General features: G+C 34.4%; 1 protein-coding gene across 1 annotated transcript; it reads left to right on the top strand.

The window, feature by feature from the left end:
- The first annotated feature begins 9,304 nt into the window (after window positions 1-9,304).
- Window positions 9,305-120,640, top strand: tup (LIM1_Isl and LIM2_Isl domain-containing protein tup). The gene is made up of 7 exons (XM_074142855.1): window positions 9,305-9,745; window positions 82,844-83,033; window positions 90,580-90,857; window positions 105,806-106,095; window positions 115,080-115,286; window positions 118,413-118,570; window positions 118,673-120,640. Exons 1-6 carry the CDS (start codon window positions 9,646-9,648, stop codon window positions 118,566-118,568), a joined length of 1,221 nt encoding a protein of 406 aa, XP_073998956.1. The 5' UTR covers window positions 9,305-9,645; the 3' UTR covers window positions 118,569-118,570; window positions 118,673-120,640.
- The last annotated feature ends 2,775 nt before the right edge of the window (window positions 120,641-123,415 follow it).

Genomic DNA, 123,415 nt, shown 5'->3' on the forward strand with positions numbered 1-123,415 from the left:
CCTTGAGGTGATTTTTCAGCCCCCAGTTGCTGGTGACGAGTCTTGGGTGTTTGAGTACGACCCAGAAACCAAGCGCCAGAGCATGGAGTGGCCATACTTCAACCTCTCCAAGGCCCAAAAAAGCAAGGATGGCGAAGTCGAAGATCAATTGCTTGCTGATTTGTTTTTTTAGATATCCACGGAATCGTCTACAAAGAGTGATTGACCTCAAGGTCAAACGGTCAATCAACACTTTTACCGAGTGGTTCTTGAAAAAACTACGAAAAAGGGTCATTCGTGTGAGACCAAATATCAAGAGCAAGTGGGTGTTGCATCACGATAATGCTCCTTGTCACACCTATTTTCTAAGAAATTCAATTATTTTATGAGTTTGCATAATTTCTAACAAAAAGGTTAATTATGTACAATTAGGTTTGGAGTTGGAAAAATGCAGATTAAGCCAATATTTTGAAGGACCGAGATGGAATTCTACGCGTTGAAAAAACAAAACGGCTTGCAAATGTTGAGAAGTGATACAGTAAAAGTGCGTCTGTCCATTGAGTTTAGCAAAAATTTACCGTCCATAAAGTAATGAAAAAAGTTAAATGTGGATAAAAAATGCAATGTAAATTTATATTGCTATTTGTATTTATGATTTTTTGATGATAATTTTCAGAGAAATGTTTTAAATAAAATATTATTTTTTAGTATGATGATAATTTTACCATAAATTATTATTGTTATAAATAAATGTGATGATTATTATAAAAATTATTAATTAAGTCAATAATATGTAGTTTTTTGATAAATTTTTTGGATAATTAAGAAAAACTTGATGCATATCATATAGCTAAATAATTATGCAATTATGTACGTTTTTAAATCTATTAATAATAAACAATTTTTAAATAGAGGTTTGGAAAAAAAAACCCATATTTTTATCATCATGAAACTTGCCTACCTCCTTCTAACGACCACCTCCAAACAGCGGCCACTTTGCTTTCCCTCGCCAGTGTCCGTTAATAAGAAGTTCGACTGTAATTTGATAAAATTACTTTTCTTTGCACATTTTTTTATTTTTGGAGGTGGCTCAGAGGGTTCCATACCGCAACCTCATGCATGACCATGCATGAATATTACTGTAGTTGACCACGATGACGACCAACTTGTTTCTAGCAACCGTCCAGTTCTGAGAAAGAAATGCAGTTAAGTAGAGAATATAGAACTAAGTGTTATGGGAGTGGCAATTGGGGCGTAGAAACGTTCTAATGTCCAAGATGCTCGAGTGTGATAAAATGAGGTAACTTCTATCCTCAAGTGAGAGTTTTGTATCGTCGATCCTAATGACCATAAGTTGATGAAGCACAATCAGTAGTGCTAAAACTATCAAAGAAGGGAAGTTTAGAAGAATACGGTGACTCCTTAGATGGGGTTCAGCTGGTTTTTACATTTTTTCATAATTTCTATGTACTGGTTCTCCAAATTTCAAACCAAACGGTTGGTTCAGAAAATGCAATCCTATCTAATTCAACAACATCTCAAAATTTAAATTTTTTTCTGGCAAATAGCAGTTTGATGAATTCAATATTAATTATCTAAAATTCTGTTCAAAATTACCTAGATTTCAGAAAATATTTTGAACCTAAATACTAGAAAACCGACGGTATTTTTAAAAACACTTGACAATCACTTGATCGGCCCTGACTGCTTGCCTTTATTAAACTTTAAATTCAAGGCAGTAATATGATTCTCTAAAAAATTGGACAAAATTTCAAATCTTTTATGAGCTATTTAAGATCACAATAACACAATTAAGGTGAATCATTTGAATAAATAAGATCGCCGTTAGATGTAATATTTTAAAAGAAACTTGTTATACATCAATTGCGAGAAAAGTTAGATATCCTATGATAGGAATTATGTTTAGCATTATTTATAATATTACTAGAAAAGAATGAAATCGCCATTTTATCCAATACCTAATTACATTATGGTAAAATGTAACCTCGCCACGGTAGCCGAGCGGTTAGAGGCGAGACCTGCGAAGCTAATATGTATTGTGGTACTGGGTTCGATTCCCCGGTCTTTAGGCCAAGGATTTTATTTAATGGTTAATATAAGAAATTTACAGTAAAGTATAGTTTGCTAGTCGCCTCCGTCCACGACACCTAATTTGGTAGTTGGACGTTAAGCCCCCGTCTGAAAAAATAAGCGATTACTTACTTATGGTAAAATGCTAGTAACACTATCTGTTTTTCGTTTAAAATCAAAGATTAAATTTGAAATTTCGGTCTCAGAAATGTTATGTAAAGAGTTCATTTTTGTCTAGAACAAATAAATAGGTGAAAATAATGTTATTTTGATTGTTTTATATGTTATTTATAGTTAGTTGTTTGTACTTCTGAATATTAGTTATTTGATAGGTGTTACATGAATTAAAATAATAAACATTAAGTTATTTAAAGTGTTTAATTTGTTATTTACAAGTTAGTTAGTTGTTTGTACTTGTAAATACTATTTACTTGTTATTTGTTATGCGTATTAACTACTCACATTAAGGTTGTTTAATTTACATTTATTTGTAATGCGATTTACATTTAAAATGTCTTTAATTTTCCTTTTCACTTTTATAGTGGTTCATCTCATTTATTCCCGTTCACCTTACTATAAAACTTAAAAATTATTTTATTATTTTATAAATTTTTTTTTATAGCATTAGCATTTTATAAAAGTTTAGAATTATGCGTAATTGAGTAAGAAATTTTATATAGTAACTACACCTCAAATAAAATCCTTCTGGTCTTGGCCGGCCTCACTTTGTGACGTCATAAAAGCTATGTACAGTTCAATAAGGTTAAGGTGGTCTTAGTCCATTCCTATCCATCTAATTAGTCCATCCCAGGGTTTGAGTTCAGGAAATCTTGTTACTTTATTAACTAGTAGAGATTGGAGAATCTAGAAATGAGAGAACTCAGAATATGAACATAACCAAATCTGTTATACCGGAAATCGCAAATTTTCGTTTTTCTTTTTACAAAAAAAATTGAGCCTGGTTTTTTTTTTGGGGGGGGGGGGGTCGATATGTTACAACGGCCTGTGGGTTTACATTTTGTTGTTTCGTCCTCTAAACCCATTCAACTCACACTAATACAACAGAGCACAGAGCTATATGGTGTTGATTAGATAGCTTTACACATACATATATATATATATATATATATATATGTGTGTGTATACACACACACACACACGCGCGCGCGCGCGCGCGAACACCAATTTACACAGACTAGCTAAGTATGAGGGAGTTTTAGACTGGATCTGTATTGGTAGGGATTGGTCCAGCCAATAGCAACTGTACAAGTAGGCGTGGCCAACATCTCCCACTACAATTTTTTTTTTTTTTGCGTCCAGCCACGCCCCTTACTAACCACATCTCCCTCACTAAAGTACAGAGGACACGCGAGCACACAAAGCAAAAACACATACATACACACTTAGAGACATACAAATTGAAGAACCTCAGAAATGTACCATATCCAAAACAACTACCAGGCGAAAAAAAAAAATTGCATGACTGCTTTTGCATTCAACTTTTTTTTTGTTTAAATAGTTGAAGTTATTTTTTTTTTGAGGGAAAAAAACAGAAAATCCTAAATTGTGGGCAACCGTTTTTTTTTTTAAAACTTCTGGAATTTCGGTTATAGATTTTATTCCTATTTATAATTTACATTACATTAAACTAAAAGCACATTTTAGCTAAATTTAGCTAAAATTGGATCAGATGGAGAGCATCCTAAACTAACCATAAAATTTACATTTTCAGCGGTTTTATTTTTGGCCTGTTTTTTCAAGTTATGCTAACAGATACGACAGACTTTCTTAATACAAACAATCTCACAAACTAATTTGGAAATAAAACACTTTTTCACACACCAGACAAGCCGAAGGCAAGAGATTTCCTATGCAATACGAGGGTCGTTTGAAAAGTCCGTGCAAAAATAAAAACTACTTAATTTTTTGGGGTAAACCTTTTTTATTTTTCAACATAGTCTCCTTTTAGGCTTATACACTTCGTCCAACGCTGCTCTAGTTTGTTGATCCCTTCTGAATAATAGGATTTGTCCAAGTCTGAAAAATAGCCATTCGTTTCTGCAATCACCTCCTCGTTTGAATAAAATCTTTTTCCCGCCAGCCATTTCTTCATATTGGGGAAGAAATAGTAGTCCGAGGGAGCCAAGTCTGAAGAATAGGGGGGATGTGAAACGAGTTGGAACCCTATTTCCATTAATTTTGCGACCACAACTGCTGAGGTGCGTTGTCGTGATGGAAAAGGACTTTTTTGTGGGCCAATCGTGGGCGTTTTTCTTGCAGCTCGGTTTTCAAACGGTCCAATAACGATGAATAATATGCACCTGTAATAGTTTTACCCTTTTCCAGATAGTCGATCAGGATTATTCCTTGCGAATCCCAAAAGACAGTCGCCATAATCTTTCCGGCCGAAGGAACGGTCTTCGCCTTTTTTGGCGCAGATTCCCCCTTGGTAACCCATTGTTTAGATTGTTCTTTGGTCTCAGGAGTGTAGTGATGTATCCATGTTTCATCCACAGTGACGAAACGACGCTTAAAGTCCTGCGGATTCTTCTGGAACAGCTGCAAACCGTCCTTGCAACACTTCACACGATTTCGTTTTTGGTCAAGCGTGAGCAATCGCGGCACCCATCTTGCGGATAGCTTTGTCATGTCCAAATCTTTATGCAAAATATTATGTACCCGTTCATTCGAGATGCCTACAGCACTAGCAATCTCACGCACCTTCACTCTTCTGTCATCCATCACCATATCATGGATTTTATCAATGATTTCGGAGTAGTAACCTCAACAGGGCGTCCAGAACGTTCAGCGTCACTTGTGCCCTTATGGCCACTCCGAAAATTTTGAAACCACTTATAAACTGTTCTAATCGAAGGTGCAGAGTCACCATAATGTTTATCAAGCTTCTCTTTAGTCTCCTGAGGCGTTTTGCCTTTCATAAAGTAGTGTTTAATCAACACACGAAATTCTTTTTCGTCCATTTTTTGAAAATCACTCGACTTCCTCGATTCAAACGAATGCCAAACACAAAGAAATAGACCGATCTGGCTGAAACTTGGTGTGTGTTCTTCCAAGAGATGCTACTAACTAAACATAACCTCGATACGCGCCAGTGGTGCTATCTCTCTGACTTTGCACGGACTTTTCAAACGACCCTCGTAGTTAGTATCGAACAGATACAGATGCATTATATCACTTGAAAATATTCGCAACAACGAAACTTATGAGGTTTTTGTCCTGTACTTTAGAAGCTGTTATGGTTTCATTAGTTCTTATAGATGAAAGAACCTTAAAAAGACATGTACAGTAAATTAAACATTATTTAAGCAACACAAATGTTATACTATTATAGGTCACATTGAAAGCATGCTTGTAGCTTTCTGTTTTATATGATAATTTGGTAAATCTTTATATAGTAAGCAGTGGCTTTTTCAATCCAGCTTCAGAGATTTATTTTTTAATATTACTTTAATATGGTAGATCCTGTTACTGAAGTTATTCTATAGAGGTTAAAAGTTACCTACTTAATATTGTCTAGATTGCCATTGTACTCAAATAACACTACAAGAATTTTTGTACTTTTGTTAGATCCGTACTTTATACTAACTTGGAGAGGTTAAATCCAACAATAAATTCATTAACGATCTTACATCCACATAAATTATATAAATAGCTTTTATAATTAATGGTTTTAGGTGAAAAAGACTATTTAGAAATATAAAAACCTATTTTTATAAATTGAGCTAATAATGGTTGAATGAGTTTTAAAATTTTATAGAAATCAGAAAAATGTTTTTTATTAAACATTTTACAGACAAATTAAAATTGCAAATTTATAACAAAAATTATAAATTTAATGGAAAAATTATTTTTTTTTTTAATTTGCGCATCCAATAATATTATGTAAGCCACCCCCTTTTTTGCTTAATTACACTTTTTAAACGTTTAGACATTGAATACATTAAATTTTTACTAAACAAAAATAATGCTTATTTAGTTTTATTCTTCGTTGAAACACAAGCTGTATTCTTTTCTACAACTGAAATTTTAATTGTTGCGAAATGTTTTCAACTTAATTAAAATCCTATCTCTGAACTCGTATTTGAAATACTTATGTGTGATTTAGGATAGCAGTCAATCCTAGAGTAGTCAATAGTAACGCTGTCCTGATAAGATTTAAATATTTCCCAAATTTTTGACATTGATTTTACAAAGACCGAATTTGATTGCTTTTCACATTGATTATATTGTATTTTAAAATATACTAGCTGTACCCGTTCACACGTTGCTGTGTTTGAACAAAAAGGCAGTTTTGATACCTCAAACATAATTTATTAATGACCAAAATGTATACAATACATCGAAATGAAAATTAACAATAAAATTACCCCTACTTCAGAGTACAGTAGTGTCCTTGCAAAGGTATCATTTCTACATAATGTGAAAAATTCAGTTAATGTTGTTGGCGGTGGTGACATTGCTCTTGCACGTACATTTTCTGATGTAAAATACACACGCTGTCCATTTTCAAGATGTACTGCTAAATGAACAACCGTTGAATATCGTTCATGAATGGAAAATGATATACAGGTAATACGCCATACAGCCTCATTGCTACTTATGAAGCGTCCCAGTTGATATTGGGTGACTACATCGTTAGATGCAGTTGTATTTTCCACCCCAAACAATGCCATATCGCTTACTTTGTTCACATATTTGCAAATATATTTTCTAGCTTTCACTGAATTGCAGTACTCAGCATGATACGTTTTTAGTAGTAATGGAGAATATGGTACTACCCAACGATTATCAACGTCAATAGTATTGTTGAGTTCTTTTAGTTTAATGGATTTTCCACCATCCTCGGTATAATTTATTCTCGTATTAATAATTGCAAAAAAACTGTTTTTCATGGTTTTCATGGTTACACTTTCAACAAATATTACTAATTAAATGTTATTTTGATATTTTTGGGATATTTATTCGGGTGCACCTAGAACCCCAACTCTGATTTTAAAAAAAAAATTGCAAAAACCTTCCCGGGGATATACCTAATAATTTCCCAAATTTTCACGGCGATTGGATGTATGGTTTTTGAATCTATCGAGTACAAACAAACAAACAGACACACATTCATTTTTATATATATAGATTTTAGTGACTGTAAACTATTAATATTTTAAAACTAGCGATAAATTGTATAGTTTTGTCTGTAACTCAACCAACTTACACAACAATGCCCTGGAGGAAGGCTATAAATTTTGTGGAAACTTTGGCGTAAAGATGGAGTTGCTGTTTTTATTTAATTTTGACAAATATCCCTGTAGTAATCAAAAAGATAAGAAACCAAATTGGCTTCATCTATTTTACTTTAAATGCATTACAAACATTACATTTTATTCTGTTTTACAAAGAATAAAAGACTTAATTATTAGAATTTGCTTAAAACAAATTTACTAACAATATGAAGTACTGTCTGTTTTCTAGCTTTTGGTATTTAAGAAGGCATGATCGATCAAAGAGTCCCAGCAAGTATTAAATATTAAATAAATAAATGGTTACAATTTAATTTACTGACTAAACATAATTCGTTTGAATTAATGACCGAATTTGAAACTATTTGAACACATTTGGCTACATTCAAATGCTCAACTGTTCAAAAAAACGAAAAATTATAAATTGTGTACTGGATTCCCACGCAGAGATCCCGGGTTCGAATCCAGCTGCTGGCCCTTAGATTTTCTCTTCATTGGAGCTTCTTACAGCTCACTGTATGGTAATGATGGACAGTGTTGTCTGTAACGTGAGAACACTGTCCGGAGGCCGGCAGTGCACTGAAAAAAAAGTTTCGGGAGCCGATGACCTTAGTTGTTGACGCGTCTTGAATCATTAAAAAAAAAAGAAAAAAATTCGTAAAATGCGAGGTCTGTAAATTAAGTAATGAGACTAGTTTTTAAAAATTTTTTATTCAAAAAGAATTACAATTCTATATTGTCACTTTCAAAATAACTTCCTTCTGAAGCCAAACAGCGCTGGAGACGTTTCTTCCACTCCTCATAGCAGTGCTCGAACTCCCGATACTGGAATAGCCGTTTGAATGTTTTCGACTGTCCCAAAATGAGTTGGGCTTCAGACTTAGGCACAGTGCAACGGAAACTCTTTTGCTAAACTTCAGCAGTCCTACGGTTTTTGGTCAAGAGCCCAGGTTTTTTCGGTGGTTTAGGGCATTTTCAGAAAGAAAGAGGAGTCGATTGAAGATGAACCACAAAGCGGAAGGCCCTTCATCTTCAAGGAACCGATGAAAATGTCAACAGAATCCGGGATCATGTGCGTTCAGATCGCCGGTTGATAGTCAGAATGATCGGAGAAGAGTTAAATTTGACTCACACCACCGTTTATCAAAATTTTTGACCCCATGAGCAAAACTCTGCGCAAAAATGGTTCCCAAAAAAACATTCCTGTGGCTCCTCCAGCTTCCTTATTCGCCTGACTTGAGGCCTTGTGACTTTTTATTCTCTTCCCGAAGTTGAAAAAATCACCTCAAGGGTACTCATTTTGGGGACAGTCGAAAACATTCAACCAACGAGCTGAAGGCTATTCCAGTATCGGGAGTTCGAACACTGCTATGAGGAGTAGGAAGAAACGTCTCCAGCGCTGTGTGGCTTCAGAAGGAAGTTATTTTGAAAGGTGACAATATAGAATTGTAATTCTTTTTGAATAAAAAAATCAGTCTCATTACTTAATTTACAGACCTCGTATATAGATTAGCTTAATTTGTAAATAAATGTTAATTTTGTAAAGTATGATTAGTATTATTTTGTTTTATTACTGCAAAATCACGATTTTGTGGGAATATTACAGTTACTGACTCTACCGTACATTGCACTGACTTTGTATCTCAGATTACAGGCAATGAATTGCAATTCCAATTAATATTAATACAGGTGGGAGATATAGTACATTGCACTGACTAGAATAACACTTTAGAAGCATGTCAGTCCAGGGTTTGTAAGAATAAGTAAAAAAAAAAAATAATCAATGATAGGCCTACATGTAGTTTATATATTGCTAAATATATACTTTTTTTTTTTAAGATCTCTCCCCACCTCACCTGCCCCTCCGAAGGGGGAGATACAGTCAGTGTTGGAGTGTAAAATCCCCACTTTACCGCCCCTCAAAATAGGTTTCCCCCACCACTAGCGTTGTGTCTGGTTTTCAAGACTGCCTTCAGTAAGCCGGTGAATTTCGATCGGTGTGTGTAAATATATAAATTAATGTATATAAATAAATGTTTTTTTAAAGATAGTTCTATTTTTTCTTTTTTTTATTTTATTTTAAAGTAATAATTGTTTAGTGTTTTTCCCTCCAAAAAAAAAAAAAATTAGTGATTTTCCCCGTCAAAAAAACTGCAAAAAAGGCTGTATTTTTTTTTTTTTTTTTTTTAATTGGAGGTGGGGGTTTGTTATAGAAGAGACTTTTTGGGTGGGTAAATATTGCCCGCCAAAAAAAATCAAGCACACCGGCTGAAAAAAGAAGAAAAGGAAAAAAAAAACCAAAAAAATCAAGAAGAGGAGAATGCATCATCGTATCGTGCCATCCTTGGTTGTCAACCACCGAGCTTTGACTATTTCGCCAGTAAAAAGAGAATTACATGAAATGTCTGATGCTATTCATAGTAAGTACAAAAAAGAAAATTTTTTCTAATCAGTTTTCCATTTTTTTAGCTCATTAAACCAAACCTCAAAAGATAATTTTGAGTTTTTTCCAATGTTATAAGTTAAACTGAATTTAGGAGCTATCATGGGTAAAATTTATTAAATAATAAAACTTGCAATAGAAACTATATTTTGAGCTCTCTCTCTCTCCCTCTCTATAAAAAAATAACTAAATTTTAAGTTTTTTTAAAATATTTAACTTTATTGGGCACCCAAAAAGAAGTTAGGGCGTATCACTCTCAGATAATTTGGATTAGAAGCTGTATTTTGTAATTCTTAAAACAATTCTGGCCTAACTGAAATTTTTGGCATTTTACTATTATATGGAATCTAAATTCTTGTAGGTGTCAAAAAGAAAAATGAATCTTCCGATTCAGTAAATTCTTCTTTTCAAGCAAATTTGTCGATTGCTAAAATTCTTGTAGCTTTTCAAAGTATGGTTTAGATTACTGGTGAAAAATTGTGGTCTAGTCAAAATAAATGGAATACTTATTTTCTAGTTTTGAGTTTTTGAGTTTTGAGCTCTTAAACAAAAAAATTAAGGTCAGCTTAGGGTATGCAAGGTAAAGGTTCTATAACAGTTCTATCCTAATTTTTTCATTGTCAAATTCCAAAAATTTATAGAAACTGTTCAAACGGTTGGTAATCACCTTGTTTTTAGCTTACTACAAAAAAATTTAGGAAGCTTATAAAGTTCAGTTAATTTAGGTAGCTCTCAGGGGGGGGGGAAAGTTAAGCTCTAATTAAAATTGTTATGTCTTCAATAGTTACTTTATAGTTTACATAGTACCTCCCAGAAATAGTTTCAAGAGATCTTTAAGACTGAATTTAAACTTGGTTTTAAAGCTCTACTACCATAATTTTATAGTTTAGCTTGATTATTTAAAGCTTTTTATTTACGCGTTTTAAAATTTTGAATTTCACTAAGAAAAGGAGCTTTCAAAGTCGTTGGGGTAGCTCATTCTGGTGTTCAAATTTTATTCAGTCAATGTAGCAGGTAGATCTGAACATTTCTTTTCTTTTTTTTTTGAGCTTTATACATTTCGAAATTATGTAGCTTTCAAAAATCAAAGGCCCCAGCTTTGTTGCGAGATAAATTCACTTAGAAACCGCACTAAAGCTATTTTAACTAAAAATCTTTCTTTTTCTTTCTTTTTAGATTTCTTTTAAAGCTTTTGTTGAACTTAGTTCAATGAAAGCTGTGATTAAATTTTTAATGACAAGTTTTTGAACAAGTATATTGATAGTTGGGAGCTTTTAAAGTTTATTAACTGTAGGTAGAGCTTTAGAACCTCTGCTCTAAGGTTATCAAATTTTGTTTAATTAAAAGTAGTTGTTGTTACTTAAGGAAATTTGCTCTTTAATGGAGTTTTTATATAATAACCAGCTGCATTTTGGTAGCTCTCAGTAAAAAATTAAGGCTATCTTTGTTGAGTTGTAATTTTTTTTTTTTTTGTTTTTTAAACCACATTAAGCTTATAAGCTAGATTTTGGGTTATCAAATTTGGCCGAGTCAAAAAACTTAGGTTTTATGTTTGGAAAGCCTTATTTCGTAGAAATAATTTAAAAATAAGGCGTCCGCTAGGTTGAAGTTTCTGGTAGTAACTCAAAAATCTTCTGAGGGATTCCATTCGTAACTGAATTCTTAAAAAAACTTAGTATCTTATAAGCGCACATGTCTTTATGAATGATCTAAATTAAAGATTCAAATACTGTCTTTTTTAAGTAATCTAGACCAACCAATTCTTCAGCAGAAGTATAAATTGCTTCAAGTTGGAAGCTTTTAAAAGCGGTAAAAAAGACTTGGGGGAGATCTCTAGAATTTGACGAAGACATTGAGGGATATAGCTTTTTAGGAGCTACATGCTTACTCGTACGTTTTGCTTTCACAAAAAGCAAAGCTCCGCTGTGCTGTTTTATCTACTTGATTATTTAAAAGTTTGTCTACACTTTAAGATATTTTAGCTAGCTAGAAAAAAAATTTGCATGATCCTTAAAAGATTATTAAAATGGATAGCTCCTTGATTGTTTATACAAAAATATGCGCAACTCTTACATTAAACATCAACTTTTGTTAATAGCTTTTTGTATTTTAAGCATTATTTTATAGTACAGCTCACAATGTAAAATTATTATTAAAAACCGCTTAGTTGCTCAAAAACTTTGCTTTTTAAGTTCAGTTGAATTTCTTTTTTTACTTTGCCGCTGCTGAATTCTTTGTATACAACTTGATTTTAGCCTTGTTCCTGCTTCAGCATCATTTCCTATAAGCATTTTTTTCAAAATATCTTCAATAATTTTGTAGCCTTTACAGTTTAGAAATAATTCAAGCTAGTTTTTGCTGGCTTAAGAAGTCAGCGTTCGTTTTATTATCTAGATTTTATTTTTGTAGAAAGCTTTGTTCGCGCAGAAGTAGTTTCATCCTACAATTATTAGATCTCCATGACTGATTCTTTTTTTTAGAAGCTTAAATTTAAATTATATTATTTAAATAATGTCTTTCTACTTATCGAATCAATAAATATTTTTAACAATTTAATCTCCAATTTAGCAAATCACAGAAGATAGAGTTCTTACTTTAAATAAACACTGTTTTGTTGTATTTTTGTTCCCAAACTATGGGCACTTAATTATTAATTATTTTGATATACACTTTATATGCAGCTCAATAGACTTGTGACACATTTAAAGCTGTATTCCTAAAATTGGTTAGTCTCTAACGACTAGCGATAATAATTTTTGACACATTTCAAAAATGAAAATAAAAGAAGCTTGGATCTCGGTTAATTACAAAATCTTTGAATTATTTTCTTCAAACTTAGATTTTTGAAATTTCTACTAATGCTATTTATTATTTAAAGCTTCGATGACTCGTTTTTATCCTTTAGTAGCTTTAAGAAGTTTATCCGTGTAACTCTATTGCAGATTAGATTCTTTTCTTAACCCGTATTGAGTTTTATTAGCACTAAATTTAAATATATTTTAACATTTAACATTACTTTGTTAGTAGTGATTTAATAAAATACTCGTATTTTGAAAGAATCAACTCTACAATCGCTTTATATAACTATTTTCAACTATTAGTTTGATTTTTGAGCTTTGAATGGCTCAAAATATTTAACCTATTTTGAGATTTTTCGTCAGACGTGCTCTCCACAAAAATTTAGCTTTATATAAGCTTAAAACATGTGAAAATATCAAATTCTATTTTCACTTTGGATTTAAACACCAAATAGATCCTATTAATTTCTATTTTAAGCTTTATCGCGTCCTGATAGATTGTCCTGCAATTTTCTTTTAGAAGTTCTAAATTTTAGAAAACTTAAAACCATATTTGTACGACAGATTCTATTTAATTTTTAAGTTTAATGGTTTCTGTTTCAAGCTGTATATAATCTTTGCAATATCCTTGACTTTCAACAATTGAAAAGTAAATTATATTTAGCATAAGTTAAATTTTACATAATAAGTAAATAAAATTTCTTTCAAAATCAAATACAAAAAATAAAAATTAATGCAAGTTCAAAAATAGGCTTTTAATTTTAACAGCATTTAGAATTTTATAGTATGAACAAATACTCTGTCAATGTTAACTTGATGGAAGCTCAAAAATTTGAAGAAGTTTCTATTTTCATCTTGGATTCAAATTCTAAATTTGCTAGCATTATTAACCTTATTTTGAGCACAAATATTCATTTTAAATTTTACCTTCATTTAGAAGCTATACATGTTTGATCAGCACTAAAGCTAAATTCATTCTGGAAGGTTAAAGTTTTTGGAGGTTTTCAAATACTTCAAATTTCAAACCTCTATATCACCTTTCGTATTGTTCAGAATTCAATGCTCTCTTCACCAGAATGTAGAGAAAAGTTAGCTCTATAACTGTTTATAAGTGGCAATGTTTTAGTGATAATAGTTAATGAGATATGGAAGGTTGAAGTTTGGAGGTTTTCAAATACCTTCAAACTTCAAACCTCTATATCACCGTTCGTATTGTTCAGAATTCAATGCTCTCTTCGCCAAAATTTAGAGAAAACTGATATAAGTGGCAATGTTTTACTTATAATTGGAGGTAGCAAGTCATCTTGAATTCAAATTCTAAATTGCTAGCATTATTAAACTTACGTATTTTGTGCACAAATATTCATTTTAAATTTTACCTTCATTTAGAAGCTATACATGTTTTATCAGCCCTAAAGCTAAATCCATTCTTAAATTAAAAACTCTTCGTTGAAATCATAGAGCTATTACGTTCCATAAGAACCCAACTAGAATCATAAAAGCTGAAACTGCCCGCGAAGAATTTGATGAAGTTTCCCTAGACTTTGCGTACATTTAGCAATTTTTATTACGTTTCATGAGAGTTTACTTCTAAAGAAAAGACTGAAAATTAAGCAACAGAATTAGGTGAAAATTATACAGTGACTCCCATTAATATTGGGACACCTATTACAAAATGATTTAAAAGAAAAATGAAAACACCAGACGAAAGTTTGGATTATTTTTTTTTTTTAAATAACATTAGCAACATCTGTAGAAATTATATATAAGTATAAATCGATGAAATTCCAAACTGTTAGGTAGCACTTTTTGAAAAAGTGTGAAATAAGGCTCTCAAAAATATTGGGACACCAGAAGTGCTAGTGTTTAAACGTTCAATATTAAAATCTCCTACTATTTAATATTTGGTTGGTAATAATTTAATAATTGCTTTTTGACTTACAATAGCCCTCAAACGATCAGGCATAGGTGAAACAAGTTTTTGGTTAATTCAGGTGGTGTTTTTTTCCCATTCTTCCAGGAAACATCGTTTTAATTCATTTTTGTTAGATATTACTCGTTTACTTAAAGCACTGGCTAAATATTGCCATAAATGTTCAATGGGATTAAGATCCGGTGACTGCGGAGAGGTTTGGAAAACTTTGGGCAATTATATAACAGTCACTGACGTATCACCCAAGCCGTAGGTTTGGGGTCGTTGTCTTGGTAGAATTTAGAAGACCCTAAAATACCAAATGTTTGGGCACTTTTTTCAAATTATATTTTAATATATTACTATAAACCATTTTGTGCATCATTCCATCAATAAACACTAATTCTCCAAATCCTGATGCGGATATCCAGCCCCAAACCAGAACTGACCCACCTCCACCCGGAGGTGCAGCTTTAAAACCCTTTAAAGTTGACTGTAAATTCTTCTTTTCGAGTTCAGCATTCGCTTTCCTCCAGACCATAACCCTTACATCTGACTGGAAAACATTAAATTTTGATTCATCACTAGAGTATATCATTCCAAAAGTCACTATTTACATTGGAATATTTTTCGGCAAATTTCACTCTCTTAACACTATTTATCTCACTGACAAAAGGATTCTTCCAGGCTACTCTACCATGATAGTCGAGTTTTCTTAGCACTCTCCGAACTGTTTCTGCTCCTTTTTTGCTCTCTGAACATGTCAAAAATTTCACATTGAAGTTTTGGAGCACTAAGTCGGTGATCTTTTTTAATTCTTTTAATATATAACGCTGCTCTCTCTCAGAGTGCAGTTGAGGACGGCCTTTTTGTGGGGTTGAAACAATTCTTTTTTCTTTTTGGTAACGCTGAATGATGTTCCACGCAGTAGATGTTTTAGGTCCGATCAGTTTTTCCGCCTCTCTAACACTTTTTATTGTCTTTGTGCAAAGAAATTACAATTTTTCTTTGTTCAATCGTTGTATTTGTATTTTTGCGCGACATGTTGTACCTGGCTTGATTTATATAAACTAATATAATTATTAATTTCATATTGAATATATGCTTAATATTTACAAATTGTATAAATATTCGGGCAAAACCTTGGACAAACTATAAATTATAATAGTGTCCCAATATTTATGAGAGGTAGAATTTGCACTTATTATTATATATATTTTTTTTAATCTACCAAAACATTTTTATGTACTTATTTAAATAGTTTTTATTTAATTAATAGTAATTATAAAATGAAATGAATTTATAAAAATTTGAATAAATGGGTGCCACTTTTAATTTTCGTCAATTTTTAACTTCTGTATGCACTGTCCCAATATTAATGGGAGTCACTGTATGTATAAATTTCTATTTTTCATTTTTCATATTTTCTCGGGGAATTTCAAATAATAATAATGTAAACTTTTGAGTGTATGATATAGACTTGCCTTAAACAGTAACTTTACACATTATGGGCCTTATTATATTTTTCATTTAACTAGTTCGTTTTTTAGAGTTATTGTTTATTGCTTAAAATGGTTCATTTTATTTTTAATATAGGATAGTTATTTTATAAAAATACTGATAATCTTTCAATCAATAGTCTACGCCAAACATCTACCCACCCAAAAACTCTGATAAATATTATTAAAGTACCACTTTTAGAATCTTATTTATTTATTTTTTTTGGAAGATATTTCATAAAAGAAGATATTTCGACGATTTCTTTAAACTTTATTTTTCTATTAATTGTTTACAAGTAGCTCTCTTTGACGTTTTTAACTAAGGCTATATAGTCTAAGTATAGTATAAGACTATAGACTATAGTGAAGAATCAGGATTTTGCTCTTAAGAAAAAAAACAAAGCAACTAATTTCTATTTTTTTAAGGTAAGATTTTACGTTTAAAATCCTAATTAAATATCTCGGACGTTCTCATATTTAATTATTAAATAAAATCTCAAGACCAGGAGAATCGAACTCAACTTAACCAACAATACTTTGTAGCTTAGCGGGCCTTGCCTATAACCAGCTCGGTTATAATGTCGCCTTGAATTTTTCTTCCAAAAAAGTGGCACAAAATATTGGCCTCTGTAATATTAGTAGAATTAAAAAATATTTAAGTAACATGTAACAATAAAATAACTGTTAAGCTAAAATAAGGTACGAGGGTCGTTTGAAAAGTCCGTGCAAAGTCAGCGAGATAGCACTACTGGCGCGTATCGAGGTTATGTTTAGTTAGTAGCATCTCTTGGAAGAACACACACCAAGTTTCAGCCAGATCGGTCTATTTCTTTGTGTTTGGCATTCGTTAGAATCGAGGAAGTCGAGTGATTTTCAAAAAATGGACGAAAAAGAATTTCGTGTGTTGATTAAACACTACTTTATGAAAGGCAAAACGCCTGAGGAGACTAAAGAGAAGCTTGATAAACATTATGGTGACTCTGCACATTCGATTAGAACAGTTTATAAGTGGTTTCAAAATTTTCGGAGTGGCCATATGGGCACAAGTGACGCTGAACGTTCTGGACGCCCTGTTGAGGTTACTACTCCAGAAATCATTGATAAAATCCATGATATGGTGATGGATGACAGAAGAGTGAAGGTGCGTGAGATTGCTAGTGCTGTGGGCATCTCGAATGAACGGGTACATAATATTTTGCATCAACATTTGGACATGACAAAGCTATCCGCAAGATGGGTGCCGCGATTGCTCACGCTTGACCAAAAACGAAATCGTGTGAAGTGTTGCAAGGACGGTTTGCAGCTGTTCCAGAAGAATCCGCAGGACTTTAAGCGTCGTTTAGTCACTGTGGATGAAACATGGATACATCACTACACTCCTGAGACCAAAGAACAATCTAAACAATGGGTTACCAAGGGGGAATCTGCGCCAAAAAAGGCGAAGACCGTTCCTTCGGCCGGAAAGATTATGGCGACTGTCTTTTGGGATTCGCAAGGAATAATCCTCATCGACTATCTGGAAAAGGGTAAAACTATTACAGGTGCATATTATTCATCGTTATTGGACCGTTTGAAAACCGAGCTGTAAGAAAAACGCCCACGATTGGCCCACAAAAAAGTCCATAGGGTTCCAACTCGTTTCACATCCCCCCTATTCTCCAGACTTGGCTCCCTCGGACTACTATTTGTTCCCCAATATGAAGACATGGCTGGCGGGAAAAAGATTTTATTCAAACGAGGAGGTGATTGCAGAAACGAATGGCTATTTTTCAGACTTGGACAAATCCTATTATTCGGAAGGGATCAAACAAACTAGAGCAGCGTTGGACGAAGTGTATAAGCCTAAAAGGAGACTATGTTGAAAAATAAAAAAGGTTTACCCCCAAAAATTAAGTAGTTTTTATTTTCGCACGGACTTTTCAAACGACCCTCGTACAGGATTCGATATTCGGTCTTCGCCACGCCTAAAGACAGGCATTATCTTTATTTTTACTTGTACAGCGTGTATTTAAAGGGTAATATTCAGAATAAAAAAAGTCGAGTCAATTACACTAAAACGAAAGTGTTAGATTTAATCAAAATTGCAACACATTTATTAAATCCCTTAAAAAAAATATGAAAAACTGGATCGTATTTTTGAGCTGCTTGCCAAACATGTTTAGTTACGACTAAGAGATAAATGTAACTATGTTCTATGATTAATAGACCAAACGTAAACATACACTGGAATTCAATTTAAATTCTATTCTTGCCAAAAGAAATGATCGTCTTAAAAAAGTATTTGTGGATGCATGTGTGCCGGGAGTTCATAAATTTTACTTTAAGACGTTCACGTAAACATAGAATAACATTAAAAAAAAAAAAAAAAAAACCCGCATGCAGTCATTCACTTCTTAATTATAATTAATGAGTTAGGGCAGCTTAACTAAAAAAAAAATCGATTAAGGTTGCCATCGAATATCGTAACATGCGGTGATTTTTAAAATTATTTAGAATAATTGCAATAAGTTTCTTTTTTTTTTAACTTTGTGCAAAATTTGTACACTTTTTGTAAGAATAACAAAACAAATCATTTTAAAATTGTTGTGTTGCATAATGTCATCACTCTACACCAGCGTTTCCCAACCTGTGGTACGCGTAAAAAGTTAAAAAATTAAATAATACAAATATCATAGAAACGTTTTTTCCTATAATTCATAAAAATTATTTTAATTAATAATATTTTACAGTAAAGTTGTTAATATGTTCAGTAATAAGGTTAGTCTGCCTCAATATAATAGCACATTAAACACACGATTAAAATTGTCTTTCATGGAGTATTTTCCCAAAATCCGAAAACACAAATGATAATTGGATTTCAAACTCATTCTATAAAGAAAATTTAGGAAAAGCTACATCATTATCGATAAAAGATAAAGAAAATTGAATAGAATTGTCATGTGACAGAACTATGTAAATATCTGCTTAAAGAGACTGAATTGTAATGAGTAAGCGCCTATCCAAGCAATATTAAATTTAATTTAAAAAAAGTTTTAAAACTAAGATCTTACACTTTACAAAGTTTATGAAGTGAACATGAAAGTGAACAGATACTTTGTATCTATCTCTATACAAATGAAGATAGTAATAGTAAAATAACAGACTCGGAATAACAAATTTCACGAATGCAATCATTTCCTACGAAGTGGTACAATTTAGCATGATGTACTACCAAGTGGTACGCGAGTCAAAAAAAGGTTGGGAAACGCTGCTCTACAACATTAAAGCGACCATCTTGTATGGCTTTTCGTTTTTATGGTTTTTCAATGAAAATAACAGTTATACAAAAACCGCTCAGTGCAAAAAACAAAAAGTAGTATTTAAGCGAGGTTAAACGATTGTATAAGGGTTGATTCGTCAAAAACTGCACGAAAAAGCACCTAACTTTGACAATATATTTTTTTTCTCTTCACCTATAAAAGATAAAATTCCCAAATTTTCTTTATAATATAGGGCAAATCCTCCTTTATAACTGTAATTTTTTTGTACCAACCTAGATTTAATAAATTTTGTGTATGGGGTGTATGGGGTAGAGTTGCCAACTGCCCTTTTTTGGAAAGGACAGTCCTTTTTTAACACCTGGTTGTCCTTGTCCTTTCTTAAATTAGGAAAGGAAGCGTTTTGTCCTTTTTTCAGATATTATTCACACAAATCTAATTTATGTTATTGTATTTTTGATTTAAGTTCTGACTTCTGAGACTTCTTCATTTGGCGTGTTGTTTTTCTGTTTTAACTGAACTGAATAGGTCAACAGGTTATTGATATAACGATGAACAAAATGCAAAAAAATGGTACTGGATTTGATGATTCTGATCAGTTATATTCTTATGGTAGGTGAATTGCTTTCATAATGCCGACGCTATTTTGAGGCCTACTTTTTTGCAATTAATCACAGATTTCTGCATCAAATTTTAAAATAACCACTATTCATGGTATATCTTTCAAAAGGTGATTGCATATAGATGTTTTTCAAGAGAACCCAAGAGTATTTTTGACTCTCAAACATAGATCTTCTTTACCCAGACAGTCCTCACGGAATTATCCCCTCACTTAGGGCTATTACTCCATCATATCAGGTATGATAATATGCAATAGACCAACGGTAAATTTTGTTAAAATTTGTTAAAGTATTCTGAAGTGAGGATTCTAGAATATGGATAGAATAATTAAAGCACTATATACAGTCGACTCTCGATAATTCGAATTTTTCTATAATTCGAACTCTACAGCTGTTAACTTCGGTAAATCGAAAAAATGCAGTGTATTTAGATACGCTCGATAACTCGAAATCCTTTTCTTAACAAGAGGGGGAGAGAAGGCTCTATAATTCGAACGAGGCCACCTTCCCCTCTTTATAATTCGAATTTTCCCTAGTAATGTTTACTTCTCATTTTCCGCTTATTGTTCATTTCCTGCGTAATGTTTCCCTCCTTTCAGACCATTTTAACTTTCCAATTCGCTTTCCTAGTTTGTCGCGATGGGAAGTACATCTCCCTAAATGTGTCCGACAAAGAAAACAGTATCGCGGCCGTGAAAAGTGGTTCGAAACAAAGAAGATATCGCCAAAACTTTCAATATTCCACCATCAACGCTTTCCACAATTCTAAGTCACTTGACTTAGTCAAGCCACATTGAAACAAAAAACTGTTCTTCGTTTTTTTAATTAGGTACATATGTATATTATTATTTATTGAAATGTTAATACATATGTAATTTTTTAGTTCTTTTTTGTCGTTTTCATTATTTTTACTTTTTTACTTGAGGCTATATATCTCTAAAATTTAGGTAAGCTCATACGTATTTTCAATATACGTATGTACATACATATATATACATAATAAAAACTCTTAATAATACGATTTTTTCCCCCCCTTCTTGATAATTCGAAGTCTCGATAATTCGAATTTTTCTTGTAGTCCCTTGGATTTCGATTTATCGAGAGTCGACTGTATTTATTTTTAGTTGTTAAACGATTTAATCGAAAATGGTTGTAAAAGATTTTCTGTAAACATGATTTATTGGTGATTGTAAAATAGTTGAGTGCTACAAACTTTTGTTGAAAATATTAAATGAGTAATTTTGGGTGATTTGAGTATTCTCTCAAATGTTGTATTTTAGTATATTGTTTTGACCAACTGCGTTAACAATTTAAATTTCTATTAAATATATAAATGAAATTTTTCCTTAAAATAATATTGTGTTCTGAGGGCTCTATTACGTCATTCTACCTTTGGTACAAATTTTTAAATTTTAAGAAAATTTAATTAGAGATAAATTTGGGTAAGAATAAGTCCGTTTGGAGTTTTCATAGATGATTTAAAAAATTATTACGAAATTTTATATATTTATTTTTTTTTAAAAAAAAGCTTTGTTTTGGTAACGACTAGATTGGAACTTTAGCCAGAAGTATGAGGGACTTTACCTGGACGCTATTTGACAGAATGTCGCCAAATACCAGGGTGAAGTCCTATGGCGCCAGTCTGCCGGCCGTGACGTCACCCATTATATACTCCGCTATCCCAGTAAAGAATTTTTAGTTATGTCCCTAAAACTGACTATAACTATTTTATGGGTTTATTAAAAAATAAAGAAAAATAATAAAGGAAAAACCCGGTAAAATTGTAGAATCCTACATAAACTTATTGGTTCTGTAAAAAAAGATGATAGTTTAGGATAACATCCAAATTTTTTGCCCCTGAGTGGTTGTTGAAAATAGTTTTTTAAAAATAAGTTTATGGCAATAAAATTTCTTTTCACAAAAATGATTGTTCTGTGAAGAAATAAAAACAAACCAAAGTGATAGGCCTATTGCTATGTTCCAAATGAAAATTCCTTGGCGACATAGTAGAAAATAGAAAAAGTCGTTCTGAACAATTGATATTCTTTACTCCTAAATATTTCACATTGTTTAAACTATTTACAGTATCAAATGTGGAACAGCGTATAGCCTAACTTCAACAAACCCCTGAACGTAATAATTAAGTAATGGACCCCATGAAAATGTAGATCATAAAATGCTTAAAACAAATCCATTGAAACGGTAGAACAAAAACCCAAAACTATTCAGTAAGTACCACTACCGGGTACTATTTGCTTCAAAAGTTACCATTTGATGTTTATGCCTATCTTTTTATTTTTAATGGTCGATTTTTTTTTTTCTTTTAAATTATCGATCAATCTTAGGCAAAACTAGCAATCGAACCCAACACAACAACACTGTCTCTTTAAAACATAGCGTTCCCATATATTGCTGCACTTTCCTTGGATATTGAATCGCTACTAATATTTTTGCAAGCATTAAAGAATCATTTGCTGTTATAAATAATCATTTTAACTGATTACTACTCTACTAAACAAGAGAAGGAAGGTATTGTAATCGTGCCGTTTTTCAAATTTTTGAATTTTTACCTTAAAATATGTGGTTTAAGGTTTCCTGAATCTGAAAACAGTGGTTTTTTTACAAAATGGTTTGTATGTGTACGAGGTCTGTAAATTAAGTAATGAGACTGATTTTTTTATTCAAAAAGAATTACAATTCTATATTGTAACCTTCAAAATAACTTCCTTCTGAAGCCATACAGCGCTGGAGACGTTTCTTCCACTCCTCATAGCAGTGCTCGAACTCCTGATATTGGAATAGACTTCAGCTGGTCGGTTACAGCCGTTTGAATGTTTTCGACTGTCCCAAAATGAGTTCCCTTGAGGTGATTTTTCAACTTTGGGAAGAGAAAAAAAAGTCACAAGGACTCAAGTCAGGCGAATAAGGAGGCTGAGGAGCCACAGGAAATTTTTTACTGGCCAAAAAGAACTCGTTTATTGAAACTACAAGGATGGCAAAGTCGAAGATCAAATGCATGCTGAATTGTTTTTTCGATATCCACGTAAATCTTCCACAAAGAATTTCTACCTCAAGGTCAAAACGGTCAATCAACACTTTTACCGAGAGGTTCTTGAAAAACGTCGAAAAAGGGTCATTCGTGTGAGACCAAACATCAAGAACAAGTGGGTATTGCATCACCGATAATGCTCCTTGTCACACAGCAATTTCAATATCAATTTCATTTTGGGACATTCGAAAACATTCAAACCTGCTGTAACCGACCAGCTGAAGGCTATTCTCCAGTATCGGGAGTTCGAGCACTGCTATGAGGAGTGGATGAAACGTCTCCAGCGCTGTGTGGCTTCAGAGGGAAGTTATTTTGAAGGTGACAATATAGAATTGTAATTCTTTTTGAATAAATTTTTTTTAAAAAATAAGTCTCATTACTTAATTTACAGACCTCGTATTTGCGCTTAGATGCGAATAGAGTACGCCACAATACTAAGATTTTGCTCAAGATCGGCCTATCAGAAGTATCAGTTTTTCAGTTTTTTAAAAATTTTCCCAAAAACAGCTAGAAAGATTTTTTTTAAAAATGTTATACTAATTGGAAGTATGCAGTTCTATAACTATACTTTAAAACAAATGTTTTTTTAATGCAAGTACAACACCTAATTAATAAGCAGTTTAATAGTTCCCGTCACCTTTTTCCCAATTAAGGACCCGGCAACTCCTAGTTTCCTCCCTTATATTCCCCCATTTCGGACTATGGTTGCTCCAGTGTACGGCCGGTCTTTCTGGTGATCTCGAAGCTAAGCTGAATCGCCTCCATGAACTGCTTCATAAGATTTATTTTCAGCATTTCCAGAGACTCTCGCATTTCGCCACTGCTACGATGAGTTGAAGTGGCTTTTTCCCCTGTCTACAGCCGCCAGTATTTTGTGGCTTCATTCCTTTTCCAAGAGTCATCCAGTCTCAAAGACCATTCTTATATTTTCCAACTCTTCAAGTTCAAATCCTCGATCCATTCTCGCAATACTAGATCTCGTTCCTCTGATCTCTATATTCCCTCACACCGTACCTCATCCTTTGACAAATCCTTCCTTATACGCGCTACCTCTCTCTGGAACTCCTTACCATCATCTGTCCGCCATGCTCCTACCCTTTCTATCTTTAAATCCCGTCTATTCAGTTATCTCCTTTCTATTCAGCTTCCTCCGAAATTTTAATTGTTTTAATTTATTTCCTTAATTTCTGCTGTTATTCTGATTTTCACTTTTTGTAAATACTTACGTATATTTTCTGTTTAATCACAGGCCAAACTATTAAGGCCTCTATTTGTACCTGTATTTATTCTTAGGGGACAATTGTCCCAGAATAATAAATTTCTTTTCTATTCTATTCTAATTTATTTATTTTAATTCTAACTTCTTTTATCTAATTTAATTAGTTGCAATAAGTTTACTGAATGAATAGTAACTTATTGTATTATAAAAGAAAAATGAGGTCGTTAAAAAAAACTTCTGCTTCTATAAAAACAGAAGGTTTCGTTTAACCACCCTATGTGTTTTGGTGAAGTTCGGTTAGCAAACATAAAATATAAAGATCTATTTTTTTTTCTTTTTATTAAACGTCAAGGATCTATTCTTGAATGAAGTTTTTTGACTCAATGAATGAAGTATATGTTACTACTGAAGTGACTTTTCTTTTAACAAAAAAAGGTATCCTCAGGTAAATTACCAGTACCTACAATTACCTGTAGCCTGGGGGCTTCTACAAGAATTTACCACATCTCAATTTCATAGTGTCTTAACCAATTACTTGTAACACATAATAATAAATAGTTAAATTATGTTTTAATTTTATGGACCACGGAGGAACCGTTTATACTACTAATTTTCATAAATAAAAGTTGTGGGTAATACTTGTGAGGAATTCGTGTAGTTGTATTAATGCGAGGCGTGTTTATCTTAGTAGGTAACCGTTTTGAAATTTGGCCGCTACAGTGCTGCGGTCAGTATTTGGTGCTAAATCTGTCAGCAAGAAACCAGACACTATAACGGAAACATTCGACCATGTTTACGTTTGTTTTTGGTGTATTAAAAATACTTCCGCCGTCTGAGAATCCCGTTGACTGTGATTCGTTTTCTTAGTGCTACTAAATCGGGCTGAAATTCATTGTAAGCTCAGTGATGATTATGCAGGAAACATGAGCAGCTGTAAGGTACGGAAATGGGTTAAAACTTTTTAAAGATGGCCACACGAATGTTCATGTTTTGAAATTGGCAAACTTTGAGTCATTGCAGAAGATTTTTTTGGTGCAGAAAAGTTGTTGATGAAAGAGAACAGAACCTTTACGAATACATCGTTATCAAATGAATTTACTCGCAAGTCTCAAGAAGTTTTCTCCATGGAATTGTAATCGAACGCTTAAATTATCGAAAAATTTTGGTTAAACTTCTTCAAACACAGAGAGAGCTTTAATTTTGTTCGTGAAAACACGAGAGCAGACTGGCCAGATATAACTCACTGTTTTGCGTGTGTTTTAGGGCACTACTTATATTTTGAGCCTTGGCAACACTGAGTGTTGTCAGGTGCTATCTGACGTTTCCACTTGAAAGTTTGACATTTTTGACCATAACCTTCTTCAGAACGTTTTGTTATTTGAGCACGATTTGTGTTGTTCACAGTCACTTGAAAATTGTGTCTCTGCTAAAAAAATGGAATTAACTCTTTCGAAAATTACGACTTTCGACGTGCATTATCAAGACAGGAGTGCATCGATCAACTTACTTCCACTTTTGGCGATAAAGCCCCATCCTTTGCCTCTGTGAAAAACGCTGGTATAACGAATTCAATCGTGATCTTCGTTCGCTCACCGACGAAAGTCGTGAAGGTCGTTCAAAATCAGTTATTTTGTCAGAAAACATTGATGCTGTGCAAAAACTAATAATGCAAGATCGTCATGTGACATACTGTGAGATTGAGGCAACCTTAGGCATTAGTTCCACCAGCATATATAAAATATTGCATGATCATTTAGCCGTGATAAAGTTTTGTTCTCGTTGGGTCCCACATAATCTGACAAAATCTCAAAAAGATACTCGTGTCGATTGGTGCAAACAAATGCTTAAGTAATACAATGGCGGTGCTTCAAAAGACGTGTATAAGATTGTAACAGGTGACGAATCATGGATATATGCGTATGAGGCGGAAACTAAACAGCAGTCGACTGTTTGGGTGTTTCAAGATGAACCAAATCCAACAAAAGTTGTTCGCGCACGAAGCTCTTCGAAACAAATGGTCGCCTGTTTTTCGGAAAAACTGGTCATGTGGCAACAGTGCCTTTAGAGGAACGTAGAACGGTCAATTCTGAATGGTACACAACCATTTGTTTGCCGGAAGTCTTCGATGAAATAAGGGAAACAAACTAGCGCCGTCGGATCATTCTTCATCAAGACAATGCCAGCTGTCACACAGCTCGTCTAACAACCGACTATTTGAGCACTCAAAAAATCGAATTAATGGGTCATCCGCCGTACAGTCCTGATTTGGCACCAAATGACTTCTTTTTGTTTCCGAACGTCAAGAATAAATTACGTGGACAGTCGTAGTTTCGTCGGCAGAAGAAGCCGTTGATGGATTCAAAAACCATGTTTTGGAGGTGTCTCAAGCGGTATGGAAAAAATGCTTTGACAAGTGGTTCGAACGCATGCAGAAGTGTATAGATCATGATGGAGAATATTTTGCAAAACAATAAACTCATTTTCAATGACAAATTACTGTTTTTTTTATTATTAGGCTCAAAATATAATTAGTGCCTCTCGTAAAGTTTTTATAGTTCACAACATTGGGCACCTTTTGTGCCATTTGCTAAGGAAACAATCTGAGGGAAATAGTCCTCCATCAAAATTTAGGCACCAATTTAAGTTGTGCTTTTGCCTATTTGTGGCTATAGTTTAGCAAATCCGCCGGCTATTTTCTAGTACATATTAGAGAGGATCAGCTTTCACAACTTGCCTTAAAATAGTTGCGACAAGTGAGCCCAAAATATGAAAATTCTTTGAGTATTGATTAAGTACATCAATAGATCAATCAATTTAATAAAATAAAAATGGCAAACACTCTTGTTACACTTGATCAAACAGCTCTCCAGGTAATTTACTCAAACAAAGAACCAAATTGATAATACTAGATAAAAGTATTAGTTTTAGGTAATACAGCACGTACTTACTTTAACAAGTTTATAGCTTTAAATGTTAGGTTAATGTTGAATTGGTAGTAGATCTGTACACTGTACTGACAGTGACACGTTAAAGTATTGGCGAGCTTGTGACCTTACAAATGTAGAGGTTGCAGCCTATAAAACATATTGGTTTTACTAAAATTGAGACAATATTTTTCAAGGTGAGACTTTTAAGTCTAAATCAGACTTCTTCAGCACACCCTTACTTAAAGAGAACATCCATTCCTCAATTCTTTTTCAAGATGAGGTCTCTTTCTATAGAAGGCATTGCCAAAGCCATAGTTTTGACCTGGAATACCTTAAAATTCAAGTTTGGTCAACAAATATTTGAATTTCTTTTTTTAAAAAAAACTATAAATATCTTCATTAACTTTCAAAGTAAAACAAAATCCAGTATAAATATTAATTGTAACCCAAACTTAGACCCATTCTAAGCCAAAGTCGAACACAAAAATGGAAATTAATCTCTTTTAAACAGATTTTTAAGGAAAAACTATACAGATATCTTTATTATCCTTCAAAAAAAAAAATGTATCAAATCCAAACAGACTGCACTAAAATCCTATTTTTTGAACACAAAAAGTAATTTGGCGGAATATCAATGTTCATTACGTGAAATCAAACATAATTTTTCCTGTATTTCCACAAAATTTGGAGCTCATTAACGTTCCTACCGTTGGTTGCAATCCCAAAGTACACCAGGAATTTGGAGTGTTTCGTTAATTTCTAAAATGACGATAAGGTTACCAACATGGAAACAATTGTTTATGTACAATAATGATTGATTAAATATTACCAAATTTTTGTTTTTAATTTTTAATTGGAAATGTTTTGCAAACTAAGCACGAGCCACCACTGCTTTGAAGAAGATAATAATAATAATAAGTCTTTATTAAAAAGTTTTAAATAATTATAAACTTTGAAATACAAATACAAAAGCATAGACAGACATATTCATGGTCCTTAGACCGTCTGAATAGTCCGTCAAACACCAAGAAATTTATAATCAGCAACTCAGGCTTCAAAAAACACTTTATACACTTAATAGTACTTCTTGCTAAGGAGAAAAAACTACAAAAGAAAGAGTTACAATGAAGCATGTACTCCGTATGCAATAATGTAAAGAACAGTAATAACAAAGAGGTGAAAAATAAACCTAAATGAAAACCTTTTAAAAAGACACCCTTGTATAAAGTAAATAAAATGAAAAACAAGTAAAAACCATGAAGTTTGTACTTAATCGACATTAAATATTTTAAATATAATAATTATTGCAAATTTAGAAATTAATTAATAGCTAAACTCCGATATTAGGAGGAATCTCTGTATATTACCAAGCTTCTTTGCAAAATTTGATCAGACTCTCTTTTAATCACAAAATCAAGAATAAACTAAATAAATATCTTTATTATCCTTCAACAAATGCATCATATCCAAATTTAAAATAGGGTAAAGTCGGGTGTGATGGCCACCATTTTATTTGGAGGGTGCCTGCAAAATTTTGGTTAGGGCTAGGCTTACGAGGGTCGTTTGAAAAGTCCGTGTAAAAATAAAAACTACTTAATTTTTTGGGGTTAACCTTTTTTATTTTTCAACATAGTCTCCTTTTAGGCTTATACACTTCTTCCAACGCTGCTCTAGTTTGTTGATCCCTTCCGAATAATAGGATTTGTCCAAGACTGAAAAATAGCCATTCGTTTCTGCAATCACCTCCTCGTTTGAATAAAATCTTTTTCCCGCCAGCCATTTCTTCATATTGGGGAACAAATAGTAGTCCGAGGGAGCCAAGTCTGGAGAATAGGGGGGATGTGAAACGAGTTGGAACCCTATTTCCATTAATTTTGCGACCACGACTGCTGAGGTGTGAGCTGGTGCGTTGTCGTGATGGAAAAGGACTTTTTTGTGGGCCAATCGTGGGCGTTTTTCTTGCAGCTCGGTTTTCAAACGGTCCAATAACGATGAATAATATGCACCTGTAATAGTTTTACCCTTTTCCAGATAGTCGATCAGGATTATTCCTTGCGAATCCCAAAAGACAGTCGCCATAATCTTTCCGGCCGAAGGAACGGTCTTCGCCTTTTTTGGAGCAGATTCCCCCTTGGTAACCCATTGTTTAGATTGTTCTTTGGTCTCAGGAGTGTAGTGATGTATCCATGTTTCATCCACAGTGACGAAACGACGCTTAAAGTCCTGCGGATTCTTCTGGAACAGCTGCAAACCGTCCCTGCAACACTTCACACGATTTCGTTTTTGGTCAAGCGTGAGCAATCGCGGCACCCATCTTGCGGATAGCTTTGTCATGTCCAAATGTTGATGCAAAATATTATTGTACCCGTTCATTCGAGATGCCCACAGCACTAGCAATCTCACGCACCTTCACTCTTCTGTCATCCATCACCATATCATGGATTTTATCAATGATTTCTGGAGTAGTAACCTCAACAGGGCGTCCAGAACGTTCAGCGTCACTTGTGCCCATATGGCCACTCCGAGAATTTTGAAACCACTTATAAACTGTTCTAATTGGAGGTGCAGAGTCACCATAATGTTTATCAAGCTTCTCTATAGTCTCCTCAGGCGTTTTGCCTTTCATAAAGTAGTGTTTAATCAACACACGAAATTCTTTTTCGTCCAATTTTTGAAAATCACTCGACTTCCTCGATTCAAACGAATGCCAAACACAAAGAAATAGACCGATCTGGCTGAATGGTGTGTGTTCTTCCAAGAGATGCTACTAACTAAACATAACCTCGATACGCGCCAGTGGTGCTATCTCTCTGACTTTGCACGGACTTTTCAAACGACCCTCGTACTTTATTATTATTATTTTTGGAAACCTCATACGCTCACAAACATAAGATAAGGTAAAAATTTTCAGAAAAAATGCTAAGGGAAACATTTTTTTATTCTTACAAAACAAAATAGCAGTTGGCCATCTATCCCCACTTGGGTTGGGTGAGTTGGCCAGTGCAACTTGGGAGAGATGGCCACAGATTGTAAATGAAATTGCACTAGTAAAACGTAAAAATAACAGAAAAAAATGAATGGTTACTTAATATTTACTTATTATTCTTCTTTTTAAATGCGCTTTTACTACAATTTTGGCAAGCGCATGCAAAAGAAGAGCAATTTTAGTGAAACCACTTCCGGCATATTATGCATCCCAATCAATCTTCTTTTTTTCTGGTCTTGTTGTAGCTTTCCCCATATCCTGTACATTCAGTTTCACCAATTTCTAAAATGGCATCACTTTCCTCTTCAAATTCGATTCCTGTTTCGTCCAATCCTTTCTTTCAGTATTGTCTCTTTGGGGATGGTATTTCTTGTTGGTTTGAATTTCTTTGCTATGCTGTTTTTCACAACAGCAATGTACAATCCCATCCAAATCTATATATATAAAAATGAATGTGTGTCTGTTTGCTTGTTTGTACCCGCTAGATTCAAAAACCATACATCCAATCGCCGTGAAAATTTGGGAAATTATTAGGTATATCCCCGGGAAGGTTTTTGCAAATTTTTTTGTAAAATCAGAGTTGGAGTTCTAGGTGCACTCGAACAAATATCCCCAAAATATCAAAATAACATTTAATTAGTAATATTTGTTGAAAGTGTAACCATGAAAACCATGAAAAACAGTTTTTTGCAATTATTAATACGAGAATAAATTATACCGAAGATGGTGGAATCCATTAATCTAAAAGTACTCAACAATACTATTGACGTTGATAATCGTTGGGTAGTACCATATTCTCCATTACTACTAAAAACGTATAACGCACACATAAATGTTGGGTACTGCAATTCAGTGAAAGCGATAAAATATATTTGCAAATATGTGAACAAAGGAAGCGATATGGCAGTGTTTGGAGTGGAAAATACAACTGCATCTAACGATGAAGTCACCCAATATCAACTGGGACGCTGGGTACTGCAATTCAGTGAAAGCGATAAAATATATTTGCAAATATGTGAACAAAGGAAGCGATATGGCATTGTTTGGAGTGGAAAATACAACTGCATCTAACGATGAAGTCACCCAATATCAACTGGGACGCTGGGTACTGCAATTCAGTGAAAGCGATAAAATATATTTGCAAATATGTGAACAAAGGAAGCGATATGGCAGTGTTTGGAGTGGAAAATACAACTGCATCTAACGATGAAGTCACCCAATATCAACTGGGACGCTTCATAAGTAGCAATTAGGCTGTATGGCGTATTACCTGTATATCATTTTCCATTCATGAACGATATTCAACGGTTGTTCATTTAGCTGTACATCTTGAAAATGGACAGCGTGTGTATTTTACATCAGAAAATGTACGTGCAAGAGCAATGTCACCACCGCCAACAACATTAACTGAATTTTTCACATTATGTAGAAATGATACCTTTGCAAGGACACTACTGTACTCTGAAGTAGGGGTAATTTTATTGTTAATTTTCATTTCGATGTATTGTATACATTTTGGTCATTAATAAATTATGTTTGAGGTATCAAAACTGCCTTTTTGTTCAAACACAGCAACGTGTGAACGGGTACAGTTAGTATTCAATAAAATTCATCAAAATTTAGACTAAGCTTTTTAAAACAATTTTAGACGGAACTCAATCAGAATAGGGCAGTTTGCTATAAAATGAAATACAGTTTCTCTAGCTTTGAAGAAGATGCTATTCGTATTATCTTATATACAGGGATATAATTGTACAATATACTGTAGGGGTGCTTTAGAAGCAAGCTGTTTATTTCTCTAATTGGTCATATAAAGAAGTAGTTAGTTTGTGCTGACTTGTGGGCCACTTTTGATTCATGTTTATTTTATTTTTTTTTTAAGAAAATTTGTCAGGAGACCAAAAAAAAAGACTTATAAATTGATTAATATTAAGGGACATACTAGGAAGGACATTAATTAGGTGCTTGTACTTGGGATGGCCAAAAGAAATAAGGCGTCAGGGTCTGTTTGTATCTTTTGTATGTGTGTTTGGATGACAAAAAAAAGTGTCCTTTTGTGTTTTGTATTTGAGATAGTTTACTAGTTTGGGCCGTCTGTGGTGACGGTCTAGTTGCGACCCAACCAGTCCCCCCTCTGAGCGGTCAGTTTCTATACATACCCCATAGGCTGGCGCCTAGAATCTGATCGTATGTCAGGTCTCCCAAATTGGAAGACATTAACTGTCGCTGGTTACACCTTTTACTTTAGCTACTTTTACCAATAGGACTTAGTGAATAGTGAAAGAAAAATTGCTAGTCCTATTAAAACTGTAGAAATCTACTAGGTAAAGGCAGGTTTACTGAATGGGCCCCTCTTATAATGTTTAATGTGGTTTTTCCCCTCCTATTTTTTGGGGATAGGAGGGAAAGCTGTCCAAGTAGAAAATTCCAAAAATGGACAAGTTTTGAGTGAACTTGCTGCAATCAACAGATTATAGCAGAGGTAATTGGAGATATAGGATAATGACGCATGTACCTACTCCTTCATAAGGCAGCCATTTCAATGAATCTATCTGGTTTCTTTTTTAAATTCTCAAAATCAAAAAAATTGTACAGAATCTTGTCAATAATTTCAGCCCATTCATAAGTTTATTTTGAGATACCTAATCTAGGGTAGTGCAACAACACTTTGCAAAGTGTATTTACTGAAGTAAATACTTTATATTTTTTTTAATTTACACTCATTTGCAAATGAGGATCAAGAAAAATCTCCAAAATAGCACATACTTAATAGAATTAAGTAAGTAAGGTAATTGCCTATTTTTTCAGGTGGGCAGACTATTGCTGCAAAACATTTTATTTTAAATTTAAACATATTTAGTTATTATCACCTTCAATATACACCCCTCCCCTATCAATGCAACGCTCCATGCGAATTAACCATTGTTCGAAACAGAGCTGGAAATCTTTTTCTGTGAGCTCCTGCATGACGCGTGCCGCTTTTTGCTTTCACAGCTTCAACAGACTGAAATCCGTGTTCCTTTTAGTGCAGATTTCACTTTGGGGAACATAGATAAAAGTCACATGGGGGGCCAGATCAGGCGAATAAGTGCGGTTAGCCTAAAACTGGGATGTTGTACTTGGCTAGAAAACGTCTTGACAGAGACAATGCAGTGTGAGCTGGCGCGTTTTCTTGATGGAGAACCCCGTGACTTGTTCTTCTCTACAAATCGGGTCGTTTTTTTTCCTTACTCTTTCACGGAGTTGAGCAAGCATCTCACGGTAGTAATGTTGATTAATTATAATCGATATTTTTATCCGTTTTGGACGTGGAAGGGGCGACCCTGGTGGTCATCATCTACAACATCTTCTCGGCCATCTTGACCACTCAAAAACTCGCGCACGTGATTAACATTCATCGCCATTAACTTCTTTTAATAAAATATAAGTTTCAGTAGCGGTTTTACCAAGTTTTGATGTGAAATTTTCACGACAATTCGTTGCTCTACTACAATGTCTACTACAAGACCGATTTCTCTACAAACACGTGAGATGCTGCAATCAAAAGAGAATGCTTTACGCTGCACAGCTATCGGTTGTTAGGATTTGGCGCATGCATAGTTTTTCTGTAGCAGCATCAGTCTCGTTATTTAATAAGCCACACCTCGTATTAGCTTCACAGGTCTCGCCTCTAACCGCTCGGCTACCGTGGCGCCTACTCTTAAAAATTATATCTGAATATCTATAGATAAATTAATGGCCAAAAACTTTGTAATCTATTGATGGATTATTGAAAAGATTTTATAGGAAATAGCCAATTTGATCTTATTTTAGTCCAATTTTTTCATTATTTCTCTTAAGGTGTGGTATCCGGTACTTCTTCTTAAGCTAAATAATTTTTGCTCCTCAGCACATATAACCTCATCCTAAAATCTCGTTTCTCAGTACCGCTACTTTAGAGTACGAAATGGTGTTGAATTCTTATGCATAAAAACTATTAAAGTCTCGCTAGGCAGTATTCAAGGTCCTATACTATACTCTACATTTATACAGCACACATCCTTACCTGGATAGTGTAGACTAACTTGGAATCTACACCCTTAACTGAAAGGACTAGAACTAGACAGAAGATAAATTCTTCCAGGACGACTACTTGAACCGAATTCCACTGTGGACTTACAAAATTGACTATTTACAAAACGCTTTTACGTTCATATGAGCATACAGAGTGGAACTTTGGGATTACGCCAAACCTTCTATGATCCTGAGAATGCAATCCTTCCAATCTAAAGGTTCTCAGATGAATCGCCAATTGCTGCTTTCTATGTCCCCATCAAAACCTCAACTTGCTGTTAATTTTCAAACTAATCTGTTCTCGTTTCTTCAATTGTCATCCTAATGTAGTTTTTCGAGCACTCTCTTTCACTTCACCTATTGACGGCCTCCTGTTCTCCAAAGTATGATTCTATCGGAGAGTTCTAGCAATGGCTGCTGGCATCTCTCAGCACATCCTCAGCGGGTGTAGCGCATAGGTCCCATTCTATATACAGGATGTACACGTAGTAGATGTCGAAACTTCGGGTAGTGATTCAGCAGCTCAAATACAACAAAAAAATATTCTTTTCACTTTGTCCCGATTCTCAATAGTGTCCAAGATATTTGCATTTTTTAACTTTTCCGTCGATATTCGCGTTTTTCACCATAAAAACGGCCGTAACTTTTCTATCCTTTATCCTACAACAAATCTCCTTATCGCAAAACGAAAGGGCATTAAATTTCCTATTTCCCTCTGTTCGGGGTAGGGTTTTATTAAAAACAAAACAAAAAAATCCATATGGTCTTGAAGCTCAATAAATGCACAACTTTTCCTGTAATTGGGTGACTCCTTGATTCATTAATCATTGAAAAAAATACAGTTGAAAATTTTAACAGAAATCATCGAGAACGAATTTTTTAGACATTAAAGTAAAAATTTCATTGTTTATAAGAAAAGTTTTGAGGCTCTGGGTTAAGCAGATTTATAGGAATATTAATGCTCTTTCGTTTGGAATAAGCAGTTCTGTTGTAGGATAAAGGATAGAAAAGTTATGGCCCCTTTTTGTGAAAAACGCGAATATCGATGGAAAAGTTAAAAATGCAAAATATCTTGGACACAATTGAGAATCGGGACAAAGTGAATAGAATATTTTTTTGTTGCATTTGAGCTGCTGAATCACCTCCCAAAGTTTCGACCACTCCTCTGTGTACACCCTGTATACTGTACTACATAACACACAATAGTGTACACTATAATTGTAAGGGACACAATAAATAAATGTTTTCTCTACTTTTTGGTTGCTTTTCATCGTAAACCTTCTGAAAATGTGCTAGCAATGGCTATCACCAAAATATTCCATGGTTTCTGATATTTCCCATAAAACTTTTCCATCATAATTTAAGGACGATTCCTCGACCAGTTTGCAATCATTATTTTAGAATATACCGTCAAAAAAATTCTTCTTGGATGCTGTCTTTTTTTAAGAAATCGCTTCAGCACTTTTATCAAATGTTAACTGATGACTCTATGGTGTACACTGTTTTAAAAAGAAAAAGAAAAAAAAAGTTATTCGACTTCCTACGACCACAGAACTAACACTGAGACATCCACAAAATTCCTAACTTGTCGCCAAGTTTGACCAGCAATTTTGTGCGCTAGATTTACGAGGGTCATTTGAAAAATCCGTGCAAAAATAAAAACTACTTAATTTTTTGGGGTAAACCTTTTTTATTTTTCAACATAGTCTCCTTTTAGGATTATACACTTCGTCCAACGCTGCTCTAGTTTGTTGATCCCTTCCGAATAATAGGATTTGTCCAAGACTGAAAAATAGCCATTCGTTTCTGCAATCACCTCCTCGTTTGAATAAAATCTTTTACCCGCCAGCCATTTCTTCATATTGGGGAACAAATAGTAGTACGAGGGAGCCAAGTCTGGAGAATAGGGGGGATGTGAAACGAGTTGGAACCCTATTTCCATTAATTTTGCGACCACAACTGCTGAGGTGTGAGCTGGTGCGTTGTCGTGATGGAAAAGGACTTTTTTGTGGGCCAATCGAGGGCGTTTTTCTTACAGCTCGGTTTTCAAACGGTCCAATAACGATGAATAATATGCACCTGTAATAGTTTTACCCTTTTCCAGATAGTCGATCAGGATTATTCCTTGCGAATCCCAAAAGACAGTCGCCATAATCTTTCCGGCCGAAGGAACGGTCTTCGCCTTTTTTGGCGCAGATTCCCCCTTGGTAACCTATTGTTTAGATTGTTCTTTGGTCTCAGGAGTGTAGTGATGTATCCATGTTTCATCCACAGTGACGAAACGACGCTTAAAGTCCTGCGGATTCTTCTGGAACAGCTGCAAACCGTCCTTGCAACACTTCACACGATTTCGTTTTTGGTCAAGCGTGAGCAATCGCGGCACCCATCTTGCGGATAGCTTTGTCATGTCCAAATGTTGATGCAAAATATTATGTACCCGTTCATTCGAGATGCCCACAGCATTAGCAATCTCACGCACCTTCACTCTTCTGTCATCCATCACCATATCATGGATTTTATCAATGATTTCTGGAGTAGTAACCTCAACAGGGCGTCCAGAACGTTCAGCGTCACTTGTGCCCATATGGCCACTCCGAAAATTTTGAAACCACTTATAAACTGTTCTAATCGAAGGTGCAGAGTCACCATAATGTTTATCAAGCTTCTCTTTAGTCTCCTGAGGCGTTTTGCCTTTCATAAAGTAGTGTTTAATCAACACACGAAATTCTTTTTCGTCCATTTTTTGAAAATCACTCGACTTCCTCGATTCAAACAAATGCCAAACACAAAGAAATAGACCGATCTGGCTGAAACTTGGTGTGTGTTCTTCCAAGAGATGCTACTAACTAAACATAACCTCGATACGCGCCAATAGTGCTATCTCTCTGACTTTGCACGGATTTTTCAAACGACCCTCGTATATATTTCTCAAACTATTATAGCTACAGCAATTTCAATAAGCTCATTAGAAAGAAGGATAAATTTCCTTTTAAATAAGCTAATTTATATTCCAAAATAATAATATCAAGTATTTCACTTTGTGGCCCAAACATAAGAGATAGCAATTTTCTAATTTTTTCAAAAAACTTTGACTTCATTTTTCTCAAAACTATTATATAAATTTAAAACCTGCACTATTCATGAAAAACGTCTACATACAAACACCTTTCGAAAGGTATGCTATGGAATAGTGGTTATTTTAAAAATTGATGCAGAAATCTGTGATTAATTGCAAAAAAGTAGGCCTAAAAACAGCGTCGGCATTATGAAAGTAATTCACCTAAACTATAAGAATATAATTAATCAGAATCATCAAATCCAGTACCACTTATTGCATTTTGTTCATCGATACATCAATAACCTGTTGACCTATTCGGTTCAGTTAGAACAGAAAAATAACACGCCAAATGAAGAAGTCTCGGATGTCGGAACTTAAATCAAAATGACAATAAAATAGATTAAGAATTTTAAATTCAAAGTTTTCCTGGTCTAAATTGAGGCCCACTGAACTTATTATTTAATCAAATAATTTTTTTCTAAGATTACTTTAAAAAAAAGGATTTTTAGGAAGTAATACTCTTCCAGCGACATTGAACGAACGGGAATCAGTATTTTTTAAAGAAAAATGGTATACCATTCCATCAAAGATAGTTCCCCCAACGCTTGGGGCATCAAGAATATGAAGCAAGTTTTTAGCAAGTAATTAATACCTGAAAAGTAATTGATTTCTAAAAATCATGAATATTGCCAAGGAAATCATTGAAAGAGACCATCTTCTAATTTTGAACTCAAAAAGATATTTTACTTTTGAAAAATGTAATTTGTTTAAGACTAGAGTTGCCAACTGCCCTTTTTTTTTTAGAAAGGACAGTCCTTTTTTAACACCTGGTTGTCCTTGCCCTTTCTTAAATTAGGAAAGGACGCGTTTTGTCCTTTTTTCAGATATTATTCACACAAATCTAATTTATGTTATTGTATTTTTGATTTAAGTTCTGACTTCCGAGACTTCTTCATTTGGCGTGTTGTTTTTCTGTTCTATCTGAACTGAATAGGTCAACAGGTTATTGATACAACGATGAACAAAATGCAAAAAAATGGTACTGGATTTGATGATTCTGATCAGTTATATTCTTATGGTAGGTGAATTGCTTTCATAATGCCGACGCTGTTTTGAGGCCTACTTTTTTGCAATTAATCACAGATTTCTGCATCAATTTTTAAAATAACCACTATTCATGGTATATCTTTCGAAAGGTGTTTGTATGTAGATGTTTTTCATGAATAGTGCACGTTTTAAATTTATAAAATATTTTTGAGAAAAAAGAAGGCAAAGTTTTTTGGAAAAAATTAGAAACTTGCTATTTCTTATGTTTGGGCCACAAAGTGAAATACTTAATATTATTATTTTGGAATATAAATTAGCTTATTTAAAAGGGAATTTAACCTTCTTTCTAATGAGCTTATTGAAATTGCTGTAGCTATAATAGTTTGAGAAATATATACAAATGTTTGCTAAAAAGTAGTAACACCTTGAAAAAACATAAAATTAAAAATATCTATAAAATGGAGCCGAATCGAGCCATAGTTTATATGGAATTTTTTTGTTGCAAATGATGCCCAGAATCGCCTCCCGGAAGTAACGGTAGTCTTATGCTGAACATCCTGTGCACAAGGGTCTGCGACATCTAATAAATTCTAAAAAAATTTATAAAAAGTTAATGCAGTAAAATTACATTGTTAATGTAAGGTACAAAAATAATGTAAAAGTTAATGTAGTATCTATACATGCATGTTAAAGTAGAAAAAAACATTAGATATTACAGTCAATCTAAGTTAAATGGTGTTCTACTTGAACATATATTTTGTAGATTAAAATGGCCAGCATAAGGGTCTGTGAAACATCTAATAAATTCAAAAAATGTGAAGGAAAAGTTAATGTAGTAAAATTACTTAAATAATATCAATGAAGTATGAATGAAATGTTGGTTACCTGCTGATTTGTGTGCATTTTGGCGTGTAATCAACCCTTGTACTTAACATTTTAAACTGTAAGTTTTTGTTAAGGAGATTTTTGTACCTTTTGGATAGATTTTTCTTTTTGTCTCATATTTGGGTGGGGTAAACTCCCCTCCTTATGAGGCATAGCGTCGAGACTTTTAAAATACAAGTCTGAACAAAATTTCGATTCGAATTACACTTCATTCATGAAAATCGGTTCACGTCTCGATAATTTGAAACGATTGCTATACTTCCTCTTAACAAGTGTAAGAGCAGAATGTCGTTTTAATGTTACGTAGGGAAGCCATAACCCTATGATCCTACCAAATTTTATCAAAATCGGGCCAATTTTGGAGGGGGCCTTACATAAAGGGGGCTAACTCCTCTCCCATTCGATGTACAGCGTCGAAACCCCCAAAAGGCACATCTACATAAAATTCCGAATCGAATGACACCTCATTCATGAAAATCGGTTCACGCGTTTAGGCGCTACGTAGTTTACAAAAAAGGTAACAACAACAACAAGAAGAACAACAACCATTTTTGAAAAAGCCGTTTTTGCTCATTTTCAGCAACTTTTTTCTCGAAATCTATTATATCTATGTTGTTGCAAAAAAATTACAGTTGTAAAGGAGGATTTGCCCTACATTAAAGAAAATTTGGGAATTTTATCTTTTATTATAGAAAAAGAGAAAAAAAATGTCAAAGTTGGGTGTTTTTCAACATTACGCTTTTTCGTGCAGTTTTTGACGATCAACCCTTATACAACTGTCCTACCGGACAGTTTTAATCCTTTTTTTGGAACTTTCTAGAGTTGGCAACTCTACTTAAGACTGGCGAATTTTAGAACCTTCTTTAATATCTTGAGAGATATATCAATATATTTTGCACAAAAAAAGTCACTACGTAGAAAAACTTATTGATTTTTTTTTGGAATTATGTTCAATTTAATATTTTAGATCTAAGTGTGAACGAAAATTTCTCGAAAGTTTAAAGAAAAACGTCACAGTCGTTTTGATGAAATCTCTCTCCTCTTTTTGGGACTCAGACCTCAAAAGTGATAATTCTGTTGAAAATTAGTAATCGAAATTTTAGATACTATCGCAAAATTTCGGCTATGGTGAGAGATAATAAAAACTATAAGTTTTAAATAATAATTTTTTAAATTAGAAGTTTAATGATTGTAGAGAAAAATATCGTATGAAAAAGTAGACTATTTTCTCATACAAGAGATTATGTTTACATAAAATTATAAACAGTTGGTAAGGCTAACACAGGCACACAATGACCCTGAGGAGGGGAAGGAGTTGTTTGTACAGACAACCGCTAGGTTAGTTAGTTGACAAGAAAGGGTCCTTCGGCACCGTGGCTCGCATGGTAAACAAACAGCCACTCTCTTATAGTGGGGATAGACAAACTATTTCGACTCTATCAACTTTAAACACACTACTTTGCATTTCTTTAGATCTTATGCCGACAGAAGGCTTCAATGCCGACACTTCTATCCTACAACAGATACGGGGCCTATCACTTTTATAGGAAATATTTTTTTTTAATAGGAGGAAAAATAGGAAGATTTCTTTGTTTTTTTTGGAAAGTATTTGTCCAGGTGTCGAGGAATCTATTCTGGTGGTTAAAAAGTTTTCTAAAAAAAAGCCGCTTGCAATGTAATCGCTAAAAATTAGGTGGCACTGTTTTGGAATATGGCGGCTCCAGATCTGGTTTAAAACATTTTGAGGGTGTAATAGAAACGTAGAACAGTAGCTTGGTCCAGGCCCAGACAAGCGGGGGTGGTTACCACGGGCTAGGGTTTCCTGATGCTCTGCGCATTAAGTAAGGAGCCCCTAAACACTCCTTATCATCATGAGCATCATCCCCGGGGCTAGCAGTGTCCGGCATCTTCATTCACCTTCCTCCATTTTTTCCCTATCCTGTACCAACACTTTCTTGTTTCTTCATGCATCCTTCAAAACATCATCTCATCTTGACTCCAGCCATCTCCTGCGTAGTATAAACCCGAACCAGAGTAAACAGCTTTCTACCATCTTTCCTTCTGCTGGCTGTCTCCTAGGTTGGACCGTTCTTGTTGTGGCGCTTTCCCTTCAACTTTTCTCAATATCCCACCTCACTCGTTTGTAACTAGCTTTAATGATTCTTATTTAACGTTCTTATACTCCGATGATAAACGTAGAGATAGGTTTCCTAGGTTACTTTTCACCGCATTGAATACTCGTATCTTACCCAGCAGCGTTTATCCATTGGTAGAGTACAGTTTGGTTTCCTTGGATACTACTCCATTGCTGAGCAAATCTTTTTTCACCGCCTTACCCTGCTGCGTTTATCCATTGGTAGAGTACAGTTTGGTTTCCTTGGATACTTCTCCATTGCTGTGAAAATCTTTTTTCACCGCATTGAACATCTTACCCAGCTGCGTTTATCCATTCTCTAACCTCTATATCCCCCTAAGCCGTCATTATTGAAGTGAGTCCTTAGTGCTATTTTACCGATTCTCATTACTTTTGTTTTATCTTTATTGGTTAAACTCTATTGAGCATATTCAACTCCTAGTCTAGGATATTCAAAATTGTATACAAAATCTTAGCCAATACCAAGCGTAAACTTTACTGGGGTCACATTCTTGTCGTCCATGTAAAAAAGCTGCGCATCTTTAGCTTATGGTTAACCGGCAGGACACAATAATGGCAGATAAAATTAAAGAAATAAACGCACACAAAAAATGGTTCTGTTATAAATAAAAGAACTCTAATTGAATTATTTTGTAACAGAATATTCCTTTCAATAAATATTACCAAATTAACTCGCTCGTTTGCATTCGTAAATAGTAACCATATGATAATTTTCATACGTAATAAACATTTTCTCTAATAATCCTTACAATTCAGAAGGATACACGTAAGGATAAGGTTGTCAGGCGCTTATGGTTACCTTAAGAGTTACCAAGTTTATGGTATTGTTGCACGTTTCTTTCTAGTTCTTTCGCTCCTTCTTCTGTTCAGTACTTGCAGTCTCTGGAACATCATTACCTGGTGTTCCAGATACTTCATTACCCAGAGCATTTGGAAGACGTATTTTAGCTCAGATTTTTGATTCTCATGTTTCTCATGAGTTTTTTATTCTGTAGAAGATATTCATTTTGTTGTTGATCCATCTTTTTCTTTTTTTTTAATATTTCCGCCATGGAAGATTGGTTCTAACTTGTTCTCTCCAAATAAAGACACCTTCTTCAGATATCGAATCATTTGGTTTTTTCTTAACGACATGAAGCTTTTAATATAGAAAGTACTTTTAAACTAAATAAGGAAATTAGGGTACTTGCTTGTTTCTTTTCCAATGGCTGCAGTATCAATGGCCTCAAATGTCCTTCTTAAATACGTACTTTTTCAAAAAAAATTCAAAATTATCGGTTTTCTTTATCAAAATGCGGAAAATAATTGAGAATTTTTTTCCCCCCTTCGTCGCTAGTATTTTACCATTAAATTAAAAGCTCTAATTGAATTCGTTAGTATAGAACAATTCATTAAATATTTCAAAAAATTTTGAAACGATAAGTTAATATTTATTTAATGCTTTCCAGGCTATATTTAGATGAGATGCATATCATGTAAATGTACGAGAAAGACTCGTAGAAAGACAAAAATCCAGTCTTCATAACAATACGTTCATTAAATGTTGAAAATTGGATGATGTTGCATTTTGAAAACTTAATTAATTTTAATAATTCAAAAAAAAAATATCATTAATTATTACTACCGTTTTTCACTAATCTTCCTCGGCTAATCTTGATATTAAGCCTTGAACACACACATGAACTGTTCTCGATGAACTCTACTTGAACGGCTCCGAATTCGGTTGTGGCCTTGATTTTGGCTTTCATCCTCATTTAATCTGTAACTTGAACACTGCAAGTTGTAGTTATAGTAAGAAAACTTTTATTAGAATATCTATGAACTTATAGTTTCAATTTAGTGCATCAGTTAGCCACCTTTTTTTAATGTGATGGCTTTTAAATTAAGATGGTTGCAAGTTGTTACTTGTAGCGTGGAAACTGTATTAGTCTACAATTATTGTCTTATTTCTTCATGATCTTTTCTTACCGTAAAACAACTTTAGCACCTTGTAGTAAATTTATTTAAACCAATAGAATGAACAGCTAAATTTAAAAATATACTTGTGATAATGATGGTGGCACTGCTTGAGTATAGCAGTGTAACTACTAATACAGCAGAAGTATAAATAAATGAACAAAATATAGTTAGCTTAAGTTGAATTATTATTTTTTTTTATATATAATTATGTGTTATTTGAAAACGTATCACTAACAAGTCAAACTTTTACAAATAAAAGTCAAATTTTTAGCGGAAACTACTGTAGAGTAAACATGGCGAAAATTACGGGCGTACATACAGTGCTATAAACCTTTCGCATTAATTACTTTTGATGTAAATTCAATGTTAAAAAAAAAAAAAAACTGAAAGCGATAAGCTACTTACTTAAAAGTAATTATCGAATTTGTCCTTCAAAAGCTATTAAAAGGTTTAACTGAAAACATAATAGGAGTTGCTTTATGTAAGACTAAAATTTAATTGAGTTGCTTCAAGTTGGACATGAATTTAACTGATGCTTCAAATAGAAATTGAATTGACAGACGATCGTTATTCATGTCAGTATTCATACTATTCAAATGCTTAATTTTTGTTTTTTTGTAAATATGATAACAATAAAGTGTGTTTTCTATCTATCTATCTAATAGAAATTGAATGTAATTAAGTTGCCTTAAGACGACTTGAATTTTACCAGAGTTGTTTTGAAAGGACGTGAGTTGCTTAAAGTAAGTCCCGAATTTAACTACAGTTGCTTTGAGTAGTTCTTGAATTTAACTAAAGTTACTTTAAATAGAACTTGAATTTAATTACAATTGCTTTAAATAGGACTTGAATTTAATTACAATTGCTTTAAATAGGACTTAAATTTAACTAAAATTGCTTTAAATAGGACTTGAATTTAACTACAGTTGCATTAAGTAGGACTTGAATTTAACTAAAGTTCCTTGAAGTAAGATTTGAATTTAACTAAAGTTGCTTTAAATAGAACTTGAATTTAATTACAATTACTTTAAATAGGACTTGAATTTAACTACAGTTGCCTAAAGTAAGACTCGAATTCAACTACAGTTGCATTAAGTAGGACTTGAATTTAACTAAAGTTCCTTGAAGTAAGATTTGAATTTAACTAAAGTTGCTTTAAATAGAACTTGAATTTAATTACAATTACTTTAAATAGGACTTGAATTTAACTAAAGTTGCTTTAAATAGGACTTGAATTTAACTACAGTTGCTTTAAGTAAGATTTGAATTTAACTAAAGTTGCTTTAAATAGAACTTGAATTTAATTACAATTACTTTAAATAGGACTTGAATTTAACTACAGTTGCCTAAAGTAAGACTCGAAGTCAACTACAGTTGCATTAAGTAGGACTTGAATTTAACTAAAGTTCCTTGAAGTAAGATTTGAATTTAACTAAAGTTGCTTTAAATAGAACTTGAATTTAATTACAGTTGCCTAAAGTAAGATTTGAATTTAACTAAAGTTGCTTTAAGTAGGACTTGAATTTAACTACAGTTCCTTGAAGTAAGATTTGAATTTAACTAATGTTGTTTTAAATAGAACTTGAAATTAACTAAAGTTTCTTTAAATAGAACTTGAATTTAATTACAATTACTTTAAATAGGACTTGAATTTAACTAAAGTTGCTTTAAATAGGACTTGAATTTAACTACAGTTGCTTTAAGTAGGACTTGAATTTAACTACAGTTGCTTTAAGTAGGACTTGAATTTAACTAAAGTTCCTTGAAGTAAGATTTGAATTTAACTAAAGTTGCTTTAAGTAGGACTTGAATTTAACTACAGTTCCTTGAAGTAAGATTTGAATTTAACTAATGTTGTTTTAAATAGAACTTGAAATTAACTAAAGTTTCTTTAAATAGAACTTGAATTTAATTACAATTACTTTAAATAGGACTTGAATTTAACTAAAGTTGCTTTAAATAGGACTTGAATTTAACTACAGTTCCTTGAAGTAAGATTTGAATTTAACTAAAGTTGCTTTAAGTAGGACTTGAATTTAACTACAGTTCCTTGAAGTAAGATTTGAATTTAACTAAGTTGCTTTAAATAGGACTTGAATTTAACTACAGTTCCTTGAAGTAAGATTTGAATTTAACTACAGTTGCCTAAAGTAAGACTCGAATTTAACTACTGTTGCTTTAAGTAAGATCTGAATTTAAGTAGAGTTGCTTTAAGTAAGATTTGAATATAACTAAAGTTGCTTCAAGATGGACTTGCATTTGCTCACAGATTTCTTCTGAAGTACGACTTGAGCTAAGAAGAGACTCTAATGGTGTCTGAGGCGTGAGGCAAGGTGGTGATTGCGTGCGTACGTGTGACTAGCAGCGCGTGTGCACACTGAAACACACTACTACAGACACAGCCAGATAGTGACTAAGTCAGAGTGGCGCCTAAACACTTTAAGTCCTACCGCTTTATCCATGTTTAAGATTGGAGTCGGTCAATTTCTCTTTAGTGTAGCCCGCTCGTCTGTAGCCACAGCTTCCTTTATCTCACCTTCTTCTTTCCCATCCTTTCTAATTCTTATTATTTTCTTTTATTTTATTTTATTTATTTTATTTTTTTTAATTCAAGGCGCGTCAATATCTAAGGTCATTGGCGCCCAGATCTTTCTCAGTGCACGGCTGCCTTCCTAGCAAGGTACTCTCAAAACACACAACATAGTCCATAGTGGACAATACGATGGCTTCTAGGAAAAGAGAATCTAAGAGCAGTCAGCTGTACACGACATGTGACTTACGCGTGGGAGACCACTGCACTAATAACTCATCTATTACCTTCCCAAGTTATCATTGATAATCATTACAAGAAATACAAAGTAATGCCCTGGTTCAACTGGTTACTACCAAGATACAGTCTGCTAATCAGTCTCAATAATATTTAGAATCGTGTACTATTTATACAAATACAAAGTATAAAATCGAACCCTAACCCTATATATAGAAGGCATCGCCAGAAAAAGGCGATTTTGTCTATTGCAGGAGACACAAACTGGCCGCCTACGAGGTTATTTTTTTTTATGGCCCCTCGAACTCTGAATTAACATGAATATAGAAAAAAATTGTTATGACGAAAATAGTGCTTAGGAGAGTCGGAGCACTATCGTACCCACAATTCCCTTCTTCGTTAACTCTTTAGCTACTGAAGACGAGTATACACGTGGACAATTAAAAAAGTTTGTTGCAAAAATTGTATATTATTTTGGGAGTAGGTAATTGTGCGAAGAACTACGAGGGTCGTTTGAAAAGTCCGTGCAAAAATAAAAACTACTTAATTTTTTGGGGTAAACCTTTTTTATTTTTCAACATAGTCTCCTTTTAGGCTTATACACTTCGTCCAACGCTGCTCTAGTTTGTTGATCCCTTCCGAATAATAGGATTTGTCCAAGTCTGAAAAATAGCCATTCGTTTCTGCAATCACCTCCTCGTTTGAATAAAATCTTTTTCCCGCCAGCCATTTCTTATATTGGGGAACAAATAGTAGTCCGAGGGAGCCAAGTCTGGAGAATAGGGGGGGATGTGAAACGAGTTGGAACCCTATTTCCATTAATTTTGCGACCACAACTGCTGAGGTGTGAGCTGGTGCGTTGTCGTGATGGAAAAGGACTTTTTTGTGGGCCAATCGTGGGCGTTTTTCTTGCAGCTCGGTTTTCAAACGGTCCAATAACGATGAATAATATGCACCTGTAATAGTTTTACCCTTTTCCAGATAGTCGATGAGGATTATTCCTTGCGAATCCCAAAAGACAGTCGCCATAATCTTTCCGGCCGAAGGAACGATCTTCGCCTTTTTTGGCGCAGATTCCCCCTTGGTAACCCATTGTTTAGATTGTTCTTTGGTCTCAGGAGTGTAGTGATGTATCCATGTATCATCCACAGTGACGAAACGACGCTTAAAGTCCTGCGGATTCTTCTGGAACAGCTGCAAACCGTCCTTGCAACACTTCACACGATTTCGTTTTTGGTCAAGCGTGAGCAATCGGGCACCCATCTTGCGGATAGCTTTGTCATGTCCAAATGTTGATGCAAAATATTATGTACCCGTTCATTCGAGATGCCCACAGCACTAGCAATCTCACGCACCTTCACTCTTCTGTCATCCATCACCATATCATGGATTTTATCAATGATTTCTGGAGTAGTAACCTCAACAGGGCGTCCAGAACGTTCAGCGTCACTTGTGCCCATATGACCACTCCGAAAATTTTGAAACCACTTATAAACTGTTCTAATCGAAGGTGCAGAGTCACCATAATGTTTATCAAGCTTCTCTTTAGTCTCCTCAGGCATTTTGCCTTTCATAAAGTAGTGTTTAATCAACACACGAAATTCTTTTTCGTCCATTTTTTGAAAATCACTCGACTTCCTCGATTCAAACGAATGCCAAACACAAAGAAATAGACCGATCTGACTGAAACTTGGTGTGTGTTCTTCCAAGAGATGCTACTAACTAAACATAACCTCGATACGCGCCAGTAGTGCTATCTCTCTGACTTTGCACGGACTTTTCAAACGACCCTCGTATTAAATCAAATAAAACGGTATACGGATCAAACTTTAAACTTTAAACGGTTAAACTTTTTGAATGCCTTAATGAAGATTGTCTGTTCTCAAGTCTTTGAATCCAGATATAGCAAAACTTGTACGAGGAAATCGCTGGCCAAGTTTCGGGTAAGAAAAGAATAATTTGCGTTTTATAAATACAATTACAGTCGACTCTCGATAAATCGAAATCCGAGGGACTACAAAAAAAATTCAAATTATCGAGACTTCGAATTATCAAGAAGTTTGAATTATCAAGAAGGGGAAAAAAAAATCGAATTATTAAGAGTTTTTATTATGTATATATATGTATGTACATACGTATATTGAAAATACGTATGAGCTTACCTAAATTTTAGAGATATATAGCCTCAAGTAAAAAAGTAAAAATAATGAAAACGACAAAAAAGAACTAAAAAATTACATATGTATTAACATTTTAATAAATAATAATATACATATGTACCTAATTATAAAAATGAAGAACAGTTTTTTGTTTCAATGTGGCTTGACTTAGTCAAGTGACTTAGAATTGTGGAAAGCGTTGATGGTGGAATATTGAAAGTTTTGGCGATATCTTCTTTCGAACCACTTTTCACGGCCGCGATATTTTTTTTCTGAAAGAAGGGAAACATTACGCAGGAAATGAACAATAAGCGGAAAATGAGAAGTAAACATTACTAGGGAAAATTCGAATTATAAAGAGGGGAAGCGGCCTCGTTCGAATTGTAGAACGTTCTCACCCGCTGTTGTTAAGAAAAGGATTTCGAGTTATCGAGCGTATCTAAATACACTGCATTTTTTCGATTTACCGAAGTTAACAGCTGTAGAGTTTGAATGATCGAAGAATTCGAATTATCGAGCTTTAATTATTCTATCCATATTCTAGAATCCTCACTTCAGAATACTTTAACAAATTTTAACAAAATTAACCGTTGGTCTATTGCATATTATCATACTTGATATGATGGAGTAATATCCCTAAGTGAGGGGATAATTCCGTGAGGACTGTCTGGGTAAAGAAGATCTATGTTTGAGAGTCAAAAATACTCTTGGGTTCTCTTGAGATTGACCCTCCAGAACTAAACTATAAGTCGAAAACGTCGAACTCTCTATACTTCAAACTTTACTAGAAATTTTACTTGGAAAAAGTTGATGCACATGTTATATAATGTTGTCCTTTTTCAAAGTGCACTAAGTAAACGTTCTTCGGAGTCGTTCGTCTCATTTACCTAATAGATCAATATTATGAGTAATCTTTTTGACGCTTGTTGAAACGCTATTATGTCCGCAATGACTTACAGAGCCATAGTTGTCGACCCCTAAATACGAGGGTGGTTTGAAAAGTTCTCGGAATGTACTAGAAAGAAATGTCTTACCTCGGTGGAACTGCTTCTATTTTTCAACATAGTCTCCCTGTAGACTAATGACTAGTCCAGCGATGTTCCAATGCCTTGATCCTATCTCGAAAATGAGATTCCTCCAGGCCTGCAAAATACCTCTCCAATTCGGCTGTCAGTTCTTCCGTTGTAGAAAATCTCCGTCCATCGAGGGAAATTTTCAGCTTGGGGAAGAGATGAAAGTCTGATAAGGTGGATGTGGCAACAATTCGTACCCCAGTTCATGAAGTTTTGCCATGGCAATAACACTTGTGTGCGGGCGGGCGTTGTCCTGATGAAAGATGACTTTTTACCTTGCCAAACCAGGCCTTTTTTCGCGTATCTTTTCCTGTAGTTGGTCTAGGAGGTTTGCATAGTATTGCCCCCGTAATTGTTTGGCCAGTAGGAAGATAATCTATCAGCAGAATGCCTTTTGCATCCCAGAAAACTGAGGCCATGACCTTTCCGGCCGAAAATACTGCCTTTGCTTTCTTTGGTGGTGGTGACTCAGCATGTTTCCACTGCTTTGACTGCTGTTTTGTCTCTGGGGTATTGTAGTGGACCAAAGTTTCATCTGTAGTCACAAACCGGCGCAAAAAATCTTGTTGGTTGCGCTGAAAACGGGCCAGACTTTGTTCGGACATTTCCAATCTGGTACGTTTATGGTCCAATGTCAAAAGCCGCGGCACCCATCTTGCGGATAATTTTTTCATTCCCAATTCTTCGGTTAAAATGTGATATACCCGTTCAGATGACATCCCTACAGCTTCAGCAATCTCTCGCACTTTCAGTCGACGATCCTCCATGACCTTTTTATGCACTTTTGCGATACATTCTGGGGTCGTAGCACTTTTTGGCCGTCCACTACGCGGATCATCATCTAAGCTCTCCCTACTTAGTTAAAACTTAGTTCTTTAACTCCCTATGGAGTTAAAACACCGCACGCCCTTTATTACCAGACGTTCCATCAACCCTTTTCTTTATGTCGGAAGTTATGCTGTGAGGACGCTTTCCTAGTCGATGGGCTAGAGTTACCAGCCATAGTTTTTGGTACTGGTTGTAACGTCTGGCTAGCACCTAGAACACCGCGGAGTGTGGCGTAGTTGATGTTGGTGTTTTTGTCCATTCTGAACCACATAGAAATTGTCACCAACGAACATGTCGACAAACACTCTGTCGAGTATAGCGAGACTATTAATAGACGCAGGTAATTCTTCTTGCAACTGGCACTGGGCAGTTAGAGAAAATAACAGTGGCTGTCACCCTTGTAGCATCAAGGTGTTATCAAGTTAGTTCTATTTCCATGCCTTAGTTCTTCCTGGCAAAGGAACTTTATATTTCTGTCTTTTGGGACGGAAATATCGACAATTTCCTTCGACATTTTCGTTCTATCCAGCAAGAGGGTGCATTATGTCTTTATAGACCACACTGCGATCCATAGTTATTGTTTCATCCCAATTAACCTTCAATGGCCAAGAATTAGCTTGGAACGGACTTAGTTTTAAAACTTGCTTGCTTAAATTGCACAAGGAAATTCTCATTTCGGACAACAACAAAATGTAAACATCGGTCTGATTCTAAACTGTTTTCGAGTGTGGCTTTTTTGTAAATTATTTTTTTAATCTTCGTGACTTTTTCTTTCACATAAAAATGGACATCCTCGAAGGGGTAAAAGCTATTGTAAGTTTAATTAATCTAATCTAAAAAAAACATTGATAAGCTAAAATACCGAAATCATTTCACTTTATATTCTCAAACTAGAAACTAACTTACTTGGAAAGCGTTCGGTTGTTAGTTATATATACTTACGATACAAAACCTGGGTATAAGTATCCAGAAGCAAAAGGATACTGAACATTTGGTGAGCAAGGACTTTCTACTCGAGGATTGAGTATAAGAGCAGTAGGAGTGCTAAAGGATTTCTAAAGAGTCAGATATAGTCTCCTAGATAGGGCAACAAAAGAGTGCACTACCTCGCCCACCATGGTTCGATGATGTGAAAGATGATGGTTACGGAAGACAGCTGAAGACAGAAATGAATGACAGCGTGTGTGATTAAGAAAGGAATGCAGAGCCATGGAATGCGAAAATAAGATGAATTCCAACAAACAATAAATGGATTTAGAATATGGCACTGAAATTCAGCGAAAAACACAGATATTAATAGATTTGACTTGTATGAAAAAAAAAAATATATTTTGTGTTTAACGTTTGTCAGAACATTGCCAACAGCTAGTCGTATGGAAGGATGTTTCTTATTAATACTAAAGAATGAAATATCTAATTATACTTCAAACTATATTATTCGTTAGGTTTTCTTTTAATGGAGAAGATTTTGACCTTTTGTCATGTTCACCAAACGAATCGTTAGTCTCAAAGACTCAGAGATTTGGTAGCAATTGTTTTTATTCCGGTCTCAGTAGATTTCAGTAAAAGTTAAAGAATAACAAATAGTTTTAAAAATTGGATTTCGATGTTGATCTATTATTATTTATATACACAAAAATTGTCAGGCAAAAAGTTGTACAGTCGAGCCTCTCAATAACGATCACTGGCGGGGGAAAGCAAAGTGGCCGCTGTTTGGAGGTGGTCGTTAGAAGGAGGTAGGCAAGTTTCATAATGAAAAAATATGTTTTTTTTTTCCAAACATCTATTTAAAAATTGTTTACCATTAATAGATTTAAAAACGTGCATAATTATTTAGCTATATGATATGCATCAAATTTTTCTTAATTATCCAAAAAATTTATCAAAAAACTACATATTATTGACTTATTTAATAATTTTAATAATAATCATCACATTTATTTATAACAGTAATAATTTATGGTAAAATTATCATCATACTAAAAAATAATATTTTATTTAAAACATTTCTCTGATAATTATCATCAGAAAATCATAAATACAAATAGCAATATAAATTTACATTGCATTTTTTATCCACATTTAACTTTTTTTATTACTTTATGGACGGTAAATTTTTGCTAAACTCAATGGACAGACGCACTTTTACTGTATCACTTCTCAACATTTGCAAGCCGTTTTGTTTTTTCAACGCGTAGATTCCATCTCGGTCCTTCAAAATATTGGCTTAATCTGCGTTTTTCCAACTCAAAACCTAATTGTACATAATTAACTTTTTGTTAGAAATTATGCAAACTCACAGAACAATTGAATTTCTTAGAAAAATAGAACAAAACCTTTCGGAAAGTTAACGATGGCTCGATTTGGTTTTTGCAAAATCTTCCAAACACATTTATTTTCTCTTCTAGAGTTAACCACTTTCGTTTGGGAGACATATCGGAAAAAATAATATTGTTCGTCCAAAGTTATATTGAAAAATGATTAAAATGGTCCAAGATGTATGGAGCTTATATAGGAAACTTTAGGAAAAACCAGAAAAAAACAAAAAATTGAGAGGGGATAATTATTTTGATCACCGCGTCAAACGAACTTTTAATAATAAGGTGGTCGTTGGTGGGAGGTGAAACATTTAATCCGTTCCCCAAAATCAATCTCCGCGGTCGCTATGTAGAGTGTCCGTTAGACGGAGGTTCTTTTATACAAAAAGTGTATTAGGGGTAAAACGGGGAAATCCAAAAACTGTCCGTAAATGGAGGTGGCCCACTAGTGAGAGTGTCCTTTAGGGGAGACTCGACTGTATTACGGTTTGAACGTATTACTGAAAAACACCCAAATTTTCTGTAAAATAAGAGGAGTATTTCCTGATATGAGGGTGGAACCGGATAAGTGACGAAAATTTTTTTCTGTTAAACTACATTCAAGATGTAGTACAACGCCGCCTGAACGAGTGTCCTATTTCTATCTGTTAGAAAGTTATGATTTTTTCAGGTTTTTTTCGACTAAACCCGACCTTACGTCATAAAAACACTATTTCTCAACTTGTGTCTCACTTATTTACATTTTTCACCTCATTTTCGGATTCAGCATTAAATTTCCTATAATAATAGATCATTTTCGTAGTTATTTAACTTTAATCAGATTCATTTATTACAATAAGAAAGTTAATTTTTTTAGGAATTTAGAATTTTCATGAATTTTCAAAAATTAGCCTCTTCGACAAAATTGATCTTAGAGGCTGTCAAATTTCTCAAAAACTGCTCCTTTTAATACTCTTTCCAATGGTATAATAATCAGTTTCAATAATAGCTGTTTTCTTTGGTCTATTACTGAGAAAGTGCTGAAAAACACGGTGTTAGCGAAGGAAGCAAAGGGGACTGGATGAAGCGTACTCGCATATCAAAATTATTATTTATTAACAAAATCATTTCTTTAAGCAAGTAAAATACATAATTACTTAGTAATTATTGATGTATCATGTTCTCAAAATGCCGACCTCGATTCCTGACGCATAACCGAGCGCGTTTTCGCATTGCTCCCAGTGTTGTTGAATCTTCCTCACAACGTTAGCAGAAATTTAATTTATCAACAAGACGGAGCTCCACCTTATTATTCGGTGAACGTCAGAAGATGGTTGTCGCAACGTTTTCCTGATTGGATAGGGCGAGGTGGAACTACCGCGTGGCCAAAGAGATCTCCTGACCTCAACCCTATGGACCACTTCGTATGGGGTTTTCTTAAGAGTGAGGTCTACAAGGTTGAGGTCAACAGTGAAGAAGAGGTGAGAAGACGGGTAATTGCTGCTTCAGAAAAACTGAAAGAACATTTTCAGTAATGCGAAAACGCGCTTGGTTATGCGTCAAGAATCGAGGTCGGCATTTTGAGTACATGATACATCAATAATTACTAAGTAATTATGTATTTTACATGCTTAAAGAAATGATTTTGTTAATAAATAATAGTATTGATATGCGAGTACGCTTCATCCAGTCCCCTTTGCTTCCTTCGCTAACACCGTGTTTTTCAGCACTTTCTCAGTAATAGACCAAAGAAAACAGCTATTATTGAAACTGATTATTATACCATTGGAAAGAGTACTAAAAGGAGCAGTTTTTGGGAAATTTGACAGCCTCTAAGACCAATTTTGTCGAAGAGGCTAATTTTTGAAAATTCATGAAAATTCTAAATTCCTAAAAAAATTAACTTTCTTATTGTAATAAATGAATCTGATTAAAGTTAAATAACTACGAAAATGATCTATTATTATAGGAAATTTAATGCTGAATCCGAAAATGAGGTGAAAAATGTAAATAAGTGAGGCACAAGATGAGAAATAGTGTTTTTATGACGTAAGGTCGGGTTTAGTCGAAAAAAACCTGAAAAAATCATAACTCTCTAACAGATAGAGATAGGACACTCGTTCAGGCGGCGTTCTACTACATTTTGAATGTAGTTTAACAGAAAAATTTTTTCGTCACTTATCCGGTTCCACCCTGTATAAAAAAAATTTATCGCAACAACGGTGTTAAAGTAGATTGCGAAAAATTGAATAGAAATAGTTCTTGTTCTTCTTTTCATCACCAGTATGTAGCACCTGAACGCGTGATAAAATTTGGCATGATAAAGTGGATCGCTATAGTGAGAGATAATAAAATAATAACATCGGACTCGGCGCTAAAGACCATCTCAGTCGATGCGCCTGGAAACAAAAATAAAATAAATACAAATATCTTTGGAATTTGAGGCCAATAACTCCAATTGTGATTTATTATTATGTATTATTTATTCTTGTGCAGAAACGCATTTCAGATGGATTTTTTAAAAGTAGAATTTGGCAAGTATGCATTGTGGTGAGGAGCTGTAAGTTCATGAGTCTCTATTCTATAACTTCTTTTTATGAGGGTCGTTTGAAAAGTCCGTGCAAAGTCAGAGAGATAGCACCACTGGCGCGTATCGAGGTTATGTTTAGTTAGTAGCATCTCTTGGAAGAACACACACCAAGTTTCAGCCAGATCGGTCTATTTCTTTGTGTTTGGCATTCGTTTGAATCGAGGAAGTAGAGTGATTTTCAAAAAATGGACGAAAAAGAATTTCGTGTGTTGATTAAACACTACTTTATGAAAGGCAAAACGCCTCAGGAGACTAAAGAGAAGCTTGATAAACATTATGGTGACTCTGCACCTTCGATTAGAACAGTTTATAAGTGGTTTCAAAATTTTCGGAGTGGCCATATGGGCACAAGTGACGCTGAACGTTCTGGACGCCCTGTTGAGGTTACTACTCCAGAAATCATTGATAAAATCCATGATATGGTGATGGATGATAGAAGAGTGAAGGTGCGTGAGATTGCTAGTGCTGTGGGCATCTCGAATGAACGGGTACATAATATTTTGCATCAACATTTGGACATGACAAAGCTATCCGCAAGATGGGTGCCGCGATTGCTCACGCTTGACCAAAAACGAAATCGTGTGAAGTATTGCAAGGACGTTTTGCAGCTGTTCCAGAAGAATCCGCAAGACTTTAAGCGTCGTTTCGTCACTGTGGATGAAACATGGATACATCACTACACTCCTGAGACCAAAGAACAATCTAAACAATGGGTTACCAAGGGGGAATCTGCGCCATAAAAGGCGAAGACCGTTCCTTCGGCCGGAAAGATTATGGCGACTGTCTTTTGGGATTCGCAAGGAATAATCCTGATCGACTATCTGGAAAAGGGTAAAACTATTACAGGTGCATATTATTCATCGTTATTGGACCGTTTGAAAACCGAGCTGCAAGAAAAACGCCCACGATTGGCCCACAAAAAAGTCCTTTTCCATCACGACAACGCACCAGCTCACACCTCAGCAGTTGTGGTTGCAAAATTAATGGAAATAGGGTTTCAACTCGTTTCACATCCCCCCTATTCTCCAGACTTGGCTCCCTCGGACTACTATTTGTTCCCCAATATGAAGAAATGGCTGGCGGGAAAAAGATTTTATTCAAACGAGGAGGTGATTGCAGAAACGAATGGCTATTTTTCAGACTTGGACAAATCCTATTATTCGGAAGGGATCAACAAACTAGAGCAGCGTTGGACGAAGTGTATAAGCCTAAAAGGAGACTATGTTGAAAAATAAAAAAGGTTTACCCCAAAAAATTAAGTAGTTTTTATTTTTGCTCGGACTTTTCAAACGACCCTCGTATATTTACCATAGTCTGAAGATCTGCAGATACACTTAGACCAAAGCCCAGTTCTGCAGCAAGCTTTGGATTTCTGACATATATTTTAATATGGAAACAATATGTTAGGATACACATAATTCAGATTTGTAAATTTTAGGAGAATTTGCGTTAAGAGAGACAAATACACCGCGTTTCTATGTGTGTATGATACTCGGCTGCTCGTGTGTCTGTAAGTTGTAAGATTGGCTCACTAGGTGGTGTTATCTTGAGACTTAAGGCGCCATTGGTCCTCTCAGGTCTGCTTTGCTTTTTTAAAGCAATAGCCTTACTTAGTGTTTTGATATCTCTAGAGACATTCCACGATTTCTTTACAGCAATCATTTTTTTTTATTTGTTTTGTTTTTTGTTCTTCTTGTTTGCGAGTGTATGTGTTGTCGGACCGGCTTTGATCACACACACAAATGCATAGAATATAAAATGACAGAATTAACGTATATAAAGCAATGTCTGTGTTGGGTTATAATTTAGTCCACAGGTTCGATATCTTAGGATTGTCTGAAAAGACTTTGGGGTTGATTAAACTCATTATGGACGTCTTAAAACTCCAATTAATGGGGTATATTATATAAAAAGAAAAGATTATAAATAAAAGAAAAGAAATTTCAAAAAAACCATGCAAATATTCGTTACATACTTCCAAACACATGGTTTCTTAACCTGTCATCCACGAGCCTATTTCAGGAGGTAAATAATGATCACGACATAAGTGATAAATCTATTTAAAAATGTAATAATTAATTATATATAAAGAGTAACCAACCAAAAGTATGTCAAAAAATAGTTAATACTACATAATAATTAAAGTTAATTACTTTACTTAAATATGTGTTTAGAATTAGGGAACAATTGAAACGGAACAAGTGCATCAGTGCAATACTTGTGAAAACTTACAAACATTAAATGGAACTATTAAAAGATTAAATAAAGAAAAGGACACCAACTACACAACTAATCTCAGTCATACCATCATTTCATTTTTTATTCAAACTGTACAAAATAGTTATTCTGAGTAAGGCTGCACTCTTTAGGACATTTCAGAAAGATATAGCCTTGCTGTATCAATTATATGTATAAAATAAACGACCTGTTAGTCAAACCTTCGAAAATGACTTTTATCAGCAAATGACTCCCTAAACCGTTCTCAACCATCTAAATAAGAAACTGTGGGCTAGATCGGCGAGGAAAGGGTTGTTTTCTGCAAATGCAATGGCTACATAGGCTAGCAGTAATTCTTACAACTAGCGTAGGCCTTTTTGATTTCTTTCATCGTACATTGCGAAGGAAAAATAAGAAACTGTGGGCTAGTTTGGCTAGGAATGAGTTGTTTTCTGCAAAAGCAATGGCTACATGGGCCAGCAGTGATTGTTACAACTAGCGTAGGCCTTTTTGATTTCTTTCATCGTACATTGCGAAGGAAAAATAAGAAACTGTGGGCTAGTTTGGCTAGGAATGAGTTGTTTTCTGCAAAAGCAATGGCTACATGGGCCAGCAGTGATTGTTACAACTGGAGTAGGCCTTTTTGATTTCTTTCATCGTACATTGCGAAGGAATAATAAGAAACTGTGGGTTAGTTCGGCGAGGAAAGAGTTATTTTCTCCAAATGCAATGGCTACATGGGCCAGCAGTAATTGTTACAACAGGAGTAGGCCTTTTTGATTTCTTTCATCGTAAATTGCAAAGGAAAAATAAGAAACTGTGGGCTAGTTCGGCGAGGAAAGAGTTGTTTTTTGCAAAAGCAATGGCTACATGGGCCAGAAGTAATTGTTTCAACTAGAGTAGGCTTTTTTTTTCTTCTATCTTCGCAAAAAGCGAAGGAAAAGTATGAATCTGTGAGGTAGGTTATCGAATAAAAGTGTATTTCCCAAAAAGGGAACAGGTAAATAAGACAGCAGTTGAAGTTACAACTGGGGTCGACATTTTTCTTTTCTTTCATTCATGAAAAGCCATGGAAAACTAAGAAACTGTGACTTAGTTTTGCCTGAAAATGGGTTTTTCCGTTTAGAACTACGGATTAAAATAGCGGGGCAGGACTTGTACTCCACGGCACCGCAGCCAAAAGAGGCTTTGAACTACGGTTAAATAGGACATAAGTAAATTTTACAACTTGAATGGGCCTTTTTCTTCGCAGAAAAAGTTTGGAAAAATAAGATTTACCAACTTGAATTGTATAGGACTGCCAAACGCACAATTCTGTACCGTATTCTATCCTTACAATCCAAAATGCTACGTACCAAAGTCTATGCTGTGCCTTTTACGTATCTAACCTCATCATCTGCACCGATTTAAAAACATCCCTTGGTTTTCGCTCAAGTCATATCTCACTAAATACATTGCTAAATTCTATTCCATTTTAAAGTATCCTCCAATTCAAATCTACTCATCCTAGTCCTCCCTCAATTCCCACTCTTTTCACGAACCCTCCGAGTCACGTGACCATCTGAATGCTTGACGACGGCGGTCCAGAGTGGCAGTAGCACTACCGAACGCTTTAACGTTCTCGTTACGGTTGTCATCGTTTGATGACCAACTTCTGTGAAACAAGTGTGTCTGTGATGGTCTTAAACCGACGTACATTTATATATTTTTTTTTATTCACTGTAACAAATTGTACAGTTGTAAAATTTTTGAAACATAGAATTTATACTGAATATAAAATTGACTTTAATATGAAACATGCTCAGCACTGTTGTTGGCAATGTGACGTCATTGTTCTTTGAGGCCCTCCCCAATCAAAAATCAACATTCCTTGAGAAAAACTGTCTAACCACAGAAATCAACCTTAACATGCTAAGAAAGAAACAGTTTGCTAACTGCCTGGGAAATTTCAGCAAAAACGATAAAGCCACCCTGAACAGTTGCACTTCCGCTTCTACGTTTTGTTAGTCATGTAACCTGAATCAGGCGGATGGGCTATATCTCTTAATGCGGGGCAATGGGAAAGGTGTACTCTTTATTTTAACCACTGTCTTTCTGGAGGCAGCTGGAACCTATGCTCATATCCACCGTACTGTGTCGCATCTAATAAGCTAAACTGGGATACATATTTACAATCGAGAAAAAACATTAAATGAACAAATAAATAAAGTCAAGTAAAAGCTTTACGTCAAATCACCAAATTAAGTGTTAAGGACAGAGGTGACCAGCAAAACATATTTTAAAATGAATTCTTTTATCAACCATTAAACAAAATCCAAAGCCTAGGCTCTGGAGATTTAGCCTAGTACCTCAATACATCTTAGCTTTGAGGTCCTCGTCTTAAATCGCTCGGCTATGGTGGCTATCGAATAAATACATAATGAGATGATGAAATTAGTGCAATAAATAGATAATTTAGAAATAGAAATAGAAAATAAATTTATTATTCTGAGACAATTGTCCTCTAAGAATAAAAACAGTTACAATTAGAGACCTTAATAGTTTGGCCTATGATTAAACAGAAAATATACGTAAGTATTTACAAAAAGTGAAAATAAAAATAACAGCAGAAATTAAGGAAATAAATTAAAACAATTAGAATTTCGGGGGAAGCTGAATAGAAAGGAGATAACTGAATAGACGGGATTTAAAGATAGATAGGGTAGGAGCATGGCTGACAGATGATGGTAAGGAGTTCCAGAGAGAGGTAGCGCATATTAGGAAGGATTTGTCAAAGGATGAAGTACGGTGTGAGGGAATATAGAGATCAGATGAGCGAGATCTAGTATTACGGGAATGGAACGAGGATTTAAACTTAAAGAGTTGGAAAATATGGTCTTTGAGACTGGATGACTTGAAAAAGGAAAAAAACCAAAAAATACTGGCGGCGATAGACAGGGGAAAAAGCCATCGTAGCAGTGGCGAAATGCGAGAGTCTCTGGAAATGCTGAAAATAAATCTTATGAAGCAGTTCGTGGAGACGCTTCAGCTTAGCTTCAATATCACCAGTAAGACCGGCCATACACTGGAGCAACCATAGTCCGAAATGGGCGGAAAATAAGAGAGGAAACTTGGAGTTGCTGGGTCCATAATTGGGAAAAAGGTGACGGGAACTATTAAACTGCTTCAGGATGTGGATGGAACGACGAGAGATTTGGGGAAACATGGTTTTTCCAGGATAGGTTTTGGTCAAAAGTGATACCAAGGTTTCAATTAATTATTAGTAATTTGTCTAATTAGTAATTAGACAAAACCTAGCCTACATTTTCAACAAAATAGAAATAAAAACAAATTAACACTCAAAAAGTATAAAAATGAACAACATCTTTAAGATAACAATAAAATTATAACTAAATGTCTAAGATTTAGTACTGAAATAGCGAGGACTCGGTCAAAATAATAAACAGCAACTCAGGGTCTACGCCAACGTTTCGACAAATTTATTGTCTTCCTCAGGGGCCTGGTTATTAAAAAACTATTAGAAATGTTATCAATAACAATTCGTTAGAATTTACGTGATTATGTGAGTTGGTTGAGTTACAGAATTCGTTTTCACTTTTTTTCTGAAATAAATAATAAATGTTATGTATTTTTATTTCTGTGTTTTAATAGTCTGTGTGTTATGTATTTGTAATATGCAGGCCTCTGAGGAAGACAATGAATTAGTGGAAACGTTAGCGTAAGCCCTGAGTTGCTGTGTATTATTTTGACCGAATCCAGAGCTATTTCAAACTGAAATATTAATAGTTTACGGTCACTAAAGGATAATAGAAATTCGATAGCGAAACTAACCATTTTATGCATTTATAAACTTTTCTCTTTCTCTTGCAATGCATTTAATATCTTACGAGTAAGTTCATACTTTCTCTGGATAACACATTGTTGCACCGCAAAAACAAGTGCTTCTTAGTATCACCCTTGCAACTATAGGAACCGTTTGGCAAATCTAATGATCCACAATACTTTCTGTCAGGTCAATCTTAGATTTTGAAAAAAAAACTTAGCATGTGAAACATCTTTTCTGTCATTTTTTCTTTATTCTGGCAGCGTGAACAATTTGTAGACTCCCCAAAAAGAACGTTTCGAAGAACTCCAGGCTTTTTTTGACCAGCTGCAGCAGCCAAACTCTTTATAAGTCTCCTTAGAAAGAACCTACAGTCAAGCCTCCCATAAAGGACACTCTCACTAGCGACCACCTCCATTTACGGGCAGTTTTTTTGGATTTCTCCGTTTTACCCCTATACACTTTCTATATAAAAGAACCTCCGTCTAATGGTCACTCTATATAACGACCGCGGACATTGATTTTGGGGAACGGATTATATGTTTCACCTCCCACCAACGACCACCTTATTATTAAAAGTTCGTTTGACGCGTGATCAAAATAATTATCCCCTCTCAAGTTTTTGTTTTTTTCCTGGTTTTTCCTAAAGTTTCCTATATAAGCTCATACATCTTGTACCATTTTAATCATTTTTCAATATTACTTTGGACGAACAATATTATTTTTTCCGATATGTCTTCCAAACGAAAGTTGTTAACTCTAGAAGAGAAATTAAATGTGTTTGGAAGATTTTGCTATAACCAAATCGAGCCATCGTCAACTTTGCCGAAAGGTTTGTTCTATTTTTCTAAGAAATTCAATTATTCTGTGAGTTTGCATAATTTCTAACAAAAAGGTTAATTATATACTTCTACTTCTTTGCACTGAAGAAAGTGTTTCGTTTTCGAGATCTATCGAGGGTGGCCAAGCTTTAATAGTTTGTAAAACCAAATTAAGGCCAGTAGCTACGTTAGCCAGTGAGATGTGATTGTTAACAAACCAAATAGAAGATGAGAGATCGTTGCACGCTTTTGAGAGAACAAAAATCCCCAGGTAAATCTTTGGTCCTGTATAGAATGAGATTCATACAATGTAAAAAAGACAAGTACTGAGGTAAGGGGTGATTTTTACCAGGTGCCGAATTTGATGATGAGGGAAAGATTGAAATGGCTATGGCATCCTAATAAGAATGTAGGATTATAAAAGTCTTAAAAAATTCTTGCTGGATGAGCATTCAGGAAAGATAGAAGATGGCAAAGGCCTAGGATTAGTTAGAGGTGGCTGGATGATTTCGAGAAGGACATGACCAAATCTGGGTGTCAGGATTTGGGGAATATGAAGGAAGAATGAGTGAGATTGAGTGAAAGAGTAACCAAGGAGGCTATGATCCTTCTAGAGTCGCAGAGCCAAAGCTCCTTCCGCAATTGATTCCTGAGTTATCGCGGTTAATAGGGACCAGAACCGCGAAGTAGTGTCACCCTCACGTACATTTTTAGTGTATGTATAATATCAATAAGTGCATATTATGTTATCACTAGAACATTAAAGAGTAGTTTCAAACGTGTAAATAAAATATTAATAGTATAAATAACATACATAAAGGGAAGGGATTAGCTATGAGGTTAGCATACTGGACTCCCACGCGGAGGTCCCGGGTTCGAATCCAGCAGCTGACCCTTAGATTTTCTCTTCCTAGGAGCTTCTTACAGCTCACTGTCCGGTGATGGACAGTGTTGTCTGTAACGAGAGAACACTGTCCGGAGGCCGGCAGTGCACTGGAAAAAGCTCCGGGCGCTAATGACCTCAGCTGTTGATACGCCCAAAAAAAAAAAATAAAAAATAACATGCATAAAATAATGCATAAATGATATTAATATGATACGTGTGTGTATGTTATAACATACGTAGATGTAACTAAAGTGTACATACTTTAAATATGTTTTTAGAACTCAATTTTGAATTTTTGAACAATCCACGATGTACTGAGGCCGCGATAAATGAACCGCGAAGTAGCCCAGGGATGACTGTAAATTCATAAAAAATTATTTATTTTTTTAATGAAATGAACTTAGAAAAAAATGATTTTCAGAAGTTAATAGTTTTCCCCTTAGATAGTGTTGCACGAGAAACGAGACAAATCTCGGTCTCGGTACCGAGACCGAGACCGAGACCGAGACGAGACTTGAGCAACCGAGACCGAAACCGAGATTGAGACATGATATAAATCTCGTCGAGAAATCTCGGTCTCGTCTCGGTTTTTCAAATATTAATTTTTAGCTACAAAATTATAAAATTGTGTTCTTTATTAATAAATAATTATTACGGGTATTGAATTAATTATTAAAAGATACGATTTTATTATATATGTTCAATATTACTACATCTATTTGACTTCGAATTACATAAGTAAAGTAAACAAAGTAAAGAAATCGCCTATTTTTTCAGGCGGGGCTTTACGTCCAACTACCAATTTGGTGTCGCGGACGGAGGCGACTAGCAAACATATTTTACTATAAATTTCTCGTATTAAACATTAAATAAAATCTAAGGCCTAAGACCTGGAATCGAACCCAGTACCATACACATTAGCTTCGCAGGTCTCGCACCGCTCGGCTGCCACGGCCCCCTTCGAATTACATAATTTTTACATAAATTCACTAAATTTCACTATTCATTCATTCATTCAATTTCATAAATTTCACTATTAATAATCTAATACTTTGAACTTTGATATTATTTGAATTATATTTTAGAATTTTGGAATTGGTGAATTTGAAAAAAAAGACTATCTATGCACCTAAAAAATATTGCCACAAATTTTCGTTTTTAAGATACACTTTGCCCAAGCATTGATACATAAAAGAGCTTTTACTGAGTCAGAAGTTAGAGAAGATCTTCTATTGGTCATTATCATCGCAGCTTGCGAAAATAATCTTTCCGATGGCACTGAAGTTGCACAGATACTAAAAATATCTTTCGCCATTCTAGACAAATTTTTGAAGGAATTCTCAAGTGTTTTCCACCATTCTAAAATGTCAACGTCTACTGGTGCTTGGTCTAATTTGGTGTAATTAATTATTTCTGTCTTCCATGCTTCGGTGATATTTGCTGATTTTTGAGCAAATGGTGCAAAAATATTGATGCAGTCGTCGTCAAAAGGTGAATCATCAGTTTCTTTATCTTCACCAACAGCCATAACTAATGGAGCGGGAAGTTTGTTGGGAGGTGTATTTTTTATTTCACGAATCGACTTGTTATAGCAGGCAGATATGTTATTTGGGTCTTTCATTTGGCGCGTTTTTAACATTTTTTTGAAATTATATAAAGATATATAACAGTAATAGTAATATATGATGCATTGAAGTGTAAGTAGTTGTCTTCTTTTACACACATTTTCATTACCAATATATAAATTAAAATAATTATTAGAAAATAATAACATTTTTTGAAAAGATTATTAATAGCAAACCGCTTTTAATACTTAAACAAAAATTCAAAAAAACTGAGACCGAGACCGAGATATCTCGACGAGACCGAGACCGAGACCGAGATCGAGATTGCATAAAGTCTCGCCTCGTCTCGGTCTCGTGCAGCACTACCCTTAGATCTGCAGAACAATATATAAATATATTTATGTCTTACAAATACAAAATACTTTTCGAAAAGGTAAATTCTAGTTCATGGTTTGACTGCCAGCGTTTGAAGCCGTTTAAAATGGATCTGAATTTATTAAATTAATTTCGTAGAAAATAATTCTGCGGTAGTTTAGAAAAGCGCATCATGCAGTACAAAGTGAATTTAAATTTTTTTTTTTAACAAAAATTTAAAAAAATAAAATAAAGAGCTTTATTTCTTGTCCTGGATCAGTTAAATTGTGTAAAGTACTCCTAATTTGTTATCTAGTTAAAAATCCAAGAGTTTAAATGCGGCAATCAAATAGGTATGAAAAGATTTGGGTAATCTATTTTAAAAAATAGATTCACTTTTTTGAAGTAAACGAGCAACAATGTGTGATTAATAATACAATGAATAACATTCATTCGGTTATAGCAAAATCTGGTGCTCCACCAGATGAATTTTTTAAAGAAATTTGCTAGCTGAATTATCTAGTCAAATTATTGTAGAATTATTTATTTGTTTTTAGTCTGGGTCATCCAGCTTTTGAGAATCCACTTATTTTTATTATTTTTTCTTTTTAGCAGAGATTTAAACGATACTACAAACTATCGAGCGATTTCTTGACTAAATTCAATAGTAAAGTTATGTATTTACAGAACAGCTCTTATTGATTTTGGAGGTTTACCTTAAGGAATAGGTTCCTTTTTAGAGAAAGTTTTTAAAAAATAAACCGGTTTTAGGCGTTATTTACTCGGTTTAATAATAATCTGTTCACAATTAATTTAATAATATTAATTTATTCATCATATTGATTTTTCAGCGAAAAAAATTCCATACCAGGAGAAAACATGGTTGCAATACCAGAATTTTATAAACGATAGGAACTCTCAATATGTTAATTTGTAAATTAGTAACAAACGATATTACGTAGTAGGACATTATGTTAATTTCCAAGTCAGTGCCTATCGTCTTGTTTGACGCTATCTCAGGTACCTGCATTACTTGCATAGTCAATACATATACAACAGTTCTGCTACTAATGTATCGTATATAGTGCCTATTTTAATAGGTAATTTTAGCCTATTGCATAGATTAATTTCACTAATTAAGGCTAGCTTAGCCCATTATTTAGATATTTGATTTTCGTATGCTTTGAAATCATTTTTTTTTGTTTTAAAAACCTGCCTTTCTTTAATTGTCTAACATTTCGGCACGGATGTAAGCCCTCATCTGTGGCTAATATTATACCATAGGTATGCTGTGAGGAGTAATCATCTATGTGGAGGTTATTTTCTCTTTGGTTATAGTAGTAACAACGTCTGCTGCTGCCTACTTGATAGAATTTTGGTTATCTAGTTATATATTTTGTTTATTTTAGTCTTCTATTCAATTGAAGCAGGTTCTTTGACTGCGTGTAACACCTATAATCTATTTGCAACGTTGCGAAAATATTGCTCTTATAAAGGAGGATTTGCCCTATATTTTAAAGAAAATTTGGGAATTTTATCTTTTATAGTAAAAGAGGAAAAAATTGTTTAAGTTGGGTGTTTTTCATCGTTACAGCTTTTTCGATCAATCTTTTATACAACTGTCCTACCGGATAGTTTTAATATTTCTATGAGCCTAATAGAAAAAATATAAGTATTCAACACACATTTTTAATTTGACTAATGGCGAACAATTTGAATTTTAAACTTAGCTGTTCGTCAGGTAATTTGTGTAAATACAAAATTTAAAAAAAAAAAAAAGAGCTGCGATAAGCTTAATTTTTAGACGCAGCTTGCAATAATTAAGATCATGTATAACGAATCATTGCTATTGACTGTTGTAAACCATTTTTCTGTCAGGTGTTTTGGATACCATGTTTCATAAATTTACTTTCAAAATTCGGTGAAGTTATTCAATTTCTCTGAAATGCGTTTTGGGAGACTTAGTAATTAATTTTTCTCTGAATTTTTTGAAATTAATTGCCACTGAACCAATTTTACTTCTGACTTCATTCTAAATTATAAGTTTTTTTTATTTTGTAGTTACAACACCAGTTGTAGCACACGAGTCGGCTCGTCTCGCAATATTTCGCACTCAGAAGAAAAGGTATTACTTACCGCGTTTCTCATTACAAGTAAATATCATCTGAAACACTGTAGTTTTCGGAAGAGTTACGAAGCACAGGCTTTATTCTAAAATGCTATTTCAGAGTTATAAGTTATGAAATATGCTAATGAAGTTCCCCAATTTGTAGCTAATCGTTTGACCAACAATTTCGCATCGAGGTTATGTTTAGTTAGTAGCATCTCTTGGAAGAACACACACCAAGTTTCAGCCAGATCGGTCTATTTCTTTGTGTTTGGCATGCGTTTGAATCGAGGAAGTCGAGTGATTTTCAAAAAATGGACGAAAAAGAATTTCGTGTGTTGATTAAAAACTACTTTATGAAAGGCAAAACGCCTCAGGAGACTAAAGAGAAGCTTGATAAACATTATGGTGACTCTGCACCTTCGATTAGAACAGTTTATAAGTGGTTTCAAAATTTTCGGAGTGGCCATATGGGCACAAGTGACGCTGAACGTTCTGGACGCCCTGTTGAGGTTACTACTCCAGAAATCATTGATAAAATCCATGATATGGTGATGGATGATAGAAGAGTGAAGGTGCGTGAGATTGCTAGTGCTGTGGGCATCTCGAATGAACGGGTACATAATATTTTGCATCAACATTTGGACATGACAAAGCTATCCGCAAGATGGGTGCCGCGATTGCTCACGCTTGACCAAAAACGAAATCGTGTGAAGTGTTGCAAGGACGGTTTGCAGCTGTTCCAGAAGAATCCGCAGGACTTTAAGCGTCGTTTCGTCACTGTGGATGAAACATGGATACATCACTACACTCCTGAGACCAAAGAACAATCTAAACAATGGGTTACCAAGGGGGAATCTGCGCCAAAAAAGGCGAAGACTGTTCCTTCGGCCGGAAAGATTATGGCGACTGTCTTTTGGGATTCGCAAGGAATAATCCTGATCGACTATCTGGAAAAGGGTAAAACTATTACAGGTGCATATTATTCATCGTTAATGGAAATAGGGTTCCAACTCGTTTCACATCCCCCCTATTCAGACTTGGCTCCCTTGGACTACTATTTGTTCCCCAATATGAAGAAATGGCTGGCGGGAAAAATATTTTATTCAAACGAGGAGGTGATTGCAGAAACGAATGGCTATTTTTCAGACTTGGACAAATCCTATTATTCGGAAGGGATCAACAAACTAGAGCAGCGTTGGACGAAGTGTATAAGCCTAAAAGGAGACTATGTTGAAAAATAAAAAAGGTTTACCCCAAAAAATTAAGTAGTTTTTATTTTTGCACGGACTTTTCAAACGACCCTCGTATATCTTACCGATTCAGCAAGTGCATCATTCTACAGCTTTTATAAAATGCCTATTCCGAATAAGTAAGTTTTTTAAAAAAAGTAATACGTTGTACTTATTTGTTAAACAATTTTTACGTTTTTAAATTACAATATTAATTAAAATCGTAAAAAAAGAATAGAGAAGCATTAAACGTCAATTTAAAATATAACACTTATTACAAATAAATGTAAATTAAATGCCCATAACCTTAAAGTGAGTGCTTAACACTTGTAACAAATAACAATGTAAATAATAATAATATATTTACAAGCACACATGTAAATATTTACAACTAACCTGTAAAATTACAAATAAAACAATCTTAATCATTTTATTTTCATTCAATATAATTTGTTTATATTAACTGGATTAATTTAATACAAAACGAAACACTTTGGAAATGAGATTTTAAACTTATGAAACTCGTATTAACATTTTGAGAATCCAATCCTTCCCAAATTAGTCATTTTTACGAATTTGCCTTTTTGTAGCACCCTGAGTCTGTACAATTGATTTATTTTTTTTGTACAGTCTACGTCAAAAAAGAACCCACAGTGTTCTACCGTAAACTAGAAGTCAAAATCTGTCGGCCTGTAGCACTGGTGCAATTTCTAATCTTTTTTTTAAAGTTCTATTAAAAATTTTTATAACGATTTCCTTTAAAATTATTAAACTCTTCGTAATCTTGATTCAAAAAACTGTTATTTAAAACATTTTTACAAACAAAAATAAAATTAAGGGCCGATCAATTATACAAACATTTGAATTTATATTTCGGTATATACTATATTAGCAATTCTATTAAGTATACAACTTAATTATTATACATATAATATAATATTTTAGAGGGGCATTTAATTATTACTGAAATTTTCGACATCTAAAATATTTCTTAACAACTTCATTGAACGGTCTTTACTCATTTTATGTTTATTTTTGTTTAGTTTTTCTTGGCATCTTCATTTTACTTGATCTTTGTAAGTATATTAAATACGCATAAATCTTTTAATTTTATAAGCTTAGACTTCGCTCTAAAGTTTCATTTCTTTGTAATGAACGGATTTACAAAGTGTATAAACTTCGTAAGAATTAAGGAGTTAAATGAAAATTTATTATTTAGAACCTTAAGAACTGTAGTTAGTTCACATTAGGTTCTTCTCTTTGTCTGCCAAGACTTACATGGACAATGGCTTGAACTACAGTTCTATTTGGTTTAGTACTGACAGACAACCGTGTGAATACGGTCTTCGTTTAAAGACCTGGGTGAAGCCCAGACTGACTAGAGCCGAGGGGCGGGACTAAACATGTTACACTGGACCAATCACATCAAGCGACACACCCAGGCTCGTCCATTTTGTACCCATTCAATAGAGTCAAAAATGTTTTTTCTTGTATTTTACTACAAATAAATTTTTAATATTATATTACATGCATATACTTAGAAATCTGATGTAAACACTTGTTGACTTGCTTTTTGATGTCAATCGTCAAGTTATTCTTCAAACTATAATTCAACTATATCTTACTAAGCTTCAGTACAAATAGAAGGGCTTTTTAAGGGAATGGTGAAACCTTAGAATACTCAATTTTCTTTGAAAAAGGTTTGATCTAACGATATCTGAATGCTGTAAAGAAAATGAAATTCTGGTTTTTTTATATATACAAAATTTTGGTTAACCTATATTAGAAATTTAGGAGGCACGTTATCAGTTCAGGAAAACAGTTCTTCAGAGGAAAGCATACCTCATAATTTCCCTAGAACGAACGCCCCTCATATTGAAATAAACTGTGCTTCTATTTGAACAATTCTTCAAATCCGAAAATTTAGCCAAGTAAGGAGTGTGTATAGATGTGTTTTTTTAAAAGCCTTTTTTTTTTTGAAAAATATTTTAAATATAAGTTAGGTCAAATTCAATTAAACCACGGGGCCACTTGATACAACAGGCAAGATTCACGCGGGCCACAACATATTTACAAAAGATTTGTCCTAGTTTCCCGAATATCTGGGTTTCAAGAGACTGAGAACAGACAATGTTCATTAAGGTAGATAGATTGTTTATCCAGTCAATTAAACTAAGGATTCAAGATTGGCGAGGAATCGGTAAAAAAAAAAACAACTCGTCATTTTTGCCAACGTTTCGACAAATATATTGTCTTCTTCAGGGCCTGGACATTACAAATACAAAACAATTTACAGATTCAGTAACACAGAAAATCAGTAAATAAACAGTAATATAAAACTTACACGGGAATCTGTCCAACTATATCTGTATACAGGGTGAACTAGTAAGTATTGTCCACAGGCCTACTGTTTGAAGTACATCTAAAGTGTAGTTCAATGACGTATTGACCAACTTCATATTTTCCACTGTTCTTGAGTGACGTCACTTTAAATTTGTGTTTCTAAAATCATTACTTTTTTCCAATAAAAATGTTATTACGCAGAAAGTTTTAGTCCGAATTCGATTCTGATTACACAGTTAGAAAGACAGATAAATTTTCTAAAAATTGATACCATTTCGAAGCATAAGTTGTTTTCCGAACAGTTTCAATCTTCCTCCGAATGCTGGAAAAATAAAAGTAATCGAAATTTTTAAGAAAACTCATTAGGCCCTTATGTGATCATTATCAGATCTAGGTGCTGGCACTTTTTCCTTGTTTAATGGGCTTTCAAACGGTATATCATTTTCCAGGATTCCTTTTATCTTCGTATGAGAAATTACGTTTGTTTTGCAAGAAAACGTGTTCAGAAGCACTCAACAGTGTTAGTTATCAAGTTGTTTAATTCATTGAAAACTCTTTTAGATGGACCAGTAGTCAATTTTTACAGTAGATTGTCTTAAAATAAGGAAGCCAAAGGTTACAAATTGCAGTTAAAAAAAAGGTTAAGGTTTATTTACATTTTCTTTTTCAACAGTGTAGTTGTGTGTGAAATTGTAATTTGGAGTAAGTACATATGAATTTTTGTTTATAAAAATAGTACTTGTTTAAAATATTTCCTAACATTTTCTCAAATATTTCAGAGAGATCAGAATTTTTTTTTTTAATTAATTTATTTTTTTAAAGTGCAATTTGTAACCTTTGACTTCCTTATTTTAAGACAATCTACTCTAAAAATTGACTACTGGCCCATCTAAAAGAGTTTTCAATGAATTAAACAACTTGATAACTAACACTGTTGAGTGCTCGTGAGCATGTTTTCTTGCAAAACAAACGTAATTTTTTATACGAAGATAAAAGGAATCCTGGAAAATGATATACCGTTTGAAAGCCCATTAAACAAGGAAACTTTTATAAATTCGATTACTTTTATTTTTCCAGCAATCGGAGGTAGATTGAGGCTGTTTGGAGAATAACTTATGCTTTGAAATGGTATCAATTTTTAGAAAATTTATCTGTCTTTCTAACCGTGCCTTTAGATTCGAATTCGGACTAAAACTTTCTGAAAAATAACATTTTTATTGGAAAAAAGTAATGATTTTAGAAAAAAAAATATTAAAGTGGAGTCACTCAAGAACGGTGGAAAATATGAAGTTGGCCAATACGTCATTGAACTCCACTTTAGATGTACTACACACAGTAGGCCTATGGACAATACTTACTGGTTCACCCTGTATATATACCTGCTTCTCCAGTTCTGGCTCTTAGTTTCTGAAACTCAACCAAACCCGCATAGCCACGTAAGTTTCAATAATTATAAAGAATTTATTGTATTTTACTGTTTATTTTTATATTACTGTTTTTTTGCCGATTTTCTGTGTTACTGAATTGTTTGTATTTGTGTATTTGTAATATCCAGGCCCTGAAGAGGACAATATACGAGGTGTGTTCAAAAAGTAACGGGAATTTTCGTTTTTTGAAAAAAATATTTATTTATTCATCTACATTAATATTGTCGCCTTCAAAGTAGTCCCCTTCGCATACAATACACTTGTGCCAGCGCTTTTTCCAATCCTCGAAACACTTCTGAAACTCGATCTTTGTGATAGCTTTCAGCTGTTTCAGCGATTCGCTTTTAATGTCATCTATGCTTGTAAAACGACGGCCTTTTAATGTTCTCTTTATGTTTGGAAATAGAAAAAAGTCACATGGAGCCATGTCTGGCGAATATAGAGGCTGGGGCATCGTTAAAGTTTTGTTTTTGGCCAAAAATTCACGAACAAGCAATGAAGTGTGAGCAGGTGCAAAATCCATGAATTGTTTTGCCACAAATCCGGGCGTTTTTTTCGGATTGCTTCACGCAAACGGCGTTGAACTTGTAGGTAGTACTCCTTATTGATTGTTTGACCTTGTGGCAAGAATTCATGATGCACTATGCCATTAAAATCGAAGAACACAGTGAGCATAACCTTCACATTCGACCGCACTTGTCGAGCCTTTTTCGGTCTTGGCGATCCAGAATGCCTCCACTGGGACGATTGAGCCTTAGTTTCGACATCATATCCGTAAACCCATGTTTCGTCACCTGTTATAACACGTTTCAGTAGATCCGCATCGTTGTCGACTTCATTGAGTGACTCTTGAGCAACTTCCATTCTCCGCTGTTTTTGTTCGAAATTCAACAATTTTGGTACAAATTTTGCTGCCACACGTTTCATACCCAAAACATCCGAAAAAATTTCATGGCATGAGCCAATTGATATGGCAACATCATCAGCGACTTCTCTGATTGTGATTCGGCGATCGTTCATAACCATTTCTTTCACTTTTTTCACGTTTTCATCGGTTGTTGATGTGCTTGGACGTCCAGGTCGTTCGTCATCTTCAACGTTTTCGCGGCCATCTTGGAAACGCTTATACCACTCGTAAATCCTTGTTTTACTCATAGCAGACTCACCATATGCCTTTATTAACATTTCACACACTTTATTACACTTTATTTCATTTTTTACGCAAAATTTAATACAAATTCTTTGATCCATTTTTTTTAACAAACAAAAATCGCCAAGCTCGAAAAACACGTCTAACCTTAACGGCTGCCACTTAAGAAGTAAACAATGAATATTACTGAAAATTTTATCGTACTTCAGGGGCATGTGTACCAACATAATAAAAAAAAAATTTTTACAATCAGACTCTCCAAACCCGCGAAATTTAAAAATTCCCGTTACTTTTTGAACACACCTCGTAGTTGTCGAAACGTTGGCAAAAAGACGAATTTGTTTTTTATTTGACCGATTCCTCGCCAATCTTGAATCCTTAGTTTAATAATTTACGGTCACGAATCCAATGTATTCATATCCAGTCAATCTTGATCTGTATATCGTTTTGTTTAATTTCATTGACGGAAATAGTTGCTCATACAAGTACGTACTCCAAAAATAACACAGTACAGCAAACATTTTTGGATATTTCTTACCAAAATAAGAATATATTTTGTGAGTCCCTACTTCCATCTTTTAAAAATCGAATCATTCTGGAATTCCACTGAGAGTTGCTTCCCAAACGTCGCTAGAACTAAGTCATCGCGTTCACACAAGCCCACAGCCCCCCCAGGAAAGGCCCTGGGGCCACGTGTTTACTCGTCTTCTTCAGTAGTTAACGGAAACTAGGAATTGTGTGCTCGATCCTCATCTAAGCGCTATTTCCTTCATAGAAAACTTTTTTATATTTTTATTTTCATTTCAGTACATCGTGGGGCCACAAGAAATTACCTTGGGGGACCGCTCTACATGCAATGAGTATTGCAGCTAGAAGAGGAAAAAAACTATAGCAGTTGTGTTTGAGAGAAACTTATTCAGTGTAACTCCAAAGGATATTTCGAGTAAAACTAAGGATTTATTTGACCGATTCCTCGCCAATCTTGAATCTTTAGTTTAATAATTTACGGTCACGAAGCCTATTTATTGATATTTCGAGTAAAAAGTCAATTTAAAAAAGTTGGCATTTATTTATTTCTTCAAAATAAGGAAAAGGTAAAATTTCATATTGAGATTCAGCCATTTCTCTTTCTACCACCAAACCTTTCTACTTCAGTATCGTTTGCAGTGTAATTGAATCCAAAACTGATCCAATATGTAACTAGTTCTTATAGATAACTTTATTTCCTTGCGTAACCTCTCACAAAAGTGGGTACTTCTAAACATTTGAAGTAATTGTGAAATAATAGGAAACATTTTAGCCAAATATATCTGATAAAAGTAAAGTAATCTCCTATTTTTTCAGGCAGGCTTTACGTCCAACTACCAATTAGGTGTCGTGGACGGAGGCGACTAGTAAACATACTTTACTGTAAATTTCTTTTATTAACCATTAAATAAAATCCAAGGCCTAGAGACCGGGAATCGAACCCACTAAACCAACAATACATCTTAGTTTTACAGGTCTCATTTAGTTATCTAATATTCAGTCAATTAAATTTTTCTATTAATTCTAATCATTCCTGGTTCTAGCTTTGCAGGTCTGCCTCCGAATGATATAAACTAAGTTTTAGTTAGGCAAGGAATGGCAAAAAATATTACCAATTTCCTGAACCGTCAAACTAAGAGTGAAATTTCAGATAACTATTATAATTTGTAGCTCCTCTACCTGCCTTGCGCGGACGCCATACAGGTCGCTTCGGGTTGTTATAGAAATAGTTTTGGAGGGTGCTATTGGCCAAGAAGTCAATGAACCCGGGGTGGAATAAAATACACAAATTAATCAAAACAAAAGACTTGTTTACTTACTGTAGGAAATGATCGAGGTTGCAAGGTGATAGGCACAGTTTTGGCTTTGCTGCTGGAGTGCTAAATGGCATTACTTCAGGTGTAGCGAGGTGGAACACTAACTCTTAATGCCAATGGTTAAACCCAGTTATAAAAATTGGGTTAAATTAGTTAAATAAATTATAAGGATTAAAAAACCCAATGTTTTATGGGTCACCCTAGTCTACATCCAACGCAAATTCAATCCACATCAGTACAACAACGAGATCTTAAGCAACGATTTAGATAGTCCTGTTAAATGGCCATCACACCATGCTGGTGCCTGCCATCTTACAACAAAATCAATTTTCATCTCTTCTGCAAGAAATTTTTTGATACCTTCCATTATTTTCCTGTTTTAAGCCAAAAGATAATGTCGGTGCGCGGTGCTCAAGGAGTTCACCTCCAACATTAAACAATTTAGTGAGAATCAATGCGTTCAGACAAGCCTGAAGTAAGACATTCAACATTGGATAGCTATCACTTCATTCGAGCAAATAATAATGGTTTTTTAATATTTGGTTGTATATATTATATAAAAAACAAGTTAGGTGTGATAATTCCACTCACAAATCTAGAAGCTAATCAATTTAAACCATTTCAACCAATCAGGTGCATATTATCGCGATAATATCGTGACGTCATAGTATCAGCTGATACTACAATAGGTAAACTGATTTACAACTGCAATTTATGAAGCAATTTACTAAAACATTTAAATGCATTAAATGAATACTTCAATTTTGAAAAGTGTAGATTGAAAAAAAAAATATTCAATTATCTTACTCCAAAAATTTGAGTGTTCGTGAAATTATCCAATTAAATACTTGCAATAATTTATAATCGGTAATTTTTGAATAGATTTCATTAATCTTTTGCCTTGTTTTTCCATTTGACAATCACCATCTTTTAATTATCATAAAAAATAAGGCAATCCTTTAATCTACTCAAAATTATCAGCACTTGCGGTATTGCCTAAAAATCTTTTTATAAAAAATACCACTTTATTTTTATTGATTTTTTTTTTTCTAAAACGGTTTCAATGATTTACTTTAAAATTTTGCGCACTTATTGCAAAAGTTTGTAATTCTTTCACCACTATTAATTTGAAATTTTGCGAGGAAAATTTTGATTGAGTGCTCTTACGAGAATAGGAATGGTTAGAAAAGTGTCTCTAATGTGTCATTTCAGTAAATGTTGGTCCTGAGGCTTTTTTACTATCTACGAGGTCTGTAAAGTAAGTAATGAGACTGATTTTTTTTAATTTTTTTTATTCAAAAAGAATTACAATTCTATATTGTCACCCCTCAAAATAACTTCCTTCTGAAGCCACACAGCGCTGGAGGCGTTTCTTCCACTCCTCATAGCAGTACTCGAACTCCGATACTGGAATAGCCTTCAGCTGGTCGGTTACAACCGTTTGAATGTTTTCGACTGCCCCAAAATGAGTTCCCTTGAGGTTTGATCCCATTTTCTGGAACGTGTCCATTACTGGTGACGAGTCTTGGGTGTTTGAGTACTACCCAGAAACCAAGCGCCATTAGCACACTTCTACCTCTCCAAGGCCCAAAAAAAGGAAGGATGGCGAAGTCGAAGATCACATACATGCTGATTTGTTTTTACGATATCCACGGAAATCGTCCACAAAGAGTTTCTACCTTAAGGTCAAACGGGTCAATCAACACTTTTACCGATAGGTTCTTGAAAAAACTACGAAAAAGGGTCATTCGTGTGAGACCAAACATCAAGAACAAAGTGGTTGTTGCATCACGATAATGCTCCTTGTCACACAGCTATTTCAAATAAACCAGAGTTTTTGGCCAGTAAAAACATTCCTGTGGCTCCTCAGCCTCCTTATTCACCTGATTTGAGTCCTTGTGACTTTTTTCTCTTCCCGAAGTTGAAAAATCACCTCAAGGGAACTAATTTTGGGAAAACATTCAAACGCTGTAACCGACCAGCTGAAGGCTATTCCAGTATCGGAGTTCGAGCACTGCTATGAGGAGTGGAAGAAACGTCTCCAGCGCTGTGTGGCTTCAGAAGGAAGTTATTTTGAAGGGGACAATATAGAATTGTAATTCTTTTTGAATAAAAAAATTTTAAAAAATCAGTCTCATTACTTAATTTACAGACCTCGTATTTAACCTGCGTTGTCGCAATAATAAAAATTAAAAAAAAAAATGCAGGTATAAACGAGAATGTACCCTTTACTTTAAAGAAAATTTGTGAAAGAGGTAAAAAAATTGTCAAAGTTGGATGCTTTTTCAACATTACGCTTTTTCGTGCAGTTTTTGACGATGAACTTTATAAAATTATCTTACCTGGCAGTTTTAAATACGGTGTTAAGTTAAAATATTATAAATTCAAGACTCTGAAGAAACTTGTTTGTTAATCCGTACTGAAGGTTATAATTTCAGTGTTCGCTTTTTAGTATATTTTTTTAGAAAAAAAATTTGTTTCACCTACTCGGAATATGAAGGAAAAATATGAGTTGAAATTTAGAGAAAGTAAGTCGCGTGAGGCTTTTTCCAGATGGTTTAATAATTTTTTAATTTATACATGTAATATTAAAGTAAATTAGTTCATCTGTTTATTTATAAATAATCATTCTAAGATTCAAGATGAACCCAGTGAGAATGACAGTGGCGTAAGTCCATTTTTTATTGAAATCAAGGTAACGACAGCTTTGTATTCAACAACAACTGTTTAGAGTGACAATGCAGTAAGTTCTTAGTGCACTTATTGGCCATCAGGAGAAGCACTAAGTTTTAGTACTTAATCAAAAGCTCATTCTGCTGAGAATGACAGTGGCGTAAGTCCACCAGATTGTTTGATTCTTTATGACTGTTTTCTTGGTGAAGTTTATTGTCGTGTGGTGTTAATTAGTAAATTGTTATATGGTTTTAGTTTACTAAAAATTAAAAATAAGCCTTAGTGTTGGTGTTATTAGTTAAATTATAATTTGGACTTTTTTTTTTACTTTATTTACTTTCACAACTGCATTATATTTCTGCAATAAGTGAAGCTGATACAACATGATAATAGATAAGTACATGAATAGCATGAGGGGAGAATTCACTCATTCCCAAAGAAAACTCCCAAAGAGGAGTTCACTTTTGTGCGCTAGCACTTACTTCATTTAGAAGATCACGTAGCCACCTGCGTTTCAGTCGTCTTGGAGTATTTCCAGGCAATGCAGTAAGTTGGGATACTAGTGGATTAGGATGTGAGGTGATTGATGTGTGGAATTTAATATAATGGGATCTTACAGCTTCTGAAACATAGGGTAACACAGAAGATCTCGGTGCAAGGTAGAGTTAAGGACATAGTAAGGATTGTTTTGACTGGAAGGATTGGATTTTGTAGATATTGGGAAGCTTTGGCTGAACCCCAAAGTTCCATTCCGTAAGTCCAGGGGCAGGTTTCAGTATCATAGTGTAGATAAGCCATTTATTCTGTAGTAAGAGTTTACATCGCTTGTCGAGAAGCCTAGAGAGAGAAGTTTGAATCGTCTGTTCAGTTTATTGGGAGAGAGATGACTGTTGATTGAAGAGAATTGGTAGGATTAGTTGGAATCAGATTGTGTTGAAGGTAGTTTTTTATTAGAATTGCAGTGCCCCGAATGTGTAGTCGGTTATGTTGAAATAAGATCTACTAGTAAATTGAGTCTCTGTGATGAGTCTTCTGCATTTTGAAGCATTAGTTTATGAAATAAAACCCTTATAATTGGTTTTAAAATGCCGCTTTGTTTAACCTTGCACCAGATATGCTGAGAATGACAATGAAGTAAGTCACATTTTTGCATTTTCTAAAATAATTTAAAATCCCATTACATTCTAATATGCAACAAAAAAATTTGATTCTATGTAATAATAATAAAGACAAAAACAATAAAGCTATTTTTATTATCTGCATTTTTTTACAGAGCAAAACACAAAACTCGTTTTATCTCAAAACTGCTCAAAATGGACTTAGGCCACTTTCATTTTCGTTGGCTCAATTGATTTATGTAAATTACTGCCAGAAAAAGTCTGGTAAGAGATGGATCTATTTTACATGATTTAACAAACATTTTAAAGAAAATTTGTAAGATAGAAGCGAAAGGAAATGCAGTAACAACACTAAATTTGTTTAGTACAAGGGATGGTAGTTTTACAACCCCTTTCAGTTTTATGCATAACCTATTATCACGGAAAATGTATTCAAAATGGCCGCCCACTAGAACTAGATCTTATCTAGTTTTATTCTATTACCATCTATTACTATCACATAACAAATCCTAACAATTGAGTCGGCAAGGGATTTTTTGGTTTGTTTCTTTTCTATCCTCGTAAAGTTTATAAAAAATGTATGCAATGCTTTTTTTCAATGCAAACGAGCTTTTATATCAAATCTGAATCTTTTGTTACTTTTAACTTATCCCTTGTAAGTGAAAGTATTGCACAGATGTTTTATTTTTTTTTTAATTTTCACCAGGTTTTTTTGGGTACTCTGAAAATTTGGTTTTTACAAAATTAGTCTCGTTTTGTCTATTTAACTGAGGTGTCTTATTTCTAAAATGAATCTTATCCAATTTGGCTATAATTTTCTCTTACAACGAAATTCTTTAATATTTCAAAAATATTTTTGAAAAGTTTGAGTTCTTTAAAAGTCATAAATGTTCAGATTTAATAAATATTAACGAAAAATTAAAACTTTAGTGTACTATGAATATATTGGTTTCGTGATCGTAAATTGTAGGATGGAAGATTTGCGAGGAATCGGTCAAATAAAACAACTCGTCTCTTTGCCAACCCGTTTAAGTCCCGCTATATCTGCATATATATACCTGCTTCTCCAGTTCTGGCTCTTAGTTTTCTGTAACTCAACCAACCCGCATAGCCTCGTAAGTTTTCAATAATTATAAAGAATTTATTGTATTTTACTGTTTATTTTTATATTACTGATTTTCTATGTTACTGACTCTGTAAATTGTTTTGTATTTGTAATATCCAGGCCCTGAAGAGGACAATATACGAGGGTCGTTTGAAAAGACCGTGCAAAGTCAGAGAGATAGCACTACTGGCGCGTATCGAGGTTATGTTTAGTTAGTAGCATCTCTTGGAAGATCACACACCAAGTTTCAGCCAGATCGGTCTATTTCTTTGTGTTTGGCATTCGTTTGAATCAAGGAAGTCGAGTGATTTTCAAAAAATGGACGAAAAAGAATTTCGTGTGTTGATTAAACACTACTTTATGAAAGGCAAAACGCCTCAGGAGACTAAAGAGAAGCTTGATAAACATTATGGTGACTCTGCACCTTCGATTAGAACAGTTTATAAGTGGTTTCAAAATTTTCGGAGTGGCCATATGGGCACAAGTGACGCTGAACGTTCTGGACGCCCTGTTGAGGTTACTACTCCAGAAATCATTGATAAAATCCATGATATGGTGATGGATGACAGAAGAGTGAAGGTGCGTGAGATTGCTAGTGCTGTGGGCATTTCGAATGAACGGGTACATAATATTTTGCATCAACATTTGGACATGACAAAGCTATCCGCAAGATGGGTGCCGCGATTGGTCACGCTTGACCAAAAACGAAATCGTGTGAAGTGTTGCAAGGACGGTTTGCAGCTGTTCCAGAAGAATCCGCAGGACTTTAAGCGTCGTTTCGTCACTGTGGATGAAACATGGATACATCACTACACTCCTAAGACCAAAGAACAATCTAAACAATGGGTTACCAAGGGGGAATCTGCGCCAAAAAAGGCGAAGACCGTTCCTTCGGCCGGAAAGATTATGGCGACTGTCTTTTGGGATTCGCAAGGAATAATCCTGATCGACTATCTGGAAAAGGGTAAAACTATTACAGGTGCATATTATTCATCGTTATTGGACCGTTTGAAAACCGAGCTGCAAGAAAAACGCCCACGATTGGCCCACAAAAAAGTCCTTTTCCATCACGACAACGCACCAGCTCACACCTCAGCAGCTGTGGTCGCAAAATTAATGGAAATAGGGTTCCAACTCGTTTCACATCCCCCCTATTCTCCAGACTTGGCTCCCTCGGACTACTATTTGTTCCCCAATATGAAGAAATGGCTGGCGGGAAAAAGATTTTATTCAAACGAGGAGGTGATTGCAGAAACGAATGGCTATTTTTCAGACTTGGACAAATCCTATTATTCGGAAGGGATCAACAAACTAGAGCAGCGTTGGACGAAGTGTATAAGCCTAAAAGGAGACTATGTTGAAAAATAAAAAAGGTTTACCCCAAAAAATTAAGTAGTTTTTATTTTTGCACGGACTTTTCAAACGACCCTCGTATTTGTCGAAACGGTGGCAAAGAGACGAGTTGTTTTATTTGACCGATTTGTCGCAAATCTTCCATCCTAAGTTTAGTATAATATTGAATCTGTACGATGAACAAAGGCCGTTTTGGCGTTTTGGTACTTCAAGAAATATTTTATTATTATTATTTTTATGATTTAAAGCGCATCAACATTCTAGGTTATTGGCGCCCGGAACTTTTTTCAGTGCACTGGCCGGCCTCCGTCGGTGTCTTTTCTCACGTTACAGACAACACTGTCCATCATTACCATACAGTGAGCTGTAAGAAGCTCCTAGAAATAGAAAATCTAAGGGGCCAGCAGCTGTATTCGAACCCGGGTCCTCCGCGTGGGAATCAAATACGCTAACCGCATAGCTAGTCCCTTCCCTTATTGTTATTATTATTATTTCAGACAGGATAAATTCTGCCCGTCATGTTCAGTATCAAGAGAAAGGACATGAGTGTGGTTTGTTGTTTCTGTTCAATGCCTTCAAATTCTTTTTTTTTTTTAGATGGCATATGGGAAGTTTTGGTCTTATAAAAGCTATTCAGTTGAGTAGAAAAGAATATTTTGAAAGCAGTGATACCAACATCTCAATTTCATACAAAACAAACATTTGGACAAGCATCCTTTTGAAATTGGATGCCTCAAATTCATCATAAGTCGCTAACTATAAATTGCAATCTTCACATTTGTTGGGTCCACTATGAATCAGTCCACCGTAATTACCGCTTTGCTTTGATTGAAAATCGATTTTATATATTTTTTCTTTATATTTGAAAATGTTTTTACAGAAATATTTTGTTTTATTGGTTTTTAAGCGGAAATTTCTGCACAGTTAGCTTAAGTGGCTACTTAGCTAGAAAAACATCTAGGCAGACTAAACTTATATCTGCAATTTCCTTTCCTAGTATGTGATTTTGTGCAGTATTGTATATTTGTCCTTGCATAGATTTAGATGCAAACTGTAGTTAATTATTAGGTTGCTGTGCTTTACTGTGTTTTGAATACCAATTTTGTTAATTTTCGGTAGTTTCTTCAATAATATTGAAATCTAGAAATCCAACGGTAGCCTTCATTATTCTCATCTACTTCATACATATGTGAATTGTATAAGTTCGTTATAACTATTTAGTGTATACACCAGTGATGGCGAACCTATGACCCGCGGGTCAGACACTGACCCGCGCAAGCTTTTTCACTGAACTACAATTGCTAAGTAACCATTTGTTGATTTAGATTTTCTAATTGTGGTGGATAATTTATATTCTATCTGTATTTTTTTTCAATCACGCATTGACCCAAAAGCAATTTAAATGCTATCTATAACCTTTAGTTTGATCATTACAGTTCTAAAAACGCAAATGACGACAAATGCTTTTGTAGTATTTGAAATAAAGCAAAAGTGTTTACAAAATATCAAATAAAATGTATAATTTTACTCATACATTGTTTGTTAAAAAAAAAAAAATCGACAACCCAAAGCAAATAACTATATTTAGATTTTTCTTTTAGATAAAACACACTTTTTTAAGGTTTTGTTCAGTTATGTTTGTAAAAAGAGACTTCCATAGCACTTGTTTAGTCCCGTTTTACCCGTTAAGCCAACTGATGTTTTAAAGATGTTTGGTTTTGAAAATATTCAGTTTACAATGACTTAACTCTTGTGCAAATGGGGCATTACTGACCCAAGAGCTAGTACTAAAAATAAAAATGAACAAAATTTGATCCACGTCTCAAAAAGCTTCACCATCCCTGGGTATACACTATAGTTTGTATTATATGTACTATAGCTTGAATTTAAGTATATTTTATGGTTTATTTTGTTCACAGAAAAGAGAAGATTATCCTTGTGCGTTGGTTGCGGGTCACAGATCCACGACCAGTACATCCTCAGGGTAGCACCAGACCTAGAATGGCACGCGGCATGTCTTAAATGTGCTGAATGCCATCAATTCTTAGATGAAACTTGTACCTGTTTTGTTAGGGAAGGAAAGACCTACTGTAAAAGAGATTATGTTAGGTAAGTCCTCAAATTATTTATAAAGTTGCACAGCGTGAGCAACCATAAAGACTTCTTGATCTATAGAAACGACTCCCATTGAAGCTGCCAAGAGCTGCAGCATGCTTTAGAATAGATTTATTCTAATTTTTCATCTATTCTAATTTTAGAATAGATTTATTAGAAATAGGTATTAGAGACTACACTATTAGCAACATCTAGAGGCTAGATAATTAATTTCTTAAAATCTTTTTATTAATTTGCAAAATTTGCTTATAAAACCAAAGTGTGTCTAGTACACTTTAAATTTGATTCATTTTTTTTTATAAAAGAAAATTCATTTATAAGTTTTTTCTTTAATAATAATAGTTAATACAGACTTTTCAATATGCCTTTAAAATATCTTAAGTTAGTAGAATAGCCGAGTGGTTAAAGGTAAAGAACCACAAAGCAGGTTGTGTTACAGGTTCGAACCATGATTAGACTAGATTAGATAAGATTAGATTAGAATGAGGGGCATGTCCTGTGCTCCAAAGTTCTGAAGCCAAAACATGCTTATTGTAATAACCCCTTGGTAGAAGAAGAATCTCTTGTATTATTTGTACATTAAGAATAGCCACGTGTCTGGTGGGATTTGATTAATTTTAGAATAGATTTATTAGAAATAGGTATTAGAGACTACACTATTAGCAACATCTAGAGGCTAGATAATTAATATCTTAAACAGTTGATATCCTCTAAAATGAGTCAGTTATAATTATAAAAATGGATATGAAATTAATCAAAATAAAACCGTAATTTAACATTTTCGGAGATAGGTTACTTTTAATGTTTAAAAATTCTCTAATATATACAAAAATTCTGCTCCCATTTTGTTAGAGTGCTGCTGATAAAGTTCTTTAATTTCTTGACTTACTTGCCGCTACTCGCACAAAAATTTAATTTTTTTTTAATATATTAAATTTTAAATTTCTGTATTCTTTTAAATTATTCCAATAAACTCTCCTGTTTGCATGGTTCCAGGAGTTTTACCTTTTTGATATTATGTAAGTTGTAAATTTCTACAGTTTACAGTCTACTTACTTGGAAATACTTTACAAGCAAAGTTATAGTTCTCCACAATATTATCTATATCATTTCCTTTTTCACCGTAAAAAGATACAATCTTATTTAACTACGAACTGGTGTGTACTGCTGCTTGTGCAGAACCAATAGTTTGAAATACTTGGCAGTAACCTTAAATAAGGACCATCCTTTTTAGCCCTTTGGGGAGATCTGCAGAAAGGATGGTTGAGACTTTAGATTTGGAGCCATATTACCACAGCCTGTTTTAGTTAGTACATCCGAAGCATTATGGAGTACGTGCCTGTGAAATGGAAGCCGTTTTGCAGAAAGGATGCCAATCAACTTGAGGCAATCCATTCGTGTTACATTAGGCAAGTTTTCTTATTATAAAAATCAATTTATATCAAAAAAAAAATATTATTTATAAAGTTGCACAGCGTGAGCAACCATAAAGACTTCTTGATCTATAGAAACGACTCCCATTGAAGCTGCCAAGAGCTGCAGCATGCTTTAGGCTTACCACGGGCTAGCATTACTTACTCCAGCTTCATCTTTATAGAATTTGTCCGTATGTCCGTATTTGTCCGTTATGCGACGTGGAGGAATGATTCTAGAACGTCTCTATGGATAGCAAAGGCCCAGTGGTGTTAGAAAGAAAACGCAATTAAATAAATTGATCACAAAACAATGTTCCAAATTTGGAAACAACAGAAAAATTCAGTCTTAATTTATTATTATATAATAAAGCATGCGACTGTCTCAAAATATGACTACTAAAAAGATATTTCTAAAAACAAGCAGCGCGCTCCTAAGTTAACAAAACACTGCTTTTAAGATCAACGAACTATCAAGTAATATTATACAAATGTACATTGTTCTATCCAGAGACAGTTACCATAAGCAAGCTTCGTCATACAATTCCTCTTATTAGCTTGAATATTATCAGATTTAATGCATCTACTAACACATGCCAGTATACCAAATTTGATAATGGAGGATCTATTGTAGTACAAATCGATCTCAAAGACTGAATCTTCATAATGGACTGCTGTCCAACACATAAGAAACATGACATTGACATTTTACAGATTTACTGTCCATTGCCTAGACTATGAATGTATTATATAGATAGGACAAGCATAATTGAAGCTAATGTATAGCCAGTCGTGTTGGCTGGCTAGTGCTTAGAGCTTGCACAATTCACAATTAAATTCAAAATTTTGTAATATCATAAGATTATTGTAAACATCGAATGTAATAATGTATTTATCTAAATGATCATTATTTTTTTTAAGTATCATCTAGGAAACACAATAAACCAGTATATTCTCCAAGTAATTTGTTTCTATAACTCAATAATAAAGACTATTAGACACCATTTTTCTGTAACACAGCTTGGTCATATTTAAGTTTTAAGGCAGAACACAACTAATCTATCACAGAATATTCTCCAAGTAATTGGTAACATCCTCTGTAATAAAGGCTATTGCAATAGGCAACTTTTGCCCATTACATAGCTTTAATTTATTTAAATATTAAGCGTAGATTAACATTATTAGATTGCAACTCTGTTTCCTCGAAGTAATTTGTTCCTATAGCTCTTTAAAAAAAAAAGCTATTATAATGGGCAACTTTAGCCTATTTCTAAGCTTAGTTATTATTAAATATTGAGGCAGAATACAACTAAGTTATCACAAAATATCGTCCAAGTGATTCGTCTTTATAGCTCTATAATAAAAGCTAATTTAATAGGCACCTTTAGCCTATTTACATAGCTTTATTGTATTAAAATATTAAAAGTAGATAGCCATATTATATTGCAACTCTATTTCTGCGCAGTTTTTCAAGTATAACATTATAATTAAGGCTATTTTAATGAAACCCAAATGGTATGGCAGTTTTATCCATTGATTTTCCACTTTCAAGAGTTTAATAGTACGTAGAATTGAATAGTTAGTGTAGTTGTGAGTTAATTGTTGTGACTACAATAGATTGTAGTAACACGCGACTAGCACGCGTTGTGTATCCAATCATCGTCTAGACTATAGAATCAATTTTGGCTCCCCGTAATTTCTATGAAAATACTAAATGAAGCGCGAATTACATGCAAGTTATTAAACTTTTTATTGAGAAGCGATGCGAATTGTGCGTTTAAATTTTTTTTAATTGATTAAAAATTGCTAGGCATTTATTACAATTAAATTACAATAGAATTATAGTTGTCACACTAGGGCAACATTTTAGGGCTCAGCACATGTTTGTACTTTGCCTTTATTATTGCCTTGCGTTCTAACCACATGTTTTACGCTGAAATGAAAAGTTTGTGGTCTCACCCGACAGGTTCAGACAGAATACAGCTCAACCTTACGAACCAATAGAAAATAATAATTAATTAATTTTTTTTAATAAAAAGTAACTCATCCCTAATCTTAGACAACCATAACAATTCATTTAATTTTAATTAGATCTGAAGTGTTTTGATACTTTTCACTAAACAAGTCGAAATCTCACTATGGTACCTGGAATATACGAGTTAGAATTCGAAGTAGACCGCATTCACGAGGACTACAGTAAAAGTAAAGTAATGCCTATTTTATTAGGCAGTCTTTACGTCCAACTACCAAATCAGATGTCGTGGACGGAGGCGACTAGCGAACACACTTTACTGTAAAGTTCTCATATTAAATATTAAATAAAATCCAAGGCCTCTAGACCGAGAATCGAACCCACTATCACAATACATATTAACTTTACAGGGTCTCGCCTCTAACCGCTCGGCTATACCGTGGCGCCTTCTCACCATTATCATTCTTTACGTTAAACAGCCAAGTAGAGAACTATGCTCTCTATTCTCAATGTTGCCTTTTCAAAAATTGAATGTCATAACAATGATTGCGATCTAATTTGTGCCACTGAATAAACCCATCACACGATTGCGATTGATGACTTCAAAAGTTACAATTCTGGGAAGGTCGTCCATTAGAAAGGGAAACAAAATTTCACAAATCAAAAGTTGTAGATCTTTTTTATGCTATGAGTCCTCCACTTTTAAAGAAAAAGGACTTAAAATATTGACAAAAGCGGGAGCCACGGTTAGAGCGGTAGCCGAGCGGTTAGAGGCGAGACCTGCGAAGCTAATATGTATTGTGGTACTGGGTTTGATTCCCGCCGGTCTTAGGCCTTGTATTTTATTTAATGGTTAATAAAAGAAATTTTACAGTAAAGTATGTTTGCTAGTCGCCTCCGTCCACGACACCTAATAACTACCAATTAGGACGTTAAGTTGGATTACTAAATATTGACAAAAGCGGTAATCCGAAAGGACAAATCTAGACCGAAAGCTCACCATTTCCATATCCATATTTAATTGAGTGAAACTTAACGTATTTTCAACTTAACTTAACTGAATGAATCGTTAAAATATATAAGACTACACTTTATTATAAAAGTATTATGGTTTTTTAAGTAATAAGAATGAATGCATACGCGGTATTCGAACTGAGGATCTCCCACTTACAAAGCCACGCTCTTGACCACTAGACCAACACCCGCCCATCCTTGGCAAGATATTCTTACCGTAATCATAGGTCAAGAAGGCTTGCGTACTGGGTGCATTAAAATAATGTGATGATTGCTTTTATTTGATGATAAAACAAATTTATCCTGATTAACCCACAACCATTACATTACACTACATGTTTTAAAATCTTCAATTATTATTATTTTTTTACTTTACGTCACAAATAACATTTTTTGCAGTCAGAGGACCTCCCAAAACGCGTGTATTTCTGGGTGGAAAATTAATATTGAAAACCGTTGACGAATAGATAAAATTGTAAATTTGATCTTAAATATCTCGACAAATATTAGGGATATCAAAACGGGGTCAACGTCATTTTTCACAGTTTTTTATGTAGTTTTCATAATCATTGTCAAAATCAGTGGTCCTTATGAAACCCTAATCAGGTTTTTGGCCGTAACTCCGCCAAATATAAAGATACAGCATCGGGGGTGGAAAATTTGAAAACTAGACCAAAAAAAAATATAGTTCGAAATTCCTCTTTCCTAAAATGTTATTATCGATTGGTGCGTTTTAAATGGATCACCCTGTGTATCTTCATATTCGACCGCTTTCATGCAGTCTTTCTTTTACACATTGTTTTCATATGATTAAGTGACCCCTGGATACGTTTTTATTAAAATGAAATCATAATTTTTCATTTTTTGGTTACAGCAATTGTGCTTATATTATTTGTGATAATAGCTGTCTCCATTATAAAAGAAAAACATTTTAATTCAAGAAATTATGCGCTGCCGTTATTATATTTATAAGAATATAACTGTAATAATTAAGTGGTTTAAAAGAAAATTGTGTTAGTGTTTACACAATATTTTGTGTTTTTTTTAAGAGCTTGAGAGAACCAAAAATATCTCTCGGCCGCACACAACGCTGGGTTTTGAATTGAAGAAGTTGTCTCGTGTCTGCTTAGAACAGATGTACTCTGTCATATCTGGAATACTTTCAAAGCTTGTTGGAACTCTTAGTTAAAAGTAATAGGCAGCCAGACATAACCGTAGAGTGAGGACCACCCGTACAATCTACAAAAGCTAATATCAAGTACATTCACATATATGTATACACACTGTATATAGTTTTTTAGAATTTTGGCTTCAAATAACAGGATTTATAGCAACAAAAAATTTTTATTTATTTTAACAGTAAAATTGTTTCACTTTTACTGTAATTCTCATAGTTTTCCTCATACCTCAAACATGGACTTTTTACTAAATGTTATTTTGATATTACACTCAAATAAAACAGCTTTTGAGGAGTTTAGCTCGATAGAAGGACTTGAACTGTACGGTACAGCTAAACGCTTAAATCTTAACCGCATCCAATCCCTCCGTTCGAAAAGACTACGCACCTTTCTAAGACAGCAATTAGACTATCTCAACTGTCCTAAAAATCCATATTTTTTTCTTCTTCTTCTTCTTCTTCTTCTTCTTCTAGACTGAGCCAAATCTCGTTACACCAAATTCCATTCCAAAATTTCCTAACATTTCAACCGACTCGTAAACAATTTGTCCCAAAAAAATTCTTCTTTGTTTGATGGTCGATGACCTAGCAAATGGCTGATCTTATGATAGAAAAAGGTATCATACGAATTCACTTCATCGGTATTCTGTGTTAGCCAACTTATAATGGTCATCGTTGGATATATTACAGGGTGTCCCCAAGCTATATGGATAACGACTTTTTCTCGGAAACTAAGATAGCTAGACAAAAACTAAAAAATACGTGTTCCCTTAGTTTTTTGTTAGAAATCCAAATTTAATTTGTAAATTTTGTTCGGTGCTTCCAGAAGCGAGATACAGGCACCAACTTCATTTTTTCAAATGGGGAGATGTGGTTTTTATTTAAGAAATAGATTCCTCTATTTTTTTTTAAGAAAAATTTACTCGAACGGTTTTTTTCTGTGAGCGATATTTTACAAGTTATGAATGAAAACATGATTCTTATAAGAAATTTCAAAATGATATTATCAAAACGGTTTTTTGACTGAATAAGAAGAAAAGTACTATTTTATTCTAAATTTTACTCCTCATTAATATTACAGATCATGCTCGAACTGACCTCCACCATTAGAGATGCATAGACATGCTCTTTCCTGCCAATTGTCCCTTACTGCCAAAGAAATAGGTTCGAATTTAATCGAGTTACAGGCATCTATTATTCTCTGCTTTAGTTCATCTACAGATGCAATCCCGGCTTGATTCTGATACACCTAGATTTAGAAATGCTTTTAGATAAGCAGAAATAAGGAAAAAAAAGAAAAATGTTATTAATGTTGGAAATGCAATCCTTTGTAAGGCATCTTTTAGATCTCACGCTCATATCATTGGGTTTAGAAATTAAAACCATTTTGGCTAGTGAATCTACTTCACATCTAATGTCATTTGTGGAAGCGCTAATCAGCTGGATTTATTAAAAGAAGCTGGTACAAGTGTACATTGCGATCCTATGGAGGTGAAAGTACAATCGCCACTATCCGACATATCCTTTTTACTTTTTCCTCATTCTGGAGAGACAACACAGTTTCATTGGAAGATATACGAAGTTCTGTAAAATGGCAAACTGTTTTTATTTATAATGCTGGAAAATATAGCTTATTTTATCCTTCATAGCACGCATTTACTTGTTTTATTATAACAGTACTGCTTCCTTTATAACCTCACAATGGCCACACAAAATTGCTGTATCTTTCTAAAGACTGTAGTAAACAGTATTTTAATTCTGTATTTTTGGTAAACCACTGCCAAATAAATACATCTTGCCTTTAATATAACATCAAGTACTGCTTTAACATCAGTACACAGTTTAATTCAAGTTATGATGTAAATTTATTAATATATTTTTAAACGCATTTATTATTTTAAAAATATAAATAATTTTTTGAACTGCCTAAATATTTCTTTGTTTGTTTTCTGTTTCTGATTTCAGATTATTTGGAACGAAATGCGATAAATGTTCGCTAAGTTTTCGTAAAGACGATTTTGTAATGCGAGCGAAAACCAAAATCTACCATATAGAATGCTTCAGGTGTTCAGCTTGTGAAAGGCAACTTATTCCTGGCGATGAGTTCGCGTTAAGAGAAGATGGACTATTTTGCAAGGAAGATCACGAAGTGCTAGAGAAGGCGACTAATGGCGAAAATAATAATAATAATGCGAATATTTCGAATAATAACAGTTTACTGCACAACGAAGGCTCTAATTCAGGTAACTAATAAAATAAGCATGTAATACAATACAATACTGTATAGTCCAGAGCAGTGTGAGCTCACTAACTGAATCTCCACTAACTTATAAACTCATCCAGCTTGAGGAACATTGCTGGAGATGAACTAAACTCTCAATTACTGGCCCTCACAGACAGTGAATATGGACTCACACAAAATATATGTCCATTACAGTAGTCCAGAGCAGTGTGAGCTCACTAACTGAATCTCCACTAACTTATAAACTCATACAGTTTGAGGAACACTGCAGGAGTTGGACTAAACTCACAATTACTGGCTCTCACAGACGGTGAATATGGACTCACACAAAATATATGTCCATTACAGTAGTCAAGAGCAGTGTGAGCTCACTAACTAAATCTCCACTAACTAATAAACTCAACCAGTTTGAGGAACATTGATGAAGCCGGACTAAACACTCATTTTATTTTACCCATTTTTCCTAAACTATTTTGTTCAGTCTTAAAAGTAGTCTTCCAGTAATGTAGAAAAAACAAAATATTTAACAATCCATTAGCCAATCTCAGTTAATGTCCTGTGGCCATAAGAGTCATTAGGGTACCAATATACAACACCATGCTTTGTATATTCGTATATAATTGTGTTATTAAAGTGACTAATGTAACACATTTGTACTGTTGTAGCATTAAAAAAGTCATTCCTTTACAAAAAATATTATACAAAAAGATTTATTAAGAAAAAAATAATAAAAATTAGGGTAAACATAAGGTATGGATCACCCACATGACGTCCTACCTTGTCCATGTTTCCAAAAACATCATTGGTTCATCTAGCCAATCTAGCTCGTTTACTGGAATGAACAAATGTAAGAATACTACTTTTAACTGACGTAATGACCGTATTTTTCACGAATCGTTGACTTCAACGATCAATTAGATCCAGTATCGATCATAAGCCTTCTTTTGGGAAATGTAAGGTAAAATACAACGGAAAAATACCGAATTGGGATCCAGTTCGTGTAGATTTCTACTTGTTTAGTCCAAGTTTTCTAGTTTTGAGGCCAAAGCTAAAGTATACACAAAGGGTAGCCTTCTTTTGGGTAATGTAAGGTAAAATACAATGGAAAAGTACCGAATTGGGACCCAGTTCGTCTAAATTTCTACTAGTTTAGTCCCAATTATCTAGTTTTGAGGCCAAAGCTAAAATATACACAAAGGGTAGCCTTCCTTTGGGTAATGTAAGGTAAAATACAACGGAATAATACGGAATTGTTATCCAGTTCGTGTAGATTTCTACTTCTTTAGTTACCGTTATCTAGATTTGAGGTCAAAGCTAAAATATACACAAAGGGTAGCCTTCTTTTGGGTAATGTAAGGTAAAATACAACGGAATAATACCGAATTGGAACACAGTTCGTCTAAATTTCTACTTGTTTAGTTATAGTTTAGATTGATTGTAGCAGCGACCACTTATCTGACAAGGAGAGACCAATCTGGGCCGTTCGTTAGACAGAGTTAACAATCAAATGAGATGAATCTTTTCCCAAAAACTGATAGACGGTATGAAGCAATAATGGAATGGAGCGTATCTTTCTGAATTGCAGAGTGTACTCTGCTGGTAGTCTTGGAGATTGTAGGGTTGGTGGTTGAAGATCAGCGAGTCAGATCTACGCTTCTAACCCAGTGATTAAATAGCTTGTAGATAGTGTGCCGGTGGGAAGCTTCGGTACCCTTTCAATCTGTCTTAAGACAAAATTTTCCTTTGAGAAATCACTGATTTGAATCCCACATGAAGATCGTACGGTTTCTTCGTGGCCAAATCAGTGTAACTGAAGTCTGTGCAGCCAACTGCAACATGATATGCCCAATCTGACGACTTCCTTCGCAATCACACGCGGAAATAACAAGGGGATGTAGCAATTTTATACACATATCGGCTGTCTAACTTTACAAGTGAAAGAAGATGGGTTCAAAGCCAGTCTCCAAGTGAAAAATGTAAAGTGGAGTGAAATTTGGCAGCGCAAATAACAACCTTCTATCAAGTTTTCTTTTAGAAGTATCGTTGCTCCCTGGGAATACTATCTGTTTTGATTATTATTATCCCCACTTAAGAATATAATTATAGCAAAGGAATAATCAGCCTTGTTTATCCAGAATCGGTAATATTTGAATAAACAAAATAAAAAAATAAAAAATCCTAATGTCACAAAGTGTGAATCTGTAGTCACAATTATTTCTAACTATACGTGTGACAATATACTGCAGTCCTGGCTCTGCAGTTAGCTCACTAAAATCTCCTCTGGCAAGACTATGGGCTGTTCGTGTGGACTATATCATCAGCACCTGTATAAGTCGCTACGTATTGATCGATACTTCACAGTTGTAATCAAGCTTGCAGCTAGAGTGCTGATGTCTGTAAGCAAACCTAACAGTTCCACATTTCTACTACAGTTCGTTTAAATAACGCTCATTCTACATACATCTTTTGTTTTATTTAGAACTATTATTTCTGAACCGTTTAAAAATTATTTTATGAGATGTTTCGCATATAATACAATTTAATTATCTTTCAAATTATAAAGGTTCCATCAAGCAATACCTATAATTTGATTTTTACCATTCTAAATTATGCTAACTATTCGACTTTCTGTTCATAATATTCTTTGATTTTACTATGAATATTTATATTTATTTTTTGAGTATTATTGCTTTACAAAAACATGAAGTTTTTTGCAATAAATATACAAGAATTTACAAAACAGAATACAATAAAAAACCGTTTATAATATACCTATATTAATATTACACTAGAATTCACATTTAATTGAAAAAGAACTATAATCAGAATAAGAAAGAGTACAATAATAGAAATATAAAGTGAATATAATTTGAAATACATACTATATCCTGTATTATATGTATATACACAATTGCATCAATGATGCTTACAATTATTAATACTAAGTAGCAACAGTAAAATAATATGTCATAATCAATAGCTGATATGCCACTAATAAAGTAAAGTAAATCAAATGAATGTTAATTAAATAATATTGTAATAATTAAAATAAGATAATACAAATATTAGTAAACATTTTTCAAATTCATACTAAGCTGCAAAGTGGATACTTAACATATTTTAAGACTATTCTCCACAAAAGCTTAAATTAGTTTTATCTCGAACTATGAGCAGATTTTCAAAATTAATGGCATTTCTATAATTAGGAGTAATGACTCATACGAATTTATAAATGAGGCGAAAGTTTGGGCAAAGTGTAAACTATAATACATGATGCGAAAGCTGCCCGTCATTGCTGATGCAAGACGCAACCTTAGGGACACAGTAAGTGAGCAATCAGCCAGTGCTGACAAAATCGGGAATTTTAGTGAATGGAATTATCCAGGATAGAAGATTACGACGTCAACGTTGTTTTAGACATCGTGGTGGATTATGAGGATGGGTTGATGAGGAAAAAGTTTGAGAGAGTTGAATTGGTGATTGGCAGGAATAGGCTTCTGTGGAAATTGAGGAATCGTTAATGGATAGATTCGGTGGCAAAGGGGATATTTAGATCTTTATGAAGCGTTAGGTTAGTGTCCTAATAGGGAGCATTAACAATGCAGCGAAGGACTTTTGATTGGAAGGATTGGATGCGGGAGATATTGGAGGGTTTAGTTGAACCCCTTAGTTCTGATCCGCAAGTCCAGATGGGTTTAAGAAAAGTTTTGAAGAAGGTTAATTTGTTGGGTGTGCTTAGATTAGATTTTTAGGTCCTATCATGCTCCTTAGTTGTCCCGTACCTTTTGTACAAATACATAGTTCTAGCATGTATACCCACAAAAGTGCACTCCGAGACATGGAGTAGAGTAAATGATTAGTCCAGGGATGAAAGACGATGATCGTTTCGCTTAGACAGCAACGATCCTAAGAGATCGTCGTTATGTGTTGAGATAATCGGATGGCCACCGGCGTTTTATAGCCTGCGTTAAGGACGTGGGAATTGTATGAATTAAATATTTTGTACGCAAATGTGATAGAACGATCTAATATACCCAACTCTTTTTTTACATGGTAGATGCGTTCCTTAGAAAACCGTGCAAAAGAAAAATCGTGTAAAAAATACTTGGGACCATGGTAAATTTGGGGATATGTTCCACAACTTTCAAAAAATCGTGTAAGATGCAAAGAACTCTAAATATTTTACCCAAAAACCGTGCAAAAAAAAGTAATAATGAAATCCATATTATGCATTTATAAAATAATATATTAAAGTATAAATACATAATGTGCCTGTACAGTCCTGGATTCAATTATATAGTCTTCCATACATTTTTCTTTTGTGGTCAGTTGAAAAGCAGAATGTAGTAGAATGGTGCTCGGTGGAATCACTACAAGAAACGTTGAGGCGATGCTGGCCAGTGAGATCTCGAGAAAATCAATCGGCAGCGAGATGTGCTAGAGACATTCTCTTAGCTACAAGAATGCGATTTGGATGAGGTTGTAGAGAGAATTGAACTCAATGGTTAAAGTCTAAGGCTAGCTCATCTGAAATAATGTTGATCACTAATGAAATCAGGTTAGGATAGTGGAGGTATATCAGCCCGGGAATCCGGCAATATAAGCGATAAGCCAATATTTTAATAAATGCATAGCAAAATATATATTATATTACAATAAGTGGTAGAGCCGTACATTTTACTGAATGATGGCAATAAAATTTGATCCAAAACACATGCATATGCATATATTATATTTTTGGTGGCAGGTAAATGTTACAAAAGAATTTTGTCATGATAAGAGTCCCGAAATTACTGCTAATGGAATATTGTCCAATGGCAAGGATTGACCTTCAAAACTTAAAATGGTGGAACAAAAAAAATGTACACATTAAAAAAAAAAAGAAGATACTAAGCGAGAAATAAATGACCTCTAGCAAGGTGATGTCATTGAATCACCTTCAATTTAAAGTCAATACCTTAAATAAGGTCAATACTTAAATATAACCAAGGTATACATATATCATAGCATAAAAATGCCTATATTAAAGTATCCATAATTACAAAAGTTATAATGGATTCACTTGGAAGATATTCTATTGTAAACTTAGTTTTACTTCACAAAATTTAAATAAAGCCCAAGTGATGTAATTGACTAAGAGTTGCCTATTAAAATAGGCCTTAATTACAGCGTATAAACAGTGTTCACGCTTGGCAAACACCTAAGTTGTGAATATTTTGATGATATTAAGAAAGTATGTTAAGTCCCAATCATAGTAATGGATGAGCTATGGAATGTCTTTATGCAATCTATATTATGTTTAAATAACAAAATTTTACTAGGCACTTAATCTACTAAACAAGGCTTTACAAAGATCAACGCTTAATACCAGAGACTAAAATACACAATGTCCCTTATAAACAAAGAATATAAGGCTGGACATAACACCCTACATGAAACCCTTACTGGCCCTTGTTCATTACTAAAATATTAAATCCCCCTCCACCATTCTAAAAGTCTTATATGCAAATTGCTTGTAATATTAGTATGCTAAGGGTGGACAGTGTCCCTTTCGTATTATCGGCTACAATTAAACTAATTACGTTTCGATAGAACGTAGAAAGTAACCTGGATGTATTAAAAAAGTAAAAACACTGCAGTTGATAACAACGTTGTGATGGTGTGATAAGGAATTCATTACGAATTGATATAACTAAAGTTTCTCCAAGTGGGAATAACTAGAATTGGTTTGAGTAGGACTTGAATTTAACTATGGTTGTTCTACTTAACACTGAATTTGCTTTAAGTAACACTTGAAATTAACAGGAATTGCTTTAAGTTAGAGTTGAATTTAACTGGAGTTGCTTTAAGTAAGACTTGAATTTAACTGGAATCGCTCTAAGTAAGACTTGAATTTAACTGGAATTGTTTGCCAAAAAAGTAAATCTCTAATAGTATCACTGTTTCCCTTGTAAAACAGAGAGTCTAAACTCAGCGTTAGCAATAAATTGCTCATTTACTTGATCATTGTTCGGCCAATGTTGCTCTATGCAGCTCCATCTTGGAGTTTTATTTGTAAAACAAACATACTAAAACTGCAGAGGGTGCAAAATAAATTTTTGAGGTTTGCCTTAAATGCGCCGAGGTATACGCCATTGAGAATATTACATGAGCGCACAGATCTAATGTATATTAGCGATGTGTTGCGCGGCCAAACTCAAAAATTTATTGATGAAGTTGAGGGGCATGAAAACCGCCTCATTAATACTATTGGTCAGTACGACACGCAGACTGTGTATAAACATAAAAGGATTAAAAACATTTTGCTGTAAACTGTATTCAAAAGTATTCTTTAATTTATTTATTAGACTATAATTATTTTTGGTTTTAAGTATTTTTGATTTTATATTATTTTGATTTTTTTGTATTGGGTTTTTTGTCCTTTTTCCCAAAATATAAAAAGAAAAATTTTTTTAAGTATGAAGAAGTTTAACTTATTTTTGTCAGAGGAAAAGAACTGGTTCTGGTACTCCAATGTTTATATAAAGTAAAAACTATTGTATTATTTGGACAATAAAAACATTTTATTATTATTATAACTGGAATCGCTTTAAGTAAGACTTGAATTTAACTGGAGTTGCTTTAAGTAAGACTTGAATTTAACTGGAGTTGCTTTAAGTAAGACTTGAATTTAACTGGAATCGCTTTAAGTAAGACTTGAATTTAACTGGAGTTTCTTTAAGTAAGACTTGAATTTAACTGGAACCGCTTTAAGTAAGGCTTGAATTTAACTAAGAATTTTTTAAGTGGGACTTGTCTTCAACTAGCGTTACTTTAAATAGAACTGGAATTTAACTGAGTTTCCTTTAAGTATGACTTGAACTTAACCAGAATTGCTTTAAATAGAAACATTAATTTAACTGCGGCTATTTTAAGTAGGATTTCAAGAATACCTTTAAGTAGGACTTGAACAATAAATTTAATTTAACATGATGGGGTAACTATTTCCTAATTGGGTTACACCATGAGTGTTTTTTCTTATCAGCCATTTTGTCTGTATGTTTAAATCACTCTATCAATATTTGTTCAAGAAAATTACATATCTTGAAACCACAAGGCTTTATCTGTAATTGTGCGTGCAATACAAATAAATAAAGATTGTATCGTCGGCATTTGCCTTTGATTGTGTCTTCAATTTATCTAGAATTTGATAAACATTTCAAATCTTATCACATATTGATTAAAATCTTTCAAGTATTTGTATTTATATTTGTTGTTGTTGTTGTTGTCAGGCAATATTACCCAATAATTAAGGCTATTTTATTGCCTATTGGTCATATTTAAATATTGAGCAAGAATACAACTAAAATTACATCAAACATTTTTCTAGAATGTTTTGGAAAAAATAATACGCCTGTTTATGACAGATCTATGCTTTGTTAATAGTGTGAATTCCCGTCAGAGATTTGTTCAGTACGACTTGTGCACACAATCGTTGGTTACGGAAGGGGTGCGTTCTGTTATGTGCGTACGTGTGTCGCCGCCTAAGATGCTCTGTGTGAACTGCCAGCTCTCTGTTTGTACAGCTTGCCCATGACAGTTGTCTATGTTTCGAGTATTTAGTTTCATTTCCTACCACCCATGGCGTTTGTTATTTAAATCTTTTTTTTTATTTATTTTGTTTAATTATTTATAATTTTAGAATTATTATTATTATTTGCTAGGGTTCAGATCTTTTATTATTAAAAACTCAAATCAAAAACTTAATTTAGACAATCAATATGTGTTCCCAGCTTGTCGTATCCCCTCCAATGAACTTCTTTTTGTTCAGCTTCGTTAAAAGATTGTTAAAAGCGATAACAGGTCTCGCAGCGAAAGCATTCTCGCGACTCACAGATTTAGGTTCTTGTATCTTAAGACAAAAGGATGGGTTCTAATTCCCAAAGCACCACAGCCAAAGAGATTATCCCCTAGTTAATCTAGTAGGTAAATCTTTCTTACCATGCAAGGCCCCAAAACTTTTACCACTAGTCTTTGCGTGAGATACTCACTCTGGCAGCCGAGAGCCAACTACCTCAACTACCTTAAGATATCAACGCAACCAAAGAGGTTATAAGAAGCAATTTCCTTCTCCTGTTAGAATTTGCACAGAGATTCCTGAACCTTATCCTGAGGAGGTATTTACTTTGAACCTAACTTGTCCAGTAAGAAAGCCTGGCTTCAAAATAATCTCATTCGCAAAGTAACTTCAGGATCCCCTTGGTCCTGATTTTAAACAGCACTGTGGTATTAGTCTTTTAGCATGTTTAATTCCTTGAACAGTTTTCCAGGATTTGCCATGTCTCTTCTTCAAAGCCATTGCTTAGGAGCGTTCCTTGCTTTAGTTGACCATTTTCAATCTATATACATCTTTGATTTCGTAATTAAACTAGACGAACACACAATTGGGATAATTTTTCACGAAAATAAGCTAATTCTTCGTAAATTATGGAAGTCTCTAAAAGAGAGGGCTGGCAGTCCAGTGGTCGAAGAAATTGAAGAACCAGCACATGTGTTTGGGAATCGAAATAAATTTAAAATAAGTCACTTGAAAGATAGTCGAAGAAAACAAAAATAAATTCTGTGATTGAATTAGGTTTTTTTTTTTTTTGACATAAGTCAAATTAAACTAATGAATTAACTCGAAAACTTTGAGCAGGAAAAACGAATAACATAGCCGTTTGTTCGACCAAACATTCCAGAAATTTGAGGAAAAGCATCAAGTTCCATATTAAACAAATATTGTTTTGTTTATTACAAATATTAATTTGTTTTCAATGAATCTTTTGATTATAGTAACACGATAAAACATTTAATGTAAATATAACAATCCAACACGCAACATTTTTTATTTTCTACTCATTTATTCAACGATAATTCTCGTTACATCGTAAATAGTAATTTACAATTTTGTACTTCTGCAAGATAAATAACAAATGAACTGTGTTCCTGTAATTCTATTAAGATTTAGAACCACTATTCATACATTACAGTTCTTCCTCAAGTCTTGGGTTTTCAGTAAAAATGCAATTTTTTAAAATTAAACAAGAGCGGTCGCAATAGCTTAGTTTCAGTGAATTCTCAACCACTGTGCTGCGGAAAGTTTTGAAATGTACCGCCAAATTTTAGAAATGCATACAATAAAAATTATACAGGGTGTTCATTTTAAGACGGCTCAAATGCATTTCATGCTTAAACGGTTGATCTGAGTAAAAAAAATGGTAGAGGAAAAATTTGTTGCCCGTCACCTCTAGTTTCAGAATATGTGACTTGATTTTAGATTTCTGCCCGCATACGCGGAGACGCGCGACCAAAAATGAAAGGTGCCTCTTCTGGCTCGCAAGCCAGGTTAGCCAGGAGGTTATAAACTGCACTCTGTATCAGAGGAGGCATCTTTGAAGGCACAGTACAAGCTTTACAAGTTGAGTAAAGTGCATTACTTGGTAAATTAAGGAATAAGTTTGATCCTTTACATGAAAGATATTGATCACTTAAATATGTGGCAGGAGGTTTCCAATATTTTTTGGTAATTAAACGCAACTCTCCCAAAATTACCTAAAAACTATTAAACCTTCTTGTTTGTAACAGATGTAAAATTAATTTTTACCCATTTTGTGTATGCTTGAGAACATCTAAAGCTCTTAAAATTTGATTATTGCTTATTGAAAACGACTTATTTCCCGATATTAAGAAAAATACTAGCTTTACTGCCTTGGCAATATTTTCAGTAGAAAGGGGATGAAAAAATACATAAAAATGACCTATCGCGTGCTCTTCTTTCTCTTTGATAACAAGTTAAAAAAATTTAAATGTGAGTAATAAATGTCAGATTTTGAAATGGCCTAGCATCTTAAATTTTGAAGATATCGAACTGCGGTGTCTGGTTTCTTTTATAACTTTTTATACTCTTTAAAATTGTGTATATGAAAATGGGGGGGGGCAAACCCTCACTTTTGGTCGCACGTCAGCCGCGTATGCGGGCAGCAATCTAAAATCAAGTCACATATTCTGAAACTAGAGTTGACGGGCAACAAATTTTTCCTCTACCATTTTTTGCTCAGATTAACCGTTTAAGCATGAAATGCATTTAAGCCCTCTTAAAATGAACACCCTATATATATTAAATGTAGAAGACGATATGAGAGTAGCATTATCATATATACGACCAAATATAAATGAAATTATAAAAAAACATCAAGCTCAAATTTCTCATTAAAAGTATTCTTATTATTAACTTGTAATTAATCCCTTAATGAACATATACTGTTGTTTTTGTAGTACATATTTTTTATTTTACACAGTGTCTTACGAATAAGTAAAATACTTTTAAATTTATCTTCTTATTATTAGTGTACCGCCAAATTTTGAAATGGTTAAAAGTGTGCCACGACAAAAAAAAAAGCTTGAGAATCACTGCTTTAGTAATTGAAATTAGAAATTGTTTAAGAGATTCTTTCCTGTCAAGGAACTCCTTTGAAGATTTGTATTGTGGCATCATTATTAATTTTCAATTAAACGATATCTTAATTGCGAGAAAGTTGAAAAAATAAATATTTACAAAATACTAAATCTAATCGCGGTGCTTTGCAAGTATTTACTGAATCTATAGTCTTTAGATTTCTTTTTATGCTGCCATGAAGGCTCTAGATTGTGTTGCCCATACACTAAACGTGAGGCTTCTATCTCTCAGCTGGGATTAGTGAGCCATAACTGGAAGACGTGCCTTAGAATACAATTGCCACGATAAGACAGCTCGTGCAGAATTGTACTTAAGGCTCCGGTCCTAGGGTGTGGGTGAGAATGGTTGAGAGAGAGTTTGAAAATTCACCCTCTTACTTTAAGTTCAGAGGGTTGGATTTAGGGAATAATTGATTCCAAGAGCTACTACACTATACTACAGGCTTACAAACTTAACGAGTGGGTGCCGGTTGACGGTTAACTATCCAGTATAATCAAACTGACACTGGGAGACAGCATGACGTTCTATTTCAACCCTCATACCAGCGAGAAACATCCATAAAATCAAAATACGCTATAAAAAAAAAAATATACATATATACAGTCGAACCTCTCAATAACGGTCACTGACGGGGGAAAGCAAAGTGGCCGCTATTTGGAGGTGGCCGTTAGAAGGAGGTAGCCAAGTTTCATAATGAAAAAATATGGTTTTTTTTCCAAAAATCTATTTAAAAATTGTTTACCATTAATAGATTTAAAAACGTAGATAATTGCATAATTATTTAGCTATATGATATGCATCAAATTTTTCTTAATTATCCAAAAAATTTATCAAAAAACTACATATTATTGACTTAATTAATAATTTTTATAATAATCAACACATTTATTTATAACAATAATAATTTATGGTAAAATTATCATCATACTAAAAAATAATATTTTATTTAAAACATTTCTCTGAAAATTATCATCAAAAAAATCATAAATACAAATAGCAATATAAATGTACATTGCATTTTTTATCCACATTTATCTTTTTTCATTACTTTATGGACGGTAAATTTTTGCTAAACTTAATGGACAGACGCACTTTTACTGTATCACTCCTCAACATTGTAAAAATAATCACTAATTTTGTTTTGCAAGCCGTTTTGTTTTTTCAACGCGCAGAATACCATCCCGGTCCTTCAAAATATTGGTAATCTGCGTTTTTCCAACTACAAACCTAATTGTACATAATTAACTTCTTTGTTAGAAATTATGCAACACAGAATAATTGAATTTCTTAGAAAAATAGAACAAACCTTTCGGCAAGTTGACGATGGCTCGATTTGGTTTTTACAAAATCTTCCAACACATTTATTTTCTCTTCTAGAGTTAACCACTTTCGTTTGGGAGACATATCGGAAAAAATAATATTGTTCGACCAAATTAATATTGAAAAATGATTAAAATGGTACAAGATGTATGGAGCTTATATAGGAAACTTTAGGAAAAACCAGAAAAAAACAAAAACTTGAGTGGGGATAATTATTTTGATCACCGCGTCGTTGGTGGGAGGTGAAAAATTTAATCCGTTCCCCAAAATCAATGTCCGCGGTTGTTATGTAGAGTGTCCGTTAGACGGAGGTTTCTTTTTATAGAAAGTGTATAGGGGTAAAACGGGGAAATCCAAAAACTGTGCGTAAATGGAGGTGGCCGCTAGTGAGAGTGTCCTTTATGGGAGGCTCGACATTAAATAGATAGTAAAGATAATTTTCAAGATTATCATTCCTTAACAATTCTAAATTGTACCTTTTTTTGAAAAAAAAAAAAAAACTCTAAATTTCAAAAACCATATTTGATACTCATATTAACATAATCCAAATTAACTTTTTTATCGTGTTTTTCCTTCTAGGAATGAATTCAGGTTGCCGGAGGCGCCATTTTACCTAATAGATCTTCCCGTATTTTGTCATATTCGAACAAACGTCTCCTATGATGTTTATTAAACTTTAAATAGCGATTAGAAACACCTAAATCTACAACAATTTTCCTGTAAATGCGACTATAGACGTTTCTGAGAGAGAGTCTTTTTAAAACTTTAACTGAAAAGAATGCAATATAACACAAACGTTCAGAGTTTAAAAAGAATTTGTGAGTTACAACTTCGAGAATAGCAGTAACGTCATGAAAGACAATGCAGTGTGAGCTGGCGCATTGTCTTGATGGAGAACCCATGACTTGTTCTTCCAACAAATCGGGTCGTTTCATCCTTACTCTTTCACGGAGTTAAGCAAGTACCTCACGGTAGTAATGTTGATTAATTATAATCGATAGTTTCATCCGTTTTGGACGTGGAAGAGCGACCCGGGCGGGTCATTATCTCCGACGTCTTCTCGGCCATCTTGGAAACCGTTGAACCACCACTCAAAAACTCGCGCACGTGATTAACATTCATCGCCATAAACTTCTTTTAATAAAAGATAAGTTTCAGTAGCGGTTTTACCAAGTATCATTTGAAATTTCACGACAATTCGTTGCTCTACTACATGTGTAGTATCATGTTTTCGGTAAAACGAAACTAACACCTATTACACAAACGACGGTTCCGGTCAGACAGATTTCTCTAGAAACACGTGAGACGCTGCTATCGAAAGAGAAGACTTTACGCTGCACAGCTGTCGGTCGTTAGGATTTGGCGCATGCCAAATTTGCAAGTTGTAATTGCTATTTTTAATTATTACTATAAAATATTTGACAGGCCGGATTGAACCTTTCACTGGGCCAGAGTTGGCCCGCAGGCTGCAGTTTACCCATTTCTTGATCTTAAGTGTTACTTCAAAACAATGTACTGTTTGCAAGATATGAAGAGACTCTATAAAGCTTTAGCGAAAATTCCTGTTTGAAGCATGCCAGCAAAAGTAACTTTATCGAATAGATTTTCTAATAATTTGTAGCAACTTCCACGATTATTACCCTGAGAATGTGTTTTTTTTTTTAAGGCGCGTCAAAGCACTGAAGTCATTGGCGCCCGTTGGCCTCCGGACAGTGTTCTCTCGTTACTGTAAACACTGTCCATCACCGGAGACAGTGAGCTGTTCTGTAGCTCCTAGGAAGAGAAAATCTAAGGGGCCAGCAGCTGGATTCGAACCCAGGACCATATTCTAACCACTGAACTAATCCCTTCTCTATTACTATCATTTTATATAATAAATAATCACCTTTATCTGAAACATTTTTGCGAAAAAAATTTGTGTATGTAGGCATGGCCGGATTTAGATGAAAAGAGGCCGCAGGCTATTCCACTTATGAGGCTCTTTCACCACCCATTTTTAAGTTTGTAAATTACATGAGAAATAATAAAATACGTCACTACTGTGACATACAGGGTGAACCACTAACTAATGTCCATAGGCCTACTGTGTGTAGCACATCTGAAGTGGAGTTCAATGACGTATTGGCCAACTTTATATTTTCCACTGTTCTTGAGTGACGTCACTTTTTTTTTCTAAAATCATTACTTTTTTCCAATAAAAATGTTATTACTCAGAGATGTTTTAGTCCGAATTCGATTCTGATGACACGGTTAGAAAGACAGATAAATTTTCTAAAAATTGATACCATTTCGAAGCATAAGTTATTCTCCAAACAGCCTCAATCTTCTTCCGAATGCTGGAAAAATAAAAGTAATCGAAATTTTAGAAGAAAACTCATTAGGCCCTTACGTGATCATTATCAGACCTAGGTGCTGGCACTTTTTAGTAAAAGTTTCCTTGCTTAATGGGCTTTCAAACGGTACATCATTTTCCAGGATTCCTTTTATCTTCGTACAAGAAATTACGTTCGTTTGTTTTTGCAAGAAAACGTGTTCACGAGCACTCAACAGTGTTAGTTTATCAAGTAGTTTAACTCTTTTAGATGGACCAGTAGTCAATTTTTAAAGTAGATTGTCTTTAAATAAGGAAGTCAAAGGTCACAAATTGCACTTTAAAAATTTACTTCTGATCTCTCTGAAATATTTGAGAAAATTTTAGGAAATATTTTAAACAAGTACTATTTTTATAATCGGAGGTATACTGATTCACCCTGAATATTAATATGTTAAATGTTAATATAATATAATAGGTTATGTTTTTAGAATAGTGTAATTTTAATTTTGCTAACAATTTGAATGTAGGCCCCTCTTGATCTTGAGGCCCTAGGCTGAAGCCTAGTTAGCCTATAGGAAAATCCGGCCCTGTATGTAGGGTTCTGAATTTAAACCACACTTCCCGACTATACAGATAGTGTTAGTGGTGCTACTGGTTGGCAGTATAATCAATCACATAACAATGTATGTTACAAATAACAATGTATTACAGCAGGTCCCACTGCCTATTTTTCTGCAGAAACTCTTCAGAAGAAAAGAAAACCATTTAAAAAAATGTGTCTTTGTGTAAAGCCATCTTAGACATCTTTTTCTTTTTTCATTTTTTTTTTTTTTTACAGATTCCAGTGAGAGCGGCTCTAATAAATGCCGAGAAGGCAGCGTAAGAGGTTCGGGTAAAGTCAGCTCGGATGGAAAACCAACGCGAGTACGTACCGTGCTAAATGAAAAACAATTGCACACGCTAAGGACCTGCTATTCAGCGAATCCCAGGCCGGATGCCCTGATGAAAGAGCAACTAGTGGAAATGACTGGACTATCGCCGCGCGTCATTAGGGTTTGGTTTCAAAATAAACGCTGTAAAGATAAGAAAAGAGCAATCGCCATGAAACAACAGATGCAACAGGAAAAGGTAAATTTAAAAAATATATATAATATATATATATTGAAAAAATAATGTAAATTAATAACATTGACATAAAAAACATTATTGTACAAGATATAAAGTAAAAGTATAACAGGGCATAAGTATTTAATACACTATGAAGAAAACAATATGCCAGTTTTGAATCTGAACAATGATTTAACATTGGGAATTGCATTAAATTGATTTAAAGACTAGTTTGTAGTGGCAATATTGTCTAAACGCACTAAATGGTTGCTGAGCTTCAGCTTTTTACTGAACTTATTTCCATTGTAGTTCCACGTTTTTATTTGCAGCAGAAGAAATTCAGCTTGTAATTTTCTTTCTAAAACCATCCCTGCTAAATATATCTCTAAAATCATTTATATTGATTACGTAATTTATAATATAACTTACATTCCTTTCTTTCTCTAGTGTGGCTGTTACTTACTAGGTCCTCTAGTTCAGAATAATATACGAGGGTCGTTTGAAAAGTCCGTGCAAAGTCAGAGAGATAGCACTACTGGCGCGTATCGAGGTTATGTTTAGTTAGTAGCATCTCTTGGAAGAACACACACCAAGTTACAGCCAGATCGGTCTATTTCTTTGTGTTTGGCATTCGTTTGAATCGAGGAAGTCGTGATTTTCAAAAAATGGACGAAAAAGAATTTCGTGTGTTGATTAAACACTACTTTATGAAAGGCAAAACGCCTCAGAAATCCATGATATGGTGATGGATTACAGATGGATTACAGAAGAGTGAAGGTGCGTGAGATTGCTAGTGCTGTGGGCACATAATATTTTGCATCAACTTTTGGACATGACAAAGCTATCCGCAAGATGGGTGCCGCGATTGCTCACGCTTGACCAAAAACGAAATCGTGTGAAGTGTTGCAAGGACGGTTTGCAGCTGTTCCAGAAGAATCCGCAGGACTTTAAGCGTCGTTTCGTCACTGTGGATGAAACATGGATACATCACTACACTCCTGAGACCAAAGAACAATCTAAACAATGGGTTACCAAGGGGGAATCTGCGCCAAAAAAGGCGAAGACCGTTCCTTCGGCCGGAAAGATTATGGCGACTGTCTTTTGGGATTCGCAAGGAATAATCCTGATCGACTATCTGGAAAAGGGTAAAACTATTACAGGTGCATATTATTCATCGTTATTGGACCGTTTGAAAACCGAGCTGTAAGAAAAACGCCCACGATTGGCCCACAAAAAAGTCCTTTTCCATCACGACAACGCACCAGCTCACACCTCAGCAGTTGTGGTCGCAAAATTAATGGAAATAGGGTTCCAACTCGTTTCACATCCCCCCTATTCTCCAGACTTGGCTCCCTCGGACTACTATTTGTTCCCCAATATGAAGAAATGGCTGGCGGGAAAAAGATTTTATTCAAACGAGGAGGTGATTGCAGAAACGAATGGCTATTTTTCAGACTTGGACAAATCCTATTATTCGGAAGGGATCAACAAACTAGAGCAGCGTTGGACGAAGTGTATAAGCCTAAAAGGAGACTATGTTGAAAAATAAAAAAGGTTTACCCCAAAAAATTAAGTAGTTTTTATTTTTGCACGGACTTTTCAAACGACCCTCGTATATTAAGAACATCTAATATCTTCTATTTTTCATCTATCCAAATTATTTGCATCAAGGGCTGAGCAATCCATCTAACAGTTCTTTTCTCGTGGTAATTTCTTAAACCTCCATCGGGCGCATTTAATCTGTGAAATTTTTACCTATTTACAGGCCCCTGTCCGCGGCCAGCTACAGTGGAGACGGGGTGTATCAAAAAGGGAACGAAAATGAAATAAATAAATATAATAATATGAAATATGTTGAGCGCCACGCTGTTTATTTTGTTACCGTAGCAACAGCGTACCTACGGATAAAATAATAGACCAAAAAAAAGGAAAAATTAAATAAACTAAAATATGGATATGTTATACCAAAATATATATGTTAATTAGAATAATGCAGGTATTAAATAGCAAATGTACTAAATAGCTTTTCTATAACAATAACAAGTAATTGAATAATCAAAAAAATATATAAATAGTCCAAACAGTATCTGGGTGAAATCACTCTCTCACCAAATAACCCTCTGAAAGAAAAAACCTGCACATACAAAAATAATAATAATGTTCGAAAAGTCTATATCTAATAATGTTAATTAATATATATACACCAGATATGAATGACTATACGTAAGGATGGCTTCTCTCTTCGGGCCCACTGCAGGAAGTGCCTTCCAGTTCTTCTACTTATTCTTCGGAGACAATCCCTCACCGCTTGTCTAGATAAAAGTCCAGAATTGCTTCCACGTGCCTCCTATTTCTTCACCTGAAGATTGAAACAGTATTTCCGGCAATGCCGTTGTGCACTCGAAGCTCGCTTCAAAACTACTGCTCCTCGGCTGATCTTGGTCTCTCGTTGTTATTTTCAGATTTTTCTATTGTTTTTTTTTTATAATTTCATTGTTGAATTTTGGACAGTTGAAAAAGACATGTGTTTTCTACTAACATATTAAAAACCTTTGCTTTAAGACTATTCTTTTCGAATTAATTGGCGTACATTTGCTAATTAAATATTTAATAAATTATTATAGAATTTTCCCTAAAAATCTAATGTAGCCGATTTTTATCGGTAACAAAATGAAGAGGGCATTTTCTTATTGATCGCAACTCAGGTATTTTTTGAATGAGCCAATGGGCCCTCAGTAGCTTCCTCTTTTACCTTCTTCTAAGCGAACGGTCTGTCGGTGTTTTACTCTGACTTATGTGGTCTTACTTAGCGTCCGCGTAATCTGTCTCAACAGTTTACGAAATCCATACATAATGACTGGGTAATGAAATTTTCACATTATAAAACGAAACGCCAGAAACATAAGTCTACATACTTACGTATACAAGGACGAAGGAAAGTCATAGTGCACAAAAAAAAAAAGCAGTGGTTGGTACATAATCAGGATCTTAATTCTAAGCTAAAGTCGGTGGAAAGCAGTAAGCAATAGGTCTAGAATACTATGGAAATATGAGAGACGCGTTTGGTTAAGAAAGATTTGTGTTGGATAAACGAACAACAAAAGAAGCTGCAAAGTTATGTAAAAGTGGAACAGTGTTTATGATTGACAATAAAATCAAAGTTCTTGAAAGTTGGCCGAAGTGTCGGAGGATTAAAAAAACACAAGGCGTGCGGACTCAACGGTGATGTAATAAAAACAAAATTGTTTTATCATTTGATGTGAGCAAAGATCTGTGAACAAAGATTTGAAACTGAGCAAAGATCTGTGAAGATCCGGAGGGTAATGAAAATGGACCCAGCTAAAGATATTCCAGATGGCTGATAGCAAGGATCAGCATTCTTACTCGTCAAACTCACTGTCGTACAGACGGTAATGTGCAATAATACAGGCTTTTGACCCCCAAGATTCGGTAAATAGAAAGGGATGTTCATACCTTCGGGCTGAATTATCATACAAAGCTTCTTATGCGCGTGCCTGCCCTTTTCCTTGTCTTCCCCGGGCACTTTTTTCATCAGATTTCCTACCATACCTACCTCCAGTTCAGTCGCGAGGTACGCAAAAACCTAGTCTTAGGTACTTTGCGACCTAGAGATGTGGTAAGCTTTGAGATAGTTTGATAGTCATGAGTAAAATTATACAGGCTCAAATGCATTTCATGCTTAAACGGTTGATCTGAGCAAAAAAAAAATGGTAGAGGAAAAATTTGTTGCCCGTCACCTTTAGTTTTAGAATATGTGACTTGATTTTAGATTCCTGCCCGCATACGCGGCAGACGCGCGTCCAAAACTAAGGGTTTGCAGTTGAGCCCCATTTTCACATACACACTTTTAAAGAGTATAAAATGTTATAAAAGAAACCGGGAACCGCAGTACGATATCTTCAAAATTAAAGGTGCTAGGCCATTTCAAAATCTGGTATTTATTAATCATATTTCAATTTTTTAACTTGTTATCAAAGAGAAAGAAGAGCACGCGATAGGTCATTTTTTTGTATTTTTTCATCCCCTTTCTACTGAAAATATTGCCACGGCAGTAAAGCTAGTATTTTTTCTTAATATCGGGAAATAAGTAGTTTTCCGAGTGATTTTTCTAAGAAAAATCAAATGTTAAGAGTTTTAGATGTTCTCAAGCATACACAAAATGGCTAAAAAATAATTTTACATCTGTTACAAACAAGAAGGTTTAATAATTATTTGGTAATTTTGGGAGAGTTGCGTTTAATTACCAAAAAAATTGGAAATCTCCTGTCACATATTTAACTGTTCAATATCTTACATTTAAAGGTTCGAAATTATTCCTTGATTTATCAAATAATGCACTTTACGCAGCTTGTGCAGTATGTACTGTGTCTTCAAAAGATGTCTCCTCTAGCTTGTAAGTCATAATGAATGTAACATGGTAGTCGCTCTGAACCTGACTAACTTTCTAAGGTTCTACATAACCCTCATTAATTTTGAAAACCAACGGGGATCAATGACATTATGGCCCTTGGATTTGTGGAAAGACACAAATTAGTTTTACCATTGTACTTTGTAAACGTTCACTAATTTATGTTCTAACAAACTGAGCATAGTAATTTTTTTAAACTGCGACTATTTCATGAATTTTTTTACTCCATAAGACTATAAAGCAGGGACTAAATAGTAATAGTCTGGCTACCAAAAAGCAACAGTATTTTAGTAATAATTTTAGTTACTCTTAAACGAGACTAACTCGGACACGAAACTTTGCTCTGAAAGAAGGGATACCAAACTCTCCGAGAGCTCTATTCTCCAATTCGGACACCTCTGAAACCTGATTGCTCTAGATTCATTTACAGATCTACTCCTCAGACCTTGACAGCCTCACCACTCGCCTCATATGAATGGGGGTACTAAGTATACAACGTTTTAGCTATACGTAATGCCAAAGAAAAGTGCTATTATGATTTTCGGAACACCGCGACTCATACGAGGGTCGTTTGAAAAGTCCGTGCAAAAATAAAAACTACTTAATTTTTTGGGGTAAACATTTTTTATTTTTCAACATAGTCTCCTTTTAGGCTTATACACTTCGTCCAACGCTGCTCTAGTTTGTTAATCCCTTCCGAATAATAGGATTTGTCCAAGTCTGAAAAATAGCCATTCGTTTCTGCAATCACCTCCTCGTTTGAATAAAATCTTTTTCCCGCCAGCCATTTCTTCATATTGGGGAACAAATAGTAGTCCGAGGGAGCCAAGTCTGGAGAATAGAGGGGATGTGAAACGAGTTGGAACCCTATTTCCATTAATTTTGCGACCACAACTGCTGAGGTGTGAGCTGGTGCGTTGTCGTGATGGAAAAGGACTTTTTTGTAGGCCAATCGCGGTCGTTTTTCTTGCAGCTCGGTTTTCAAACGGTCCAATAACGATGAATAATATGCACCTGTAATAGTTTTACCCTTTTCCAGATAGTCGATCAGGATTATTCCTTGCGAATCCCAAAAGACAGTCGCCATAATCTTTCCGGCCGAAGGAACGGTCTTCGCCTTTTTTGGCGCAGATTCCCCCTTGGTAACCCATTGTTTAGATTGTTCTTTGGTCTCAGGAGTGTAGTAATGTATCCATGTTTCATCCACAGTGACGAAACGACGCTTAAAGTCCTGCGGATTCTTCTGGAACAGCTGCAAACCGTCCTTGCAACACTTCACACGATTTCGTTTTTGGTCAAGCGTGAGCAATCGCGGCACCCATCTTGCGGATAGCTTTGTCATGTCCAAATGTTGATGCAAAATATTATGTACCCGTTCATTCGAGATGCCCACAGCACTAGCAATCTCACGCACCTTCACTCTTCTGTCATCCATCACCATATCATGGATTTTATCAATGATTTCTGGAGTAGTAACCTCAACAGGGCGTCCAGAACGTTCAGCGTCACTTGTGCCCATATGGCCACTCCGAAAATTTTGAAACCACTTATAAACTGTTCTAATCGAAGGAGCAGAGTCACCATAATGTTTATCAAGCTTCTCTTTAGTCTCCTGAGGCGTTTTGCCTTTCATAAAGTAGTGTTTAATCAACACACGAAATTCTTTTTCGTCCATTTTTTGAAAATCACTCGACTTCCTCGATTCAAACAAATGCCAAACACAAAGAAATAGACCGATCTGGCTGAAACTTGGTGTGTGTTCTTCCAAGAGATGCTACTAACTAAACATAACCTCGATACGCGCCAGTGGTGCTTCTGACTTTGCACGGACTTTTCAAACGACCCTCGTACAATATCAACGCATACACTATAAAAGACCTTATACACTGGAAAAAACACATTCACGTGCAACAGAAAATGGACAACACACCATTGATTCGGAAAGAAAACTGTTCAGACGACGGCTAAAAACCTGAACTACCATTAGACGTACTTCCAAACTTGAAGTCATCCAGTGATAATTTCAAATGTACAGTCCCTTCTCCACGTACCTCTAGTTCAGTCGCAAGATACCCAAAAACCCTGTCTAAGGTACTTTGAGATCTATTTTGGGTTTGTAAAGCAGTAACAAACTGACTGGATAATTTAAAGGTACTTTTTCTTTTTATGAAAAATGAACACTTCATTGGACATATTATGGTATTATATTAAAAGAAAGCTATGATATTTAATATTTTGATAATAAATTATAAAGTTGAAATGAGAATGAAATTTTGTATTTTTCAATTGCATCAAAAAATACAATACAACTGAGTTCATATTTGGCGATTACAGTGCAAAATGCTTTCACCACTGATTTAGCATTCCAATCTCGTTCTTCAGACCATATGTTATTAATTATTGAGAGTATTTTTTTTCAATGGGTGCAGATGTGCCTGGCTGAGGTTGAAGTTGTATTCGATAATTTATTTTATTCTATCAAAATTTTACTTACAGAGTTTGGCGCATTTTTTTGGCTCTTATCTTTTTTTTTTATCAAATAACCGAACAGAATGGGTCGTGGGGGAGGTTATACCTTCAAAACGGGACAGTTCCGGACAAAATGGGATAGTTCCGGACAAAATGGGATAGTTCCAAACAAAATGGGATAGTTCCGGACAAAATGGGACAGTGCCGGTCAAAATGGGACTGTTCCGGACAAAATGAGACAGTTCCGGACAAAATGGGATAGTTCCGGTCAAAATGGGACAGTTCCGAACAGAATGGGATAGTTTCGGACAAAATGGGAAAGTGCCGGTCAAAATGGGACTGTTCCGGACCACATGAGACAGTTTCGGACAAAATGGGACAATTCCGGACAAAACGGCACGAATAGTCTATCTTTAAGAAACAGTTGAAGATATTATACAGTAAAAAAAAAAGTATGGGTTCTTCATCCCCTTATTTTTCCGATCCTTAGTTTTGATAAGTGCTTTTATATCTCCCCTAGTGGGTTACTAGAGTCCTGGAGAGGGGTAAGGAAGAAGATGTGGTAGATTCTTTCACGACAAGTACTAATGTTTCTGTAAACGGGACCATAGCTCCAGCAGTAGGTGGAACCGTACACTGTACTTTTAGACTACTCCATTTACAGGAACCCCAAAAGACTGATAGACAAACGTACATACTCGTAGGCTCCCTACTTGAAACTACCACGTGCATTTGTTTACACGGTGCGTATTTACATTATGTGTCATATTTATACATTCACGGACACACTGTGATAAGTTTTCTTAATATACGTTAGAATTCTTACTATTTAATGCATTAGGGTGACAGATTTGTCCATTGTATTATTTAAAAAAAGAAAAATACTTGGACGCAAAGTGCAATATTTTGTTAATGTTCAAGGTACGTCAGAACATGTCATTTCGGTGAAGTTCTTACTAAGTTGATGTCATTGAACTTTGTATAATTCATACCCAGGCTATAAGTTCTGATTCAGCTCCATTCGATTACTGTTTCTTAATGCTTTCTTTCTTCTGGATTATAGAAGTTTGTTGGATTAAAAAAAAATCGATAAAATGGTCACCAATCCAGGAATCCAAACTTTTCTGGATTGATAAGCACACGACATTTTTCTACTTAAAACTATACTTGTGATTCAAGAAATGGGCTATTAAGCTTAATAAAACCAAGTCTCAAAACATAACCTTCACTCTTCGTCGCATTACTCTTCCTCCAGTCTACTATAACCTAACACATCTACCAGTAGTAAACGTTGCCCTTCTACCTTGGGCTTTACTTAGGACCAAAGACTTTCTTTGAACCCCCACACTAGACTAAAAAAGAACAGAACTAAACAGACGCTATCGACTACTTAAAAGACTCTTAGACCAAAACTCTCTCTGGGCAACAAAAGACTAATTTATGCTACTATTTTAAAACCCATCTGGACGTATGGAATAGAGCTGTACGGTTCAACCAAACGCACAAATCTCCAAAGGATTCAGTCCCTTCAATCTAAAATACTTCGAACTATTATAAACGCTCCATTTTATGTCTCCAACCTAACTACGAGTATATACACACTGACCTTAACATTCTTTTTGTCACTCAAGACGCTAAAATACGATGCAGAAAACTCCACTTCAACCTGCAATCTCATATTAATCCTCTTGCTAAAAATTTGTATTCAAGAACTCTTCCTGATAACCCGGACAAGATGCCTTAAGAGACAGTGGCCTCGTGATCTCCTCTCAAGTGAAGAGATGTGACTAACAGTCTAATGTTTTGGAGTGTTACCACTGGGTAAACTTCTCCACTCGGTTACTTCTACCTGCAATCACAGGCGAATCCTCTAGTTCAAAATCTTTCTTCAAGAACTCTTCCTGACAACCCGACAAGACGCCTTAAGAGACAGTGGCCTCGTGATCTCCTTTCAAGTGAAGAGATGTGACTAACAGTCTAATGTTTTGGAGTGTTACCACTGCGGTAACTTCTCCACTCGTGTGCTTCATTGTTTCTATTACTTATAGCGCCAACGCGCTGATTGTAGCAAAAATAAGAGCAAAAAAAATTATACTTGGTCTTTCAGGACGGACGCAAACTTGGCTATGGCAGTATGCAAGGTATCCCAATGGTGGCTTCAAGTCCCGTCAGGCATGAAAGTCCATTAGGAATGAATCCAATAGAAGTGACATCATACCAACCTCCTTGGAAAGCGCTAAGCGATTTCGCCTTACACACGGACCTAGATCGACTGGACCCCACGGCGCCACCTTTTCAGCATCTAGTTAACCAGGTAAGTCAGAAGACCCAGCAAAAGAAGTACTAGGAATCAATTAAATTCAAGGACCAACCTAAGAGAAATCTAGTTAAATTGTAGTCCTACTTAAAAACATCTAGCTGAATTCAGTCCTATGTAAAGCAGCTCTGGTTAAGTTCAAGCTCTATTTATTGCATCTCTGGTTAAATTTAATTCCTAATTACAGCAACTCCTCTTAAATTTAAATCTTGCTTAAATCAACTCCTGTTAAATTCATGCCTATTAAAAGGTGTTCTAGTCTTAAGTAATTCAATTCTGTTGAATTAGAGCCCTAATTTAAGACGATTTTGGCAGTTTTGGATTTCAAATTCTGTGGGTTTTCTCAGATTTAAAAAATTTATTCATTTCCAAATTTAGAGTTAAACAAGAAAACCTACTGCTAGTACCATTTTACAGCATTGTGTGAATACTGTTCTACGATAATGGTGAAGGTACACCTTATCGGCAACTTTGAATATACTATGGAGTTACCTAGGCAACCACTTAGCTAGTAGTGGGGGCAGCAGAGCTTTTGAAAGCTCACTATGGCTGCACATACCACCCCCAAGAGGGTGGCAAAATATAGCGTTGGCGCAAACTCCTGGGGGGTTTTCACTGTGCGCGTATGAGTGAAACAGAGTGAGAGAAAGAGCGACTTCTGTCAATACTAGGGTGGTTGCTATATTTACCACCCCCAAGGAAGCATTCTTGGTGGGGTAAAATTGGATGGGACTTCCGAGTTCTAGGGGGGCAGCAACTGGCAACTGGGGTTAGTTTTGACCCCTTCTCTTCAACAATAGCTGCCTCACTTCTGGGAGAGTAAGCTACTGCTGCTCCCGTACTAGAAAGCTTTTAATGCTGCCTTCCCTCTTACCGCCTCCCTAAAAAAAAAAAATTCCCACATCAGTCTTAACCTCGTCCGCCGCCTCCAAAGCGGAGGGCCAGTAGTGAATGGAAAAACATCAATGGATAAAGGCTCGGGGTTGGTGTAAAAACCAGGGGAAATACCCATCCATTAGCAGTTTTTCACCACCCCCGGGGGGTTGTGAGTTCAAGCGGTGAGAAGGCGAGAGACAAGACAATATTCTAGCCCTTTTTGGGGGGGGGGGGAGTTTTTCACCGCCGCCAAAAGCACAACTAAACATGTCACCTTAAAAATCAATTATTACCTCCCATGATGAAACTAAATTTTAAAAAAATTGCAGAAAATAAATCAGACTATACACGCTTTAAATCATTAAAAAAAATTATGTATGATTGTGTTGAGCTGTAAATTGGTACAGATCTACCACCTATACTAAACAAAAACTTCAAGCATGCTTATGTTCCCATAATTCTATTGAACAGAATCACCTCCCTAAAATAGATAAACTATACATGTATCCCCAAATAGATGAAGAGTACATATCTTCATCAATATTTATGGGTAACTAAAATCTGGTTTCATCTTCATCGTGTGATGTTTCATTCAATAAGCAAGACTTTCGCCTAAAGAGAACTAGTAATGTGCCACCATTCAATACAGAGCACAGAACTAAAGCATCCATCAAGTGAAAATTGTATTAAGTCTTTAAACTATCTCAAGTTGATTAAATCACAACTCTGCCATCTTAAGATTAGTGGGGGAATCTGCAACTTGCTCATTAATTACGGGCGTTCAGTTCAATGTACGGATGTACCACCTATATTTAACGAGGACTACAATTTGTCTAAATATTTTTACTTAGCTAAAAAATATATTTTTTTTACTCTTAAGTTAAAAAAACGAATGTATCCTTCTAAAGTGTCGCAAGGCACTACAACGTACAATAAATTCTATCATATATATAATGTTAATGAGGATTCCTATCCATGAAAAAATAAATGCCAGTTTTCAGTCGTGATACATTTATTCTGCCGAGCTTTCGACCTAGGGACTAGGTCATCTTCAGGGCTAGTTTACAAAGTAATATTTTACATTACAGGATTAGTGTATCTTCTGTCTTGTCTGTTCATGGACAAGTTCATAGAGTCCATCAACAGACAAGACAGAAGACACACCAACCCAGTAATGTAAAATATTACTTTGTAAACTAGCCCTGAAGATGACCTAGTCCCTAGGTCGAAAGCTCGGCAGAATAAATGTATCACGACTGAAAACTGGCATTTATTTCATTTTTTCATCCTATTGAAACTATGAATCAGTCACCAAAATTAATGAACAGCAGTTAATGAGGATTATTGTTAACCGTGTATTTTGCATTGCGACCCAAACAGCAGAAAGACCTATTTTTTCCTACTACAGCACCTCCAAGTGATGAAAAAAACTAATCCAGATTCTCTAAGACAGATGAGAGCCAACAATTAGGAATATCCATTTAGAGTTGCATACTCCCTCTTCCCTCAAATTAAACGGACAGAGAATATATTACTGCACTTCTATCTGGGTAAACTCCAGGTAAAAACAGGAATTCAGCGTTTATGACTATCCATTCTTTGGTAGCTTAAAACAATTCCCTAACGCTATCCAGATGTTCTGGGCTTGGCTTTCCTTAATTAAGGAAACTATCCTCTTCAGGATAGAGCTAGGAAGAGAAAGAAGTGGTTCCAGAGATAGTTACTAACAACGTCCAATGTACACTTCTTGGGAACGCCATCTCTAGGCATTCTAGCAAGAGGCATTCGATCCCAGGGAAACAAAGAGACAACAACTGAGGTAAACACTTCTCAGTGCCAAACCACTCTTCTGAAATGATTTTTATAGAGGAAGATGTCCTGCTTTTAAATTCTGGGGAAACCCAAGCTTTCCAGGAGAAGCTCCAGGAAGAGTGGGAATCCAGGATAACCACCCCAAGAACGTCTATCCTTCAGCATTAGTCGCACCAATCTTTGGTTTGAGCCATTATTGAGTTCGCAGAACCACAAAAAAAAAAAATGGCTAAAAAGTGTTAAGGCTTGTTAGGCTTGAGTGTTATTACGCTGGAATATCGGCGAAAACGTCAAGATTCCTGAAGTAGACAGTAATCCACTTTCCTCTACGTGGTAACTGCGATAATAAGCATAGCACTACAAAAATCAGTGCTATGAAGGGTTCCCATTTGCAATTTTACCTTTGTCTAATCTTATTTTCGTAATGTTTTCTAGCTGCACGGACAAGGTTACGAAATAGGAAGCAATCCTGGTGTACCGCACGAAGTCCTAGCTCCACCCACAGACATGGTACACCCGGATTCTACGGACAGTTACGTCACATATCTGGAAAGTGATGATTCATTACAGCATGACGCACCCAGCCCATAACGGTAAATACTAAGAAGTTGTTGAAGCAGGCTTCCACAAATATGAGAAGCTTTTTTTTTGTGCTGAATAGAAAATTTTAAACTTACAAACTCCTGTTGTTACAGGCCTGAAGATTTGTCGCAGAAGTGTAAATAAACTTATTTGGGATTTTTTTTCACACGAAAAATGGGATCCTAAATAATAAAACAGTAACATAAATGTTTTAGTTTAAAAAAAAAAAAATACAAAAAAGATTTTTTTTAAAAAATTCTGTAAATAAGATTTAATACCCCCTAATTCAAATCCATGGGCATTTCAGCATTGACCTTAAGTAATCCAGAATAATTGTTGTTTTCATTTTTTGAGGATGATGGAGGGGGGGGAGTATTGGATAGGATTTTGAGATAATATTTCAGGGAACAACTATTATGTAATATTGTTACAACTGCGATGTTATACAGATCAGTTACAGCAAGGGCAATCATAAAATATTGTTTGCTGTATATTAAGAGGATTTCTGGATTACTGCCTAACTTTTAAAAGGAATTCTGGATCGCTCTCATCCGCGACTATAGTAAGTCAAGCTCTGGGTGCAGCTTGCTGTTTTATTTAGGATTGTCATAACGTTTATAAGTATTGTGGATTACAACTTGCTGTTTATAGTAAAGGAAATTCTGTGATTCAGATTATTGTTACTTCAATTAATAGTTGACCCTTGAATTTGAACCAAAATTTTATCAAAAATTCCCACAAAAAGATTTTTGTTTTTTCTTTTATGCTCGGAATTGTTTACTCAAACATTTCCGAGCAAAATATAAATTTATGTACCACGTATTTGGGATTCTTTACAAAAAAAAAATGAAATAAAATAAAAATACAAAAAATAGATAAGCGCCCCCCTTTAAAAAAATAAAATTGGCACTATTTCTGTTATGTAGTTTGTATCTAGCAATAACATTAATTGGTATTTAAGTTTAAATCTATTTTATTTAACAGCTATGTTGGTGTTAAGAAAAAAGTAATATTCTTAGGCATATACCTCTGGAAGAATATTTTGTACAACCTAGTGCTGGCCATAAAATAGGTGGTGCAACTCAAATAAGTCTGTGGAAAATTGCCCCAATTTAGAGTAAATCCCTTTTTTAAGGATTGTTGCAAACTTTGTGTATGGTCTCCAATCTCTCACATAAAGCGTTTTAAATATTAGACTGTAATCCAGAGCAGCGTACGCTATCTAATTAAATCTCCACTCTCTATACATTTTTTTTTTTTTTTTTAGAGAGAGAGCGTTAAGTATACTATGCTCAAGAGCAAAAATAAAAACAACACCTTGGTCTCAGGAGTCATTATTTGGAAAAAGAATTGGCCTGTAATATGAATGTAAAAAATGTTCTAAAGCCATTAAATATTTTATTTTTTTCTTCTTTAAACTAAACAAGATGTGTCTGGTTTAAAATAATAATAACACTAGAAGTGTGTGAGGCTAAGAGTAAAATAGTGATCTTATTGGAAGGGGAAGCGCATACCAGATAGGTTTTTTTAAGTATAGTTGGCAATTTTGTAACAGTGGCCAGTTGAGGTTTTTGATCTGCACCACTATCCTAATCGTTTTTACCTTCCCAACAGAATCGAGATGGTCAGCTAACCGTGTCTTGAGACACTGCCAGTACTAGCTTTTCCAAAAAAAAAGCCAAATCACATCACAAGATGAACCTGTTTACTTTTCAAGGTTCGTAAAACCCGAGTATAGTACACTATAACATTAATTTTTTAAACTGTACCAATACCGAAAAATTATTGTAAATACAATTTTTTTTTTTTTTTTAATTTTTAGGCGTTTTTACAGTGTAATTATTATAATTCTATTTGTACAAAGTTATTTGTAACTGTATTATTAATAATAAGATGAACAATTGAATTCTTTCTGAGATTGTTTCTTTGTTATAGTGCACAGTCTTTTTGCAGTGCCTGGGAATAATTGTAATATTTAATAATAATTAATTATTATATAATAATGAAAGCAAAAATTTAAAAAAAATCAGACGAACTTTACATTATGTGTTGTGATTAAATTTAAAATAAAATACTTTAGAAATTAATGTGGAAGCTTTGAATGTTTCTAGTTTTTAAAATCCTTTAACCTTTACTAAGAGGGGGGGGAGATTCTGCGTTTTTCACCAAACCATTGCAAAATGGTTAGTTTAATTGTGTGCTGAAACAGCTCGATTTTTTTTTTTGTATTATTATTTTTCTTTTTTTTTACAGATGCCCACACCATTCACTATATCAGTCATTCGAGTCCTGAAGCCCAGTAGTAAAGCGCAACTTAGGTCTGAAAGTGACGCTTCTCGCTGACCTTTTCTTACATTCTGCAGTAACGCATACACGTTAATAGGCTCCGCATCCCTTTCGCCGTTTTGGCGCCTTGTTCAGAAATTTATTACCAAATTGGTACATATTACATATCATGTTATGGTGAGTTGGCAGTTTACACTGGTATCAGCTCAGTGACGCCCAAAATTCACCTTCGAAAATAGCTAGTAGTTACTCCTTACGCATTTTCTTGAAGCTTTAATTGGTCATTCTAATCTAATCCCGTACCGGTGCCTCCTCAAAGAAGTAAATATGCACCTAGATCACAAGGGGGCCTATTGTGCCTCCCGCAGTAAACAGACGCGGGAAATTGCTTGCCAAGAAGGTGGAATGGAGTTTCGGCCTCCTGGCCACATTTTCTACGCATTGGTTGTATAGCTAGACCCATCATATCTAGATGTTTCTTTAAGGGTTAATGGTCCTTTGACTAGGTCTTGCCCCTACCTTGATAGCCATCTTCGCTGCATGTTTACAAAGCTTTAAAGGTGCAGCTGTCTTGTCAGAGAAGATGGTAATTCTACTAAGATGGTAGTGCCCTTAATATTCTGATATTGTATTGCATAACTTAAAATAGCGAAGATTTCCCAAGTGATCATTGTCCATACGTTTTGCAATGTGGAGAGAAATCTGGCGCATTGAAGAACGCTCTTTATTAGTGTGCTTTTCAGACCAGTCAAGTCATTGCCTAAAATGCCACAATGGCTCAGGAGTGTGCCACAAAATCCCTAACCAAACGGTGAGACTATCTAGCTAGATATTTACAGTTCTCCATGGTTTCATGGTAGCTTATGTTTGGGTTGTTGATGGCTTGAATCGCAGCTTGAGAGTCGTCCTCAAACAGTTCAGTAATCCAGTTTTTTTTTTAGAAGCTGCTTTCTAGAACGAGCCTATTGGTTGTTAATTCTTCATCAAAGTTTGCACAAGGATGCACAGTTTTCGCGAATTCGTCGTTAATCATTCTAAACTTGGTTTAACAGCTACCAATAAAAAGACCACTTTTTCTTGGAAAGTTTTTTTTTTTAAAAAAAATTGACAGGAGTGTTTCGAAAAAGAATTATTTGGGCCTTCTCTTATTTTCGTGTATTGTATGCTTTCTCGTTTAATAATATTAAAATATTTCACATTTTTGCCATTCCAATTCCTTTTTTAAACCTTAATATAAGAATCACGATAATGCATGCTGTGTGAAAACATTCAAATTTGAAAATTATTCACGCTTTTTCATTAAAAGGTAAAATGCCTAAATTTAATTTTCTGTAACGACAATTTGTTACTCAAAAGCTTTTACTTCTATTGATTTTATTTATTCATTAATTGTTGTGTGACTCTTCCATAAAAGCTTTTTTAGAGAACTTCCAATTGACCGTGCTAACCTAATTGCAATTGGGCTAAGCTGTGAATGTGCAATTCAATTTTAATTAGTAAGGGTTTCTATATAAAGAACTGGAATATATTCGTAGTTAATGATTACGGACTTTCAAGTAAACAAATGTGAAAATTAAACTGCAAACGTAGTGAAGCAAAAACTAAAGTTGAAGGGTTAACCAATAAGATGATTGGTAATCAGTATAAAGTACACTTGCGCCTTCAAAGAATATGTTGTATTCACTTTTTACCCTTGTAATCATAGAATCATGGCATACAATAACTAACAGTACAGTAGCTGCAATTATTGTGAGCAAGCTAATAAACCAAATTAGATAATTTGACTATGAAGGTTGATGCGGCTTAGACACAAAGGCAGTTAGTTCTCTAGCCTACCATATGTTTTATGGCATGTCATAAAGTTCAGCTCGCTGTAGGCTCAAATATGTGACAGGCACGCGAGAATTCTAACACCTTCATATAAACGGCAAAATTAATTTTGTTTGTAAGGAGTGATTTTAATCACATTAAATTTTCAGCGAAAGTAGAATTTCGCCCAACAGACTGCTCCAAATTAAATATCCACAATGGGTTGCAAAGCTTCACCAATCGGTTCTCAAATAATAGATTTTATAAGAGTCAAAAACTCAGTTGTGTACACTCACTTTCTCTTACTACAATAATTTCAATTTAACTGGAAAACTTTTCTTCAACATTGAACTTTGCTGAACGTTAGTTGTTCTTATAAGTAATGTAGCACTTTTAGACATTTTTTCTCAAGTATGGAATTTTAAACAAATATTTAACTTCCATTATTAAGTGAATAAAGTATTTATTTCAATTATACAAACAAAAAATAAATAGACCAAATACCAAATTCTTCAAATACTCTCGAATGGGAATCCCAAAATTTGTAAAAGATGATTTTGAATTTCACATAAATAATTTATAATTACTTAAAAGTTATATTAATTTTTAATTGTAACAGTTCTGCAATAATCAACTAATGAAAAACCACTGTTTGCTGTTTATGTAATCTATTTCCTGTCTGTCCTTAAAGAATTTTTTTGCTAAAACAACAGACTTTGTGTTCACTAAATTTAGTGCAAATTATAATTCAGGTCACTCCA

This window comes from Rhodnius prolixus, unplaced genomic scaffold, assembly GCF_049639745.1.
Source record: "Rhodnius prolixus isolate KJV_2025 unplaced genomic scaffold, Rpr scaffold_12, whole genome shotgun sequence".
NCBI classification, from domain to species: domain Eukaryota; kingdom Metazoa; phylum Arthropoda; class Insecta; order Hemiptera; family Reduviidae; genus Rhodnius; species Rhodnius prolixus.

Bases quoted from the DNA above. Each gene is read 5' to 3' on its own strand.
- tup (XM_074142855.1), top strand. From the start codon at position 9,646: ATGCATCATCGTATCGTGCCATCCTTGGTTGTCAACCACCGAGCTTTG. The intron at 90,858-105,805 runs GTAACTAATAAA...TTTTTTTTACAG, and splicing joins CAACGAAGGCTCTAATTCAG to ATTCCAGTGAGAGCGGCTCT. The intron at 115,287-118,412 runs GTAAGTCAGAAG...AATGTTTTCTAG, and splicing joins TTCAGCATCTAGTTAACCAG to CTGCACGGACAAGGTTACGA.